This window comes from Mustelus asterias, chromosome 2, assembly GCF_964213995.1.
Source record: "Mustelus asterias chromosome 2, sMusAst1.hap1.1, whole genome shotgun sequence".
NCBI classification, from domain to species: domain Eukaryota; kingdom Metazoa; phylum Chordata; class Chondrichthyes; order Carcharhiniformes; family Triakidae; genus Mustelus; species Mustelus asterias.
Genome location: NC_135802.1, coordinates 74,524,232 through 74,650,655, shown reverse-complemented (window position 1 = coordinate 74,650,655; position 126,424 = coordinate 74,524,232). Strand labels below are relative to the sequence as shown.

Genomic DNA, 126,424 nt, shown 5'->3' with positions numbered 1-126,424 from the left:
ACTTGATCACGCTGATCGATAAGAGTCCATCAGGTGCTGCCACCCCGATCTCTGGGTGTGTCTCCAACGGCCATGTCTGTAGGTGCTGGAGGCACATAGGTCACATATCTCCCTCCTAAATAAGGGGTCATGGTGCCCTTATGTCTGGCAAACAACCCAGTGTGACCAGAAAGTCTCTCATCCTGGAGATGAAACAACCCAGTGTGACCATAAAGTCCCTTTCATCCTGGAGATGACCCATATCCTGTTTATTCACTCGTCAGGGTTGCAGCCTGTTTGTCTCTGTCTTTTAGGTTGCAGCCTGTCGTTTTAGTTCTTGCCCAATTGTCCCAGAGTGCTTTACAAATCGCCATTTTAGATGGCCCGTTTGGCCACAGTCCCCCCTTTGATCCTGAACGCGAAGCATGATGGATCACAAACTCAGGACGAATATCTGTCAGGAATTCCCCAATCACTCAACAGTCAAGTAAGGCCCAGGCATTGGCATGCACAGTGATAATACATTCCTACAACATATTGACATTCCAGAAGCTACAGACAGCAACACTCTACAAATACAAACAACCACGTATTCTAAGCCCCATTATTACAATAAGCTAGTTACCCACAAATACAGACAATCAGATATTCTAAACACTATTTTAGGTTCAGAGTTATGCACAGGACAATAATAAATCATTGATACAGATGCAAAAGGGAAACAACATTTAAATTTGGATTTTGGAGGGTCATGTACCAAAAGTGCTGAAGAGGTAGGTTTAGCTCTCCAAAGTATTTGTTATTTAAAAATGATCCAAATTTGCATAATAAACACTTTTTGTCACAGTTACCATTTTAGATTTAAACTTCCATGCTCACAGCTCAAAATCTATCTCCTTCTAGCATACACATGCTATGTTTTTTTGTGACCCAATTAACACAATGTAACCAAAGTACAAGTTAGAAGTAATTCAAATGATTTTCTACCAGTTTAACAAATTATGGAGGAAACTCCTCCATCATTCTGTCTACTTTACCAATTTTATTTATGAATAACATGATTTGCACAAATGGTTTATTTGTTCCTCTTTTAAGCATTTTAACTCCTGTAACCCCAAATTACTAAGTACTAGGAAAAATCCTGTCATCTGTTGTAAAGTCATTGACACTCTCCAGAGCCCTTAACTTTTCAGAAAAATTAACTCCCAACTTATTAGCATTTACATACATTGAACCGAACAAACTTTACATGTGAACATGAGGATTGCCACAGATAACATTTACTCAGTATAGGAAAGTCACAAAACAAACACTTATTACTTTGTAAAATTATCTCACATTCAAATGGTTACATCATAAACTGAGAAAATGTTTCACTGCATCCCTCTTTGAAACACAAAACCCATACAGACTCTCTTTCTATTACCCTTTATTTGTCAAAATTGAACTTCTTTACCTCTTTAGAATTTAGGCAACTTTCCATTTATAAGTTGGTTATTTTGTGCGCTCAATTTATTCTATCAATTAAATGTCAGAAACTGTAACGCTTAAGCGTAACCAATCACTTTAATTTGAAAGTTAACAGTGAGAAATTCTGAATGAGCCAAACTCTTCAAGTCTCAATTATCACTAGGTTGTGATAAACAATCTTGGAGTCTTGAAGCTGCTGGACTTGTTAGTCACGAGCCATCTATTTAAAACAAAACACAAAAAATACATTTGGCTTGGAGCCAAATGAATTAATTTGGTCTCAAAATCTGTTAAATTAAAAACAAAAATAAAAATAAAATTTACAACCTCCAATGTATATAATTTTTAAAATTGCCAAATTAGGAACAGAAGATGGTGAAATCTCTGCCAGTTAAAAAAACCCACAAGAAATAAAACACATTCCAATGTGATGATGTCACGATTTCTTCAAGACAAAGGAAAGAGCACATGGTTCCCTCCAAGGTTTAAATCCTTTCTTAACAAAATTTGAACCCAGGATTATTCAAAATTCAAATTGGTTATTTCAAACTTCAATTTATGTACTATGATTTTGAAATTTCAATTTACTTTCCAAAAATTGTGTTCAAAGTAACGTCCCACATATATATATATTATTTATGTAATTATATTCTATACCTCTTAAGCACAATCATGGCCATTGATTATACTTAAAAGGTTAAGGAATTCCAAAAATGTATTTCAATTTAATCCAATCCAATTTCCAATTTTTATTTAAACTCTGTATCAAACCCACTGTTGTAAAATCACAATTAGGGGAAGAACATTAAAACATTAAAGCAAACAAGAACAAAAACATCCACGCAACCACTTTATTAAACACACACAGACACACATGGAAGCTTCCAACATTCATTCCACAGCACTTCCTCTTTCATTCAAACTTAACATTTTAAACTGGGATGAAAATAAAACATTTAAAGAAAATACAGAAAATTGATTAAGACAGTCGCTTTCATTCTTCTTTCTTCCAAACTGTAATTAAACTCAAAAACAGAAGTAAATTCAAGAAATCTTATACTTAAATTTTAACAGTTTTAACACTTCCTCTGAAGTTAAACCAAAGTGTAAAGCATTGCATTTATTGCCCGCAATAAATACTCCACAAGAACAAACAGGCTTTATCAACTCCTGCTCTCAATCTAATGCAACAACAACCACTTACATTCGACAAACAACCAGACCACACAAACACACTGAAATACAAAAGCTACTCAAATTATTAGCTCAACCTTAGATTTTCTCTAATCAATTTTCCATCTTGCCAATTAATTTATAATATTTCCCTAGTAAGTTGAGAGAACATAGTTCCTTTCTCTCAAAATTCTGTAACACACACTGCACACTCCCTCCTTTTAAAAAAAAACAAAGGACCACTTGGGGTTCTTTGTGATGTTAGTGAGGGTGTAAGCTCCTTACCCCACATGGTCTGTTTTAATGGGGTTCATGGGCATAATATTTTCTAATAACGCAAGACTATCCATTGATGGGGACGGTTAAGTCTGCATTCAGAACTATATACAATGGTGGGATTCTTCAAAACATTCAATCCTTCCCAATGAACAACATCTCCTGGTAATTCCATGCCTTCCTTGTAACTAATAGTCACAGGATTCATCAGACCAGGGGCAAATTCTAAACTCACCGTGGGATTAAGTGCCTCCGGAAAAGGAGGTGGGGGTCCCCAGTCAATGCCACGTGCAAAATGGGCATTCTTTTCCAGATACAATCCACAACCCAATCCATAAACACTATCTCCCTCAGACTCAACTGTCCCAAATATAGACAACATCCCTATCTGCATTGGCAACTGAGATTTTAATTGATTAATCTCCTGCTAGAACTTGGAGTAATCAGAACTTCGATTCTTTTCACTAACTTGATATACTTTAAACTGACAATATATTTACCTCATTGTTTGTTCCTGCTCATCCACTTTTCCACAAAATTACTTATTTTCTTCTCTTAACTTCTCAACTAACTCTCTCATAATTTCTAACTCATCTTTTAACTTCATTTTCTCTGACTTCTCACTCTGTAACTCTTCTAAGCTAATAATCACACTAACTTTACTCAGTTTCAACAAACATTTTCCTTTATCTCTGCTTCTCTCATTAAAACATCTCTGACTCACGGATCCAAGATCCAAAAACTCACTGTAGTATTCTACCCATTTCTCTAGGCGTAGTCCTAGGAGAACAAGAAGTGACTGAAAGGGTACAGTGCCTGCTAATTTACCAATCAGTCCCTCTAAGTCAGTTGGTATCAAGGGTATGATGAACACCTACTCTCTACTCCAGAGTTAGGTTTGTGCGTTGCCTCATGGTCGACAATAGAGTTCACCCTTCCCCTTGACTAACCTTACTTCAAAATCTCACTTCTAGATTAACTAAGGAAGGAAGATAGGCGCTTAGCCCAGGAACAATGCTCATGCTAAAAACAAATTAATTCCTACTCCCCCTACGCCTGGCATATCAGGAACGTGAATCAATCCACCCCCCAAAATACTACCGAAAGATAGGTCTTTAATCCCACTCACGGCCGGCTATAGGGTTACCGCCTCCCCTGTTTAAACTAGTTCTGTCGTTGTTTCGTCGCATTAAATGAAATGCCTGGATCACGTTTAACCACTTAACAAATAAAAGGTTCAATCTTGGGGTCACAGTACTTGCCTCTTATCGAGTACTCTTATCTCTTATCGAACTTGGATGTGGTTGCAGTGACGGAGACTTGGTTAAAAGGACAGGACTGGCAGCTGAATATTCCGGGGTATAAGTGTTTTAGGCGAGACAGAGGAGGGGCTAGGAGAGGTGAGGGAGTAGCAATGCTGGTTAGGGAGCATATTACAGCGGTACAGAGGGTGGACAATTTGGAAGGGTCAGGTAACTGTGGGTGGAGCTCAGAAACAGGAAGGGCGCAGTCACTATGCTGGGGGTATACTACAGGCCTCCCAACAGCCCATGGGAAGTTGAGGAACGGATATGTAAGGAGATTCTGCACAGGTGCAGAAAAAAATAGGGTTGTTGTAGTGGGGGACTTTAATTTCCCTCACATAGACTGGAAATCGCTTAGGGCTGGGAGCCTGGACGGGGAAGAATTTATAAAATGCGTACAGGAAGGTTCTTTGGAGCAATATGTTGACAGTCCAACTAGAGAGGGGGCTATACTGGACCTAGTACTGGGGAATGAGCCCGGTCAGGTCATCAAAGTTTCAGTGGGGGAACATGTGGCAAATAGTGACCACAATTCTGTAAACTTTAGGATAGTAATGGAAAAAGATGTGTTGTCCTATGGGTAAGGTGCGGAATTGGGGGAAGGCTAACTACAGACGGATTAGGCAGGATTTGGTGGCTGTTGATTGGGAGAGGCTGTTCGAGGGTAAATCCACATCTGGCATGTGGGAGTCTTTTAAGGAGCAGTTGATAGGACTGCAGGACAGGCATGTGCCTGTAAAGAGGAAGGATAGGAAAGGTAGGATTCCAGAGCCGTGGATAACCAGTGAAATTGTGGCTCTAATCAAAAAGAAAAAAGAGGCATACATGAGGTCCAGACAGCTAAAAACAGATGGAGCACTGGAGAAATACAGAGAACGTAGAAAATAACTCAAACAGGGAGTTCGAAGGGCAAAAAGGGGTCACAAAATGTCCTTGGCAGACAGGATTAAGGAGAATCCTAAGGCATTTTATACATACGTTAGGAACAAGAGGGTTGTTAGGGAAAGAATCGGACCTCTCAGGGACAAAGGAGGGGAATTATGCTTAGAACCAAAGGAAATAGGTGAGATCCTAAACAAATACTTTGCATCAGTATTCACAAAGGAGAGGGACATGTTGACTGGTATTGTCTCAGAGAGATGTGTTGACTCGTTAGAAAATATCTCAATTACAAGGGAGGAAGTGTTAGGTTTTTTAGGAAACATTAAGACAGACAAATCCCCAGGGCTGGATGGCATCTATCCTAGACTCCTCAGGGAGGCAAGAGATGAAATTGCTGGGCCTCTAACAGAAATCTTTGTCTCTTCACTGGACACAGGTGAGGTCCCAGAGGATTGGAGGATGGCAAATGTCGTCCCATTATTTAAGAAGGGTAGCAAGGATAACCCGGGTAATTATAGGCCGGTGAGCTTGACGTCCGTGGTAGGGAAATTGTTGGAGAAGATTCTTAGAGATAGGATATATGCGTATTTAGAACTGAATAATCTCATTAGCGATAGACAGCATGGTTTTGTACGAGGGAGGTCATGTCTCACAAATTTGGTTGAGTTTTTTGAGGAGGTGACAAAAACGATTGACGAGGGAAGGGCCGTGGATGTCGTCTACATGGATTTTAGTAAAGCGTTTGACAAGGTCCCTCATGACAGGCTGGTGCAAAAGGTTAAATCTCACGGGATAAAAGGTGAGCTAGCTAGGTGGGTGGAGAACTGGCTCAGTCATAGAAGACAGAGGGTAGCAGTGGAGGGGTCTTTTTCTGGTTGGAGGTCTGTGACTAGTGGAGTTCCGCAGGGCTCTGTACTGGGACCTCTGCTGTTTGTGATATATATAAATGATTTGGAGGAAGGTGTAGCTGGTGTGATTAGTAAGTTTGCGGACGCTGGAGTTGCGGATAGTGATGAACATTGTCAGAGAATACAGCAGGGTATAGATAGGCTGGAACATTGGGTGGAGAAATGGCAGATGGAATTTAATCCAGATAAATGCGAAGTGATGCATTTTGGTAGATCTAATGTAAGGCGGAGCTATACAATAAATGGCAGAACCATCAGGAGTATAGGCACACAGAGGGACCTGGGTGTACAAGTCCACAGATCCTTAAAGGTGGCAGCACAGGTGGAGAGGGTGGTCAAGAAGGCATATGACATGCTTGCCTTTATTGGACGGGGCATAGAATATAAAAGTTGGCATATGATGTTGCGGCTGTATAGAACGATGGTTAGGCCACACTTGGAATACTGCGTCCAGTTCTGGTCGCCACACTACCAGAAGGACATGGAGGCTTTGGAGAGAGTACAGAAAAGGTTTACCAGGATGTTGCCTGGTATGGAGGGTCTTAGCTATGAGGAGAGATTGGGTAAACTGGGGATGTTCTCCCTGGAAAGACCGAGGATGAGGGGCGACCTAATAGAGGTGTATAAAATTATGAAGGGCATAGACAGGGTGAACAGTGGGAAGCTTTTTCCCAGGTCGGAGGTGACGAACACAAGGGGTCACAGGTTCAAGGTGAGGGGCAAGGTTCAACACAGATGTCAGGGGACGTATTTTACACAGAGGGTGGTGGGGGCCTGGAATGCACTGCCAAGCAAGGTGATTGAGGCGGACACGCTGGGATCGTTTAAGACTTAGCCACATGAACAGACTGGGAATAGAGGGATACAAACGAATGGTCTAGTTGGGCACATGAGCGGCGCAGGCTTGGAGGGCCGAAGGGCCTGTTCCAGTGCTGTATTGTTCTTTGTACTGTCTGGGGTGCCATTCTGTTATACGTCTTTAATTTAAACACTTTCCAAGCATTCCAGTTTAATGAGACAAACAAGAACAGTAATTCAATTATTTATTTAACACTTCTAGTGCCAAGTCAAACACAAACAGTTGCAACTCATTAACTCTTTACTGAACTTTAACTCTAACTGAACATCAACTTTCAACTGAACTTTCCTTAGATCATCCCAATACTTCTGCCCTAGGGATCCCGGTCCCGTCTCAGTATTGGCACAAGATTCTGCCCATAGGGGCCACCCTTTCTTCTTAACATATTCCCTGATTCTTTTTCCCATATGGGACACTTCTCTGTCTCTATACTGCTTCCTGCCATTCTATATTTAACGACAAGGGGTAGGGAGTCGATTGGACTGCGGGTACGGCTTTGGGCTATGTTCCGGTCCTAATCCCTCTGGGTTCTAATACAAACCTACAGAGTTTACCCTATCCTCCTTGTTAGTAACAATGCATGCACAAAACAATTTTCCGAAAGCAGTTATTTGTCCAATAAGGAGTTTACACCCGTCGGTTCTGAATTTTAAATAACCGTTCAATATAGATTTGCGGGGTTCGATATCGGAGCAACAAAGTTACTTCTTATCGAGCCCACCCAGGGACGCCAATTGTTGCCTCTTATCTGCCGCACAGTCTGTTTTAACCCTTATACGGTGGACAAATAACTACGAGTAGACGTCTTATTAGTACAACCAATATTTATTTAAACCCACACAATCAATAATCACCCACCCAACCAACGATAAGTTATCTTACAGGAAAATACTAAAGTTCAAGTCCAATACAAGACCTTGACTTAACTTTGCGTGACTGGCAAGTACCCAAGCAGATATTGGCCTTTATCTGTGCGCTGGTCTTGGTAGTCGTCTGCGTAGTCTGGTCCTTTGGTCTGGTCTGGCACTCTGGCTCTGGTCTTCCTTCCTTCCTTCTCGGGTGTGGTGGCTCTCCTCGTGCTGGTTGTCGCTGGCGATGTTCACCATTGTTGTAGCTCGTTCGTGGGGTCAGAGGGAGAGAGAGCGAGAGAGAGATTCCTGGTTGTGCAGCACCCTTTATACCCCGTTGGGTTTCACGCCCCTTTTGGCCATTGCCAATCAACCGATCAGGACTTGATCACGCTGATCAATAAGAGTCCAATCAGGTGCTGCCACCCTGATCTCTGGGTGTGTCTCCAACGGCCATGTCTGTAGGTGCTGGAGGCACATAGGTCACATACCTTCCTCCTAAATAAGGGGTCACGGTGCCCTTATGTCTGGTAAACAACTCAGTGTGACCAGAAAGTTTCTTTCATCCTGGAGATGAAACAACCTTGGGCGGCCTATGTTTTCTATAGGCCGCCCAATAGTAACAGAGATGTTGAGGAGCAGATGGGGAAACAGATCCTGGAGAGATGTAGGAATAACAGAGTTGTCGTGATGGGAGATTTTAATTTCCCAAACATAGATTGGAATATCCCTAGGGCTAGGGGTTTGGATGGAGAGGAGTTTGTTAGGTGTGTCCAGGAGAGTTTCCTGACACAGTATGTGGATAAGCCTACTAGAGGAGAGGCTGTTCTTGATCTGGTGCTGGCTAATGAACCTGGACAGGTGGAGGATCTCTCGGTGGGTGAACATCTTGGGGATAGCGATCATAATTCTATCTCCTTCACGATAGCATTGGAAAGAGATAGGGTCAGGCAGGCTAGGAAAGTGTTTCTCTGGAGTAAAGGGAAATACAGTGTCATCAGGGAGGAAATTAGACGGGTAAATTGGAAGGAGGCATTCTTGGGGAAAAGTACCGAAGGAAAGTGGAGGATTTTCAAGGAATGTTTGTCTGGAGCTCTGCATGACAACGTTCCGATGAGACAGGGGGGTGTTGGTAGGGTACGGGAACCGTGGTGCACGAAGGTTGTGATGAACCTGGTAAATAAGAAAAGAGAGGCGTACAGAAGGTTCAGAGAGCTAGGAGGTGTTAAGGATTTAGAGGAGTATACGCGATGTAGGAAGGAGCTTAAGAAGGAAATTAGGAGAGCGAGAAGGGGTCATGAGAAGACCTTGGCGGGTAAGATTAAGGAGAATCCCAAGGCTTTCTACAAATATGTCAAGAGTAAAAGGATGAGATGTGAAGGCATAGGACCCTTAAAAGGTGAAGGGGGAAAAGTTTGTGCGGAACCGTTAGAAATGGCGGAGGTGCTTAATGAATACTTTACCTCGGTATTCACGGTGGAAAGGGATCTGGGTGGTTGTACTGCTGGATTGCGGAGGACAGAAAGGATCGAGCATGTGGACATAAAGAAAGAGGATGTGTTGGAACTATTGAATGGCATCAAGGTTGGTAAGTCGCCGGGACCGGATGGGATGTACCCCAGGTTACTGTGGGAGGCGAGGGAGGAGATTGCGGAGCCTTTGGCGATGATCTTTGCATCGTCGATGGAGACGGGAGAGGTTCCGGAGGATTGGAGGATTGCGGATGTGGTCCCTATATTCAAGAAAGGGAACAGGGACAGCCCGGGAAATTACCGACCGGTGAGTCTAACCTCAGTGGTTGGTAAGTTGATGGAGAGGATCCTGAGAGACAGGATTTATGATCATCTAGAGAAGTTTAGTATGATCAAAAGTAGTCAGCACGGCTTTGTCAGGGGCAGGTCGTGCCTTACGAGCCTGGTTGAGTTCTTTGAAAATGTGACCAAGCACATTGACGAAGGAAGAGCGGTGGATGTGGTCTATATGGACTTCAGCAAAGCGTTCGATAAGGTCCCCCATGCAAGACTTCTTGAGAAAGTGAGAGGGCATGGGATCCAAGGGGCTGTTGCCTTGTGGATCCAGAACTGGCTTGCCTGCAGAAGGCAGAGAGTGGCTGTGGAGGGGTCTTTCTCTGCATGGAGGTCAGTGACCAGTGGAGTGCCCCAGGGATCTGTTCTGGGACCCTTGCTGTTTGTCATTTTCATAAATGACCTGGATGAGGAAGTGGAGGGATGGGTTGGTAAGTTTGCTGACGACACCAAGGTAGGTGGTGTTGTGGATAGTTTGGAGGGATGTCAGAAGTTGCAGCGAGACATAGATAGAATGCAAGACTGGGCGGAGAAGTGGCAGATGGACTTCAACCCGGATAAGTGTGTAGTGATCCATTTTGGCAGATCCAATGGGATGGAGCAGCAGTATAAAATGAAGGGTACCATTCTTAGCAGTGTAGAGGATCAGAAGGACCTTGGGGTCCGGGTCCATAGGACTCTTAAATCGGCCTCGCAGGTGGAGGATGCGGTCAAGAAGGCGTATGGCGTACTAGCCTTCATTAATCGAGGGATTGAGTTTAGGAGTCGGGAGATAATGCTGCAGCTTTATAGGACCCTGGTTAGACCCCACTTGGAGTACTGCGCGCAGTTCTGGTCACCTCATTACAGGAAAGATGTTGAAGCCATTGAAAGGGTGCAGAGGAGATTTACAAGGATGTTGCCTGGATTGGGGGGCATGCCTTATGAGGATAGGTTGAGGGAGCTTGGTCTCTTCTCCCTGGAGAGACGAAGGATGAGAGGTGACCTGATAGAGGTTTACAAGATGTTGAGGGGTCTGGATAGGGTGGACTCTCAGAGGCTATTTCCAAGGGCTGAAATGGTTGCTACGAGAGGACACAGGTTTAAGGTGCTGGGGGGTAGGTACAGGGGGGATGTCAGGGGTAAGTTTTTCACTCAGAGGGTGGTGGGTGAGTGGAATCGGCTGACGTCGGTGGTGGTGGAGGCAAACTCGTTGGGGTCTTTTAAGAGACTTCTGGATGAGTACATGGGATTTAATGGGATTGAGGGCTATAGATAGGCCTAGAGGTGGGGATGTGATCGGCGCAACTTGTGGGCCGAAGGGCCTGTTTGTGCTGTGACTTTCTATGTTCTATGTTCTAACCCAGTGTGACCATAAAGTCCCTTTCATCCTGGAGATGACCCATATCCTGTTTATTCACTCGTCAGGGTTGCAGCCTGTTTGTCTCTGTTTTTAAACTGCAGCCTGTCGTTTTAGTTCTTGCCCAATTGTCCCAGAGTGCTTTACAAATCGCCATTTTAGATGGCCCGTTTGGCCACATTTGTATGTACAAATTCCCATTTGTATAATGGGAATATAATTGAGAAAGGAGGTGAGTCTCATGGACAAGATAAGTTTGCAGAGGGTTTGGTGGGACATGAGAGAGTAACGAGAGAAAGATGTGAATTTGGGGCTAAGGCAGAGAGAATAATTAGAGGAAATTTGACTACTGGGCTAGGGGAAGGGGGGAAAATGTCAGAGATTGGTCTCAATCTTAGTGACCAAGAAATCCATGAGCTCCTTGCAATTCTTGTTGGTGGTGAAGATAGTGGAGAAAAAGTTGCTAGGGTTTGATTTTGCATTCCTAGTCAGCAGTTTTGCTAGATGAGAACAATATTGCTTCATGTGGTCCAGCCAGATCTTGCGGTGAATGACCATACCAGCTGTCTGTCAAACTCACTGGTCTTCATCCATTAAGAGTTTTAACAACACCAGGTTAAAGTCCAACAGGTTTATTTGGTAGCAAATGCCATTAGCTTTCGGAGCGCTGCTCCTTCGTCAGATGGAGTGGATATCTGCTCTCAAACAGGGCATACAGAGACACAAAATCAAGTTACAGAATACTGATTAGAATGTCTACCTGATACGCTGCAGGAAAGGATGTCCCGTGGCATGGTACATTGGGGAGACCATGCAGAAGCGACGACAACGGATGAATGAACACCGCTCGACAATCACCAGGCAAGACTGTTCTCTTCCTGTAGGGGAGCACTTCAGTGGTCACGGGCATTCAGCCTCTGATCTTTGGGTAAGCGTTCTGCAAGGTGGCCTTCACGACACACTACAGTGCAGAGTCGCTGAGCAGAAACTGATAGCCAAGTTCCGCACACATGAGGACAGCCTAAACCGGGATCTTGGGTTTATGTCACACTATCAGTAACCCCCACAGCTTGCCTCCTGGACTTGCAGAATCTCACTGGCTGTCCTGTCTGGAGACAATACACATCTCTTTAACCTGTGCTTAATGCTCCCTCCACTCACATTGTCTGTATCTTTAATACCTGGTTGGCTGTAGAGATTCACATTCTAATCAGTATTCTGTAACTTGATATTGTGTCTGTGTATGCCCTGTTTGAGAGCAGATATCCACTCCATCTGACGAAGGAGCAGCGCTCCGAAAGCTAATGGCATTTGCTACCAAATAAACCTGTTGGACTTTAACCTGGTGTTGTTAAAACTCTTACTGTGTTTACCCCAGTCCAACGCCGGCATCTCCACATCATGACTTCATCCATTAGACATAGGGGAACAGTGGTAAGGACTGCTTATGTATTAGTTTTCATTTAAAATAAACAATCTCTGAGTTTTTACTAAATTTCTAGTCATACAAAGTTGCTGGACTCTATTATCAACATTTTTTAGTGATGGTGCAAGAGTTCTCAGGTTGGGAAAATTACTAATTTAAATGAAAGGCTCATAGGGAGGCAATGGTATTGTCACTGGGCTAGTCATTCAGAGACCCAGGGGAATACTCTGGGGATCGGGGTTTGAATCCCACCATGGGATGGTGAAATTTGAATTCAACAAAATCTGGAATTAAGAACCTAATGATGACCATGAAACCATTGTCGATTGTTGGAAAAAACCCATCTGGTTTCACTGATGTCCTTTAGGGTAGGAAATCGGTCATCCTTACCTGGTCTGGCCTACATGTGACTCCAGGACCAGAGCAATGTACTTAGCACCGCCCACATCCCAGGAATGTAAAAAAAACTCCTGGACTGCAGTGGAGTTAGCGCGCATGCGCCTCCCGCTGGCAGGAAGTGACGTTCAGGCAGCGGAAGTAGATTGGCAGGATCGCGGGCGGGCGGACGGTTTGCGGAGTTCAGCTCGGACGCGCGAGCTGGTTGGCCGCCGGCTTTTGTTCCATTTCCCGGCCGGAGAGGTTGTAATTGAAAGGTGTTTAACATCGATGTTAACGGGCGGCAGAGGGGAGGCTGCAGAGGCCTGTGCGGGTTGCGGTGCATGATGGCCTTGTCGTGAGGGTCTGTCTGCACGGCTCCCTCTCTCACTCCTGACTATTTGTGAGGAGCAGCTTCGGAACTGAGTACCGATGACCAGGCGTCGTCTCCCCCCCCCCCCCCCCAAAAAAATAAATATACCATCTTATATTTTCCACATTTGAATTTCAGATCTATCCATGTGTGATTTAGTTAAATTTTAAATGACTGAAATAAAACGAGTGTAATTTTAATTTGTTGTAGATTTCACGTTGAAACATGAGTGACACAGATGAAGTTGCCCAAGCTATCCAAGATGGAAATGATACGGCTACAAGTGATGCAGACCAAGCACCTATTATTGATTATGGAAAAGAAATTCCTAAACAAGATTTAAGTGGAGTCCAACATGATGATATCAGTAATAAAACAGATGTAACTGAGAGCCCTGAAGGCCAGATCCGAATTCAACTCCGTAGTGGGCAAGATGAAGTAAAGGATCACACAGACCAAATTCCAGATAACAGTAGACAAGATGAAGATGAATGTTGCATTAATAAAGTGCAACCTGGAGCTAACACTATTGAAAATAACATAATTAAGGTTGCTGGGCACCAAGCCCATGTTCAGGAGAGCAGTGCTGTGCATGGTACAGGGGAAGTCCAATCTCAAATTAACTGTACTGAAAAAGATGCAGCTCAGAGTGAGACAGGAAAAATCCAAATTCATGCTATTGATGATGTACAAGAAGAAGCCCAGAGTAAGGTTGGCCAAGTTGACAAACAGACCAGCAGTGGTGAACAAGAAGGATTTCAGTGTGATGTCAGCCAAATTGACAACCAAACCACCAGTGGTGAACAAGAAGGATTTCAGTGTGATGTCAGCCAAGTTGATGAGCAAACCACGAATAATGAACAAGAAGGATTTCAGTGTGATGTCAGCCAAGTTGATGAGCAAACCACTAATAATGAACAAGAAGGATTTCAGTGTGATGTCAGCCAAGTTGATGAGCAAACCACGAATAATGAACAAAAAGGATTTCAGTGTGATGTCAGCCAAGTTGATGAGCAAACCACCAGTGGTGAACAAGAAGGATTTCAATGTGATGTCAGCCAAGTTGATGATCAGACTACTAGTACAGGACACGATGAAGCTCAGAGTGAAGTTGACAATCAGCCTACCAGCAATGAACAAGAGGCAGCTCAGGATGAATTTGGCCAAAATCAAACTAATAGCGATGAAAACGTTGAAGCTATGAATGCCGCAAGCCAAGTGAAACTTCCGACTAATGGTGGCAGAGCAGTCGCAGCTAAGACGGCTGTAGGCAAAGTCAAACCAAAGCCAACTGGTAGAAGAATTGGTAAGCTTACTGGAAAATCTGGTGTCCTTACTGGAAAGAAATTTCCAACTTCTATGGGGAAAAAGAAAAGGCTTGCCACAAAAATTACCAGAAAAATAGTTAAAGCCAGCAGTGACCTGTTGCAAGCCAAGAGTGCCTCAGGCCAAGCTCAAGCGAAGTGTGTACTTTCCCAAACCAAGAATGTTGAAAAAGAAGAATTAAATGTTGTGGCTGCAGATGAAGTTCAACCAGAACTGACTGATGAGAAAGAACCAATGAATGTTGAAAACAATGCAAGTGACACAAAAGAAACTGAAAATGAGATGGCAGCTGTGCTCAGTAAAGACCAAGTCCAAGCTGACACAGATCTAACATGGCCATCTGTGAGTACACAGTCACCTGCCAGTGGAGGGCTGCCTGAAAGTGATGGATCTCATGCTAGCAAAGAGAGCAAATCAGTGACCATGTTTTGGTGTGATGTAAGTATTTAAACTTTTGCAGAGATGCATTGACATTTTGTTTTCTATATTTTTTGATCTGCTAAATATGAGCTACCACATATTGAATACAAGTATTGCGCATCTGTTATCTCTAGACGTATTTGTCAACTGTAAGGCAAATAATTGTAACATGAAATATTTCACTTTTCAAAAAAGGTTAATCTCATATTTAGGTTATGTTATGTCTCGCTGTATAAAATTGAAATGGTTGCATTATTTCCATAAGCAGCTAAAAATATTCAGACAAATTTGTTTGTGATGGATACTGGTTTTAACTGGCTGTTAAAAAAGTTGTGTTTTTAACAGTGGGATTCTTTTAAATGTTATAACTTCCACCTGCATTAGAGGATAGAATGGATAAAGTAGTACTGTGCCTTGCAGGACATAATAGAACTTAGAAAAAATACAGCACAAACAGGCCCTTCGGCCCACAAGTTGTGCCGGTCATGTCTCGACCTACCTAGGCTTATATATAGGCTTACCTATAACCCTCAATCCTATTAAGTCCCATGTACTCATCCAGAAGTCTCTTAAAAGACCCCATCGAGTTTGCCTCCACCACCACTGACGGCAGCCGATTCCACTCACCCACCACCTTCTGAGTGAAAAACTTACCCCTGAAATCTTCTCTGTACCTACTCCCCAGCACCTTAAACCTGTGTCCTCTCGTAGCGGCCATTTCAGCCCTGGGAAAAGCCTCCGAGAATCCACCCGATCTATACCTCTCAACATCTTGTACACCTCTACCAGGTCACCTCTCATCCTTCGTCTCTCCAAGGAGAAAAGACCGAGCTCCCTCAGCCTATCCTCATGGAGTGTTAATTTTTAAAAATTCATTCATGGGACACGGGCATCGCTGGCTGGCCAGCATTTATTGCCCATTGCTAGTTGCCCTTAGAAGGCACTTTTACTCTTCCTGTTGTCACTTTTGTTTATACAAAAATCTTAAATGTGAAAATATAAAAATATTTGATTTTCACTAAGATAGTAAAAAATTAAAGAACTGTGGGATATTAGAACCTTTCTTTGCATTTCTCATCTCCGAACTGCAATCGACTACTGTAGAAAGCATTCCAGGTCAGCAACAGGGACATAAATCAGGCATACAAGAAATACACTTTCTTTCAGTAATGGCTAATGGATTTAGCATAACTTTTTTCCTTAATTAAATTGGTTCTGAAGACATTTAAACTTTTTGCAGCAGTAATTAATATTGTTACTGAATGTTTGCAGTTTCAAGAAACCCACCTTTTGTACCGCTTGCTTTGAGTTCCAGGAATTGTGAGCTGAAGAACATTACAAGTAAATTACTACATTGTACATTTCTTTAAAGTGAATGGTGCAAAGAGAAATAAAATAGGTCTTTGTACCATAAAGCATTTAAACACATGAACCTGACCAGCAAATTAACAATGAAACATAGAAACATAGAAAACTACAGCACAAAACAGGCCCTTTGGCCCCACAAGTTGTGCCGAACATATCCCTACCTTTTAGGCCTACCTATAACCCTCCATCCTATTAAGTCCCATGTACTCATCCAGGAGTCTCTTAAAAGACCCTATTGAGTTTGTCTCCACCACCACTGATGGCAGCCGATTCCACTCGCCCACCACCCTGTGTGTGAAAAACTTCCCCCGAACATTTCCCCTGTACCTACCCCCCAGCACCTTAAACCTGTGTCCTCTCGTAGCAGCCATTTCCACCCTGGGAAAAAGCCTCTGAGAGTCCACCCGATCTATGCCTCTCAACATCTTATATACCTCTATTAGGACTCCTCTCATCCTACGTCTCTCCAAAGAGAAAAGACCGAGCTCCCTCAGCCTATCCTCATAAGGCATGCCACTCAATCCAGGCAACATCCTTGTAAATCTCCTCTGCACCCTTTCAATCTTTTCCACATCCTTCCTATAATGAGGCGACCAGAACTGAGCACATGAAGTTGAGTGAATTGGGTTAATTTGATCTATCGTTGTCTTAGCAAACCTCATTTGAGACATGCTGTTTCAAAAATGATTTGTCAAAAATTCAAGTAGTAATGTAAACAAATATCGAGTCTTGTTTTTTATGCATAGTATTATGGCAAAATTACATAGTTGTATGCTTTGATTCAGTTTACGCTGCAGAGGTTCATGCTTGTTTGTAGATACTGTAGAATCTGCACAGTACAACTTGATTTTGTTTTTCAGTTTAGTTTTGAAATTTTCCTTTAAAATGAGTTTGGTATAAAGAATGAAAGAAGACCATCTTATCTTCGATGCAATGCATGATACAGTATTAGGGCAAAGGGGTTGAATGGACTTCAGAATTTTGTATCTATAATTAGGGTGCTATGTTTTGTTAATGAAATTGGAAGTTTTTAGAAGCTTTGGCACAATTCAACATTGTCCTTGATCAGACTGCTAACTACATAAATCAGACCTAAGTTCGTACAAACATACAAAAATGGAGGACAATATACTTTTTGAAATATCAAACACGTATATTTTTATTCTAGATTTGCAAGGTAGTTTGCACATCTGCTATGAATCTCCAGATGCATTTCCTGGGCTTTAAACACAAAAAGGTAAGAACAATTCCAGTCACTTTTAAACACCTCCCACCAAAATATTTTGATAACTTTATTCCAGAATTTCAACAGTAAATATGCTCTTATTAAATACATTATCTCAATAATGTTACACACTTTCAAATGCAGTGGAACCTTGATTATCCACATCGTAATTTACTTTCTTGATTATATGTAAGAATGTTATGGAAGTTGATTTTAATCATTGTTGACCTGGACAAAGATGTCATGTTGGGGAGAGTAGCCACAGCTAGTGTGGGCCAGCTGGTGTTAGCGCTGCTAGTAAATCTTTTAAAAATAGAATATCTAATTGGGGTTCAGAGATAACTATCTTGCATTAATTGGAAGAAAGTAAATCTGTAGATAGCATTCTAGGTTATCAGATTGCAATTGTTCAGTCACCTTTTTTTGAGGATCTTTTATTCTAATAAAACTGTACAGCTCTGGATTATTTTAACTGTGTGAATAGAATCAAACTCTTCCAATTATAATGACCAAAAGAGAAAATGCTGGAAAATTTCAGCAGGTCTGGCAGCATCTATAAGGAGTGAAAAGAGCTAACGTTTCGAGTCCAGATGACCTTTTGTCAAAGCTAAAAGGCATAAAAAGTGGATATTTATACAGATATTTATACTGCAGGATGAGGAAATGAAAGATGAGGGAATGAAAGGTGTTGAGCACCTTCGGTCTGTGCGCAATCAGGACCCTGACCTTCCAGTGGCTTGCCATTTTAACATGATCCTACTCCCATGCACACGTCTATCCTTGGTCTGCTGAAATGTTCTAGTGAAGCTCAATGCAAACTGGAGGAACAGCATCTCATCTTCCAGCTAGACACATTCCTTTGATGTCAAAGCTAAAAGGCATAGAAAGTGCACATTCCTCCTTCCGGCCTCAACATCCGAATTCAACAACTTCGGATAATTAGCTCTACTCCACCTCGACCCTCTACGTTTTCATTTCATTTAATTTTTTACTGTTCTCCACATCTACCACAGCTTACCCTCTGATTTCAGCTTCTCTGCCGTTTGGCCATTCGCACCCTTTATTCTCGCTATGGACTGCCATTTGCAGCCTTTTCCCCTGGTTTCTGTGGCTATGACTCATCTTTCATCCCCTCACCCTGCAATATAAATATCTCCCACTTTTTATGCCTTTTAGCTTTGACAAAGGGTCGTCTGGACTTGACGTCAGCTCTTTTCTTTCCTTACAGATGCTGCCAGACCTGCTGAGATTTTCCAGTATTTTCTCTTTTGGTTTCAGATTCCAGCATTCACAGTAATTTGCTTTTATCCAATTATTGTGACCAGTGGAGTGATTAATTAGGCTTGCCAATATTTGGTTGAATAGCCATTATTAAAAATAGGAGTGCTTGGAATTCTGATCTGGCAATCTCTGTTTTGCAGCAATAAATTCCCCTCTGATTATGGATATAATTGAGGTTTCATTGCACTTGGTGTAGCACACACTTCTATAAATTAAATGGTTCTTGCATTTTGCCACTGTTCACATTGATCATTTAAGTGAATTGACTGGATTATTTCTGAACATATTCCTCTAATTTGTTTCCCTAGATTTGTTGTATACCCATACTTTATGAATTATTAGAACCTAGGATTTTTTTTGACCTTCACAATTTTCTGAGACTAAGATGCTTAGTACTGTAAGTATAAAAGAATGTACTTTTAGAGAACTAGACCAGGTTCTAAAGGGAGAGATGTTTTTAATAAATTCTGTGATGTATAACTTCGACTAAAATTAACAACCAGAAGGAAATAAATAATTCATGCCATTTCTAAGTGGCGGCTACTGCTTGATATCACAAACACTGACTTGCATGCGATCTTATAGTCTTTAAGACATGTTCAATTGCTTAGAAACTTAAGATCAACAAAATAACGTTTTGAAAATTATTTGGGTAGTGCTGGGCTTCATTGTGTGTTCAGGTTGGGAACAGTTATTTTGAAAATACAACATTACAATATAACATGATGTGTTATCTCAATTTTGAGAATTTAGTCTCCCTGTTTTATAGAATTGTTTGATAACTTACTCCTCTGTATAATATGAGTTTAAAGAGTATACTGCACAAGTTGTAGGCATGTGTATGCCTGTGGCAGAGTTTATACACGTTTGTGACTTGTATTACAGCAAAACAGAAATCTCATAGAATTCGTAGAACCTACATTCATTCCCAAAATTAGTTGTCATGTTATTATAGTTTCAGATTATTTGCAGTTAAATTATTCTGGACCTAACATTTAGCCACAGTTTTGGTGGTTATATTTTTAAAATTGGTGCTTCTTTAATTGCCATGGCTATTTGACTCCACAAAAGATGTAAAAAGAACTGTTTTGGACAGGGATGTACATTACAGACTTATTTTTATTTTCCATTAATTGTCTAATTAATTGACTACTGTGGGTGGCACGGTAGCACAGTGGTTAGCACTGCTGCTTCACAGCTTCAGAGACCCGGGTTCGATTTCCAGCTTGGGTAACAGTCTGTGTGGAGTTTGCACGTTCTCCCCGTGTCTGCGTGGGTTTCCACCGGGTGCTCCGGTTTCCTCCCACATTCTGAAAGACATGCTGGTTAGGTGCATTGACCTGAACAGGCGCTGGATTGTGGCGACTAGGGGAATTTCACAGTAACTTCATTGCAGTGTTAATGTAAGTCTTATTTGTGACTAATAAATAAACTTTACTTAAGGTATTCACTGAATGTGCGTCACTCAGCACAGCATTAATTATTTTTTGGCTGGTTTGCACAAAGTGGTTACATTTCATTGAATGAACTGTGGGTGGCACAGTGGTTAGCACTGTTGCCTTACTGCCAGGAACCTGGGTTCAATTCCAGCCTTGGGTGACTATCTGTGTGGAGTTTATACGTTCTCCCAGAGTTTGCGTGGGTTTCCTGTGAGTGCTCTGGTTTCCTCCCACAGTCCAAAGATGTGCAGGTTAGGTGGATTGGTCATTGTAAATTGCCCCTCAGTGTCCCAAGATGTGAAGGTTAGGAGGATTAGTGGGGTAAATATGTGGGGTTATGGGGATAGGGCAGGGGGATGGGCCTGGGTAAAATGCTCTGTCTGAGAGCCGGTGTAGACTTGATGGATAGAATGGCCTTTTGTACTGTAGGGATCCTGATTACATTTCACAAAGTATTTCCAGGGAGCATGTTTCAAGACTAGATTCTAATTTTCAAGTTTAGATGATTGTAGACCATTCCTTTTATTCTCCATACTTTAGCCTGGCAATAAATGACAGCTTTGTAACATGTTCAATGTAACTATGAAATATTTCTTGGTGCCCTTGATTGACCATGCTATTTAGTCGAACTGTGGATTGCTGAGTATATCATCCATTTCACTTCTTAGATTGAGAGGTTGAAGAAATTGCACCCAGGTTTGCAAAATGCAACAGGGATACCCACATGTAAACCCCATTCCTGACAGATACTGGCACTCAGGCTCCCATGCACACATTTGCCTGTCTTCGTTGAATTCTCAGTGGAAGGAGTAAGAGCCTGCAGAAAGCTTTTTACCTGCATCCTTGATATGCCTTTAGTTGGTTGATCAAGGAGCCGTGGTGAAAGCATCTGTGAAGACCTTCAAGGGCATGCCCTCCAGCCTTTCCAACGGAGGAGCACATAATGGACGTGTAGGGAGGGAGAGAAGAAATGGAATCACCTGACTATCTTCCTTGAACAGAAGGCTGGAGTTTCCTTGATGCACACCAGCAACCTGTCTCAGCATCCTTGATTTTCAATGGTCATATGAGGTGACCTGGCCGCTGAGCTACATTGCACACTTCACTGAGCTCTGAAATTCTTTGCATCCTTAATCTCATTCTGAAAGCTGAATTAAATTATGTAGATGATTGTTAAAATATACCAAATGCTGTATATCATATTAGAGCAATAACTGAGGCTTTCCTGTGGAAAATGTATTTATTGGGGCTTATATTAGTGCGTGTGCATAAATTTGTTGCATTTGCACCACAGCTTTTATATATAAATTTGTTGATGTTACTACAGAAAATTATGATAGTAAAATTATAAATTTTAAAAGTTTGAACTGGTTTCGCACCAGCATGAAGTCCATGACACAGCCAGATATATAAATTTTATTTTTAGTACTTTAAAACAAATTTTAAAGTTCCAACTCCACTTTTATTCTGAAACAACTGCACATGGGCTTATTTTTCTCAGCAACTTGATTGTTTCTGTAGAGCTCTAAACCCCATTGGCAGAATTTCAATATCCACCTGCTCTAAGTAATTGGAAGTGTTAGTATTAACCCCTATTTGCATTTTTGCAGAACAGCCACAAGGTTTCCTTAATTTAAACAAGCAAAACGGTGGCCTTCAGAGCAAAATATGCAAAAGCGCATTTTAATGAAATGTTTCAGTTTTATGTCCCAACAGAAACAATCTCGCTAACTTTTTCTGTTCCTTTTCCTGGTTGATTCTCTCCAAACATCATTATGGCAGATTGAGGCAGCCTTAAAATGGAATGGTAAGTATTGCAGGATTCCTTTTGGAACTGTTCCCATCTCTACAGATGTTGCACATGTATATTCTTCATATTTTTTGAGGTTTAAAATCAATTGTTGGTGTTTATTAAAACTAATGAACATCTATAGCTTTTGTCTTAATAGTTCTGGGAATACATTTTGTAACGTGGTTAACATCAATGCAAAGTACAGTAGTTAGGACATCTGCAGTTGGCTGAAAACCCACCAAGTTTAATTTCCCCCCAAAAAAGCCTGGTCAACTTTGAAGACGAAACTGGATTTCTATTGAGCACTCATTAGCCATTGCCTCCAATAGTGCAACATTTGTTAAGTCTCAATTTTGAGGTGCGCTTCATCTTTGCTGAGTAAAAGCAAGGTGCTACTCATGGACATAGCCTCTTGTCCATCCTTTCAGTCAGAATACATTGTGGAATATGGGTTTTGGCCCAGGAAAAGCAGATTGGTGTTAAACTTTGTGTTTCAAATAACTTCCCAATGGTTTTTGCTTTTGTTTGTTCTCTCTTTCGGAATTTGACTATCACGAAAAGATAGTTGGTGCAACCAACCTCTATTGTTCATTAATGTGCGAGTCTAGTCACTGATTTGTTGGCCGATTATTCCACCATGGAAAAGCATTGCAGCCAAGTCCAATCTTGTCCTTATCCAATGTGCACATTTATCTCTGGAATGGGAGTTCTGGTTTCTGGTTTATTTTCTCTCCTATGTAAGGCCATTTGAAAAGCTGTAGTTGAGATGAATAAATTAAGCACAGCCAAGGTATTAAATTTGTGATCTGTGCAAAGCCTTTATTTATTAAGACATAAGGAGACCCTACCATGGATATTTTTAACGTGAAGTTGAAGAGCTTTTGGCTTACTTGCCTGCTGAAATATATATATTTAAAACATGAATTAAAGTTGCCTAATAATTAAGGTTGTATAGATTGGAGGTGGATGTACTTGTGAAGAATCAGGGACTATTTTTAATTTTTACAATAACAAACTCCATGGGTAAAATGTGTTCACTGTCACTTAGAATAAAACTTGGATCAAAATTTGATATTGCAATTTTTAGAAAAATGAACTCTAATCTTTCACTGGCGGTGAATCTTAACTTGGGTAGTTAAGCCTGGGGGATTTGCAGTATTAATGTGACTTGTAATGCACTGTGATGGATTCTAGCTATGCTTTGACATATCAGGACAAGAAAATAATTCAGTGGTGATCTCTCCTTTATTTAGATAGGTGCAAGGCAAGTATTTTAGGAAAGTGCCCATTAAAATGAACATTGACATGCATTTGTTTTTTAAAAATGGTGCAACGTTTTGAACCTTTCCCAACTGCAATTATTTTTGACGTGCAGCTTTTCAAAAGTAAATTAATAATTCTACTGTCCTCATCTTCACAAAGTGTTGGGAATTTTCATGTGAAATACTTTTCAGTGTATGAAATTGCCCATTTTTCCATTTATGGAGGTGTATACAAAATACAGATCAATCGTGTAGTGGTGTTATTGTAATTAATGCAGTGCGGAAATTTTTGCGCCTTGTAATCAACAGAATAGCATAATGAAACAAGTTTTTTTTATATATAGGGCATGGTTTAACTCTGACAAGTGCTGGTTAAGAGGATATGATTTACTTTTAAAGGAATCATAAAGATAAGTAAAGGGTGTGTCCTATTGAACATGGATATTTTCATGGTGGAGCTATTCAGATGACTAACCTCCTTGGAGGTAGGGGATGGTGTGATGGCGATAGCATGGTGGTAAACGGGGTCTGTTTGGGAACCTGATTTCTGATGACCCATCTGACATTTCTCATTTAAGTCCTGAAACAAAACCTTACTCTGTCATCTACTGTTGCACATTATTCAACCTGATGCACCAATGGTAATCGAGCAAATGCCAATATATCCATCACTGATGTTTTGAGTTGTTTGGAGTTGAGCTTTTGATGACCCAGCCCATGTCGTCTTATTCATCAGTTTCCTTAGATAAAGGAGCTACACTGGCATCCGAGCTGAAGAAGTAGGTCGTCTGTAAATGGAAAGCATAAAGGGCGCACTTTGGGCTTTGGCTTCATGTGGTTCGAAGATGAACTTATTTTGATTTCTTTGGTGAGCTGGCACAATCAGGAAGCCTAAGATATTAGTTCATATGATCTTGGTTTCACTGAAGCTGAATTCCTATTGTTTGTACCTTTGTGATGCATTATCCTGAGGTGTTTTGGATACAATGTCATGTTTGGGATAGCTTAGAACTGTCTAAGCTGTTACCACTGGTACTGCATCCACGGCATTCACTCAAATGACCAGACACAAGGGAGTAAATCGATGCTGCAAAATGAAAGATGATCACGCCTTCTGTCAACTTCTGCAGCAAAACGTTGTGCAAGCATAAACAGCATCATCTGACTGCATCAATGTCTTTACTGAGCACAGTTTCCAATACCTTAATTAATTGTTTTAATGAGGTATTGTGCCCGAAGAGGTAGACATGAACGCATACAACCTGTGGCGAATTGTGTTTCTCACCGTGCTGCTGAGGTGGAGTCCCTGACAAATGCTGTGCATGCCTCAAAGGCTCAAGCTCTTGCTTGTCAGTAGTTGAATAACCACCTAACGAGGGAAGGGGCTGGTGGAGGTAAATATGATCTCTTTCAGGATGAGTTGGCTCAGGATAACTTGCCTGGCAAAAGGGTTATTGGAACCTAGTCAATCTTTTAAGGTGGACTAAGTATCTGATCCTTGAACCAGGCAGGTCCACAACACAACTGGGGATTTACCAGCTAGCCTGGCTCATTGGAAGATATTTGGAGGAGTATGGTTGGGGCCTCTACCCATTTGTTTCCGGATAATCCTGCAAGTCAATACCCTAACGTGTGTGGAGCACTATCTGATGACGAAATCAGCGGAAAACCTACCAGTGCTTTGTGGTGGTAAACTGCAGTCTCAGCCACTTGCTTATCAGCAATACTGTACATAGACTTGGGGAGGCCCTAAGCATGGTTCTACCAACTCGTGCGTAATTCCTGTTCCTCAATTAGGTGGTGTGTATCCATTTACTTCATCGCTTCTTGGCCTTTTGGCTAAGATCAAGCGTCAGATCAAGCCCAAGTTTGGGTGCAATGCCTTTTCTTGTTGGCTTGGATCTTGTATGTCTCCCTTGTGAGGACCGTGAATTGGATTCAATTTGAACTGATTTTTGGAGCAGGCAAGGAGATGGATTAAGGGCTCACCCAGTCCACTCTGTGCATTGGCTTTGTACCTTTAAGAATATCAGATAAACTGAATTTCTACTCAGAATTTTGGAAATACCTAAGCATGGTGACCAATTTGTACACAATCCAATGCTTGGCTGAGCAGAAGTGAACAAATTATTTCTTGAACTAATTTAAGATGTTGACTTGTGTCATAATCTTTCCAAAGGTCATGTTGGTCTATGCACCATAAAGTATTACCGACAGTGTTCTATTAATATTTGTAATGATTTTCTTTTTACTCCTTCCTACCAACTCTCACCACCTATTCCTGTGATTTTTGTGTGTTGGAGGGGTGAATGGGGGAGCATCCTTTTCTCAAACTTATTTATTTCGAAGTATTGTAAATATTTAATTTTAGCTGCTAAAAATCTTTGCAATCTGAAAAGCGTTGTTCTGAAAAATAACAGGCATTTTACCCAGTTTTCCCACTGTTTTAAATTAAAATTGCTCAGCATAATTAGAATATTTTTAAAGAAGAAAAGCATCAGAGATTGGAAATTTTGGAAGACAAATGAAGGTCATAAATTGTAGCAGCTGTTAAATCTCTGGTAAGAAATTCAGTTAGTCTCTATGTTGAATTTTTTTACCATAAACTTGAGATGAAGGATTTGAATTATGTAACACTTGAACTTGAAGCACTCTTTGGAAATTATCTCCTCAATCTGCTGGAGGCAAATTTAAACTAATGTAGCAATACAAATTGAAATAAACTAAAAATGCAACATTTTTGTAGGGCTAAATACATAAAATGGTGCCTAATATTTTCTAAATATTGCATAATCTGGTTTTCCTGCTATCTAATCCACAGGTCTATAGTTCACATTTCCAGGGAGAAACCTTTCTTCTTTGAAATCTATTAAAATGAATTATGTTATCTGTGGGAAGATTCAGGTTATCCAGATTTTCAGAATTTTGTAATGGTTTTCATAGATGTCAATTTTTGAGTAGGTTATAATATTTGAAATAAAATGCATGGATATAATTCCCCTAGTCTAATTACTTGTATGTGACGTTAGAACCTTTAGAAAGCATAATTTTCATAGCATTCCTTGTTAAAGGGATATATTTTCTGAAATTACTGCAGAATAATGTTTCGTGAAAAAGCTCTGGACCAATATGGTTTGGACAGTGAAAATTTACCAAATATTAACTTGATCATGCACCAAGGGAAAATATGTGTGCCTATATTTCCTTTTGCCACTTAGTCCATTATGGTGTAAAATAACATTTGCAGTTGTAGAGAATATGTGCAAATATACCATAATAACTTTGTGATACCTACTTTGAGTTGTGTGATGTTTTGTCACCAATTAATGATGTACCATGAAGTTGAAAGAAGTATGTCTTCTAAAAGCATTGTCTTTATATATCCAGACATACCTCTGACTCAGTTTTGAGTGCCTTGGGCATTTCTGCAATCTATCCGTAACTCCTCCAATAATAACTGAGTATGTTTATCCAGTGAGTAACCAAGCGATACAGACGAGATATGTTAGGGGTAGTCAGAGATTTGTTTTAGGGAGAGTTCAAAAAGAGGAAAGCGTGATGGTGATGGATGGATTAAGGAGCAAGAAGTAATCGTGAGGCTGTGGCACTGTTGCCGCTCTGCCAATGGTGAGTACTCAAACTGAATTTGAATGAAAAATTTAGAAAGGTGAGGGGGCAGATGTTGTTTAACTTTGGGGAAGGTTACAGAAAAGGGCAAAAAAAGATTGTGGAAAAATATAAACACAGGTTTGAAGATTTTAAATTTCAGATATTGGGGAGGACATGGAGCAGGTACATTATTGAGGGCAAGAGAGATGGGCATTTGGAACTTGTTGCTGAATTGTAGCAGGATTTTGCTTGAGTTGGTGTTGGGGATTTTCAAAGTAACTTCATTGCAGTGTTAATGTAAGCCTACTTGTGACACTAATAAATAAGCTTTAAACAAAACTATGCATTTATTGATGTTGGGATGGAGTTTACAGACCTGTTTGAGAGTTTCACTGCCAGAGGAGCATATGCAGGATAATGGTGCAGATGTTGCAATAGGTACTGTCTTGGGTGGAGAAGAAATGGGATTGGATTGGACTCTTGAGTCTGGATTGTTTGAGATATTGATGTTGTAAATGGTCCAAATCAACCTGAGACAGTAGCCTGGGTGGACTCTTGGTGAGAGTGAAATGTCTCAAGGTGCTTCACAAGAATATTGTCAAAATTTGACACCAAGGCACAATAGGGATTTGATGCAGGAAGCAGAGATTTGGAATTGCTTAAGTTTTTGGCAGGTGAGAGGCTATCCAGAAAAACCTTGGGAGAGGGTCATAACAGCATATTCGGAGAACTGTGCAGAGGTAGAGCTAGGTTCATACGAATGCTGATCTTTTTGGATGATGTTGTCTTTGGTAATGAAACGAGAGAAAAACCAATGATAGACATATCCTGTATGTAATTGAGTGCAGTGGAACCAGTGTGTCTCAGCTGCACTGAGGTAGATAGTGGAGTGGAGAAAGTATTCAAAGGCTGCAGTGAGTTAAAGAGGCATAATGCATGATGATCACAGTCATAGAGAATGTTAGTTTTGACTTTAAGGTACTCTGGTGCTGCTGGAGGGACACAAACCTGATTTGTAGAATTCAAAGTGTGCAAAGCATGGGCCCGGACCTGAAATGCAACAATGTATTGATGGATTTTGAAGGGGCAAGGGAGATTATTTATAGTGTGTGAATATGCAATACAGTGGGTGAAGAGTGGGTTTTGTGAAAAAGAAATTATTTGGGCAGTATTATGGGAATACGGTTGAAGGAGCAGGAACTGGGGCTCATATACAAGATGATCTCTGAGCGCATGGTAGATATAGTGGAGAAAAATAGCCTACAGTTATATTTACAGAGAAAACAGGTGCAGGAGTAGGACATTCGGCTCTTCGAGCCTGCACCACAACCATTCAATATGATCATGGTTGATCATGCACTTTCAGTATCCCATTCCCGCTTTCTCTCCATACCCCTTGATCCTTTTCGCCACAAGGGCCACGTTAGAACATATCTAACGAACTGGCTCCAACAGCTTTCTGTGGTAAAGAATTCCACAGGTTCACAACTCTGAATGAAGAGGTTCTTCCTCATCTCAGTCCTGAATGGCTTACGCCTTATTCTTAGACTGTGACCCCTAGTTCTGCACTTCCCCAGCATCGGTAACATTCTTCCAGCAACTGGCCTGTCCAGTTCCATCAGGATTTTATGTTTCTATAAAACCCCCTCTCATTCTTCTAAATTCCAGTGAGTACACGCTACATGGTCCCATAAAAAAGCGCAAGATCAGTGAGTAGATCGTCTCTTTTAGTTATGCTGATCGAAGGATAATATTGGCTATGACACTTGTAGAATTATCCTGCTCTCCTTTGAATAGTGCTATGAAAACACTTTACATTCACCTGAGAGAGTAGATGGGGTCTTGGTGTAATATCTTAATTAAACAATCTTTCAAAGTACTCTTAGTGATGCACTTGGGTGTCAGCCTGGATTATGTGCACAAGTCTCTAGAGTTGGCCTAGCACCTGAAACCTGAGTCACGTAAGTCTGTTGACAGAGCCAAGGCTGATGGGGTAAATTGGAGGATGGTGAATTCAGACATAAGGAAGTTGCTCAGTTCACTGGTTGAGACAGGAGAGTAGGAAAGCTCGAAGGGATGTGGTATTAAACAGGGTGAGGTTCTCAGAGGAAAAAAGGGCCAGCAGAGTTATGTGGGGCAAGAAATGCATGCTGTGATTTGGTGATGAAAGCCATGCTCCCACTATAACAAAAGAGAAAATGCTGGAAAATCTCAGCAGGTCTGTAAGGAGAGAAAAAAGCTGACGTTTTGAGTCCAGATGACAGTTGACAGCTTTGACAAAGGGTCATCTGGACTCAATATCATCATTTTTTTTCTCTCCTTACAGATGCTGCCAGACCTGCTGAGATTTTCCAGCATTTTCTCTTATGGTTCTGCAGTAATTTGCTTTTCTCCCACTATAGCAGTTTAGGCAGAACAAATGGTACGTCTAGGTGAGGAGGCTTCAATTAGGAGCAAGGTGTCACTATAGCCAAGTTTCAGTTAGAACCAGAACGTCCAGTGAATAAATCTTCCTGATTCATGGCCACTTGGACAAGGTTTGGAAGGCAGCTACCAACCATGGAAACATGCCCCAGTAAGCAGTTAATGCATTCAAATTTTGTTTTATCATGCTCCTGTGAAATGCCTTGAAACTTAGTTTGAAATAGCAAAAGAGTAAAGTTTATGTGCACCGCACAGATGAATTTGTTGGGAAGCTTTAAATATTTGACTTTCAAATTGCTGCATATCTAGTATCATTCCATAGTTGGGATCATGGCAATATGATAAATCAAGGAACTTGGTTAAGCTCAAAATTATGCATTGTGTGACCTTAATATTTGCAAATTGAATTCAAGAATTTCCAAAATATTGCATCTTCAAAATGTATGTTGTCACATGGTCAGTCAACCCTTCTGTGAATTTAAAAAATATGCATATATATAACTATGCAGCAGAATTAATGTCCGCATTTTGGATTCTAGTTAATACTGAAGATGAAGGTACTAAAGATGAATTTCTAGCCCCTACTGAGACGAGAACCGTGGAAGATCATCTCAGTAAAATGAAGTTAAACAAGGCTGTGCTTGGTATGTTTTTCAATGCTCATATATATATTTTATATATATTTTAGATTATGAGCTGTAATGATGTTGCCTATTTGTCTTTCATGTGAAAAACTACAAAGTCAAACGTTAAATAATTTGTATAAAGCAAAATCCCATTTCTCCACTTTTCAATTTCAGTAAAATGTCATCTTGCCAATAAAACTTAATTTGTCAGAAAATTTTAATCAGATCAGAAAGCTCTGATAATGCTCACTATCCCCAGTTAGTTGCAGAATTTAGAATTGTGCAAAATGAAATCTAAAGCCATTTGTTTTTCGTTGTATGGAACTATCAATCACCAATTGTTATGGGGAGTAGCCCCCAGCCAACCTTTGAATCACCAATTTAGTTACAAAAAAATAAATATTTACTATCATTGGAAATATTTAAAGAAATGCCAGCTCTATTAATGGATCACTTCTTAATATAATTGAAAATGTACTTTATTTATACTAATGGATTAATCAAGTCTTTCTTTATAATGGATTGATTTAGATTAAAAGCTCACCAATATGCCCCAATCTTTCTTCAGTTTCTTCACTCTTGATTGTGATGTCACTTTTTAGTTTTTCCTGTGTTTGATTTGGCTCTTGACGTGATTTTTGAATCTCTGCTGCCTTCTTGCTTCTTTATATCTGGCCTTTGATTCCCACTCCTTTATATCTAGCCTCCAGTCACTTGGGGTACAATTTTTCATAGTGAACAGAAATTTAATAGAGCCCCGTGATGAGCAAAAATTGATAGCGATGTTAAATAGGCCATCGGTGATTAAATTTGATAGGTAAACAGGACCAGACAAGATTCTCAGGGTAGTGTCCTTGGCACAACCATCTTCAACTGCTTCATCAGTTGCCTTCCTTGCGTCATAAAATCAGAAGTAGGAAATTTTGCTGATGACTGCACAATGTTCAATACCATTTGCAATTCCACAGATACTGAAGCAGTCCATGCCCAAATGCAGCAAGACCTGGACAAGATCCAGGCTTGAGCTGACAAATGGCAAGTAACATTCATGCTACACAAGTGCCAGGAAATGACCATTTCCAACAAGAGAAAATCTAACCATTGCTCTTGACATTCAATGGCATTACCATCACTGAATCCCCCACTATCAACATCCTGGGGGTTAGCATTGACCAGCAACTGAATTGGACTAGCAATAAAGGCAAGTCAGAGGCTAGGAATCTTGTGGCATGTATCTCACCTGACTCATGGTACTGTTCTCCACACACCATCTACAAGACACAAGCCAGGAGTGTAATGGAATATTCTCTACTTGCTTGGATGAGTGCAGCTTCAACGACATTCAAGAAGCTTGACACCATCCAGGACACAGCACCTTCAACTCAGTCCTAAATCTGCTCCCCCTTATTTTGAGGCCATGCCCCCTAGTTCTGGTTTCACCTCCCAGTCGAAACAACTTCCCTGCTTCTATCTTATCTATTCCCTTCATAATCTTATATGTTTCTATAAGATCTCCCTTCATTCTTCTGAATTCCAATGAGTATAGCCCCAGTCTACTCAGTCTGTCCTCATAAGCCAACCTTCTCAACTCCGGAATCAACCTAGTGAATCTCCTCTGCATCCCCTCCAGCCAGTACATCCTTTCTCAGGTAAGGAGACCAAAATTGTACACAGTACTCTAGGTGTGGCCTCACCAGCACCCTATACGGCTGCAACATAACATCGCTGTTTTTGAACTCCATTCCTCTAGCAATGAAGGACAAAATTCCATTTGCCTTCTTAATAACCAACTTTTTGTGATTCCTGCACAAGGACACCCAGATCCCTCTGCACAGCAATATGCTGCAATTTGTTTACCATTTAAATAATAGTCCATTTTGCTGTTGTTCCTACCAAAATGGATGACCTCACATTTACCAACATTGTACTCCATCTGCCACACCCTTGCCCATTCACCTGGACTATCCATATCCCTTTGCAGATTTTCAGCGTCCTGTGCACACTTTGCTCTGCCACTCATCTTAGTGCCATCTGCGAATTTTGACATAGTACACTTGGTCCCCTACTCCAAATCCTCTACGTAAATCGTAAACAATTGCGGTCCCAACACTGATCCCTGAGGCACACCACTAGTCACTGATCACCAACCAGTAAAACACCCATTTACCCACCACTCTTTGCTTTCTGTTAGTTAACCAATCCTCTATCTATGCTAATACATTACCCGTAACACCGTGCACCTTTATCTTATGCAGTAGCCTTTGGTGCGGCACCTTGTCAAATGCCTTCTGGAAATCCAGATACACCACATCCACAGGTTCCCCATTGTCCACTGCGGACGTAATGTTCTCCAAGAATTCCACCAAATTAGTCAAACATGATCTGCCCTTTATGAACCCATGCTGTGTCTTCCCAATGGGACAATTTATACCCAGATGTCTCACTATTTCTTCCTTGATGATAGATTCAAGCATTTTTCCCGACTACAGAAGTTAAGCTAACCGGCCTATAGTTACCTGTCTTTTGACTATCTCCTTTTTTAAACAGTGGCGCCACATTTGCTGTTTTTCCAATCTGCGGGAACCACCCCCGAGATCAGCGAATTTTGGTGAATTACCACTAGTGCATTTGCTATTTTCCCTTGCCATCTCTCTTAGTACTCTGGGCTGCATTCCAACAGGGCCAGGAGACTTGTCTACCTTTAGCCCCATTAGCTTGCTCAACACTATCTCTTTCGTGATAATAATAGCTTCTAGGCCGTCACCTGCCATAGCCTCCTTGTCATCAATTTTTGACATGTTATTTGTGTCTTCCACTGTGAAGACCGACACAAAATACCTATTCAATTCCCCCCTCTGAGAACTAACACCGAAACCAAAGAGGAGTACCTCACCTTATAATCTGTAAGAAGTGTGTGTGAAGTGATGTGACCTGCTTTTCAGCAACTTCTAGTGGTTAAATACAAAATAAATCCCTGACACTCAATCTAAAATCAACACGTAACAATTTATTTATCTAACAGTGAACAAATTAACTAAACTGTTAACAAACTGAATAAATCCCTTCTAACTATCAACTATTCTCAAATAAAACAAGATTCTAATGGTATACTGTTCCAATAAATACAATTTCCACTCTAACAAAAATAGAATTAGTCACGCCCTAAATTATAATCCGGTTTTGTGTCTTCCGGAATATCCTGGGCCTTCTCTTTTGATTTTTCTGTCTGGAACTTCTTTCTTCTTTGATACCTTGGCTATCTAGATGGTGCTTTCTCTAAGACATAGATGGAGCTGTGAGAGCCAGCGATTTTCTCTCTTTCTGGGAGCTGTGAGCTGTTATCACTGGCAGGTGGCAGTTGCTCTCTCTCTTTGTCCCACTGCCGCCTTGACCTGTGATGACATTTCAATATTTCCCACAATAAGATTGGTCCTAGATTGTTAAAACCATCAGATTTAAATTTAATAGGTTCATGTTATCTAAGTGCCTGATTCAAATTGGCTAAATTCAAAAACCTGTTGTCTTGGCAAAAACTGCTGCTTGGTCTTTAGATACAAATGTTTCAGTTTGGGGCTCCCTATGTACTTCCATTTTTTAAACTCTAAGCACAGGAAAAGCACCACCTTTTAAAAGGACCATGCAATGCTTTCTCCCTATCATTTTACAATTTTACAAACACCAATCTACAATTACTCTACCCAACTTCGCAACAGTACCATCGACAAGGTGCACTGCAAGGTAAGCTTGCAAGGGCGGCACGGTAGCACAGTGGTTAGCACTGCTGCTTCACAGCTCCAGGGACCAGGGTTCGATTCCAGGCTTTGGTCACTGTCTGTGTGGAGTTTGCACATTCTCCTCGTGTCTGCGTGGGTTTCCTCCGGGTGCTCCGGTTTCCTCCCACAGTCCAAAGATGTGTGGGTTAGGTTGATCGGCCATGCTAAAATTGCCCCTTAGTGTCCTGAGATGCGTAGGTTAGAGGAATTAGTGGGTAAATGTGTAGGGATATGGGGATAGGCCTGGATGGGATTGTGGTCAGTGCAGACTCGATGGGCCGAATGGCCTCTTTCTGCACTGTAGAGTTTCTATGATTCTACTGCAGGAACTCCAGGTCCTTTAGGCAGCACCTTCAAAACCCATGACCTCTAACATTTAGAATAACAAGAGCAGTAGATACTTGGGAACCTGGAAGTTCCCCTCCTAGTCACCCACCATCCTGACTTGGAAATATATTGTCCTTCCTTAACTGTCATTGGGTCAACATACTGGATCTCCAGCACATACTGTGGGTGTACATACATCTCAGGGATTGCAGCTATTCAAAAAGGCAGCTTATCACCACTTTCTCTAGTGCAACTACGGATGGGCAATAAATGCTGATCTAGCCAATGGCATCCACATCCTGTAAATCTATTAAAAAAGATGTATCCAGGGATGTTGAGGGAAGTAAGGGTGGAAATTATGGAGGCATTGACCATAAGTTTCCAATCCTCCTTGGATACATGAGTAGTGCCTGGAGAATTGCAAATGTTCCACCCTGGTTCACAATAGGGTGTAAAAGATAAGCTCACAAGCCAGCCAGTTTAACCTTGGTGGGGAAAGTTTTAGCAATAATTTGAGACAAAAAGAGCAGCACATTCGATTGAGTGTGGCATCAAGGAGCCCCAGCAAAACTGGAATCAATGGGTATCAGGGGGCAAACTCTCCGCTGGTTGGAGTCATACCTGGTACATAGGAAGATGGTTGTGGAGGGTCAGTCATTTCAACTCCAGGATATCTCTGCAGGAGTCCCTCAGGGTAGTGTCCTAGGCCCAACAATCTTCAGCTGCTCCTTCCCTCCGTCATAAGGTCAGAAGTGGAGATGTTCGCCAATGATTGCACAAGGTTCAGCACCATTCGCGACTCCTCAGATACTGAAGCAGTCCATGTTCAAATGCAACAAGATCGGGACAATATCCAGGCTTGGGCTGACAAGTGGCAAGTAACATTCGCACCACACAAATGCCAGGCAATGACCATCAACAATAAGAGACACTCTAACCACCGCTCTTTGACATTCAATGGTGTAACCATCACTGAATCCCCCACTGTCAACATTCTTGGGGTTACCATTGGCCAGAAACTCAACTGGACTCACCACAAAAGCACGGTGGCTACAAGAGCAGGTCAGAGGCTAGGAATGCTGCAGCGAGTAACTTACCTCCTGACTCCCCAAAGCCTATCCACCATCTACAAGGCACAAGCCAGGAGTGTGATGGAATACTCCCCACTTGCCTGCTGGATGGGTGCAGCTCCAACAACACTCAAGATGTTTGACACAATTCAGGACAAAGCAGCCGCTTGATTGGCACCACATCTACAAACATTCAATCCCTCCACCACCGAAGCTCAGTAGCAGCAGTGTGTACTATCTACAAGATGCACTGCAGCAATTCACCAAAGATCCTTAGATACGGCCACTTTCATCTGGAAGGACAAGGCCAGCAGATAAATGGGAACACCACCACCTGCAAGTATTCCTCCAAGCCACTCATTGCCCTGACTTGGAAATATATTGCCGTTCCTTTGCAGCCACTGGGTCAAAATCATGGAATTCCCTCCCTAATGGCATTGTGGGTCAACCCACAAAACATGGACTGCAGCGATTCAAGAAGGCAGCTCACCACCACCTCCTCAAGGGCAACTAGGGATGGGCAATAAATGCTGGCCAGCCAGCGACGCCCATGTCCCGCGAATGAATTTTTAAAAAAATGTCACTTTGGGCAAGAACAGAAAGCCAGCATAGATTTTCTAAGGACTGGTCATATTTATCTAACTTGCTTGAGTTTTTTTGATGAAGTAACAGAGAAGGAATATGAGGTTAGTATTGTTGTGGTGTACATGGACTTCAAAAGACATTTGATAAAGTGCCACGTTTACAGTCTTAGAATAGAAAGAATAGAAACCCTACAGTGCAGGAAGAGGCCATTCGGCCCATCGAGTCTGCACCGACCACAATCCCACCCAGGCCTTACCCCCATATCCCTACATATTTTTACCCGCTAATCCCTCTAACCTACACATCTCAGGACACTAAGAGGCAATTTTAGCATGGCCAATCAACCTAACCCGCACATCTTTGGACTGTGGGAGGAAACCGGAGCACCCGGAGGAAATCCACGCAAACACGAGGAGAATGTGCAAACTCCACACAGACAGTGACCCGAGCCGGGAATCGAACCCAGGTCCCATGGAGCTGTGAAGCAGCAGTGCTAACCACTGTGCTACCGTGCCGCCCACGAGCTACCGTGAGCAAAATTGGAGCTCATGGAATAAAAGGGTCAGTACACGCATGAATATGAAATTTGCTGAGTAACAGAAAACAGAGCAGTGGGGAACAGGTATTTATCAGGCTGAAGGAAGGTTTAGTTTTTTTTTTTCTCCCCATATTGGCCCTGGGGTTTTCACTCTGGGTTTTCGCCTCTCCCTGGAGATCACATGGTCTGGAATGGGGGGGTGGGGGGGGAGTTAATAGGTTGTGATGAACAAAGCATCGTAGCTGTGAGGGACAGCTCGGTGGATAGGATATTAGGATGTAGATAGGCTGGAAAATTGGGCGGGGATCCTGGATTCAGGATTCAATCCTGGACCGGGGAGCGGCGCGGGCTTGGAGGGCCGAAGGGCCTGTTCCTGTGCTGTATTGTTCTTTGTTCTTTGTTTATAAATAGGGTTCCCTAGGGGTCAGTGTTAAAACCCCTATTTTTCTTGGTGACCCAGACTTGGAAATCCAGGACAAAATTTCAAACTTGTAAATGATGCAGAACTTGAAAATATTATGAACATTGAGGAGGATAATAAACTTCAAAAGACATGACCGATGGAATGGGCAAACAAGTGGCAAAACAAATTTAATCCAGAGAAATGTGAAATGTTTCATTTTGGTACTAAGAATAAGAGACAGTATAAAATAAAGGGGATGCATGTATATGTCACAAATCATTGGCAGGGTGGTTTGAAGGAATTGTTAGTAAAGCATGCAGGATCCTGGGCTTTATAAATAGGGATATTTAGTACAAAGACAAGGAAGTTATGATAAACCTGTTTTGGCCTCAGCTAGAGTATTCTGGGCAACTTTAAGGAGGACACAAGGCATTAGGGTGAAGAAGATATTCAAGAAAATGGTTCCGGGGGTGAGGAGCTTCAGTTAAGTAATATATTAGACAAGCTGTGGCTGTTGTGCATGGAGAAGAGAAGTTTGAGAAATTTGATAAAAAATTTGGACAGAGTAAATTAGGATAAACTGTTCCCATTGGTGGAAGGATCAAGAACTCAGAATCCACAGATTTAAGCTGTTGGGCGAAATAATCAACGGAGACATGACAAACGTCTTTACACAATGAGTAGTTAGGATCTGGAATTTACTGACAAGTGTGGTGGTGGGAGATTCACTTGTGGCTTTCAAAAGAAACTTGGATAATTATTTGAAGAGAAAATCTTCAGGGCTATGGGGAAAAAGCAGCGGAATGGGACTAGGTGAACAACTCGTGCAGTGAGCCGACAACATGAAGGTCCAAATGGCCTCCTGTGCTGTAACTATTCTGTGATTCTAATACTTCGTGGAGAAAATGTGTAGCAGAAGATTCTGTGGCTTGGTCAGTATGTAAACAGGACAACAACAAATGTTGAAATTTTGAAACAAAGCTTGAAAATACATAGGTCAGTCACACCTGTGAAGAGAAAGATAGGGTATGGTATATTGTACATGTATTTTTCATCAGAACCCAGACTGTTAGTGGTTGGTAACTAACTAATTATGATTGAAAAACCTCTAGTTCCCTTATAAGTTAGCTTCACACTGTTTCCAAGAGTGTAAAATTTAAGTATATTTAACATATTGAAAAATATTCTTACAATGGGTGTCATACAACTTTTTTGTTGCTAAGTCTCCCAGTTTCAAATGCTACTTAAGATTACAGTATGCAATTATTAGCATACAGGTGGTTTATGCATTTTATGAAATTCATTTGTCACTTTTAGTTGAGCTTGTTAACTTTTAATCTTAAAACAATGGACAAAACATTTTCATATAACAGCATTAAAAAATCTATTACTAATATCTCAATGTAATATCAAGACATCAATTTATTAGGTAAGCTGCTCATTTTATGAAGTAATCTCTTTGGAGGATATTTTCTGATGCTAATTCTTAAATCTGTAGGTCTTGACTATGTGGTTGAATATCGTAATGACCAAAATACAAATCCACAATTTGTCTGTAAACTGTGCTACTGTAAATCAGAACTCACCTGGTTTCTCCCCCACCTCCTTGGAGCTAAACACATGGCAAATTATCTGGTAAGTCTATATTCAGTAATGAATAAAATGCTTGATTGTGTGATCTCAATTGTTATAATTATGGAGTATTATACTAAAGGAGAATACAACTGCATGAATTAGAAATGTTTCAATACAAAGTACTTAGCTTTCTATTTAACAGAAGAGTTTCATGTTCTGAGATGATCTGAGTGACCCTCCTGGCAAAGTTTCTGCATGTAGGTTGGAGCCACGAATCTGTGATCAGCAAACTGTTTACACAAAACAATTTCATTGACCATCCATAACTTTGCTGCTTAATTCTCACTGAGTTCCATTCACTTATCACCCCTCACTGGCGGACATTAGCTCCCACATAACAACACCTGTTGTTTTATGATTCAAGTGAAATTTGACAAAGAGGGTCAAAGTAGAGAAAAGTGTAAAAAGACCAAATTAAAGGCTATCAAAAAGCACACAGCATTTTTAACATGATCAATAAATTGATAGCACAAATAAAAATAAATTGGTGTGATCTGATACGCATTACAGAAATTGAGGTTTTCGGACATTGGGAAAGTTAAACAGAAAGGAAGAGAAGGTTTTGTAGCTCTGTTAATATAGGATGAGATCACAGCAGCGAAAAATAATCTTGGCTGGCATTCTTCAGGCCCGCTGTGCTGCTCGAGTAGCGCAGTGGGCTGGGAGACAACAGCAGGGGGGGACCTTTTGTGAGGTTGTCCCCCAGGTGCTTTTTCTTTTAGCTCGTGCTGATTATGGAAATTGACATTTCCATATGACTAGCGGGCCTGGGATGGTATTCTCCGGGCATGGGGAGGGTGTGCCTTGGGCAATGCCAGCCTGGCAAACTGGCACTGCCTACTGGGCACCAAACAGTGCCAAGGGGGCAGGTCCAGAGGGTATGGGGTGTACTGGGGTGGGGGGGGAGGGGGGGTGGTAAGGCTTATTGGGAGCGTGGGGCGATCTGCACTGGGATCAGTAGGAGAGGGAGGAGGGTGATCGAGGCTGGCCATTGGTGGAGGGTTGGGGATAGCCATCGGTGTAGGTGGCGGGGTGGTTGGGAAGGCCAGCAATTAGGGAGGTTCCAGGGAAGGCCAGCAATTTTGGGGGGGGGGGGGGGGGGTGCAGTGTGCATGTGCCGACCTCTGCACTGACAGATTGGCGCCGCGCAATGGTCTGCTCAGCACTATGCTGTTGGCCTCTTGGGCGGGAATAGACCCTGTCCCATACTTTTCAGCATGAATCAGTCTGAGGCACTTTGTGATGCACATTGTGTTGGAGATTCATTCAGATAAGTACACCCAAAAAACAGGTGGGAAATTCTCCCGTTTTCCCACCTGTTGAGTACATAGTTTTGTTTTGGGAGAATCCCAGCCCTTGTCTCTGAAGACCAAATAATAGAATTGAATGGAGATTAAAAATAACAAAAGGAAAGCAATCACTGGTGGGAATAGTTTATAACTTATAACAAGCTGTACTGTAGGATTGAATATGAATTAAGAAATAACAGGAGCTTATAAGAAAGGTACTGCAATAATCATGGACAACTTCAATCATATTGATTAAATGGATCAAATTAATAAAGGTGGCCTTGACAATGAGTGCAGTATATTTCGGATAATTTCATGAAATAATACATTGGAACCAATTAGAACAGATTATTTTAATGTGTGTTGAGACTAATTGAGTGAATTAATACCATAGCAAAGGATCCTTCAGGAAAGAATGATCACAACATGATAGAATTTCATAATTAGTTTCTGGGTGAGAAATTTGTCTGAAGCCAGGGCTGACCGCAATTACAAAGGCAAGAAGATAGTAGTGCAAATTATTGCAAATGCTAGAAATTTGGAATCAAAGCAAAAAATATAGGTAAAACTCTGCAGCTCATGGCACAGTTGTAGAAAGAATTAATATTTGAAGCCGAATGATCTTTCATCATACTGCTTTGAAGATAGAATTGGCTAAAGTGGATTGGAAAATAGATTAATAGGTAAGATTGCAGATGAGATTTCTTTATTCTCAACAAAGCTATATTCCATTGCAAATAAATAACTCTATGAGAAAGATGTACTATTTATCCCAGTTAAAGATGATATCAAATTGAATAAAAAGTTGGACAATGTTGTGAACATTAGTGCTCAGGCAGATAATTGGAACATTTTTAGAAACCAGCAAACATGACTGAAAAAGTAATATGGGGAGAAAATGGATTGTGAGCATGCTAGGAAGAAATAGGAAACAGACAGTAGAGCTTCTACAAGTATATAAATTTAATAATGGGAAATGAGGAAATAGCCGAGTCTTTGAAGTATGTTCTATCTATCTTCACAGTAGTAGACAGTAGACGTAACCTAACAATATTGGGATATCAAGGGGGGGAAAGGGAAGGAGGAAATTAAGACAATCACTAGTGGAAAATAATTTGCAAATTAATGGGATTAACGAATGACAAGCTCTCAGGACATGATGGCCTGCATGTTAAGGCCTTAAATAAAGAGGCTGCAGAAATACTGGTCTTCCATAATACTATCATGCACAGTCAACATGGTGGATTTTTTGAAGATGTAGCAAGTTGGGTGATAAAGGGAGCCCTGTTGATGTAGAGTATTTGGATTTCCAAAGGCATTCAACATAAAAAAATAACTGCCAGATAAGAGCTCATGGTATGGGGTGATGCATTAGCATGGGTAGAGGATGGGCTAATTAACAAGGCAGAGAGTTGGATAAATGGTTACTTTCAAGTTGATTAACACACGGAATAGTGTTCGGGCCTTAGCTAGTTACAATCTATATTAATGACTTCTGTGAAGGACTTGAGTGTATTATAGCCAGATTTGCATGTGTTGCAAAGATAGGTGAGAAGGTGAAGAGGACAAAGGAGTATAGATGGATTAAGCAAATTGAGTTTATTAAATTGAGATCCTGAGAGAACTTGACAGGGTAGATGCTGAGATAATGCTACACTCATGGGGAAATCCAGAACCAGAATAACAGGTCTCCTTTTCAAGATGGAGATGAGGCAGAATTTCTTCTCTGAAGATCATGAATCTTTGGAATTCTCAACTCCAAGAGCTGTAGAGATTGAGTCATTGAATATATTCAATGACTCAGAGATAGATTTTTGAATTGAGTTGAGGCTAGGATCAGATCAGCTGTGATCTTACTGAATGCCGAACAGGCTTGAGTCATCATGTGGGATACTCTTGCTTGTATTTCTTATGTTCCTCTTGCCTTCCTATCTCTATAACCTACCCTAGCTGTATAACCCCCCAAGATCTTTGTGCTGCTCTCCAATTCTGAACTTGTGCGCAATTCCAATTTTCCAGAATTTCTCTAGTGTCTATGCCTTTAACTGCTTAGGCATTAAGCTCTGGAATTCACTCTGTAAACCTCTCTCTGCCTGTCCACTTCTCCTTTAGACCATACTTAAATCTATCTCTTTAACCAAGTTTTTTGTTACTCACCTGAATATCAACATATGTGACTGGGTAACAAATTTCATCTGACAATGCTACTTTGAAACATCTTAGGATATTTTAATAAATTGAAGGTCCTAATTAAATGCAAGTTGTTTTTGATATACTTTGGCTAATCAGTGTCCAAGCCTTAAGTGTGATGCTAGCAGTAAAAAAAAAGTACCGAGTACTCCGTTGCTTTAGCATGAAGCACTTTTTTCAATCAGTACAATCCTGTTATCAAAATTGATCAGTGTTGGAAGGTTGACATTCAGTAACATAGTGCTTGTTTTCAGGAAAAGCATCATCCATATATTCTTAAGTATGAGGGAGAAAAACTAAAACCCTCTGAATGGAAAGAATTTGTCTTCAGAAAAGCACTGGAAATTGAAAAAACAGATGGCAGAGGAAAGGTGAAGGTAGGTACAAATCTACTTGTAGGTTGTTTATATACAAATTATCCCGTAAACAACAAGAACTTGCAGCAAGGAACATAGAGGCAGTATTTCTTTAAGACTGTTTTTCAAGGTACCCAAGTGACTCTTGGTTGCAGCTAGTCAGTTATTTTGCCTTTCTATCTGCCATGATCATGAAGTTGCAATGGCTATAATCTTCGTGACTTCCTGTATGAATTAGGCCTGCTTTATTCTCTATTGATTTCATATCTTTGAGAGGAACTGATCGATCATAGCTTTGACTCTCAAGTTTCCAACACACTTCTCTATCCAATAAACACTATGAACACCAAACTACGCTGTCAATGATGTGGAGATGCCAGCGTTGGACTGAAGTGGGTACAGTAAGAAGTCTCATAACACCAGGTTAAAGTCCAACAGGTTTATTTGGTATCACGAGCTTTCGAAGTGCTGTGAAAGCTCGTGATACCAAATAAACCTGTTGGACTTTAACCTGGTGTTGTGAAACTTCTTACTGTACACTGCCAATGTCATTCATGTGTTTCATAGAATCAACTCATTGTGCTTGAGCACTCTTTGAAAGAATGGTTTACTTTGATGTGCATTACATGCTTTGTGACTAAGGCAAAATACAACCGATGTTGGAAATGTGAAAATAAAAACAAAAATTCTACATGTCCTCAGCAGGTCGAATGTCATCTGAGAGAAAAGACAATTAACTTTTCAGATTGAATACCTTTCATCAGTTTGGAAAACTTAAGAAATATAACAAATTCCATACAAAGGTAGGGTGGAAAGAACAGAAGGAAGCTCGAAAGGGAAGCTTTGTGATAGGATTGAAGGCATGAGTCATTAGCTGACAAAAAGGGATGATGGTGTAAACCAAAAGTAACTGGTAATGTGGCAAGTAAATAAACTAAAGTTGGGTCTGCAGTCATTGCAAATGATCACCAATCATTACCAGTAACTGATGTTTGGAAAAAAATGGGGGTGGTGGACATGATCTGAAATCTTTGAACTCCGTATTGAGTCTGGAAGGCTGTAAAGTGCTGAATTGAAAGATGAGGTGTTGTGGGTAGGGGAGGGAGTGTTGGTGATTCAGAAGTGGACCAGAATGTTTCAAATGGTTCCTTAGGAATGTTGAAAGGGACAGTAGTGGGGGGAGAATATTTGGTGGTGACGAAAATGGCAGTTAATTTGTTGAATATAGAGACTGGTGGAATTTTAGGTAAACAAGACTCGTGGTTCTGGAAGGTACAGAAGCACAAAACATGCACTATTTTGTATAGCTGTTATCTTTGTGCTTTTGTGTCTCGGTTTCTCTGGCCTTTCCCCATAAGGAAAGTCTTATTCCTTAAAACTTAATGGATATCCTTCCTAAACTGAAGTACCCTTTACTCAGCACAATATTCCAATACTGGAATAATGTATTCATTCTGTGCCATTATTTGATACAACAGAAGATTCCACATGCAAAGCTGCAAAAACTTCCTATGTCTTTGCAAAATCTACAGCCTCACCTTTCCCTGCATTGGGTTTCATCTGACGTCGATGTTACCTTTAATCTGTATCTTCTGTTTACTGACTCTTCCGTCACTGGAACTAGTTTCTCCTTTTTTAATCTTTCATAACCATTCATAATTTTGAACATCTACATTAAATTTTCAGTTAAACAACTTTGTTCTGAGGAGAATAACCCTAGCTTCTATGATATCTCTATGCCATAGAATTTGGTACCATTCTAGTACCTCTCCTCTGCACCCTCTGTGCATCCTTGACATCTTGAAGTGTGGTGTCCAGAATGGGCTGCAATATGCCAAATGGGGTCTAAAAAGATTTGTAAATTTTACCATAACTTCCTTACTTTTGTACTCTGATTCTGTGCATAAAACTAAGGATCCAATATGCTTTTTAACAGCCTTCTCAACTTGTCCTGCCACCTGTAAAGATTTATGTAGCACATTGGCAGATTTCTCTGTTTCTGCATTCCTTATAAAATTATAACAATTTATAGTGCACGTATTGTTCTTATCAGAACCCATTACTTCACATTTCTCTGCATTAAATTTCATCAGCCACATGTCTACCCATTTTACCTGTTGTGTATGTCATTCTGATTGTCTATTACTATCCTCCTTTTTTTTTAATACCAGTGTTAATCGGGGACTCGACAGTAAGGGGGTCGGACAGGCGTTTTTGCGGAGGCAGGTGGGAGCCTCGGATGGTGGTCTGCTTCCCTGGGGCCGGGATCCAGGATGTCGTTGGTCGTGTCCCAGAAATCCTGAAGTGGGAGGGAGAGGAGCCAGAGGTAGCGGTACATATTGGTACCGCTGATGTGGGAAGGAAGGGGGAAGGGGTCATGAAAAGAGAGTATAGGGAATTAGGGAGACAGCTGAGAAGGAGGAAAGCAAAGGTAGTAATCTCAGGATTGCTGCCTGTGCCACGGGAAGGTGAGGGCAGGAATGGAGTGAGGTGGAGGATGAATGTGTGGCTGAGGAACTGGTGCAGGGGGCAGGGATTCAGGTTCCTGGACCATTGGGACCTCTTTAGGGGCAGGTGTGACCTGTGCACAAAAAACGGATGGCACTTGAATCCCAGGGGGACCAATATCCTGGCGGGAAGGTTGGCTAAGGCTACTGGGGAGGGTTTAAACTAGATAGGTTGGGGGGAGAGGATCGAGACGAGGTGACTGGGAGCGAGGAAGTTAGCTCGCAAACAGAGAAGAGTTATAGACAGTGCAAGAGGGAGGATGGACGGGGGATAGAGATGGGGAGAGCTCAGACCAAAGGATTGAGATGTGTTTACTTTAATGCCAGGAGTATAGTGAATAAAGGGGATGAGCTCAGAGCGTGGATCGATGCCTGGAAGTGTGATGTGGTGGCCATTACGGAGACTTGGATGTCTCAGGGACAGGACTGGATACTCCAGGTGTCGGGATTCAGATGTTTCAGGAAGGACAGGGAGGGAGGCAAGAGAGGGGGTGGAGTGTCACTGCTGATCAGGGATAGTGTCACAGCTGTAGAGAAGGTGTATGCTGTGGAGGGATTGTCCACAGAGTCTCTGTGGGTGGAAGTTCGGAGTGGGAAGGGGTCGATCACTTTGCTGGGAGTTTTCTATAGGCCGCCCAATAGTAACAGGGAGGTGGAGGAGCAGATAGGGAAACAGATCCTGGAGAGATGCAATAATAGCAGAGTTGTTGTGATGGGAGACTTTAATTTCCCAAACATAGATCGGAATATCCCTAGGGTAAGGGGATTGGATGGGGAGGAGTTCGTTAGGTGTGTGCAGGAGGGTTTCCTAACACAGCATGTGGACAAGCCTACAAGAGGAGAGGCTGTACTTGATCTGATACTGACCAATGAACCTGGACAGGTGTCAGATCTCTCAGTGGGAGAGCATCTTGGGGATAGCGATCATAGCTCTATCTCCTTTATGCTTGCATTGGAAAAAGAGAGGATCAGGCAAGCTAGAAAAGCGTTTATATGGAGTATGGGGAAATATGAAGACATAAGGCAGCAAATTAGAGGAGTAAATTGGAAGGAGGTATTCTTGGGGAAATGTACTGAAGAGAGGTGGCAGTTTTTCAAGGAATGTCTGTCTAGAGTTCTACAGGACAATGTTCCGAGCAGACGGGAGGTGTTGGTAGGTTAAAGGAACTGTGGTGCACGAAAGCTGTGCGGGACCGAGTCAAGAAGAGAGCTTGGCGAAGATAGGGATCTAGATGAGTATACGGCTTGTAGGAAGGGACTAAAGAAGGAAATTAGGAGAGCCAGAAGGGGTCACGAGAAGGCCTTGGCAGGTAGGATTAAGGAAAACCCTAAGGCGTTCTATAAATATGTAAAGAGTAAAAGGATGAGACGTGAAGGAATAGGGCCTATAAAAGGTGAAGGTGGGAAAGTCTGTACGGAACCAGTAGAAATGGCAGAGGTGCTTAATGAGTATTTTGCCTCGGTTTTTACAGAGGAAAAGGACCTGGGTGGATGTACTGCGGGCTTGCGGTGGACTGAAAAGATTGAGCATGTGGACTTTAAGAAAGAGGTTGTGCTGGAATCTTTGAATGGCATCAAGATAGATAAATCGCCGGGTCCGGATGGGATGTACCCCAGGTTACTGTGGGAGGCGAGGGAAGAGATTGCAGAGCCTCTGGCAATGATCTTTGCGTCGTCGATGGAGACGGGAGAGGTGCCGGAGGATTGCGGATGTGGTTCCTATTTTCAAGAAGGGGAATAGGGATAGCCCAGGAAATTACTGACCGGTGAGTCTAACCTCAGTGGTTGGTAAGCTGATGGAGAAGATCCTGAGGGACAAGATTTATGAGCATTTAGAGAGGTTTAGTATGCTCAAGAATACTCAGCAAGGCTTTGTCAAAGGCAGATCGTGCCTCACGAGCCTGGTGGAGTTCTTCGAAAATGTGACTAAACACATTGACAAAGCGAAAGTGGTAGACGTGGTTTATATGGATTTTAGCAAGGCGTTCGATAAGGTCCCCCATGCAAGGCTTCTAGAAAAAGTGAAAGGGCATGGGATCCAAGGGGCTGCTGCCCTGTGGAACCAGAACTGGCTTGCCCAAAGGAGGCAGAGAGTGGGTATAGATGGGTCTTTTTCTAAATGGAGGTCGGTCACCAGTGGTGTGCCCCAGGGATCTGTTCTGGGACCCTTGCTGTTTGTCATTTTCATAAATGACCTGGATGAGGAAGTGGAGGGATGGGTTGGTAAGTTTGCTGACGACACGAAGGTTGGTGGGGTTGTGGATAGTCTGGAGGGATGTCAGAAGTTACAGAGCGACACAGATAGGATGCAAGACTGGGCGGAGAAGTGGCAGATGGACTTCAACCCAGATAAATGCGTAGTGGTCCATTTTGGCAGGTCGAATGGGATGAAGGAGTACAATATAAAGGGAAAGACTCTTAGTACTGTAGAGGATCAGAAGGACCTTGGGGTCCGGGTCCATAGGACTCTAAAATCGGCCCCGCAGGTGGAGGAGGTGGTTAAGAAGGTGTATGGTGTACTGGCCTTTATCAATCGAGGGATTGAGTTTAGGAGTCCGGGGATAATGATGCAGCTGTATAAGACCCTCGTCAGACCCCACTTGGAGTACTGTGCTCAATTCTGGTCGCCTCATTACAGGAAGGATGTGGAAAAGATTGAAAGGGTGCAGAGGAGATTTACAAGGATGTTGCCTGGATTGAGTGGCATGCCTTATGAGGATAGGCTGAGGGAGCTCGGTCTTTTCTCCTTGGAGAGACGTAGGATGAGAGGAGACCTAATAGAGGTATATAAGATGTTGAGAGGCATAGATCGGGTGGACTCTCAGAGGTGTTTTCCCAGGGTGGAAATGGCTGCTACGAGAGGACACAGGTTTAAGGTGCTGGGGTGTAGGTACAGGGGAAATGTTCGGGGGAAGTTTTTCACACAGAGGGTGGTGGGCGAGTGGAATCGGCTGCCGTCAGTGGTGGTGGAGGCAAACTCAATAGGGTCTTTTAAGAGACTCCTGGATGAGTACATGGGACTTAATAGGATGGAGGGTTATAGGTAGGCCTAAAAGGTAGGGATATGTTCGGCACAACTTGTGGGGCCGAAGGGCCTATTTGTGCTGTAGTTTTTCTATGTTCCTTTCTATGTTTCTATAACCAAGTATCATGTCGTCTGCAAACTTTGAAATTATGTCCTGGATACCCTCATCCAGGTTGTTAATATAAATCTTAAAGAATAATGGTCCTAATGCTACCTCTTGAAGGCTAACACTGCATACTTCCAGTCTGAAAAATTACTGATCACTACTCTTATACAACCTGTCTGTTAACCAATTTTGTGATCATGCCGGCACTGTCTCTTAATAGTAGCAGCACCACCATCAACCCTCCGTTGCTTCGTCAGATAGTTAAGGTAAAAAATACCTTTGATTATGTTGGCAGCACAATTAAATGATAAATGGCATTTGCTGTGCTGGAAGCTTGTGCCTTGCCTTTGTACTGATATGCAGGGCTCCCCCATCATTCAGGATAGGGTTATCTGCAGAACCTCCTACAGTTAGTTGTTTAATTGCCCACCACCATTGTGGGCAATAGATGTTGCAAAACTGCAGAGTCTATATCTAATCTGTTGGTTGTGGGATCACTTAGCTTTGTCTATTGCATACTTCAGCTGTTTGGCATGCAAGTAGTCCTATATTGTAACTTCACCAGGTGGACAGGTTGTAGTTAAACGTAAAAACTAAAGACTTTTGCAATGGATTTGTCTGATGTAGGTAAAAATGTTTTCTCAACTAAACTATTTGTTATATTTTAAATTTCAGGTTGTCCTAGAGAAAATTGATACAAAGCCCAATGAGAAAACTGCTGTAAAAAGGGTTGCAGGAAAACGTAAGTTATTGGCATAATTAAGCGATCAAAATTAGGCATTGTAAGCAATATGGATTCAGTTTTTCATTCTCCTTGCACAATAATGTTGTCCATCCAACTGCCAAAGCAGATTGCTATGTATCTCTTCTCCGAACCAAAATTTGTCCAGGCCTTTACTATCTTTGAAAGTTTGCTTTGATTTTCAGTAATTGAGTTGCCTATGTCCTAATTTCTTCTAATATTTTAACTGTTAAGCTTTTTGTTTTCTCTACATGGTGGGTATATACCAGTCTGCAATGGTCCAGTCTGGAATGATTAGGACCAAGTCATTCCTAGATTTTGGAATTTGATGGAACATAGATTGATGTTAGAATGCCTAACCACAAGTGTGAACTGGAAAGCAACAGAGATATAAATATTTACCTGATGCAGTACGAAAAAATTATAAAGCCATAATAAAATAGTTTTACATATCCAATACTGTGCTTCTGCTCCTGAAGTACTGTACAAAAACGATGTTGAGAGTTGTTCGAATCTGATGCAGGAAAAATAGGGTTGTTGTAGTGGGAGACTTCAATTTCCCTGGTATAGACTGGAAATCGCATAGGGCTGGGAGTCTGAATGGGGAGGAATTTGTAAAATGCGTACAAGAAGGTTCTTTGGAACAATATGTAGATAGCCCGACTAGAGAGGGGACTGTACTGGACCTAGTACTGGGGAATGAGCCCGGTCAGGTCTTCAAAGTTTCGGTAGAGGAACATGTGGCAAATAGTGACCACAATTCTGTTAGCTTTAGGATAGTGATGGAAAAGGATGAGTGGTGTCCCAAGGGTAAGGTGTTGGATTGGGGGGAAGGCTAACTTTAGTGGGATTGGGCAGAAATTGGCAGCTGTTGATTGGGAGAGGCTGTTTGAGGGTAAATCCACATCTGGCATATGGGAATCTTTTAAGGAACAGTTGTTAGGGCTGCAGGATAGACAAGTGCCTGTAAAAAAGAAGGGTAGGATTCAAGAACCGTGGATAACCAGGGAAATTGAGGGATTGGTCAAAAGGAAAAGAGAGGCGTACGTTAGGTCCAGGCAGCTAAAAACGGAGGGAGCTCTGGAGGAATACAAAGAAAGTAGGAAAGAACTCAAACGAGGAATTAGAAGGGCAAAAAGGGGTCACGAAATGTCCTTGGCAGACAGGATTAAGGAGAATCCCAAGGCATTTTATTCATACGTTAGGAACAAAAGGGTTGTCAGGGAAAAAATCGGACCCCTCAGGGACAAAAGTGGGAAATTATACTTAGAGCCCAAAGAAGGAGGGGAGATCCTAAATGAATACTTTGCGTCGGTATTCACAAAGGAGAGGGATGTGTTGACTGGGAGTGTCTCGGAGGGGAGTGTTGACCCGTTAGAGAAAATCTCCATTACAAGGGAGGAAGTGTTAGGTTTTTTAGGGAATATAAAGACTGACAAATCCCCAGGGCCTGATGGAATCTGTTCAAGACTGCTCAGGGAGACAAGAGATGAAATCGCTGGGCCTCTGACGCAAATCTTTGCCTCGTCACTGGACACAGGTGAGGTCCCAGAGGATTGGAGGATAGCTAATGTGGTCCCGTTATTTAAGAAGGGTAGGAAGGATAACCCGGGAAATTATAGGCCGGTGAGCTTGACGTCCGTGGTAGGGAAGTTGTTGGAGAGGATTCTTAGAGATAGGATGTATGCGCATTTAAAAAGGAATAAACTCATTAACGATAGTCAGCATGGTTTTGTGAGAGGGAGGTCATGCCTCACTAACCTGGTGAAGTTTTTTGAAGAAGTGACTAGAATGGTTGACGAGGGAAGGGCTGTGGATGTCGTCTATATGGACTTTAGTAAAGCGTTTGACAAAGTCCCTCATGGTAGGTTGGTGCAAAAGGTTGGATCTCATGGGATAAAGGGGGAGGTGGCTAGATGGGTGGAGAACTGGCTTGGTCACAGAAGACAGAGGGTGGTAGTGGAAGGGTCTTTTTCCGGCTGGATGCCTGTGACTAGTGGTGTTCCGCAGGGCTCTGTATTGGGACCTCTGCTGTTTGTGATTTATATAAACGATCTGGAAGAAGGTGTAACTGGGGTGATCAGTAAGTTTGCGGACAACACGAAAATGGCTGGACTTGCATATAGTGAGGAACATTGTCAGAGGCTACAGAAGGATATAGATAGGCTGGAAATTTGGGCAAAGAAATGGCAGATGGAGTTCAATCCAGATAAATGCGAAGTGATGCATTTTGGTAGAACTAACATAGGGGGGAGCTATGCGATAAATGGCAGAACCATGAAGGGTGTAGATACGCAGAGGGACCTGGGTGTGCAAGTCCACAGATCCTTGAAGGTGACGTCACAGATGGAGAAGGTAGTGAATAAGGCATATGGCATGCTTGCCTTTATAGGACGGGGCATAGAGTATAAAAGTTGTGGTCTGATGTTGCAGTTGTATAGAACGTTGGTTCGGCCGCATTTGGAATACTGGTCGCCACACTACCAGAGGGACGTGGAGGCTTTGGAGAGAGTGCAGAGGAGGTTTACCAGGATGTTGTCTAGTATGGAGGGGCTTAGTTATGAGGAGAGATTGGGTAAACTGGGGTTGTTCTCACTGGAAAGACGGAGGATGAGGGGTGACCTAATAGAGGTGTATAAAATTATGAAAGGCATAGATAGGGTGAACGGTGGGAAGCTTTTTCCCAGGTTGGTGGTTACGTTCACGAGGAGTCATAGGTTCAAGGTGAGGGGGGGGGAGGTTTAACACGGATATCAGAAAGACGTATTTTACGCAGAGGGTGGTGGGGGCCTGGAATGTGCTGCCGGGCAAGGTGGTGGAGGCGGACACACTGGGAACGTTTAAGACTTATCTAGATAGCCACATGAACGGAGTGGGAATGGAGGGATACAAAAGAATGGTCTAGTTTGGACCAGGGAGCGGCGTGGACTTGGAGGGCCGAAGGGCCTGTTCCTGTGCTGTATTGTTCTTTGTTCTTTGATTTAAAAAATTCTGGATAACTCAGTTCTGGGCAGTACAGTGGTTAGCACTGCTGCCTCACAGCGCCAGGGACCCGCGTTTGATTCCCGGCTTGGGTCACTATCTGTATGAAGTTTGCACGTTCCACGTATGTCTGCGTGGGTTTCCTCCGGGTGCTCCGGTTTCCTCCCACATTCTGAAAGACGTGCTGGTTAGGTGCATTGACCCGAACAGGCGCCGGGGTGTGGCGACTACGGGAATTTCACAGTAACTTCTTTGCAGTGTTAATGTAAGCCTTACCTGTGACTAATTAAAAAAACTTTTACTTTAGTTTAGATTTCCAGGCTGAAGACCTTGGTGTGCACAGATTATGAAATATTTTATGGGTGGATATTCAAAATTAGCTTTGAAAAATTGTTTTATGTTCATCATGCTTATGAAAGTGGACTGCTTGTTCTGTCCATGACTTCAGTGTTGTTCAGATGAATTTCAGCATCAGGTTGAAATTTAGAATTCTCATCATACGCATTCAACTGTTGGAAAAGTACACAATTGTGTTCCATTCACTTAGCTTTTCATCTTCACTCCGATCTTCTTTCATTTGCCTCTATCCCCTCCCAAGATGGTCCTGAATTTCAGGAAGCCATCACTGTTGAGTAAGTTATTAGAAGGTATTTTGAGAGACAGGATCTACAAACATTTAGAGAGGCAAGGACTGATTAGGGCTTTGTGAGTGGAACATCATGTCTCACAAATTTGATTGAGTTTTTTGAAGGGGTAATCAAGAAGATAGATGAGGGCAGTGCAGTTGATGTTGTCTACATGCACTTTAGCAAGGCCTTTGACAAGGTACCGCATGGTAGGTTGTTGCATAAGGTTAAATCTCATGGGGTCCAGGGTGAGGTAGCTAAATGGATACAAAGTTGGCTTGATGACAGAAGCCAGAGGGTGGTTGCAGAGGGTTGTTTTTCAAACTGGAGACCTGTGACCAGCGGTATGCCTCAGGGATCAGTACTGGGTCCACTGTTATTTGTCATTTATATTAATGATTTGGATGAGAATATAGGAGGCATGGTTAGTAAGTTTGCAGACTACACTAAGATTGGGGCATAGTGGGCAGTGAAGAAGGTTATCAAGGATTGCAATGGGATCTTGATTAATTGGACCATAGAACCATAGAAAATTACAGCTCAGAAACAGGCCTTTTGGCCCTTCTTGTCTGTGCCGAACCATTTTTTGCCTAGTCCCACTGACCTGCACTTGGACCATATCCCTCCACACCCCTCTCATCCATGAACCCGTCGCAAAGTTTTTCTTAAATGTTAAAAGTGACGCCGCATTTACCACTTTATCCGGCAGCTCATTCCACACTCCCACCACTCTCTGCGTGAAGAAGCCCCCCCTAATATCCCCTTTAAACTTTTCTCCTTTCACCCTTAGCCCATGCCCTCTGGTTTTTTTCTCCCCTAGCCTCAGCGGAAAAAGCCTGCTTGCATTCACTCTATCTATACCCATCAAAATTTTATATACCTCTATCAAATCTCCCCTCAATCTTCTACGCTCCAGGGAATAAAGTCTCAACCTATTCAATCTCTCTCTGTAACTCAGCTTCTCAAGTCCCGGCAACATCCTTGTGAACCTTCTCTGCACTCTTTCAACCTTATTTACATCCTTCCTGTAACTAGGTGACCAAAACTGCACACAATACTCCAAATTCGGCCTCACCAATGCCTTATATAACCTTACCATAACACTCCAACTTTTATACTCGATACTCCGATTTATAAAGGCCAATGTACCAAAGGCACTCTTTACGACCCTATCCACCTGTGACGTCACTTTTAGGGAATTCTGTACCTGTATTCCCAGATCCCTCTGTTCAACTGCACTCTTCAGAGTCCTACCATTTACCCTGTACGTTCTACTTTGGTTTGTCCTTCCAAAGTGCAATATCTCACACTTGTCTGCGTTAAATTCCATTTGCCATTTTTCAGCCCATTTTTCTAGTTGGTCCAAATCCCTCTGCAAGCTTTGAAAACCTTCCTCACTGTCCACTACACCTCCAATCTTTGTATCATCAGCAAACTTGCTGATCCAATTTACCACATTATCATCCAGATCATTGATATAGATGACAAACAACAATGGACCCAACACCGATCCCTGCGGCACACCACTAGTCACAGGCCTCCACTCAGAGAAGCAATCCTCCACAACCACTCTCTGGCTTCTTCCATTGAGCCAGTGTCTAATCCAATTTACTACCTCCCCATGTATACCTAGCGACTGAACCTTCCTAACTAACCTCCCATGAGGGACCTTGTCAAAGGCCTTGCTGAAATCCAGGTAGACAACATCCACCGCCTTCCCTTCATCCACTTTCCTGGTAACCTCCTCGAAAAACTCTAATAGATTGGTCAAACATGACCTACCACGCACAAAGCCATGTTGACTCTCCCTAATAAGTCCCTGTCTATCCAAATATTTGTAGATCCTATCCCTTATCACACCTTCCAATAACTTGCCCACCACCGACGTCAAACTTACTGGCCTATAATTTCCCGGATTTCTTTTGGAACCTTTTTTAAACAACGGAACAACATGAGCCACCCTCCAATCATCCGGCACCTCCCCCGTGAATACTGACATTTTAAATATGTCTGCCAGGGCCCCTGCAAGTTCAACACTAGCTTCCCTCAAGGTCCGTGGGAATACCCTGTCCGGTCCTGGGGATTTATCCACTCTGATTTGCCTCAAGACAGCGAGCACTTCCTCCCCTTTAATCTGTAACGGTTCCATGACCTCCCTACCAGTTTGCCCTATTTCCGTAGACTCCATGCCCGTTTCCTCAGTAAATACGGATGCAAAAACACCATTTGGTATCTCCCCCATCTCTTTTGGTTCCGTACACAGTCTACCACTCTGGTCTTCAAGAGGACCAATTTTATCCCTCACTATCCTTTTGCTCCTAACATACCTATAGAAGCTCTTTGGATTTTCCTTCACTGTCTGCCAAAGCAACCTCATGTCTCCTTTTAGCCCTCCTGATTTCCCTCTTAAGTAGCTTCTTGCGCTTTTTATACTCCTCGAGCATCTGATCTGTTCCTTGCTGCCTGTACATTTCATACAACTCTCTCTTCCTCTTAATCAGTGTTACAATCTCCCTCGAGAACCAAGGTTCCTTATTCCGATTTACTTTGCCTTTAATCCTGACAGGAACATACAAACTCTGCACTCTCAAAATTTCTCCTTTGAAGGCCTCCCACTTTCCATTTACATCCTTACCAGAGAACCAGCCTGTGCCAATCCACACTTCCCAGATCCCTTCTCATCTCATCAAATTTGGCCTTTTTCCAGTTCAGAACTTCAACCCGAGGACCAGATCTATCCTTATCCACGATCAGGTTGAAACTAATGGCATTATGATCACTGGATCCAAAGTGTTCCCTCACACTCACATCCATCACCTGCCCTAACTCATTTCCCAATAGGAGATCCAATATCGCATCCTCTCTAGTTGGCACCTCTATATACTGATGTAGAAAATTCTCCTGAACACATTTTACAAACTCTACCCCATCTAAACCTTTAACAGTATGCGAGTCCCAATCTATATGTGGAAAATTAAAATCCCCTACTATCACAACTTTGTGTTTCTTGCAGTTGTCAGCTATCTCTCCGCTGATTTGCTCCTCCAATTCTCGCTGACTATTGGGTGGTCTATAATACAACCCCATTAATGTGGTCATACCTTTCTTGTTTCTCAGCTCCACCCATAGGGCCTCTGTAGACAAGCTCCCTAATCTATCCTGCCTGAGTACCGCTGTAACATTTTCCCTGACCAACAATGCCACCCCCCCACCTTTTATCCCTCTGCCTCTATCCTGCCTGAAACATTGGAACCCTGGAACATTGAGCTGCCAGTCCTGCCCCTCCTGTAGCCAAGTTTCACTAATGGCTATAATGTCATATTTCCACGTGTCTATCCAGTGGGCTGACGAATGGCAGATGGAGTTTAATTTAGATAAATGCGAGGTGATGCATTTTGGTAGATTGAACCAGGGCAGGACTTACTCAGTTAATGGTAGGGCGCTGGGGAGAGTTATAGAACAGAGAGATCTAGGGGTACAGGTTCATAGCTCCTTGAAAGTGGAGTCACAGGTGAACAGAGTGGTGAAGAAGGCATTCGGCATACTTGGTTTCATTGATCAGAACATTGAATACAGGAGTTGGGGTGTCTTGTTGATATTGTACAAGACATTGGTAAGACCAGACTTGGAATACTGTGTACAGTCCTATTATAGAATATATTATTAAATTAGAAAGAATGCAGAAAAGATTTACTTGGATGCTACCAGGACTTGATGGTTTGAGTTATAAGGAGAGGCTGGATAGACTGGAACATTTTTCTCTGGCGCGTAGGAGGCTGAGGGGTGATCTTATAGAGGTCTGTAAAATAATAAGGGGCATAGATCAGCTAGATGGTCAATATCTTTTCCCAAAGGTATGTGATTCTAAATCTAGAGGACATAGGTTTAAGGTGAGAGGGGAGAGATACAAAAGAGTCCAGAGGGGCAATTTTTTCCACACAGGGTGGTGAGTGTCTGGAGCAAGCTGCCAGAGGTAAGAGTAGAGGCATTACAATTTTGTCTTTTAAAAAGCATTTAGGCAGTCACATGGGTACATTGGGTATAGAGGGATATGGGCCAAACGCAGGCAATTGGGACTAGCTTAGGGATTTTTTTTTTAAAAAGGGGTGTCATGGACAAGTTGGGCCAAAGGGCCTGTTTCCATGCTGTAAATCTCTATGACTCTGACTCTATAACGTTGAGAGTAGGAGATCTTTTATTCTCCCCAAATGCATGACTGTGCACTTTTCTGTACTGAATTCCATTTGTAATTTTTCTACCTATCTGGCCAGTTGATCAGTATGTTCCCGCAGACTGCAACTTTCTTCCTTGCTGTCAACTGCACACCAATTTCCAGATCCGATGCAAGCCTCTTAACCATGGCCATTGCATTTATGTCTAAATCATCAATAACACAAATAGCAAAGGGCTGAACCCTGCAGAAATATATGGGAAACAGCCTTCCAATCACAAAGCACAATCCCTTTATCATAACCTTTCATTTCCTGCCAGTGAACCAGTTTTAGATCCAACTTTCCCCATGGATCCCGTGAGCTATAATTTTCTGACAGTTGGTCATGTGGGACCTTGTCGGAAGCTTTGCTAAAATCTACGTAGACCTCATCAGATGCACCATACTAGTTGATCCTCCTGTTTCCTCAATATTTTTAAAATACAGTGAGTGTGTCTGCCCTGGCCACCTTTTCAGCCAGTGAGTTTCAGACCTCCTAGGTCCAGGTGAAAACAATTCCCCGCTTTACTCTAATCTTTCTCCAATTTATATTTATCTGAAGCTAGACTTAGAGAAGAGAACTTTTAATGATGCTGTGCAATTTGAAGCGAGAAGGTTACACTTTTCATGGATATTTCAGACTAAGGATGAGAATATGGAAGAAAAGTGACTCTAGAAAACCCTACTTGATCTAAAACAGTGAAGAGTCAAGTTTGGTTTTGTACTTCCCTCGTCAAAGCCCCTTCACTGAAGTTCTCTGGTTCCATTTTTCAGCTGCTGCAGAGCCAGAACGTAAAGTGCAGAAGACTGAAGCTGCTCCAAGTCCAGGTATTGGCCCTATCACAGGCAAACATCTGTTACATTTATTTGTCATGTTTTTTTCTCAACCATTGATGGAGATGATGATTTCAAACCCATTAACTCATATGTTGGAAGTTTATCCGTTTGTGTAACTAAAATGGCTATTGTATTTGCTTGTTCCTCAGTGTAGGAGCCTCAGATGCTGAGAGGCTGAATCCCCTTATGAGAGAGTCTAGGACCAGATCTCAGAGTAAAGGGTTGACTATTTAAAACAGATGAGGAGGAATTTCCTCTCGAGGGTAATGAATCTGTGGAATTCTTTACTGCAGTGGGCTGTAGAGGCTGGGTTAAATATGTTTAAAACTGAGATGGACAGATTTTTAATCAGTAAGGGAATCAAAGGTTTTGGCGATAAGGCGGGAAAGTGGAGTTGAGGATTATTGCATCAGATCAGTTATGATCTCACGAATGGCCAAGTAGACTCAATGGGTCGAATGGCCTACTTCTGTCCAAGTCTTATGGTATTTGTCCTTGTGAATTAAAGTAAATACTATATATGATTACTCTTGGATTTGTCTATCCTGTGCAAGTTTTTACATACTTCTAACATTCCCACTCTGTTGAGAGACCTTGAACTTCCTGGCAGGTTTAGTTTCCTCTGCTTATTCAGTGTGAGGAAACAACATACAACTGTCTTCTCTGGTTGCCGCCATGGTGCATTTTACCTCCTTGTGCTCCCTGACCTTTCTACAGAGTTTAACATGAGGTCATATTTCTGTTGTCTCTTTAGTCCCAGACTAGGAATGAGAATATGGAAGGAAAGTGACTCTGAAAAACCCTATTTGTTTTAAAACAGTGGTTTTGTACTTCCCTCATCAAAACCTTTTCCACTGAAGTTTTCTGGTTCTATTTTTCAGCTGCTGCAGAGCCAGAACATACAGTGCAGAATACTGAAGCTGCTCCAAGTACAGGTATTGGCCCTACCACAGGCAAACATCTGTTATATTTATTTATCATTTTTTCTTCCCACCCATTGATGAGATGATGATTTCAAACCCATTAACTCATATGTTGGAAGTTTATCCATTTGTGTCACAAAAAAATGGTTATGGTATTTGAAATACAACTTGTTCCTCAGTGTAGGAGTCTCAGATGCTGAGAGGTTGAATCCCTTGTTAGAGAGTCTAGGTCCAGATCTTAGAGGAAAGGGAAAATTTTGTTCTGTGAGGACAATGAATCTGTGGAATTTTTTACTGCAGAGAGCTGTAGAGGCTGGGCTATATATGTTTAAAGCTAAGGTAGACATTTTTAATCAGTAAGGGAATCGAGGGTTATGGCGATGAGGTGGGAAAGTGGAGTTGAGGATTATTGCATCAGATCATCTTTCTCTAGACCCTAGCTATGACTGTAACACCACATTTTGCACTCTCTCCTTTCCCTCTCTATGAACAGTATGCTTTGTCTATCGCACGCAAGACTTTCAATACTTTCAACTGCATACTACATGTGACAATAAATCAAATGGAAAATTTTCGGATTGGAGGCAGGTTGCTAGCGGTGTGCCGCAGGGATCAGTGCTTGGTCCTCTGCTCTTTGTGATTTTTATTAATGACTTAGAGGAGGGGGCTGAAGGGTGGATCAGTAAATTTGCTGATGACACCAAGATTGGTGGAGTAGTGGATGAGGTGGAGGGCTGTTGTAGGCTGCAAAGAGACATAGATAGGATGCAAAGCTGGGCTGAAAAATGGCAAATGGAGTTTAACCCTGATAAATGTGAGGTGATTCATTTTGGTAGGACAAATTTAAATGTGGATTACAGGGTCAAAGGTAGGGTTCTGAAGACTGTGGAGGAACAGAGAGATCTTGGGGTCCATATCCACAGATCTCTAAAGGTTGCCACTCAAGTGGATAGAGCTGTGAAGAAGGCCTATAGTGTGTTAGCTTTTATTAACAGGGGGTTGGAGTTTAAGAGCCGTGGGGTTATGCTGCAACTGTACAGGACCTTGGTGAGACCACATTTGGAACATTGTGTGCAGTTCTGGTCACCTCACTATAAGAAGGATGTGGAAGCGCTGGAAAGAGTGCAGAGGAGATTTACCAGGATGCTGCCTGGTTTGGAGAGTAGGTCTTATGAGGAAAGGTTGAGGGAGCTAGGGCTGTTCTCTCTGGAGCGGAGGAGGCTGAGGGGAGACTTAATAGAGGTTTATAAAATGATGAAGGGGATAGATAGAGTGAACGTTCAAAGACTATTTCCTCGGGTGGATGGAGCTATTACAAGGGGGCATAACTATAGGGTTCATGGTGGGAGATATAGGAAGGATATCAGAGGTAGGTTCTTTACGCAGAGAGTGTTGGGGTGTGGAATGGACTGCCTGCAGTGATAGTGGAGTCAAGACACTTTAGAAACATTTAAGCGGTTATTGGATAGGCACATGGAGCACACCAGGATGATAGGGAGTGGGATAGCTTGATCTTGGTTTCAGATAAAGCTCGGCACAACATCGTGGGCCGAAGGGCCTGTTCTGTGCTGTACTGTTCTATGTTCTATGTTCTATGTTCTAAATCATGATCTCATGAATGACAAAGCAGACTCAATGGGCTGAATGGCCTACTTCTGCTCCAAGTCTTATGGTATTTGTTCTTGTGAAATAAACTAAATACTATATATGATTACTCTTAAATTTGTCTATCCGTTACAAGTTTTTACATACTTCTAACATTCCCACTCTGTTGAGAGACCTTGAACTTCCTGGCAGGTTTGGTTTCCTCTGCTTATTCAGTGTGAGGAAACAACATACAACTGTCTTCTCTAGTTGCAGCCATGGTGCATTTGACCTCCTTGTGCTCCCTGACCTTTCTACAGAGTTTAACATGAGGTCATATTTCTGTTGTCTCTTTAGTCCCAGACTAGGAATGAGAATATGGAAGGAAAGTGACTCTGAAAAACCCTATTTGTTTTAAAACAGTGGTTTTGTACTTCCCTCATCAAAACCTTTTCCCACTGAAGTTTTCTGGTTCTATTTTTCAGCTGCTGCAGAACCAGAACATATGGTGCAGAATACTGAAGCTGCTCCAAGTACAGGTATTGGCCCTATCGCAAACAAATATCTGTTACATTTATTTATCATTTTTTCTTTCCACCCATTGATGGAGATGATTTTTTTCAAACCCTTTAACTCATATGTTGGAAGTTTATCCATTTGTGTCACAAAAGTGGCTATTGTATTTGAAATACAGCTTGTTCCTCAATGTGGGAGCCTCGGATGCTGAGAGATTAAATCCCCTTGTGAGCGAGTCTAGGACCAGATCTCAGAGTAAGGGGCCGCCTATTTAGGACAAATGAGGAATTTCTTCTGTGAGGGCAATGAATCTGTGAAATTCCTTATTGCAGAGGCTGGGTTGTTATGTATGTTTAAAGCTGAGGTAGACATTTTTAATCAGCAAGGGAATGAAGGATTATGGCGATGAGGTGGGAAAGTAGAGTTTAGGATTATTGCATCAGATCAGTCTTGATCTCTTGAATGGCAGAGCAGACTCAATAGGCTGAATGGCTTACTTCTGCTCCTACATTTTATGGTCCTTGTCCTTGTGAATTAAAGGAAGTACCATATATGATTACTCTTGAATTTGTCTATCCTTTGCAAGTTTTTGCATCTAACATTCCCATCCTGTTGAGAGACTTTGAACTTCCTGACAGGTTTGATTTCCTTTGCCTATTCAGTGTGAGGAAACAACATACAGCTGCCTTCTCTGGTTGGACAGTAAGATTACTGTGTTTACCCCAGTCCAACGCCGGCATCTCCACATCTCTGGTTGCAGCCATGGTGCATTTTACCTCCTTATGCTCCCTGACATTTTCACAGAGTTTAACATGACATCATATTTCTACTGTCTCTTTAGTCCCACATTGTCAACTCTGCAGTTCCCAGGAATACATTTTTGCCCCTTTATCTAGTTACACCATCAATGGAAATTATGGATATTGATTATGCCCAACTATACATCTTCATTTTTCAGATTTTCAGAGTCACCTTTGTGTTGCTCTTACTTAACTTACCAAACAGAATTTTTTGCATTTGGAAATTTTCTTCCCTAATTAAAAAGGCTGCGCACATCTATCACTGCCTTTGTCCAGTTCTAGTCACCACACTTTAGGAATTATGTGAGGGTCCCTGAAAGGGGGCAGAAGAGATTTATCAAAATGATTACAGGGATGGATGATTTTAGCTCCAAGGTAAGGGTAAAGAACCTGGGGTTTCCTTGAAGCCAAGGAGGTTGAGGGAAAGTTTGCCAAATTATGATGGATTTTGACAAGGTAGCTGTTCTTATTAGCTGAAGGCACAATGACTAAGAGAGACACATTTAAGATTTTGGATATGATATGTAGGGGAATGTGAGAAGAGTTTTTTACACAAAGTGGTATTGAGCCAGAACTCGCTGCCTATGAGAGTGGTAGAAGTGGGGATAATGAATGATTTCAAAAGGAAATTGGATGAGCACTTGAAGGGAAATCAACTTGCAGGGCTTTGGGGTTTGAAATGGGGAGTGGGACTTATTAGATTGGTCTACAGAGAGCTGGCATGGAGTCAGTGGGCTGAATGACCTCCCTTTGTATCATTATATCTTAAAGACTCTATCTTTTCCCTTCATTCCCTTTGTTTAGTAAGTAGTGTTTCTTATATTTCTTATCACGGTGGCAGTAATACTAGTTGGAACCATAGCTTTTTAAATATCCCCAAAAACAGTTCTTAGAAGTTCCCGGATTTGAATAACAAAATCAATTAGCTGTTCACACAACTGATCAAATTGATCTGGTCGAAAGCAGACTGCTTTCTCCATCAAACTTTGTAGACAAATGCCAATGCTTGCAGTATTTGTATCAAATTAAGTTCTGGACAAGATTATTATGTGTTAAAACTTCTTGTCGCATATTTTCATTTGGAGTCTGCTGTCACCATGAGCTTGTGGTCGGGATAAACAGTTTTTTTTTCGATGCTCTAGTAAGATGTGATTTATAATAGTATTTTATGGTTCCACATGGATGACTGGCTATTATGTTTATGTTCTGACTACAGTTTTGAATAATTGCCATGCTGTTTTCAATATTCTTTTAATTTGTTTTCAGTATTTAAGCTGTTTCCTCAATGCGTTCTATGATGTGGTGTAGTTTGAATGGCATTAGTAATTCATTCAAGTAGTCATTTTTTGTCAGCTTCAATAGTGAATGAATGCTGGCCTGCTCATCCATTGCAGGTTCAGCAGAACCACATCTACCAGATATACAGTCATTTTTCTGTTTTTTTTAAAAGATTCCTTCATGGGATATGAGTGTCGCTGGCTGGGTCAGCATTTATTGCCCATTCCTAATTGCCCTTGCTTGCTAGGCCATTTCCGAGGGAATTTTGAGGTCAACCATGTTGCTGTGGATTTTGCGTCACGTCGGCCAGACCAATTAAGGACGGCAGTGTTCCTTCCCTAAAGGGCATTTAGTGAACCGGGTGTTTTTTTTAAACAGCAATTAGCAATGATGGGTGTTTGGGGGGGGGGGTTGGGGTGGGTGGTGGGGGGGGGGGGTTGGGGTGGGTGGTGGGGTGGGGGGCGGCTGTGTGTGTGCGTGTGTGAAACTTTCAAAATTGACATTGAAGCATTCTCACAATTTCCCTGCTGTTTCATATTTCAGCTGGTGACACAGCTAAGTCTAACGAGCAGTCCGAGCCTAGCACAGGTACTGTGATATGATGAAGGATTATGCATCATTCCAAATGACTTTTCTCTCATTCTTTTTTTGAGCTCAATTTAAGTAGCATTTTATATGGTGATTTTTAAGACAGTTGAAAAAAACCTGAATATACTGGAAATCTGAAACCTGCATGACCTGCAGTATTTGGGCTGAATTGCAAACTGAAAATTCCTGCGTGCAATACACACAAGTGACAATGCTAACAATTAGCTTTGAGAATACTCGGAGTGTCAGAGTAAGACGTCAGCTTAAAAAATAGGTGGTAGGGGAGAGGGGGGTAATGTTTGGCATTGGGGGCAGGGTTAAGGAATACATAGCAAAGGGATTAATGAAATGGCTCACAAAGGAAGAGGCAGAATAGGGGAAGGACATGAAGCAGGATAAAGGGAAACAAATTTTTAGCAAAGGAACGGAGGTAAAATGGATAAGAATAGGAAATTGTTGACAGAAAGCGAGTGATAATGATTGGCAAGACGAGAGAGAAAGTAGTCAGAGGAGAAGTACATTTGGTAGCAGTGGGGGGATTGTAGGTGTTAGTGGAAGGGATAAATGAATAGCAGTGGAGGAGTGAGATGTGAAATTGGGAAAGAACAGGGAAGTAATCTGATAGCAATAAAGGAATGATGATCGAGAATGGCAGGGAAGGGACAGTGTGCTTGCAGATAGGGCCGCCAGGGTTTACAAACTGAATTAAGGGCTCTGTATCTAAATACCAGCAACATTGCAACAGGCCAGATAAACTGACACATTTGTATGTCTGACCTGATGACCATTACAGAGACGTGGCTGCAAGGAAATCAAAGCTGGAACCTGAATATCCATGAGACATTAAGGAAGGACAGAAAGCTGTGAAAAGGTGGTGAGGTAGTTTGGTTAATTTAGGAGGGATTGGTACTGTAGTGAAAAATGACCTTGTATCTAAAGATCAAGATGAAGTTGAAGAATCATTTAGGGTGGAACTAAGAAACAGCAAGCACTGAAAATATTGATGGATGTTGTATACAGACCACTAAATAACAGTAGCAATGTAAATCACAGTCATTTAGACGTGCTCGTAACAAGGATAATACAAAAAATATGGGGATTTCAACCTACATATAGACTGGGTAAATTATGTCATGGAGGAAGAATTGGAATATATGCAAGATGGTTTTCTAGATCAGGACTTTGAGGAAGCAACTAGGGAACAGACTATTTTAGATCTAGTAACGTGCAATGAAAAAGGGCTTATTAATCTTTCCAGCAAGAGTGACCATAATGTGATACAATTTTACATTGTTTGAAAGTGATGTAGTTCAATCAGAAACTAGTCTTAAATCTTAACAAGGGAAACTATGAAGCTATGAGGGGCAAATTGGTTATGGTGCATTGGAAAACTACATTAAAAGATGTGATGGTAGTCAGGCAAAGGCTAACATTTAAGTAACTAATATATAGTTTACAACAAAATACATTTTTTTTAATGCACAAAAACCCAGGAGCAGAAGAGTTCAAACTGTGGCTAACTTAAGAAATCAAGGGTTGTATTGGATCAAAAAAAGAAGCATATAAAGTTGTGAAAAGAATTAGTAAGCCTGAGGATTGGCAGTGTTTTAGAACTCTGCAAATGAGGACCAAGAAATTGTTTAAGAAAGGTAAAACAGAAAATGAGAGTAAATGAGTGAGAAACATAAAAATGGATTGTAAAAGCTTCTATAGGTACGTAAAAAGGAAAAGATTAGCAAAAACAAATGTGGGTCCATGACAAGTGGAGTCAGGAGAATTTATAATGAGTAAGAAAATAGTAGAGAAACTAGCAAATGCTTTGTCTGTTTTCACTGAGGGAAATACTAAAATCCTCCCAGAAATAATGGAGAATCTAGGAACTAGTGCAAACCAGGAACTGCAAGATGCAAATAAAAAGTATTAGAAAAATTGATGGGACTTGAAGTAGATAAATCCCCTAATGATCTACATTTCAAGATGTTGAAAGAGATGGAGATGATAGTAATCTTTCAAAAGTCAGTAGACTCTGGAATGGTCCCTGCAGATTGGAAGTTGGAAAATATGACCCCTATTTAAGGAATGATGGAGAGAGAAAACTGAAATACAGACCTGTTAATCTGACATCAGTAATGGGGAAAATGCTAGAATCTATAATAAAGATATGATAACAGAACACTTGGAAAATGCTGGTCAAATTGGGCAGAGTCAACATGAATTTATGAAAGGAAAACAATGTTTAACCAGCTTGTTGGACTATTTTGAGGGTGAAATGAACAAGCACTTCAGAAAGCCTTTGATAAGGCCCCATGCAAGAGATTAGTAAACAAAATTAAAGCACGTGGCATTGAGGAATATACTTGTATGTATTGAGAACTGGTTAACAGACAGAAACTAGAGAGTAGGAATAGAATCATAGAATCCTTAAAGTGCAGAAATAGGCCATTCACCCCATCGAGCCTGCATCAACAACAATCCCACCCGGGTCCTATTCCCGTAACCGCACGTATTTACCCTTCTATTCTCCCTAAAACTAAGGGGCAATTTACCATGGCCAGTCAACCTGACCTGTACATCTTTGGAATATGGGAGGAAACCGGAGCACCCAGAGAAAACCCACACAGGCGCAGGGAGAACATGAAAACTTCACATAGTGACCCGAGACTGCAATTGATCCTGGGTCCTTGACGCTGTGAGGCAGCAGTGCTAACCACTGTGCCGCCCACAATAAATGGATCATTTTCAGGTTGGATGACCAGTGGGGTATCACAAGTGTTTGAACTCCAGCTATTCATTCACAATCTATATCAATGGTTTGGAATTGGGAATTTAATGTAATATTTACAATTTTGCAGATGATGCAAAACCAGGTGGAAGTGTGAGTTGAGGAGGCTGCAAAGATGCTTCAAGAGGATTTGGTGAGACTAAGTGATTGGGCAAAAGGTTGGCAGATGGAATACAATATGGAAAAAGCAGAAATACAGAGTATTTCTTAAATGGAGAGAGGCTGAAAAATGTTGAACTTCAGACGGACTTGGGTGTCCTTGTTCATGAGCCACTGAAAGATAACATGCAAGTACAACAAGCAATTAAGGATCAACATAGCATTTGCCGCCTTATTGCGCATGGATTTGAATTGGAGTAAATATGTCTTATGCAAATATATTAAGCCTTGGCGACACCACACCTGGAGTAGTCTCCTTAACTAAGGAAATATATACTTTCCATTAAGGGAGTGCAACAAAGGTTCACCAAACTAATTCCTGAGATAGAGGGATTGTCCTATGAGGAAAGATTAAATAGACTGGACTTTTATTCTCTGAAGTTTAGAAGAATAAGAGGTATCTCATTCAAACATACAAAATTCTTGCAAGGCTCGACAATGTAGATGAAGGAAGGCTGTTTCCCTGGCGTGGAGTGGTTGGAGAAGAAGAATGCTCATGTAAGCAGTAGGGGTGGGGGTTGAGCAGCAATTAGTGTGAATATAAATACCTGGAAATAGGATAAAATGAGACAAGTACCAGTTTAACAAAGTGGCAATGGGAGAACATTAGTTTAACTGTGTTGAAGGCAGGAAGGAGAGTAGCTTTAATATGGGATGGAAAAGGCCTAAGACCCAGTATGAACTGGAACTTGTGAAAGGATGGAGAACCTGGATGAACCTGTATCTGGGGTCACCACTGCAGAGGTCAGAGCAGCCTTCTAGAAGGTCAACCCATGGAAAGCGACTGGCCCGGATGGGGGTACCCGGACGAGCACTCAGATCTTTGTTTGGATCAGCTGGTGGGGGTATTCACAGATATCTTCAACCTCTCTTTACAACAATCCGAGGTCTCTATCTGCTTCAAGAAGACGACCATCATCCCGGTACCTAAGAAGAACCAAGCAGCGTTTCTTAATGACTATCGGCCGGTGGCTCTGACATCCATCATTATGAAGTGCTTCGAAAGGCTAGTCATGGCACGAATCAATTCCAGCCGCCCGGATTACCTGGATCCATTACAGTTTGCCTACCGCTGCAACAGGTCCACAGCAGATGCCATCTCCCTGGCCCTGCACTCAACCCTGGAACACCTAGATAAGAAGGACACCTATGTCAGACTCCTATTTATTGACTGTAGCTCAGCCTCCAACACCATTATTCCCACGCAACTCATCCCCAAACTTCGTGGCCTGGGCCTCGGTACCTTCCTCTGCAACTGGATCCTGAACTTCCTAACTCACAGACCATAATCAGTAAGGATAGGCAACAACACCTCCTCCATGATCATCCTCAGCACTGGTGTCCCACAAGGATGTGTTCTCAGGCCCCACTATACTCCCCTCCAATTCGATTTTCAAGTTTGCTGACGACACCACTGTAGTGGGTCGGATCTCAAACACTGATAAGACAGAGTACAGGAATGAGATAGAGAATCTGGTGAACTGGTGCAGCAACAATAACCTCTCCCTCAATGTCAAAAAAACGAAGGAGATTGTCATTGACTTCAGGAAGCGTGAAGGAGAACATGCCCCTGTCTACATCAATGGGGACGAAATAGAAAGGGTCGAGAGCTTCAAGTTTTTAGGTGTCCAGATCACCAACAACCTGTTCTGGTACCCCCATGCCGACACTATAGTTAAGAAAGCCCACCAACGCCTCTACTTTCTCAGAAGACTGAGGAAATTTGGCAGGTTAGCTACGACTCTCACCAACTTTTACAGATGCGCCTTAGAAAGCATTCTTTCTGGTTGTATCTCAGCTTGGTATGGCTCCTGCTCTGCCCAAGACCGCAAGGAACTACAAAAGGTTGTGAATGAAGCCCAATCCATCACGCAAATCAGCCTCCCATCCATTGACTCTGTCTGCACTTCCCGCTGCCTCGGCAAAGCAGCCAGTATAATTAAGGATCCCACGCACCCTGGACATTCTCTCTTTCATCATCTTCCTTCGGGAAAAAGATACAAAAGTCTGAGGTCACGTAGCAACTGACTCAAGAACAGCCTCTTCCCTGCTGCTCTCAGACTTTTGAATGGACTTACCTTGCATTAAGCTGATCTTTCCCTACACCCTAGCTATGACTGTAACACTACATTCTGCACTCTCTCCTTTTCTATGAACGGTATGTTTTGTCTTTATTGCGCGCAAGAAACAATACTTTTCACTGTATGTTAATACATGTGACAATAATAAATCAAATCAAGAGTTGAATAGGGTGGAGTGTCTCTGAAATAAATGTAGATGACTTTGTGCACCTTTGTGAACTGGGGTGATTGAGGTTGGCTGAGTGGCTGTCAACAGCTTGCATTTAGACTAGTGCATTTAATATAACAGTTTCCAAGATACTTAGTTTGATATCAGTAAAACCATTTTGAACATGTTTGACAGCTACAAAATGCAAATCAAGACATGACCATATCTGCTTTTGCTCATCTCCTACACCATACTGCTGATCTTCCATTGTTTTTCTATTTGTCCTCCACTGTCTGGTTTTGTTTTTTGCACTTTACGTTTTGCACACATTCTCTTTGTAATTCTTATTTGTGTCTAAACTTCATATTTTTGGTCTTTCAAACGTTTTTCTATGCTTCTCCTTTGCCACGTGTCATTCTCTTAATCAGTGCCTCTCACGTGTACTCCTATAATGTTATACTCAGTTTGTATATTTTGCTTTAAAGCCCAGGACACGAAGGAAAACGAAAACTGGACTGGGATGTACCTCTATCCAGACGGCCTTCCTATCACTCTCCCAAAAGAAGCAAAGCCACAACCCCAACCGGTATTGGCACATCAAGAAGCCGCTGCAGTAGGTGAGGAAAGAGAACATCAAAACCATATGAGAGATTGGAGCAAAAGCTTGATGGCTTGTAGGGTCTAGTAGAAACCGGAGGCATGAGATGGACAATACTCTGTTATTTGCTACTACTAAGCTGGCAACACATGATCTGAAATCTCTGCTATCTGCTTTGCTCTGCTGAGTTTCTTGTTTTATCCCGGCGTAAGTTAGTTTTCCATATAGTGGAAAAAGATATCAGGAAGAATGTACGTTTTTATGCTGATGGTTTATTTTCAATATTTGTATGAAATTATGACAATGTTTTGTGATAGTTTTTTGACATAGCTGACCATAGCATCCTCAACCAGCTCTCCAATGCTATCCCGTTGGGTGGGATGATTCCATTCTTTTTAGATATAGCCACAATATCACTTCCAATAGCTTTGCTTCTCTTTCCTATACTGGATCCTCTGGTGTCCCCCAAGATCTATCTTTGGCTCCCTTCTATTTCTCACCTACACGCTGCCCCTTGGCAATATTGTCTGAAAAACACAATTTTCCATTTGCACACTGATGATACCCAGTGCGACGTCAACACCACTCTCTTCCGCACCCTTCACTATCTCTGAATTGTCAGACTGCTTGATTGACATCCCGTTCTAGATCAGCAGAAATTTAATCCAATCAAGTATTGAGAAGACTGAAATTATATAAATCTCAATTCCCTAGTTACTGACTCCATCCCTCGGTGACTCCCTTAAGCAGTTCGCAACCTTGATGTTATAAATGAACTTCCAAACACAACCTTGCTAAAGTTAAGCCTGCCTATTTCTACCTCTGTAACATTGCCTTATTTTACAACTTCCTAATCCCACCTGCTGAATCTCTCATCCATGCCTTTGCCACGTTCAAAGTCATCTGGGACTATGACGACTTTATTCCATCAGACTCCTGGTTGACCTTCCACATTCTGCCTTTGGCAGGCTTGAGGTAATCAAAGACTCTGCTGTCCATGTCCAAAACTTTCACCAAGTCTTCATCTATCGCCTGTGTTTGTTGATTATATTGACAACGATTTTAAAATTCTCATCTTGTTTCCAAATCCCTTCATGGCCTTGCCTCTCCTGTATGTAATCTCCTTCCCCACAGCTGTCTTGAGAAGTTTGTGTTGCTCTAATTCTAGCCCCTTGAACTTCCCCAATATTAATCCTCCCAACATTGCTGGCAATGCCTTCAACTGCTTTGTCCTTTAGCTTGGGAGTTCCATCCCATATTTCTCCCTCTTTCTACTTATCTTTCCTCCTCAAAGATACTCCTTAAAAATTTACCTTTTTGACCAATTATGTGATCATTTGCCCGATATCTGTTTTGTGTCACATATTGCTTTGTCATATTCTTGTAATTTATCTCCAGTATTTTGATGTTAAGAGGTGCTTATTGTGTTTCATCATTGAATCTTGAGTCTGAAAAGCAGCTACATGTATCTGTAAAATATATATTTTGTATTCCATTTCCTATAAAATGCCAAGAATTACGAGCATTTCATAACTGTAACATTCATGCTGCAATACATTAAAAAATCTTCATACAATTGGTTCAAACACAAATATGATCCACATGAGGAATATCCCAAGCTTGATAACTGGTCTTTGCATTGTTAGCTGATTGCTGTTAAGGCAGCAGAAGGTCAGTCCTATTGATCTGAGTGTCTTCTTGTTTGGGGAAAATGGGCAATGCTCTCTCCACTCACATTGTCTGTACCTTTAAGACTTGATTACCTGTAAAGACTCGCATCCCAACCATTATTTTGTAAATTGAGTTTGTGTCTTTATATGCCCTGTTTGTGAACAGAACTCCCACTTACCTGACGAAGGAGCAGAGCTCCGAAAGCAAGTGGCTTTTGCTACCAAATAAACCTGTTGGACTTTAACCTGGTGTTGTGAGACTTCTTAATGAATTAGCACCTTAGAGGAATGGAGAGAATTGGTGTGGACTGGGCTGGGGTGGGCTTGAGAAAGATGTTAACAATAATTTCAATTAATAGCACTTGTTCTATTGTATCTAATTTTGGTTTCCTTTTTAGCAACTTCTGCTATTGATGACCTGTTAAGTCCTATAGGATCAAAATTTCTAGAAAATTACATCATACAGACTGATTTTGAGGAGACTATAATAGGTATGTATTTCTCAATATTTTTAGTGGGAAATATTTTGCTCTACATTTTTCCTATAGCTGGCTAATTTAAAAAAAAAGTAAATTTGCTTCAAAAAAATTACAAAAAAATACGTATCCCTGTTGTACTGAGATGTTGCAGGATGTATTTTCCTCTGGTACAAGTCCGTCGGCGTTAATCTTGTCAGGGTGGTAATTTGTGAATAGTATGTAGTGTTTTCTGTTCTGTGCTAAGGAAAACAGGAAAAAGTTAACATTTGATAGAGGTGTTTGATAAGTCCACAAAGCTCAATGCTTGAGTCTTAAGCTGTTTACAATCTGTGTTAATTACTTTGATGATATGTCAGTGGTGGCTCAATTGGTAGCTAGCATTTTGACCTTTGGGTCAGAAGATTGCGGATTCGAGCTGTGAGGCATCTGGTAGTTGTTTAAGGCATTATGTAAATTTAAGCCTTTCTTTCTATAAACTAACTGAGTATAATGCTTTGACAGAAAATTTGCAGTATAGTATGCTGTGAAGGGATATAGTTAAAGTAAGATGACCACTGTCCAATGTATTTGCAGATATATGGATCCGTTTATTGTGCACAAGCCACCGCATTGCACTCTCAGCTCATAAATCCAAGTTAGAGCATTTCTTTTTCTTTTGTGGAGTATGGGTGTTGCTGGGAGGGCCAGCATCTGTTGCTTATCTTTAATTGTCCTTGAACTGCGGGATTGCTATGGCATTTCAGAGCACAGTTAAGAGTCAATCACATTGTGATGGGTCTGGAGTCGCATGTAGGCCAGACCAGGTAAAGGATGGCAGAATTCCTTTGCTGACTTAAATTCCAGATTTATTAATTGAATTTAAGTTCTAACAGCTGCCTTGGTGCAGCATGGTGGCACAGTAGTTAGCACTGTTGTCTCACAATGCCAGGGACCTCGGTTCGATTCTAGCCTTGGGTGACTGTCTGTATGGAGTTTGCACGTTCTCCCTGTGCCTGCGTGGGTTTCCTCCAGGTGCTCCAGTTCCCTCCCACGGTCCAAAGATGTGCAGGTTGGGTGGATTGATCATGATAAATTGCACCTTAACATTCAAAGATGATCAATGTGCGTGGCAATGGGAATAGGGTGAGGGTAGTGCTATTTTGGAGGGTTGGTGACCGAATGGCCTCCTTCTGTACTGTAGGGATTCTATGATGGGATTTGTACCAACACTGCAGCACATTAGTCTGGGCCTCTGGATTATTAATCCAGCTACGATACCACTATGAAATCACCTCCCCACTAGCTCTGAATCTTCTGGAACTATTGACTCAGGCCCTGTGAAGATGGATCCCAGGGATTGCCAGATAAATATGACTATGTCTGCAGATTTGTTTTGTGGCATCCCACTGGGTACAGCCCATCAAGCTTTGCAGGCTAATGGTTATCCTGGTACTGTGTAAAATATGTTGTGCAATGCCTCATAAAACATAATTTGCTGTAATATGAGTGCTTCTGAAAAATCTTCCACCAAAGCAGTTATACAGTAATGCCATTAAACCTGCTGTCAAAAATTCATCTTGAGACTGGAGCTTCTTCATCCATCCACCAGAATGAAATATTACTGAAAATAGAGAGATGTTGCCGAAGGTTTTTGTCTTACACTCAACAAGAAAATTGCACGAATGCCTAATTTCAAATAATTACCATTTATACCAGGAAAAAGCATGTCAGTTGGCTGAAGTGTTAACATAGTGGTAGGAACAGGGAACTATATGCTCCCAGGCTCCTGGTTAATGCAAAAAAATGCACAAGGCTTGAACATATTCCATATTGACCAAAGAAATCAATCCCAAAAACTAAGGTGACAGATTTTACAACGTGAGTGAACTTATTAATCTTGTGTTGATTCAGTTAGTTTGGTTATTACTTTGCATTTTGAACTAACAAAGTAAGCAACCAAGTGTAAAAAAAAATCAACTTCTATGAAATGCAGCATGCAATAGCTTCTTTTATTGATTCAACTTTCTCCATTTCTTTGTTTTAATGCCCACAAGCAAAATCCCAAACTATGGACATGTCTTGTGCTGATTTACCAAATTTCTTAGCAATTGTGTCCTATCAGTGATAGTAAAAATGTACACGTATTTCTATTCACAGGGTTGGATTTTTTGACTGAATACCGTTACGTTGGAAAACCTGAACCATTATATTACTGTGAACTCTGCACTTGTGAATTGCCTATAGGGTGTGTTTTGGCACATATCTTTGGACTTAAGCACAAGATGCGTTATGTAGTAAGTATGCAGTCTATAAATTTACTACATACTATGAATACATGTTATAAATGTATTTACTTGAAAATTTGTTATTTGTACTGCAGAGTTTGCTTAGGAATAAATACCATTTTAGCCTGAATTGAACAGACAAATCGCAAATACCATACTTCAATTTGACAGGAGGTGCAGTGGCATAGTGGTATTGTAACTGGACTAGCAATCCAACGACTCTGGGTAACACTCTGGAGACCCAGGGTTCGAATCCCACGGCAGCTAATGGAATTTGAATTCAATCGATGAAAATCTGGAATTAAAAATCTAATGATGAGCATGAAGGAATCGATCATTGTTGATTGTCGTAAATGCCCTCTGAAATGGCCTAACAAGCTATTCAGTTGTATCAAATCACTAGAAAGTCAATAAAGAATGAAACTGATGGATTACCCTGCATCAATTTAGGCGCTAGAAGCGACAGCTCAGCTCTGTCAACCAAGGGGGCTTGTGCCAAAATCAGGAGAGCTGTCACAAAGGCTAGTCGAGCAACAGCCGGACATTGTCCTCACAGAGTCATAGCTTGCAGATTTATGTCCCAGAAACCACCAGCTGAACACCTCAGAATGGGTGGCAAGGGTGCAGAATGTACTCTGGGTGAGACGACTAAATGTCCATCACCAAGAGTGGCTTGGTAGCACCACGACTGACTGAGCTGACCAAGCCCAAAAAACGTAGCTACTAGCCCACGTCACATAAGTGACAGGCAATGACCATCTCTAACCAGAGCGAATCTAACCATTGGCTCTTGATATTCAATGGCATTACCCATCACTGAATCCCTCACTTATAAGCATCCATTGACAGGAAACTGAGCTGGGCCAGCCATCTCAATACTGTGGCATTGAGAGAAACTTAGAGGCTGGGCGGTGAGTAACTCGCTCCCTGATTCCCCAAAGCTTGTCCATCATTTACAAGGCACAAGTCAGGAGTGGTGATGGAATACTCTCCACTTGCCTGGGTGAATGCAGCTCCAACAACCCTCAAGCTTAACAACATCCAGGTCAAAGCGGTTTGCTTGATTGGCACTCCATCCACAAACATTCACTCCCTCCACCACCAGCACACAGTGGCAGCAGTGTGTACCGCAGGAAGATGCATTGCAGGAACTTACCAGTGCCTTCCAATTCCATAACTGTCAACATCTCGAAGGACAACGGCAGCAGACGCATGCGAAGTACCCCTCCTAGCCACTCACCATTCTGATTTGGAAATATGCCACCGTTCCTTCACTGTCACTGGATCAAAATCCTGGAACTCCCTGCCTAACATTGCTGTAGTGTTCCTACACCATGTGGACTGCCGCGGTTCAAGAAGGCAGCTCACCACTCCCTTTTCGAAGGCAATTAGGGATGGACAATAAATGCTGGCCTAGACAGTGATGCCCACATCACGTGAATGAATAAAATAAATGGTGATGTATACCATCGCTGACCTGCACTGCAACAAAGTGATACCCTAAGAGTGAGAGATGGCCCTGTCCGGGAGAGGGATGTGTGTTCGGACAAAAAATGTTTTGGATTAAAAAACAAGGTCAAGATGGAGGAGAGATTTTACAGCCTGAAGTTGTTGAACTCTTACGTCCAGAAGGCTGTAAAGTGCCTAATTGGAAGATGAGATTTACATTGGGCTTTACAGGAGCATTGCACTAGCCAAGGATGGGCATGAAGGCAAGATGGTGAATTGAAAAGGCAAACGACGGGAAGGTTGGGGTCATGCTTGTGGACTGAGTGAAATTGTTCTGCAAAGTGGCACCCAGTCTGCATTTATCCTCCCCAATGTAGAGGAGACTGCATTGAGAGCGGTAAATACAGCAGACAAAATTGAAGTATGTGTATGAAATGCTGCTTCATCTGTAGAGTATTTGGGTCATGGGCGGTGAGCAGGTTGGAGGTAAAGGAACAGGTGATGCACCTTCTGAGGTTGCATGGATTCTTTCCTGCAGTCGAAATGAAGGTGTTCATCTTCAGCAGATCTCAATATAAAGCAGGCCACATTGTGAGCAGCGAATAAAGCATACCAAATTGAAAGTACAGATTCCTTACCTGGCATCCCAAAATCCGAAAGGGCCCAAAAAGCTGGATCAGGCACTTGCTGTCTGTCTTATCTATTTTTAAAATTATATTTTTATTGAAGATTTTTCCATTTTATGCAAAAATTGCAACAAACAGATTGGTACAGTACAGCATGATCATTTTCAAACAAATACAAGTAGGAAGAGAGAGAGAGTAAATTACCAACACAGTTTGCTTCGGGTTATTCATTGTATCCAGCGCCTCCCACCATATGAGTAACAAAAGAATATAGTAAAGGATTGGGGAGGGTCGGGGGGGGGGGGGGGGGGGTGAAATATCAGGATACAGCCACAATTGGCTCAGCAGTGTGCAGCCAAGAAACTGGCGGTTAAACTGCCACGGATTTTCACGTTACACCTGGGTGCGCACCAAAAAAGACTTGCCCTATCCCCAGTCGTAGTGGAGGTGCTGAAGGTACAATACAATGTTTCTTCCCAGAATATATAGTCTGTCTACCATAACAGGGAGTTAAGCAAGAATTCTATAATTCTAAAACAACTGAAATATTGAAGTACACGAGAAGGTGGAAGAGAGTATGTCCGAGGTGCGTGGGGTTCTTGATTATGGTGGCTGCTTTTTCGAGGCAGGGGGAAGAGTATACGGAGTCAGTGAATGGGAGGGGTGGTTTGCATGATGGACAGGGCGACATTCACTATCTTTTGTATTTTCTTGCGGTCTTGGTCAGCTGGAGCCATATCAAGCTGTGATACATCTGGAAACGATGCTTCCTATGGTGCATCTGTAAAAATTGATGAGAGTCTTCGTGGACATGCCAAGTTTCCTTAGCCTGCTGAGAAAGTTAGAGGCATTGGTGGGTTTTTTTAACTATAGCTTGGCATGGAGAAACAAGGACAGGTTGTTGGTGCTCCATAGGAGACAGAGGGTAGTGGTCGAAGGGTCTTTTTCCGGCTGGAGGTCTGTGACCAGTGGTGTTCTGCAGGGCTCTGTACTGGGACCTCTGCTATTTGTGATATATATAAATGATTTGGAAGAAGGTGTAACTGGTGTAATCAGCAAGTTTGCGGATGACACGAAGATGGCTGGACTTGCGGATAGCGAAGAGCATTGTCGGGCAATACAGCAGGATATAGATAGGCTGGAAAATTGGGCGGAGAGGTGGCAGATGGAGTTTAATCCGGATAAATGCGAAGTGATGCATTTTGGAAGAAATAATGTAGGGAGGAGTTATACAATAAATGGCAGAGTCATCAGGAGTATAGAAACACAGAGGGACCTAGGTGTGCAAGTCCACAAATCCTTGCAGGTGGCAACACAGGTGGAGAAGGTGGTGAAGAAGGCATATAGTATGCTTGCCTTTATAGGACGGGGTATAGAGTATAAAAGCTGGAGTCTGATGATGCAGCTGTATAGAACGCTGGTTAGGCCACATTTGGAGTACTGCGTCCAGTTCTGGTCGCCACACTATCAGAAGGACGTGGAGGCGTTAGAGAGAGTGCAGAGAAGGTTTACCAGGATGTTGCCTGGTATGGAAGGTCTTAGCTATGAGGAGAGATTGGGTAGACTGGGGTTGTTCTCCTTGGAAAGACGGAGAATGAGGGGAGACCTAATAGAGGTGTACAAGATTATGAAGGGTATAGATAGGGTGAACAGTGGGAAGCTTTTTCCCAGGTCGGAGGTGACGATCACGAGAGGTCACGGGCTCAAGGTGAGAGGGGCGAAGTATAACTCAGATATCAGAGGGATGTTTTTTACACAGAGGGTGGTGGGGGCCTGGAATGCGCTGCCAAGTAGGGTGGTGGAGGCAGGCACGCTGACATCGTTTAAGACTTATCTGGATAGTCACATGAGCAGCCTGGGAATGGAGGGATACAAACGATTGGTCTAGTTGGACCAAGGAGCGGCACAGGCTTGGAGGGCCGAAGGGCCTGTTTCCTGTGCTGTACTGTTCTTTGTTCTTTGTTGTTCTTTGAACACTTAAAAATTTGAAGCGCTCGACCAATTCCACTTCACTACGTTTCCTGAAGTCAGTGACTATCTCCTTTGTTTTAGTGACATTGAGGGAGAGATTATTGTCGCCACACTGTTTCACCAGATTCTCTATCTCTTTCCTGTCAAACATTTGGTTAAATGTGGACCCTGCTAGAATGCACTACTTGTACGACTCTTGGTGATTTTCCATGCACAAGACATGTTTATTCTGTTTATTTTTCAGAAAAAGAGACATCCAGAGTTATTGAGATTAAATGCAGCGAAATATAAAACAATTGTCAAGAAGAAAGCAGCAGAAATTGAAGAGACGGATGGAAGAGGAAGGGTTAGGGTAAGTATACATCATGAAGTGCTCAATGTTCAAGAGCAAATTAAATCCATGACAAGTGGTGTCAAAACTGATTCCATACCCTGTCTGAGGCTGAACTATACTGTTCGAACCATGGCGCCCTCTTTGATCCTATGTTTGCTGACCTGTGCTTTTCCCGATGCAGTGACACTTCAAATTTCTCATTGTATTCCAATGTTTCCTTGCTGCATTCTATTTCTGTAACTATCTTCAACCCCCCAAGACTGTGTTCTTTAATTCTAACCTCTTGCACGTCCCTGATTTTCCTTGCCCCATCAAGTAGGTTGTGTTTAGAGCTGTCTAGACCCAAATTCTGGAATTCCCTCTCTGAACCTCTGCCGTACTACTTCTCTCTCGCCCTTGCAGCTGCTTGCTAAAAACACACTCTTTAACCAAGATTTTGCTTGCCTGTTCTCATCTGCTTGTGTGACCAGCTGTTAGACAGGTGTCTAAATAAATCTCATTTTTGAGACTCTTGAAATTTTCTCAAAAGTTTCTTTTTGATTTTATGGGGCGGCACGGTAGCACAGTGGTTAGCACTGCTGCTTCACAGCTCCAGGGTCCTAGGTTCGATTCCCGGCTCGGGTCACTGTCTGTGTGGAGTTTGCACATTCTCCTCGTGTCTGCGTGGGTTTCCTCCGGGTGCTCCGGTTTCCTCCCACAGTCCAAAGATGTGCGGGTTAGGTTGATTGGCCAGGTTAAAAATTGTCCCTGAGATGTGTAGTTAGAGGGATTAGCGGGTAAATATGTGGGGGTAGGGCCTGGGTGGGATTGTGGTCGGTGCAGACTCGATGGGCCGAATGGCCTCCTTCTGCACTGTAGGGTTTCTATGATTCTATGATTCTATGATTAAGTGAGGCAGTCACGCATAAGTAATACTTTAATTGATTCTTTTTTAATGTTTTCTTTTTAGGTGCGATAGCACAAATATCAAAGACTAATATATGTGTATGTTGTATAAATCTTTCAATTATGAATCTATAAGCTAGATGTTTTTATTGATTTATTATTTAAAAAATCTCCCATACTTGCTTTCCAAAATAAAAATTCCAACTACTTGGCACAAGGTAACTTATTTGGAATGAGCCTCACATCTGAACCCCTTTCCAAAATGAGTTGCAAGCAATTAGCACTCTCCAGAAGTCCGAGGTTTTGTTCTCCCAATTTCAAGCTTCTTTTCGTCCCTCAATATTTTGTTCAAAATGAGTACTGACAAACAACATTGGGATGCTGAATTTCAAATGTCCAACTGTGTAATAAGAGGGCTGCACATAAATAAGTGACATAGTTAAGAATCATGAACTGTTAAACAGGGATGCCAATATAAAAGAGCCAAAAATGTCTCCAAGATCATAGAATCCCTACAGTGCAGAAAGAGGCCATTCGGCCCATTGAGCCTGCACCGACAACAATCAGCATTTACCCTGCATGAGGATGTTGAGAGGATGTTTTTGTGTAATGAGCTTTTGAAAGAAGTGTCATTTTCTAAAAATAATAAACTTTACAAAAAAAGGAGGAAAACCTACTTGAACATAATTTTTAAATGCACTAAAATTAGTATTTTAACAGGGCAGAATTGTCTAACAATGTTTTCTCTTCAAAGTGAAATTTCTTTAATTTCCAGGTCATCCGAAATTTTGAGGGGCCTGCGCTTAGTGAGAGGATAGCTGCTGCAAAGATTGCAGCTGAAGAAGGTAAAGCACCAGCATTTGCTACTTCTATTTTAGATAGTAGGAGATCTAGAAAAATATATGGAAGTCTCTGTTTGTTCCTTTATCGAAGTTACTTTAATTCCCATGACTCGGGTTAGTTGTATATGTGCTAAATGATTTAGTATTTGCTTTTATTACTAACTTGAGTGAATTAATTGAGCTTAATACAGCTCCTGTGCCTGTATGAGCACAGGAACAGTACCAGGGCTATTCAGCCCTTTGAGCATATTCTGTCATTCAATGGCATCATGGCTGATTTGCAACCTAATTCCATCTACCAACCTTTGCCTAATATCCTTGGTTTAAAAGAATACTAACATAACAAGAAATAGGAAAAGGAATTGGCAATATGGCCCATTGAGTCTCTTCTGCCAATCAATATGATCGTGCCTGATCTACGTCAATAACTCCACTTTCCCACCCACCCTTTATCTATTAGTCTCAGATTTAAAATGAACAATTTGTACCATCAGTTGCCATTTGCGGAAGAGTTCCTAACTTGTACCACCTTTTGTATAAGTTTTATAAAAGTTTTCCTCATCTTGGTGATGCTTTACCTTCTGTGTGCATAATGGCTAATGATCATTTAGAAGGGAATGGCAGTGGTACACACAGCAAATATAATAGTTGTCTGGTTTGCACATTAATTATTTTTACATCTACATTGTGAAATTAGCCAGCACTGGTTCCATCAGAAATGAAACAGAAAATTATAAAGATATTCAGGTCAGACAGCATCTATGGAGAGAAAAACAACGAAACCAAGGGAGTTACATAGAGAAGTTATTTAACAAGCAGTTTGTCATGTGCTGATAAACTTGTAAATTCTCAAACAGAATCATACTAGACCAGAGCTGTTCTCTGCAATTGATCTGCTAAGTGATGCTATTTAAAGTTGTCAGTTTTGTTTGCAATGTTTTTCGATGCACTATTTTAATTATTGAACAAGTGGATTTTTTTGCTTAATTTTAGAAAATAAGCTGCAAGAAATGCAAGAATACAGCAGTTATGACCAAGACCAGAGCACTAACATGGAAACCTATCACTCTCCAGACACGAGAACAAAAAGGTCTTCGGCTAGTACAAGTTCAAAACCATCCAGCAGAACAAGTTCCTCAAGGGGTATGTTTGTTTACAGCATTGTAATATCTCTTGTCTCAAAATTAAAAGTCTTGTTTACTGTGGAGCATACCCCTGCAGCTTGACCTGCTGTGAATTTGAGCTGGAGTGGTAATCTGGGGAATTCAACTAGAAAGATTGTTTTCACATCTTGCAGCTTCATTCATTCCACACAATGCAGGCACCTTACATTCCCATCTGAGCAGCCCACACTCTCACTCTCAGCTAATTAACTTCCCACCCGCGTACCTCAGTCACCACCCATAAATGTTATTCCCTCCTCTCCTTATAAGCCATTACAAGCACTGTTTTCTCTACTAGCAGGTGACAAGAACACACAAGTTGAGGAGAGGTTTGGGGAAGGGGCAAAGCTTTAGCCCAAAAGTGACAGGCACCTTATCAGGCCACTGGAGAAGGAGGTCTGTCCTGCAAGGTTGGCCTGCTGGCCACCTGTTAGTACTTGGTGAATGGTATTGTTTCTCTTCCTGACCCTCTGCAGTGTTGGAAGGCAGAGCTAGCTGTGTGAGCTGCTCCCATGCTGTGGTCAGGGCTGATAGCAGTGAAGTGATAGCAGGGAATAGCACAGTGGTTAGCACTGTGGAGATAATTCAGAAATCAGAACAGCAAAGGGACTTGGGAGTCCTAGTTCAGGATTCTCTTAAGGTTAACTTGCAGGTTGAGTTGGTAGTTAGAAAGGCAAATGCAATGTTGGCATTCGAGAGTTAGACAAAGGAGAGCTAGTGGATGTGATTTATTTGGATTTCCAGAAAGCATTTGACAAGGGTGCCTTACTGGAGGCTGCTAAATAAGCTAAGAGCCAATGGTGTTAGAGGCAAGGTACTGGCCAGGATAGAAGATTGGCTGACAGACAGAATGCAGAGAGTGGGGATAAGGGGGTCCTTTTCAGAATGGCAACTGGTGACTAGTGGTGTTCCACAGGGTCAGTGTTGGGACCACAATTTTTCTCTATATACATTAATGATCTGGAAGGTGGAACTGAAGGCACTCTTGCTAAATTTGCAGATGCTACAAAGATATGTAGAGGGACAGGCAGTGTTGAGGAAGTGGGAAGGCTGCAGAATGACTTGGACAGGCTAGAAGAGTGGGCAAAGAAGTGGCAGATGGAATACAATGTGGGAAAGTGAGGTTATGCACTGGTAGGAAGAATAGAGTAAGAAGTTTAACAACACCAGGTTAAAGTCCAACAGGTTTATTTGGTAGCAGATGCCACTAGCTTTCGGAGCGCTGCCCCTTCGTCAGGTGGAGTGGAGAAATGCTCACAAACAGGACATAGAGACACAAACTCAATTTACAGAATAATGATTGGAATGCAGTCTTTACAGATAATCAAGTCTTAAAGGTACAAACAATGTGAATGGAGGGAGCATTAAGTGCTTAATGCTCCCTCCATTCACATTGTTTGTACCTTTAAGACTTGATTATCTGTAAAGACTGCATTCCAATCATTATTCTGTAAGTTGAGTTTGTGTCTCTGTATGCCCTGTCTGTGAGCATTTCTCCTCTCCACCTGACGAAGGGGCAGCGCTCCGAAAGCTAGTGGCATTTGCTACCAAATAAACCTGTTGGACTTTAACCTGGTGTTGTTAAACTTCTAACTGTGTTTACCCCAGTCCAACGCCAGCATCTCCACAGGAAGAATAGAGGCATAGACTATTTTCTAAATGGGGAAAGGCTTCGGAAATCTGAAGCACAAAGGGACTTGAGAGTTCTAGTTCAGGATTCTCTTAAGGTTAACACGTAGGTTCAGTTGGCAGTTAGGAAGGCAAATTCAGTGTTAGCATTTATTTCTAGAGGGTTAGAATATAAGAGCAGGGATGTGTAAGGCTCTGATCAGACGCCATTTGGAGTATTGTGAGCAGTTTTGGGCCCCATACCTAAGGAAGGATGTGCTGGCCTTGGAAAGGGTCCAGAGGACATTCACAAGAATGATCCCAGGAATGAAGGGTTTGTCATATTAGGAGCGGTTGAGGAGTCTGGATCTATACTCATTGGAGTTTAGAAGGATGAGGGGGGATTTAATTGAAACGTACAGAATACTGCGAGGCCTAGATAGAGTCGACGTGGAGAGGATGTTTCCACAAGTGGGAGAAACCAGAACTCAAGGGTATAACCTCAGAGTGAAGGGACGCTCCTTTAAAACTGAGATGAGGAGGAATTTCTTCAGCCAGAACGTGGTGAATCTGTGGAAATCATTGCCGTGGAGGCCAGGTCATTGAGTATCTTTGAGGAAGAGATAGATAGGTTCTTGATTAATAAAGGGATCAGGGGTTATGAGGAAAGGCAGGAGAATGGGGATTAGAATCATATCAGCCATGATTGAATGGTGGAGCAGACTCAATGGGCCAAATGTAATAATTCTGCTCCTATATCTTAGGATCTTATGACCTCACTGCACCAAGGTCCCAGGTTCAATTCTGGCCTTTGGTGACTGCCTGTGTGGAGTTTGCATGTTCTCCCGTATTTGCGTGGGTTTCCTCCAGGTGCTCTCGTTTCCTCCCACAGTTGAAAGCTTATTGTCCCAAGGTCTGTAGTTTAGGGGGATTAGTGGGATAAATACATGAGGTTAGGCCCTGGATAAGGTACTGTGTCGGAGATTCGGTACAGACTTGATGGGCGGAATGGCTTCCTCCTGCATTGTAGGCATTCTATGATGAAATGCAGCTAAAGATGAATGAAATGCCTTCCTAGAAGTTGGCAATCACCTATCAAATAGTGATAGTAGTCTGAGGGAAAGAAGTGCATGGAATAGTAGCCTCTCACCTGGCCATGGCAGGAGTTTCACTAATCAAAGCCTTCCTTGCCTGTTAATTTTGATGAAGAAGCTCTTCCTGCTATGCACAGGCTTCAGTGTCTCTGAGCAAGTTGCTGACAGGTTGGAAAATTAGGTGCTCAACTGTGAGGTCCAGAATTGTTATGGGCAGCATGGTGGTTATCACTGCTGCCTCACAGCTCCATTCCCCGCTTGGATCGCTGTCTGTGTGGAGTTTGCACGTTCTCGCTGTGTTTGCATGGGTTTCCTCCGGGTGCTCCGGTTTCCTCCCACAGTCTGAAACACGTGCTGGTTAGGTGCATTGACCATGCTAAATTCTCCCTCAGTGTACCCGAACAGGTGCTGGAATGTAGTGACCATGGGATTTTCACAACTTCATTGCAGTATTAATGTAAGCCTACTTGTGACACGAATAAATAAACTTAAACTTGAAGTTTAACATTTATCTTAATTAGCTTTTTAATTATTGTGATTGATTTCTGAACAGATCTAAAGAAGTTCCCCCTCCCCTTCAATTTCATCCCAGTGAAACTCGCAAGAGGGTGGAACATCAGGATCCTGACCCTCACTTTTAGGAGTTTAAACTCCCTGCGTGCTTAGGTGCTTGATGGCTAGCACAGACATGATGGGCTGAAGGACCTCTTTTTGTGCTGTAACACTCTGACTCTTTATTAGGAACTAGTGCAAATCAATACAGTCTTAGGCTTGGTGGTAGGCCATTTATCTGAAGGCTCTATTGCCTTATCGAAATAAATATACTAACAAAGTCAGGAATGCAAATTGTGTTGATTCATACTCTATTCATGAGGCATAATCTTCTATTCAATACCATACAACTGAGCACATGGATAAAAAAATTAGATGAGATGCTCATCAGTGTGTACTTTTCTAACTGACTATTTGATACAAGTCCTTGAAAGAGGTAATATCGCTAAAGATGAGTACTAATGATAATTACATTTTCTCTGGGAACTTGGACTTGCTTTATATTTAAAAAAAAACAGCTAGCTATTTACATAGGAGTAACCTAAGGTGTGAACCAACTACCAGGTGTAACTGGTGTTATCAGCAAGTTTGCGAATGACACGAAGATGGCTGGACTTGCGGATAGCGATGAGCATTGTCGGGCAATACAGCAGGATATAGATAGGCTGGAAAATTGGGCGGAGAGGTGGCAGATGGAATTTAATCCGGATAAATGCGAAGTGATGCATTTAAGAAGAAATAATGTAGGGAGGAGTTATACAATAAATGGCAGAGCCATCAAGAGTATAGAACACAGAGGGACCTAGGTGTGCAAGTCCACAAATCCTTGAAGGTGGCAACACAGGTGGAGAAGGTGGTGAAGAAGGCATATGGTATGCTTGTCTTTATAGGATGGGGTATAGAGTATAAAAGCTGGAGTCTGATGATGCAGCTGTATAGAACGCTGGTTAGGCCACATTTGGAGTACTGCGTCCAGTTCTGGTCGCCGCACTACCAGAAGGACGTGGAGGCGTTAGAGTGCAGAGAAGGTTTACCAGGATGTTGCCTGGTATGGAGGGTCTTAGCTATGAGGAGAGATTGGGTAAACTGGGGTTGTTCTCCCTAAAAAGACGGAGAATGAGGGGAGGTCTAATAGAGGTGTACAAGATTATGAAGGGGATAGATAGGGTGAACGGTGGGAAGCTTTTTCCCAGATCAGAAGTGACGATCACGAGGGGTCATGGGCTCAAGGTGAGAGGGGCGAAGTATAACTCAGATATTAGAGGGATGTTTTTTACACAGAGGGTGGTGGGGGCCTGGAACGCGCTGCCAAGTAGGGTGGTGGAGGCAGACATGCTGACATCGTTTAAGACTTATCTGGATAGTCACACGAGCAGCCTGGGAATGGAGGGATACAAACGATTGGTCTAGTTGGACCAAGGAGCGGCACAGGCTTGGAGGGCTGAAGGGCCTGTTTCCTTTGCTGTACTGTTCTTTGTTCTTTGTACCACAATGCAACATGGCAGCTTTTTGTTGCAAATTTACAAAATAAAAATTGCTCATCATTCCAAAGTTTCTATACTTCTAGTTTCACATGTAGTTGAAGATTGTTGATGCACAAAATATATTTTTCTGTCCTTGAGTTTTTAATAGCAATCGATGGTACTTTCAGATTTGGTATTCTAGCTTTATTAGTGGAGTTATTTATTAAATTCCACCAGCCACCATAATGGGATTTGAACTTGTGTCTCCATAGCATTAGCTTGGGTCTCTGGACTGCTAGTTCTGTGACATTACCATTGCACCACCATTTTATCCCTACAGTCATACATTTGGCCTGGTCATTTTCCTTCATTCACACAGCTTGCCCTTTTGACTTGTACAGGTCCTGTTTGCATTGTCATTGCATTAGGAAATATCTACAAGGCAGCATACACATCACAAAACAAATACAAATAGCATAAATTTGCAGCAATACAGGGAGCAAGAAGGCATGGAATATTCAAGGGCCAGCGAGGAAGAGGGAATTTAAAGGAGAAACAAGTCGGATTTTTCTGTAGGCAACTTTGAATACAAAGGAGAAAATTGCCCAACCTAATGCTGTCATCAGGAAGCATGACTATCAGCCATACTCAACATTCTATACCTCTACAGTTCCCTATCTAATATCAGTACTGCTGAAACTTTCATCTTTGTTTATTCCACCTCAAGTCTTTTTTTCCAGTGATTAGCTTCCCTAGTTATACATTACACAAAGCCCACTGAATTATATGGCAATCTTCCAATCTGTACAATGTTTGCGCACGTGTTACTGAGCCCTTCGCAAGCCAGTGTTGGCCCCTATCCATTGATGCTTTAATATTGAAATACTTGATGTCACTTTTGCACTCCAACCTAACTTATTCTTCTCCAGCCCTATCTCATAGTATAAATTCTCTTGCTCAGCTCTTTGCCTTATCTCTGAAATTCGATTTTCTACTGCCTCTGCTCCACCATTCATAGGAGAACCATCAGCCATTGTGTCCTACGTGTTGGAATGCTCTGCTTAAGCTTCCTTTTCTTGTATGCTGCTGAGGACGTGTGGCAAAATGGGCAGCCATGGATTGTGAAATTTGATATCCACTGCCAAAACATTTTAGCTGATAGCTTCTAAAGATTCTGATGTTCCTCTGAATATTATCATACCAATATCCCATCTTTATATCCCTTGACTGTCATAATAATCACCAGAATTGCAACAATAAAGGTGGAATGATACAGTGCCTTTAACATGGAATAAACCTTGGGAGACTAGAGAAACATAAGGGAAACCCAAGCTGAAAAAAGGGGGTGACCAAATGTTTAGTTGAAAACTTGGGTGATAAAGGAAAATAAATGGAGGAACAAAGTTATAACAGGTATAAAAGTAAGGATGAGAATTTTAAAATTGTGGATTTGAAAGGTCTGGAGCCAGGAAAGGTGAGTCAGGATATTGATGATGGGTAGGTAGCATTTGACATGGAATAGGATATGAGGAGCAGAGTTTATGATGAACTGAAATTTATGGCACAAAAACAGAAAATGCTGGAAAATCTCAACAAGTCTGACAGCATCTGTGGGGAGAGAATAGGCTCTATTCTCTCTCCACAGATGCTGTCAGACCTGCTGAGATTTTCCAGCATTTTCTGATTCCAGCATCCGCAGTATTTTACTTTTATGAAATTTATGGCAAGCGGAGGATAGATTTGTGATAGAGGCCAAAGATAACAACTTTGTTCTTCCTCTTGTTTTAATTGGAGAAACTAGTCCCTTGATCAAAACTGTTACCAGTACATGAGCAATCTATTTTAACATTTAAGATGCCAGGAACTTTTTGTAACAATGTATTTTGTTTCAGGTGGTTCTCGGTCAGATTCCAGATATTCTAGACGCGACTACTCAACAAGTAAACGCGACCAGCCTAGGAAAAGAGAAAGCTCTAAAGGTAGAACATATTTTTATGTCCTTTGACTATTATTATTGGATGGCTTCAGTTAAAAGACTGTATGGTTGTACTGTCTCAGATTTAATTAAAGTCCAAAAAAAAGCTGGCCTTGTGCTATCAGTGGGGCACATCTTTGTTCTATCATGTGTACTACATGGAGGGAAAACAGAAAGGATGCTGTTTTGTGCATCTCCTAGTAGTTGAATTAAATTTTGTCCTAGTCTTGGCCTATATATGTTTTTTTCTTATGGATTTTGTACTATTTCCAATAAAAGTGAAAAGCAACATGATTACATACAATATATGGCACAGAAACAGATCCATGATTCCTGTGTTTGTAATCCACTCGACCTCCTCCTGTCTTTCTTCATTTAAATGCATTGTAATCCTTTGTTGCCATCTCTTTCAAATGCATGTCTAGCCTCCACTTAAATGTATCTATGCTATTGCTTGAATCACTTCTGTGGTAGCAAGCTCCATCCACTCTACTCAAGTTTCTTCTGGATTCCCTTCAGATTTCTTGATAGTTTTATATTGATGCCTCTTGAGTAGGCTCTTCCCCACAAGCAAAGGCATTTTATCCGTATCATAGTAACCTTTCATAATTTTAAAGACCTCTATAAGGTCATCGCTCATCATTCTTATTTTTATTTAAAGGTTTATTTCTTCTTTTAAATGAAAAGAAACAAGCCTGCTTTATGTACATATATATTTTCTGATATCATCGTTGGAAATCTCTGTATCCTCTCTAATGCCTCTGTCCGTGACACAGTTTCGTGACCAGAGTTGCATGTGGTACTGCAGATATAGTCTAGCCAAGATTCGATAGACTTGCCTTCTTTTCAATTCTGTGCTTCAGAAATATAGCTTGCTTTGATTTTTTTTATGGCCTTGCCTTAAATTTTTTTAATCGTAAAATTGATATCACCAGTATACTGTCATGTGCTTTATCATGTGTTAATTGAGGTGGATATTCTGTTTCAAATGCTTTTGAAGATATTAAACGTTCTGGAAAAGAATGGAGAGATGAATGGGAGCGATCTATTAAGCGGGCAAAATCCCTAAAACAAGATAAAAAAGAAAAAGAAAGAGTGAAAGAAAGAAGTACACGTTCTGACAGAGATAAGGATAGACGGAAAAGTAGATCCGATTCTAAAGATGATTACAAGAGAAAAGAAAAGCCTAGGTAATTATTATGTGGATTTGTTTTCTCTCTTGCCTGTTGTGTGATGCTAAAGAACTATCTTGTACTTTCTTGTAATTGTTAATTTGGAGAGACAGTGCAGAGATGATGGGCCAAATGACCTCCTGTAATGTAACAATTCTGTGATAGCATCTTAATAATAGTCTCTAAGCTCATTGAGGAAAGGGGAGAAAATGTCAGTATTGGGTATAAGGCTAGCGAAAGTTTGAATCGGAGAAGAATGAACTTGTCGACTAACCAAAATTACTAGTACTCTGTAGTTATTGCAGTTATGAACTCTTTTTGTTTCTTTTGCCCCAGTCTGAAATTTGGTTCCATGGGATAAATATGCTAGTCATATAAATTTATCCTATCTAACCAAAACCAGATTGGAATTGGGAGTACACCCAGCAAGAGGCAAAAAACCTACAATGGAACACAATGATATCTGGTGCATATTGTGGCTTGAAAAGGTACTGCATGCTAATCTTGGGCACCAACTGCGAAATATTGTAGGGATCCTATAAGAATACTGCTGTCACTAATCTTTAAACTAGAATTTTGCAGTTTTCCCATTGTACCAGAGTGGCTATTTTAAAAGCAAACTTTAAAACACCACCAGATCTGTGCACCTGCTTCTTATAGAAATTTGAAATGTGGCTGAACAGTCTTCTAATAGAATCTTCCAAAGCCAACCACTTGGAATCAGATAGGTGCTTCTCCTAACGTGAGTGATTGCTGATATGTTAAATGGCAAAGCTCCATATAAGGCAGATTGTTTACTGTTTGATGGAAGCCTTTTCTCTCCCCATTGCGGAATAATTAACATGTATTTTGTTGTGGGAGAAAAGGTGAAGTTCTAATGAAAATAACTATTTGGTTGATTTCTTAGAAGTAGTGTCTGTGTTCTTAATGCCCTGACTCAACCGAATATTCCAATGCCATATTGAAGGTGTGAAAATGGTTTTTCTTCCATAGGAGCAGTAAAGAAGATCGCAGCAAAGGATCTGACACTAGTGTTCAGGCACCAGCAAAGGTAAATCAAATATGCTTTAAAAATTGTACCTTGCAAATGAATAGTTCCTATAAAAGCAACACAAGAAAGAACATAGCATAAGGACTCGGAGCAGAAGTAGGCCATCTGGCCCCTTGAGCCTGCTCCGTCATTCAATTAGATCATATCTGATGTTTTTGTGGACTCAGCTTCACTTACCCGCCCGCTCACCTAAACCCTTAATTCCTTTACTGTTCAAAAATTTATCTATCCTTGCCTTAAAGACATTCAATGACATAGCCTCAACTGGTTCACTGGGCTGGGAATTCCACGGATTCACAACCCTTTGGGTGAAGAAGTTCCTCCTCGACTCAGTCCTAAATCTGCTCCCCCTTATTTTGAGGCCGTGCCCCCTATTTCTAGTTTCACCTGCCAATGGAAACAACCTTCCTGCTTTTGTCTTATCTATTTCCTTCATAATCTTATATGTTTCTATAAGATCTCCCCTCATTCTTCTAAATTCCAATGAGTATAGTCCCAGTTTACTCAGTCTCCTCATAAGCCAACCCTCTCAACTCCGGAATCAACCTAGTGAATCTCCTCTGCACCCCCTCCTCCAGTGCCAGTATATCCTTTCTCAAGTAAGGAGACCAAAACTACACAGTACTCCCAAGTGTGGCCTCACCAGCACCTTGTACAGCTGCAACATAACCTCCCTGTTTTTAAATTCCATTCCTCTAGCAATGAAGGACAAAATTCCATTTGCCTTCTTAATTACCTGCTGCACCTGCAAACCAACATTTTGTGATTCATGCACAAGGACACTCAGGTCCCTCTGCGCAGTAGCATGCTGCAATTTTTTACTATTTAAATATTAGTCTATTTTGCTGTTATTCCTACCAAAATGGATGACCTCATATTTACCAGCATTGTACTCCATCTGCCAGACCCTTGCCCACTCACTTAGACTATCTATATCCCTTTGCAGACTTTGCTCTGCCACTCATCTTCGTGTCATCTGTGAATTTTGACACTTTGTCCCCAACTCCAAATCATCTGTAAATTGTAAACAATTGCATAGCATCAATCTTGTCTTTTAATGAAAAGAAACTCATAAAGCATTACTTATTTTCTAAGACTGAACGGACCTGTATTCATCTCAGCAGCTCTCTTCTAGCATTTTAGGGTTAAATTTAAAGCAACCCATCAGTTCGCCTTTGTGTTTTATTTCTGCAAGCAGCTTGATGTAATAAGGGTTGCAAGGTGGCACAGTGGTTAGCACTGCTGCCTCACAGCACCAGGGACCCGAGTTTGATTTCCAGCTTGGTTCACTGTGCGGAGTTTGTACATTCTCCCCGTGTCTGCATGGGTTTCCTCTGGGTGTTCTGGTTTCCTCCCACAGTCCGAAAGATGTGCTGGTTAGGTGAATTGGCCATGCTAAATTCCCCCTCAGTGTACCCGAACAGGTGCTGGAGTGTAGCGGCTAGGGGATTTTCACAGTAACTTCATTGCAGTGTTAATGTAAGTCTACTTGTGACACGAATAAATAAACTTTAAAAAAAAATGTTTTGGTTAGGAAAAATGCCTTCAGTAATACGTTGAGGTTTGCTAAACTGCTGTGGACAGGAAACTTGTTCTCATGAGATATCAGGTATGTCCAAGTAGTGTCCTGCTTACCTCTCATCTGACCATGTCATCTTTTATTCCATTTCCAGTAATATCTTCGTTGTGATCCCTGCTGTAATCCATTTCTATTCCTGAATCTACGTTATCTTCTTCAACCATCTTAGACTTGAATTTCCCCAGCTGCTCCCTCTACTTCTAGAATTCTCTGTAACTGCTTCTTTGAGTATCTTTTACTCATAACTTCTGTGCCCGGTATGTTAATTGGGAACCAACTTCATCCAATTTACTGTCTCACTTTCCCCACACCCTAATTCAGTAATTCTTCATCTTCTAACTCCACTTCACTGGAAGACTGTATTTAGCTCCGACTTCTCTGGTGCACCATCAGCATTTTGCAATCTTTGTAAACGCCTGTGCTCTGTCAATTTACTTTCTATATTTAAGTTTTTTTAATCACTTAATTGTTCTAATCCTTTTATTTTTTTTGAGCAATTTGTAGAACCATTCTTTTTCCTTCTCTGTGTTTTGTTGGCTGCAAAACCGGCTCCAAAGACTGATTTTTTTCAACCAACAAATAATTTAAGAATCTGTAATTGACATGGTCATGTCACAGATGTGACTGACAGTCTTTGGTATGTGAAATAGAAATAAATGCTAGGTGGCAATCCATATAACCTGATTGTACTCAGACAACGAAGCTTTTAATGGTATATTGAGAAAACAGCCGCGATAACCAAACTGTGATAAGCTTCATTTAAATTTCTGTATGTTTGTGCAATGAGCAAAACCTCCACACTGGATGAATTGAAGCAGTTTGTTTAAGGTGTCACAACACGAGCATTGATGTGTTCCACAATTCTGTAGATCGATATTACAGTGTGAGTTCTAATTTAGGAATAGCTTTACAAGCAATATTGGTGTTAACAACTACAGTAATATTTAAGAGAAAATCTTTCTTTCTATATTGTAGCCCAGTCCTGCCAAACGTGAAGCTATCATAAAGAAGGAGATTTTGAAATATTTGGTGAGTCAAAAACAATAATTTTGAGAACATGAAAGGAATCAAGAATTATAATTGCAATCCAAACATTTTGACCACATTGTAAAGACAACTTGCACTTTTACTTTACAATTTAAATCAAAAATGCTGCACCGAGCAAATTATAATTGATCAGGTTTAATAAATGTTTCAGAAAGTGATTTTAAATAGGTTAGTTTTTTTTACATCTTGATGTATCTATTTTGACAAAATTGGTGAACGACAAATGTAAGAGTAAATAAGAGCTGAAAAAACTCGAAGTTTGCAGCTATAACTCTAGAGATAGCAGATCTCCAAGGCAATGCTGGCCTAAGCCAGTAGTTGTAGAGTGGGCAATGCAACTGTCAGGACTGAAATTGTAGCTTACAATTCACCTGCCTGAAGCGGCATGTATGTTCCACATTTTAATATTTGTCAGAGATGTCTATTTTCTTATCTTGCTAAATCTTCTAATTCAGTGATTTCTGGTTTCTTCACTACTGTCTTGAGAATACCATGAAAGTCTTTCTTCGAATTGCATGATATGAATTGTAGAAGAAAATAGGAACAAAGAGTGAACGATCCATCTTTTCACACTAACTGATTTGAATTTCTCAGTTTGGTTGCTCAGTTACTTTTTAGAGTCAATTATATGGTATAGCACTGATACTGTGCACTGATAATACCTCAGTGATGCAATGAAATATGAGTTTGGGGTAACAAACCTCAATGCCAGTCTGTTAAGACCGAATGTTGCAGATTTAGCATGTGTGCAGGTGAAACCATAGTGGAATTTGTCAGTCCAACATTTGCCATGAAGACAATAATATTCAGCGGAAATAAAAATCAAAAACTGCAAATTATGTAAATACACAGGAGGTCAAGCAAAGAGAAAAATTAATGTTTTGGTTGTCTCTTTCTATCAGAACTGTAAAAATGAATGTGGGAACAACCAAAGTCAGAATATAATCATTTTAATAGATAAGCGATTAGAGATGATTGTTTTGACTTAGAAGATCAATAGGATAGCCACAGAAAACTTCAGGTGAATGGAGGACCAAAGGCTAGACAGTTGAAAGTGTAGTTGGAAGTAAATTGATAAAGAGTTTTTCTTAAGATGGGGTGTGATACAAGGAAATGAACAGGAATGGCCTCATCTGTGACTGACGAGACTAGACAGTCCATGTTTGATGGTAAGGTTGAGTCAGTGGCCATCAATATGGGTAGGTGAGATTTGCAGAAGGAGAGATTAAGGGAGGATAAAAAGTCATTGAGCTTGGGGAGAGCATGATGACTTTAGATGAGGTTGAAATCGCGGGTTGGGAAGTCACTCGATGGCAATGCAACTGTCAGGACTGAAATTGTAGCTTATAATTCACCTCCTGAAGCGGCATGTATGTTCCACATTTTAATATTTGTCAGAGATGTCTATTTTCTTATCTTGCTAAATCTTCTAATTCAGTGATTTCTGGTTTCTTCACTACTATCTTGAGAATACCATGAAAGTCTTTCTTCGAATTGCATGATATGATTTGTAGAAGAAAATAGGAACAAAGAGTGAACGATCCATCTTTTCACACTAACTGATTTGAATTTGACAGTTTGGTTGCTCAGTTACTTTTTAGAGTCAATTATATGGTATAGCACTGATACTGTGCACTGATAATACCTCAGTGATGCAATGAAATATGAGTTTGGGGTAACAAACCTCAATGCCAGTCTGTTGAGACCGAATGTTGCAGACAATGAAGATGTTCTTGAGAAGCTTGGCATAGTACTTGAGTGGGCAGTAGAGAACAAAGATTTCAAATGAGAGGTGAGAGAAGTGGAACAAGATGAGAAACTCGAAGGAGAAAAAATGTCAGAATAGAAGGCAGACCAGTTTGTGAAAAGTGCCACACTTCATGCCAGCTTGGATTGGACAAGTGGTGGAGGGTATAGCCAGGTGGAGAGCCTTCATTTAGTGAGAGTGAGTAATAACCCCAGTCAATTTTCTGTCAAGGCCATACTGTCATTGCAATCTTCCAAATAAGCTCATGAATGCCAAAGGCCTTGTTCACTTATGAACAGATATTCTGCAGTTAGATGCAATGAGAGCTGATCCACTTAAAGTTCCCCAGGTCGGTATTGGAAAGGCTGCATGGGGTAGGAAGGAGGTTTGTGAGATTAGCCGCAGTGGGCGCACTGTGCTGAAAGGTCAGAGAGAGAGTAGACTGGGAACATCGAGGTGGTTGTTCTTAAGGTGGCAACGAGTAGTTTGATAGTGCCTTCGGAGAATTCAAAGAGAGACAGAAAAAAAAACGTGGGATTATCTAAGAAGGATAAAGCCTGGTTTACTTGCTCATATACATATTTAAACAATCCAGAGTCGATGAAGATAGCATGTTTGTATGTAATGGCTTGGTGTAATAATACTTAATGTTCTTGGAGATTCTTTAATGGCTTCGCTCTTTCCACCTCATGGCTAGGATTAGTAAACTAGTTTCAGCAGCTGATAGTGACCCCTGTGACTGCATATTTGCATAGAAAGGTGTGGTTCTTATAGATTCAAGCTCTAATTCTCATTGGGCTGTTCAGGATCCCACACTGTATGAACGTGTCTTGCTCAGTGACTCAGAAATCCCTTAATTAATGATGTCTTTAATAGCCAGATACTGCCAGAGCTGTTGAGTATCTCCAGCATTTTCTATTTTAATCCAGTCAAGCACAATATATTAATACTAACTGCATTTGCTTAGTTCTGTTAACTTCGATCTAAAGTCAGCTGAATTCTCTTGACCCTTTTATCTACCTCTTCATATTTTAATCCATTAAAAGAAACTTGATTTATATGGATACTTCCTATATAAATGGATATAGAATATTGAACCTAAACTAACTTTGTTTCACATAGAAACAAACTATTAGGAAAACCAATTACTAAACAGAGGTTTCAAAAACTGGTTTGTAGTCCTTAAGTTGTCACTGGGTCAGTGCCATTAGGTAAATCTTTTTGCACAGTGGTTACTGTGTGGGCCAATTTATGGAAGCTTCCCGTATAAATTGACTATCTGAAACCTAATTGCCTTTATGTGCTCAGAATTGGTGAGTATTTTAAGCACTGCTGTTCATTTTGACCTGGAAAGTGCAAGCGCTGAGGTTTATCACAATGCTCTTGTTTAGTGTTGCTATGATATACTTCCTGATTGAATACAGTGACTGAAAAATAATTTAGGTGCAGCACTAACTTAATTTTACATAGAAACTAGAAGCTGGAGTAGGCCATTCAGCCTTTCAAACCTGCTTCGCCATTCTGCTTCACCTGAGCTGTCTTGCCAACTATGATCCACAATGGTACAATTTTTAGTTGGATTTTTACAGTATTTACTAGAACTTGACGTTGGATATGTGCCTGCCTTGAAACAAGGTTAAGATGTCGCAGAACAGAGAAAGGAGAAATAAAACCATTCTGAAGCTAGAATTAAGATTTTTTTCGAAAGGAGCTACAGTTAGATTTATTTTACCCAATGAAGTCAATGTGAAAAGTTGTTAACTTGCATTATGTGCTATTTTAATGTTTTTTTAGTTTCTAGAGCCACATTCTTTAAATGAAGCATGTTCAATATACCAAGACGGCTCCCCTCTCTCCGAGAGTTAAATACACTGGGGTATCTCATTTTGTGCTGTTTTTTTCTTCTGAAAAAGGAGCTAACACATGGGACTCTAGGTTCCCTTGATGCAGTGCTGGGGAAGACTCATTAGTCAAATTCTGCCGAGTAGATTGTTTATTGCAAGACATTGTTAAGAGGCGGCTCTGAAGTACAGAGTAGATTTTTAAAGCTCTTTAAAGTGTTAAAACACCTCTGTTAGAAAAGTTAAATGAGCTTCTCGGTAATTAATTTATGCTATATGTGTTTTCAGACCAGTTTTAAAGTTATTAATGACACCGATGCTGGATATGTCAAGGAGGTTATGTACGAGCTTAGCAATCGACTACTGCAGTTTGGACAAAAGGCCATGAAGATCACGGTAAATTTTGAAGAAAACTTAATTCCATGTAATAGTTAATCTTTCACAGTCTCACCTCATATTTCCCTTTCCTGAAGACACTAATTTATGTTGAGATACAGTTGCATTGGTAATAGTGTCTGGTTAAGGAACAGTTCTTTGTGTGTGATCTGGCCAGTACATGTAAATGGGCTAACTGATTGCGATGTGCAAAGCCTGGCCACATAGTGCTGAGTTTTTTAGTGCCATGTGGTCATTGCATAGAGAGCAGGGATAGAGGAACTACAGTTCTATTTCAAAATGTTCTTTAAAAATATTTTGTTTCTCCCTTTTATAGCCAGAGGCACAAAATGAATTGCCTACTCCACTTCGGCTTGGATTGGCTAATGAACACTATGATCTTTGTTGATCCGTGTAACTCACTTTTGGTTGGAGTCATAACTAACCGAAAGGAATTTGGTTGTGGTTGTTGAAAGTCAGTCATCTCAGTTTCAAGGCATCTCTGCAGGAGTTCCTCAGGGTAGTGCCCTAGGCCCAACCATCTTTAGCTGCTTCATCAACAACTGTCCTTCTGTCACAAGGTCAGAAATGGAGATGTTTGCTGAGGACTGCACAATGTTCAGCACCATTTGCCGCTGTTCAGATATTGGAGCAGCTCATGTCCAAATGCAGCAAGATCTGCACAATACTCAGGACTGGGCTGACAATTGGCAAGTGACATTTGTACCACACAAGTGCCAGGCAGTGATCATCTCCAATAAGAGGGAATCTAACCATTGCCCCATGTCATTCAATGGCACCATTGATGAATCCCCACTATCACATCCTGGGGGGTTAGCATTGACCAAAAATTGAACTGGACCAACTTAGTAAATACTGTGGTTACAGGAGTTGGCAAAGGCTAGAAATTCTGCAGTAATCAACTCACCTACTGACTCCCCAAAGCCTGATCACCATCTACAAGGCACAAGTCAGGAATGTGATGAAATATTCTCCACTTGCCTCGATGAGTGCAGCTTCAACAAGGCTAAGGAAGCTTGACACTACAATCCTGAACAAAACTGCCCAATTGATTGGCACCCCACCCACAACATTCACTCCCTCCAACACCAACACACGGTAATAGCAGTGTGTACTATCTACAAAATGCACTGTAGGAACTCAACAAGGTTGAGGTACCTTAGACAGCTCCTTCCAAACCATGACTGCTACCATAAAGAAGGATAAGGACAACAGACTATTGGAATACCACCACGTCTCTTCCAAGCTCCACACCATCCTGCCGTTTATTTGATATCACTGGGTCAGAATCCTGGAACTCCCTTCCTAACAGCACTGTGGGTGTACCTACACCACATGGGTTGCAGTAGTTCAATAAGGTAGCCCACCACCACCTTCTTGAGAGCAATTAAGGATGGGAAATATATGTTGGTCTAGCCAGCGGCGCCCACATAGAATCCTTACAATGCAGAAAGACCATTTGGCCCATCGAGTCTGCACTGACTCTGAATCCAAGCCCTATTCCCGTGACCCCACTAATCCCCCAACTGACACATCTTGGGACAGTAAGGGGCAATTTAGCATGGCCAATCTGCCTAACCCGCACATCTTTGTACTGTGGAAGGAAACCCATACAGACACGGGGAGAATGTGCAAACTGCACATGGACAGTCACCCGAGGCTGGAATTGAACCCAAGTCCCTGACGCTGTGAGGCAGCAGCACTAACCACTGTGTCATCCAAATGCCATAAATGAATTTTTAAAATTATTAAGCCGTATGGTGTGTTTGGTCACTGAGCTAATGTTTTGTGCGTTTTCATTATGGCATATCACTTTTCCTTCCAACAAATGCATGTGAATAAAATTTTAGTTTTTAAAATCTTTGTTTTCTTAGATCTCTGGTCCTATACTATTCTCAGACATGCTACTGTTAAACCCATTGCTGACACAGATGCTGTAGTGAGCCGGGTTTTTAAAAAAATGCATATTATCATAGAATCCCTACAGAGCAGAAGGAGGCCATTCGGCCTATTGAGCCTACACTGACCACAATCCCACCCAGACCCTATCCCCGTAACCCCACATATTTACCCTGCTAATCTCCCTGACACTAAGAGGCAATTTAGCATGGCCAATCCACCTAACCTGCACATCTTCGGACTGAGAGAGGAAACTGGAGCACCCAGAGGGAACCCACGCAAACACGTGTGCAAACTCCACACAGGCAGTGACCCAAGACTGGAATTGAACCCGGGTCCCAGGGACTGTGAAGCAGCAGTGCTAACCACTGTGCTGCCCCATTGTTATAACATATGTTATAATAATTCCCACATCTTTTTAAACAAAAATCATGTTCTTACCAGGCCAGTATTTCTACAGCCAGGAAACAGTAACCATGTTACTGTTAACACAGGCTGCCAGAAAATTTTAATGGTCTCTAGATTAACATTTATATCTCTCTCTCTCTCACAAATAGTAGGATGTGTAGAATTCCTTACATCTACAAGTATATTATACATTAGAATTTTTATTTATTTAGGGTTCTGCTGAGAAATTAATTGAAGAAACAAAATCCTGTATACCAGATGGAAATCCTAGGCGTGAGTTGCATGTGGCACCAAACTTGGCGAGTTACCCAGGTAATTTGTGTTTCAAACAGATGGTAGACTTTGTTTAATCTGTATGGTACAAACTGATTTACCAAGTCGCTCCTGGCAGCGGTTTATCACTGCTTGTAAGATCCTGAGGACATCAAAGTCATGTCAGTACTAGACCATTTGGAGGGCTGGGTTAGAAGTGGTTTCTAGTACTCTGGTGTCTTTTGTCACAAACTCCGTTGCATAGTTTGTTTTGCTGAAACAGAGTGGATGTTTATTTTCCTGTTGAACATCCTAAGCCTATACTTTTAGTTGAACCCCTTGAAATAGTTGCACTTTCATCAAGTCTCGTTAAATTGCTTTGGCTCACTTAGCAAATATTTTGGAGTTACAAAGCTGACTTGAATAAGTACGTTTTCAGACTCTAGTTTCTCTGCTGGTTTGATATGTTTATAAAGGTTGATTAAATGAGACAGCACATGAGATTAGCTGCTGTTGATATACTTGCATTGAACAGATATTTTGTCTGTCTTCACTGTAGAAGGAACAAGTAACTTTCCAGAAATAATTCCCAATCAAAAGGTGAAAAGGAGGGAGGAACTTGAAACAATTACAAGCACCGGTGAAAATGTACCAAGAAAATTATCAGGACCGAAAACTGACATGTTCCCAGTTCCTGATGGACTTCATCTTAGGATCTGAAAGGAAGTGGCTGCTGAGATAACAGATGCATTGGTTATAATTTTCAAAAATAGCTTAGATTCTAGAAAAGTCCCATCAGATTGGAAAGTAGCAAATGTAATGCTTCTATTCAAGAAAGGAGGTTTCGCTCAGTTGGCTGGACAGCTGGTTTGTGATGCAGAAAGATGCTAACGGCTCGGGTTCAATTTCTGTACCGACTGAGGTTATTTATGAAGGCCCTGCCTTTTCAACCTTGCCTGAGGTGTGGTGATCCTCAGGTTAAATCACCACCACCAGCCTATGATCATCTGGGGCTTTTTACACTATCAGGCAGAGAGTTCCAAATCCCCACAACCCTTTGAGTGAAAATATGTTTCCTCAACTCCCCCTTAATCTTTCTATTAATCACTTAAATCTATGCCCCATAGTCACTGATCTCTCTGTTAAAGTTAATAGGCCCTCTCCATCCACTCTATTCAGGCTCCTCTCAATTGTGCGCATTTTAAATCTCTCCTCCGTCTCCTCTGTTCTAAGAAGAACAACCTCGCCCTATCCAATCTTTCCTTGTGCCTGCAATTTTCCAGTCTGGGCAACATCCATGTAAATTTCCTCTGTCCTCCCTCTCGAATGCAATGGCATCCTCTCTGTAATGAGGTGACCAGAACTGCACAAGGTACTTAAGTTGTAGCCTAACTAATGTTTTATATAGTACCAACATAACCACATGCACTTGTATTCTATTCCTTGGCTAATAAATGTAAGGGTTCCATATGCACCATGTCAACCTGTGTTACTTTCAGGGATCGGTGGACATTTGCTCCAAGGTTACTTCACCCCTCAGTATCCTCCCATTTACGTGCAACTCTTTGCCTTGTTTGTCCTCCTCAAGTGCATAATCTCTCTTTTATTTGGTTTGAATTCCATTTGCCCACCTGACCAGTCCATTAACATCTTCCTGCAGTCTACAACTATCCGACCAATTTTTGTGTTGTCTGCAAACTTCTTGATCATTCCCCCTACATTTACGTCTAAATCATTTATGCGACAGAGGGCAGGGACCTGATACTGTGTCCTGTGGAACGCCACTGGAAACAGCTTTCCAGTCAAAAAACATCCATCAACAACGACCATGTTTCCTGTCACTGAGCCAGTTGTGTATCCAGCTTGCGATATTCTCGTGGAATCCGTGAGCTTTTATTTTTTAACCAGTCTGCCATGTGGGGTCTAGTCAAAAAACCTGGCTAAAATCCTTGTTGACATGTCAATGCTCATTGTTATCTCCTCCAACAAATCCATGCTGACTGTCCTTGATTAATCTATACCTCTCTGAAAGACACATTCTCCCATTACTGAGGTTAGACTCACTGGCCTGTAATTATTCAGTTTATCCCTCACTCCTCTTTTAAACAAAGGTACAGCATTAGCAAACCTCTAATCATCCGGCACCACACCTGTAACCGGTGAGGATTGGATAATGATGGCCAGACCCAAAGCTACTTCTCCACAGCTTCTGGCGTACATTTAATCTTGCCCCAATTTATCCACTTTCAATGATGTTTTTCCCTTAATACTGCCTCTGTCCCTATGTTTATCACATCTAATATTTCACACTCTTCCTTGACTATGTCTGCATTGTCCCCCTCCTATATGAAGACAGAAAAAAAGTATTTATTGAAAATCATAACAGGCTACAAGATGAAGGCAGGTAAAACCGCCGGCTCCAATGCATCCCTCCCCGATGAGCTCAATGCATTCTATGCCCGTTTTGAGCAAGAGGTCAGTGAGAGCATGCCCTCCACCCCAGAAGCCTTGGACGAACCTGTATCTGAGGTCACTATTGCTGACGTCAGAGCAGCCTTCTCAAACGTCAACCCACGGAAAGCAACTGGCCCACATGGGGTACCCGGATGAGCACTCATGTCCTGCACAGACCAGCTTGCAGAGGAATTTGCAGACATTTTCAACCTCTCTTTACACCAATCTGAGGTCCCTACCTGCTTCAAGAAGACGACCATCATCCCGGTACCAAAGAAAAGCCAGGCAGCGTGCCTTAATGACTATTGTCCAGTGGCTCTGACGTTATGAAGTGCTTCAAAAAGTTAGTCATGGCACAAATCAATTCCTGCCTCCCAGATTGCCTGGATCCACTACAGTTCGCCTGTCGCTGCAACAGCTCCACAGCAGACGCCAACTCCCTGGCTCTACATGCAATCCTGGAACACCTAGATAACAAAGACACCTATGTCAGATTCCTATTCATTAACTACAGCTCAGCCTTTAACACCATTGTTCCTACGAGACTCATCTCCAAACTCCGTGGCCTGAGGCTTGGCTCCTCCCTCTGCAGCTGGATTCTAGACTTCTTAACCCCCACAGACCACAGTCATAAGGATAGGCAACAACATCTCCACAATCATCCTCAAAATCGGTGCTCCACAAGGCTGTGTCGTCAGTCCCTTACTGTACTCCTTATACATCTTTGACTGTATTGCCTAATTCCCCTCCAATTCGATTTTCAAGTTTGCTGATGACACCACCATTGTGGGTCGGATCTCAAACAATGACGAGACAGAGTGCAGGAAAGAGATAGAGAATCTGGTGAACTGGTGCGACGATAATAATCTCTCCCTCAATGTCAGCAAAACGAAGGAGATAGTTATCGACTTCAGGAAGTGTAGTGGGGGACATGTCCCTGTCCACATCAGGGGAAAAGTAGAAATGGTCAAGAGCTTTTAGGTGTCCAGATCAGCAACAACCTCTCCCGGTCCCACCATGCAGACGCGATAGTTAAGAAAGCCCACCAACGCCTCTACTTTCCCAGGAGACTAAGGAAATTGGGCATTTCCTCTACAACTCTCTCCAACTTCTACAGATGCACCAAAGAAGGCATTCTTGCCAATTGCCTCATAGCTTGGTATGGCTCTTGCTCTGTCCAAGACCGCAAGAAACTACAAAGGGTCTTGAATGAAGCCCAGTCCATCACTAAAACCAGCCTTCCATCCTTTGAAACTGCCTACACTTCCTGCTGCCTCGGAAAAGCATAATCAAGGACCCCGCGCACCCCAGACCTACTCGCTTCCACCTTCCATCGGGAAAAAGATACAAAATTCTGAGATCGTGTACCAACCGACTGAAAAACAGCTTCTTCCCTGCTGCCATCAGACTGAATGGACCTACCTCATATTAAGTAGATCTTCCTCTATACACTAGCTGTGACTCTAACACTACATTCTGTACTCTCTCCTTTCCTTCTCTATGAATGGTATGCTTTGTATAGTCCGCAAGAAACAATACTTTTCACTGTATGCTAAAACGTGACAATAAATCAAATTGTATCCACATCGCCAACCTCCACCCACGAGTTACCTTTTTGCTCTTTTATGGGCCTTAGTTATCATTTTATTCTTAACGTATTGATAAAACTTATTTGGGTTCTCCTTGTTTTTGCTTATTAATATTCTTTGATGCCTTCTTTGCTTTCTTAATTTCGTTTTTGATTTAATCCCTCTTTCTATACTCCTCTTTCTGTAGTATTGAGTTCTTGGTGTCTTACATAAACTTGCCTTTTTTGCGTTATCTTACCCTGTAAGCACTTTGAGATCTAAACTTGGCCATCCCACTCTTAATCTTTGAGGGAGCATGTTTACTCTGAGCCTTAAGTCTCCCCTTTGTATGCTTCCCACAGCTCTACCTTCAAGAAGCTGTTTCCCGTTTACTTTTGCTAAATCACTCCTCAGCTTAGTAAAATTGGCCTTGCCCCAATTTAGAATTGTATCTTTGTCCTTTTCCATAATTAACTGAATTATGATCCATACCACCAAAATGCTCTCCCATTGTCACTCCTTCCACCTGCCCAGCTTCACTCCTAAAGCTAAGTCCAGAAGATGGACATGTACTGACCAAAAAAGGTTGTCCTGAATGCACCTTAAGAATTCTGTTCCCTCCATTTTTTCTACACTAAATTATTCCAGTTAAAATTGAGCTCGTTCAAATTCCCTACAATGTTTTTGCACTTTTAGCATCATTTGGATTACTATTCACTGGAAGCTTAATTGAATCAGCTATTTCATCACCATGACTGCAAGAATAGGGCATAGACTGGTTTCTCTGGCAAGTAGTTCATTTGATTCCTTCAAAGTCTATCCTCCATTAAGGCTCAAATTAAGAGTTTGATGAATAGCTCACCATTCACCTGGATGTGCACAACCAAAACACTCAAAGTTCAGCACCATCAAAGAAGCAGCAGTTTGCTTGATTGATGCTTCTGCTACTGGACTCCATCTCGATCTGCTCTATTATAATCCCGTTGATGCACTATGTACAAATCTGTAGGATACGCTGCTGCATAATTCATCAGCATTACTTCATTAGTTGTTCTTTGCCCTATAACTTCTATCCCAGAAGAGCCATGGCAGAAATGTTATGGAAACATAATCACCTGCACATTCCCCTCCAGAATACATACTAGTTCCTTTGGAGTTTCTCAGTCAATGTCTTGGATTACCTGATCTTCTATCATTGTGAGAGCATCATCATCACAAGGACTTCTAGTTGTTCAGATTGCCCATTACCACCAGGCAAGTAGAAATGGGTATAAATGTAACCTTGCTAGCCTTGCCCACATCCAGAAAACAGGCAGTATCATCGATTTGTTTCTTTGCCAAAGATCCCTCCAACTACATTTTGAGTGGAAGGACTCAGTTGCTCAAATCTTGGAATTATATATTGATGTTGGAACTCCCCTGTTATTGATAGCATTGATGTGGAGATGCCGGCGTTGGACTGGGGTAAACACAGTAAGAGTTTTAACAACACCAGGTTAAAGTCCAACAGGTTTATTTGGTAGCAAATGCCATTAGCTTTCAGAGCGCTGCTCCTTCGTCAGATGGAGTGGATATCTGCTCTCAAACAGGGCATACAGAGACACAATATCAAGTTACAGAATACTGATTAGAATACGAATCTCTACAGCCAACCAGGTCTTAAAGATACAGACAATGTGAGTGGAGGGAGCATTAAGCACAGGTTAAAGAGATGTGTATTGTCTCCAGACAGGACAGCCAGTGAGATTCTGCAAGTCCAGGAGGCAAGCTGTGGGGGTGGCCATCCCACACCCCCACTTCTTGCCTTCAAACAACAGCACAACCTCAAACAGACCATTGTCCGCAGCAAACTACCCAGCCTTCAGGAGAACAGTGACCACAACACCACACAGCCCTGCCACAGCAACCTCTGCAAGACGTGCCGGATCATCGACACGGATGCCATCATCTCATGTGAGAACACCATCTACCAGGTACACGGTACCTACTCTTGCAACTCGGCCAACGTTGTCTACCTGATACGCTGCAGGAAAGGATGTCCCGAGGCATGGTACATTGGGAAACCATGCAGACGCCACGACAACGGATGAATGAACACCGCTCGACAATCACCAGGCAAGACTGTTCTCTTCCTGTGGGGGAGCACTTCAGCGGTCACGGGCATTCAGCCTCTGATCTTCGGGTAAGCGTTCTCCAAGGCGGCCTTCATGACACATGACAGCGCAGAGTCGCTGAGCAGAAACTGATAGCCAAGTTCCGCACGCATGAGGACGGCCTGAACCAGGATCTTGGGTTTATGTCACACTATCAGTAACCCCCACAGCTTGCCTCCAGGACTTGCAGAATCTTACTGGCTGTCCTGTCTGGAGACAATACACATCTCTTTAACCTGTGCTTAATGCTCCCTCCACTCACATTGTCTGTATCTTTAAGACCTGGTTGGCTGTAGAGATTCGCATTCTAATCAGTATTCTGTAACTTGATTTTGTGTCTCTGTATGCCCTGTTTGAGAGCAGATATCCACTCCATCTGACGAAGGAGCAGCGCTCTGAAAGCTAATGGCATTCGCTACCAAATAAACCTGTTGGACTTTAACCCGGTGTTGTTAAAACTCTTATTGAAAGCGTTGTCATAGTGGAGGTTTTCATTACGACTTTCATGTTTAAATAGGTTACAAGACTACAGTTTTATTTCTGGGTTACAACCCGTTTTCCCCAAAGGGTGGTTGAAAGTGTTTTATATTTAATATAAGCAATTTGTTCTTGTCCAAAACTTGCAAGTTCTTTTATTTGTTTGTCATCGCTTCTCATTTGTTGGCATCACTCTTGAGTAAAGACATCTTTAATATGTTGCATTTTACAGAGAAATGAGAAATTGAATGCCTGTATTTTGATCATTGTTGGATTATTTACACACTCTTGTGTATGTTAATTATATTAGGTAACTCTGGCAGGGATGCGTGTATGCGGCAATCTGTTGAATATCCATCCTCTGGTACTCCATTCAGAAGCTCCTCAAATAATCCAACATCTCATCCTGTGATGCGTAATACAGATGTGACAATGTCATCCATTCATAGCAACATCCTGACCCCATCACTACTGAATTCTATTCGCGGAATGGATGAAAATACAATTACTCGCACTCTGTCTAGACTAGCTGCCAATAATCCTGCATTTGAAGGTAAACTACTTTTTAAATTGCATTAAGGAGAATGGATAAAATTGCATTATTATTTGTCCCAAAGTGTTCACGGCCAAATTATGAGCTTACTATTTTTTACGTAGGAAAATGCAGCAGAAAACAAAATTCCATAAACATCAATGATGAATGACCAATTATCTGTTGTTTGATGGTGCTAGCTGAGGGACTGCTCAGGACTCCAGGAGAACTGTTTGGATTGGTTACAAATCCTATCACCTTAGATCTACAACATTATTGATATAGAAGCTTAATGTTAAATTATTCAGTCTTCACATGCCCGTTATCTATTTGTGCTGTTCATCAAAAAGGATCACAAAGAGCATCTTTCCTAAAAATGATTAAAACGCATCAGTTTAAAATATTTCATAATTCTTTAGCTATTCATTGTTAGTTGAGCCACGTTATTTAATACCTTGTTGCTTTCTTTCTAGGTATAAGGATTTCAACCTTGGTTACAGTGTTGAGGGAGGCTGGTGTGCTTAGTAAAAAACCAAATTAAGACGTACTACAATTCAACACCCTATCCATCTACAAGAAAATATCTGGACATCTTGGGCAACAGCTATGAATTAATAAAAAAAATTCCCTTTTAAACCTTGTTAATAAGCTTACATTAGGGAAAAGGCTTGTTTTGTGCATTCCAAGTTTTGAAATGTCAGTTTAGTATGTCAGTAGAACAAAATTATCTTTGTGAGTAATGTTGATTTACAGCTTTGATGTAGATCTTTTAATTCGGATTGCAACAATGCTTCAACCTTCTGGATTTCAAAGTTAGTGTTCTGTATTCTGTTTGCTGCAATCGTTAGAAATACAAAAATTGAACATTTTGATCGTTGAAATAGTACTGGCATAGATTTGAAAGTGGTAATCCCAACAACAATGTGTTAATGAGAGATCCCATCAGTTATTTAAAACAAACTCAAACCATTTTGATTTGCAGCAGGGCATTGGTGATCCAGATAGGTAACTTAAATCTTTTGAATACTGACTGACCTTTAGCTTCCAGAAGGTAAGTATCATAATTTTCACATTTCACATGTTGCTTAGCAGAGGTGCAAGACATCAGTTGCAAGTGAATGCTTCAATGTTGACAGTTTCAATTCATTAATTTGAGGACGACTTGTGAATATTACAAAGCAAACTAAGACTTTTTTTACAGAAACACAGATTTGCCAGTATCCCCAAATGTATGACTATTAGAAATCCTGCTTGCTTAATTTGTCTTGGTCCTTAATGAGCTACAGTGAAAATAGATAAAAGAACCATTCATCTAATGCCTAAAAAACATGTAATTGGAAAAAAAAAGTGTAAATCGCTATTTAGCCAGAATTTTGTTGATGTTTTAAAGGCTCCAGAAGTTTGTTGGTGCAGAGTTGTTTGCACTGACTGGTTAGCATTTCTGCATATAAGTATTTTCCATCAGCTTATATTGGCATAATTTACTGAGCCCACTGATGAATGCAGTCATTTCCAACATTCTGATTGTAAAACACAATTCATTTTTGTTTTGAAAACTTTAGAAATTAAATTGAGCTTTTAATAATACCTTCAAGAAATGGCATTATGGCTGTTTTGAAACTCATCACTTGCCAAGAATTACTTTCATTTGAATGCCACCTGCCCACATGTAATCATTACAGACAAAGACTTTCAATACAAGTATATATTTTATTTGTTCTGATGAGAAATGTAATCTTTTTCTTTTTGTGTTTTGGGTAAAATAAATATTGTATGACTGTTTCCTTGTGAGGTCTGGTTTCCTATTGAAACAATTGTAATGTGTTTGGTTTCATTAATTACTCAATGTTGCAAGTTACATTTGGAGAGATTAGTGTGTGGAGAGCTGTTTCCTTGGCATCCCATGCCAACATTTAAGTATGGAATTGCAGTTAAGGGGAAGGTGATAAAGTTGGGAATAGCAGAAGACAATACTGGACAGCATTGGCAATTTCCATCCACTTTTTGTTCATTTTCTGTTGCTTTTTATGGCAGTGAAAAATGTAGCCTTTTAAATATCTGACAGGGGAAATTGAATGTCAGATGTGTGTGACGGTTCATTTTCTCCTGCCACCCACAGTTGGACTTGTTTGAATTTAATTTGTTTCATCCATTCTTAATTTCACTCTTTCCTATTTTCAAAAATGCTATTTAGGTTTACTATATGACTAAGATGAGTCCCATTACAATGGTCAGTAATGCTGGAGTGGCCCAGTTTGGCTTGACTCTTAAACTGTAACTTGGGGGTGCCGAATATATTGGCCATCTCCTTAATTGCCCTTTTCCCAGATCAGTTCTTCAGCTAGCATAGAACCTGAGTGAACAAAGAACAAAGAACAGTACAGCACAGGAAACAGGCCCTTCGGCCCTCCAAGCCTGTGCCGCTCCTTGGTCCAACTAGACCAATCGTTTGTATCCCTCCATTCCCAGGCTGCTCATGTGACTATCCAGGTAAGTCTTAAACGATGTCAGCGTGCCTGCCTCCACCACCCTACTTGGCAACGCATTCCAGGCCCCCACCACCCTCTGTGTAAAAAACGTCCCTCTGATCTCTGAGTTATACTTCGCCCCTCTCAGCTTGAGCCCGTGACCCACCGTGATCGTCACCTCCGACCTGGGAAAAAGCTTCCCACTGTTCACCCTATCTATACCCTTCATAATCTTGTGATGAGAGTTGGTGTGTTAATGATGTTGCTGCTCGTTGATGTGTTGTTATTGTTGCTCAGCAGGTGGCTTTTGGGCAGGAACGCTTCTGCACAAGCATGGGTTGAGCTCGCAAAAGCAGGTGCTCTCCTTGCATGGAGCCTTTTGGTAACAGAGAGATAGCAGGATATTAAGAATAGCTGAATCTCTGCTGATGCACTGTGAACACCTAAGATTGGACAGCTTCCTAAAATTCTGTTTGCCTCATCACCATTCCCCATTGATGCCTGGTACACAACGGTCTGGAAGACACAATCATACCCAATTTTGACATAGTTATCCGATGTACCTGTGCTGGGGAGGGGGCACCAAGACCCTGGATCCTTTTATTCTATCTTTATCTTTTTTTATTCCCTTTGGCTGTGATGTTGGAGCAGTACTGTGGTGACATGGGTTGTTATATTGCCATGTAATTCTTTCTTTCATGTTGGTTTTGCATAAGCAATTGTACCCACAACAAATTTCCATTAGGACAAAGTGTATTGTATATATCTAAATTTAAAACGTGAACTGAGGGTGGCATAGTGGTTAGCACTGCTGCCTCACAGCGCCAGGGACCCAGGTTCAATTCTGACCTCGGTTCACTGTCTGTGTGGAGTTTGCACGTTCTCCCTGTGTCTGCGTGGGTTTCCTCCGGGTGCTCCAGTTACCTCCCACCCTCCAAAGCTTGTGCAGGTTAGGTTGATTTGCCATGCTAAATTGCCCTTTATTGTCAGGGGGATTAGCAGGGTAAATACATGGGGTTACGAGGATAGGGCCTGGATGGGATTGTTGTCGGTGCAGACTCAATGGGCCAACTGGCCTCCTCCTGCATTGTATGGATTCTATGAAGATATGAAGAATGGCAGAGAATAACTCAAAGGTTGTTCAGGAGAAATAAAATATGAGGGGAAGAAATGTAAAAGCTGATGAGTTTCTACAAGCATTTAAAAAGGAAGAAAGTGAGTGAATGTTGGTGCTCTAGAGAGTGACAAAGGGGGGTTAATAGCAGATAATAAGGAAATGACAGATGAAATGAAATATTTTGCTTCTGTCTTCACTGTAGAAGATATTTAAAAAATTCCAGCAATAGCTGTAAATTAGGAGGTGGAAGAGAGGTGAAATTATAATTAGGGAAGCTGTATTGAGCAAACTAATGGAGTTGCAGGCTGATAAGTCTCTGGGTCTTCATAGACTTCATCCTAGAGCCTTAAAAGAGGTGGTTAATTAGGTAGTAGATGCGTTGGTGTTACTTTTCCACAATTTGCTAGGTTCTAGAAAGGTTCCATCAGACTAGAAAGCAGCAAATGTGACCCCTCTATTCAAGAAGGTAGCAAAGAGGACATAATGAAGTTGCAGATGGATATACATAGGTTGAGTGAGTGGGCAAAAAGCTGGCAGATGTGAGTATAATGTGGGAAAATGTGAAGTTGTTCACTTTGGCAGGAAGAATAAAAAGGTAGAGTATTATTTAAATGGAGAACGACTGCAGAATTCTAAGAAGCAGAGGGATCTAGGTGTTTTTGTGCTGAAACCACAAAAAGTTAGTGTGCAGGTATAGAACATAGAACAGTACAGCACAGAACAGGCCCTTCGGCCCACGATGTTGTGCCGAGCTTGATCTGAAACCAAGATCAAGCTATCCCACTCCCTATCATCCTGGTGTGCTCCATGTGCCTATCCAATAACCGCTTAAATGTTCCTAAAGTGTCTTGACTCCACTATCACTGCAGGCAGTCCATTCCACACCCCAACACTCTCTGCGTAAAGAACCTACCTCTGATATCCTTCCTATATCTCCCACCATGAACCCTATAGTTATGCCCCCTTGTAATAGCTCCATCCACCCGAGGAAATAGTCTTTGAACGTTCACTCTATCCCCTTCATCATTTTATAAACCTCTATTAAGTCTCCCCTCAGCCTCCTCCGCTCCAGAGAGAACAGCCCTAGCTCCCTCAACCTTTCCTCATAAGACCTACTCTCCAAACCAGGCAGCATCCTGGTAAATCTCCTCTGCACTCTTTCCAGCGCTTCCACATCCTTCTTATAGTGAGGTGACCAGAACTGCACACAATATTCCAAATGTGGCCTCACCAAGGTCTTGTACAGTTGCAGCATAACCTCACGGCTCTTAAACTTCAACCCCCTGTTAATAAAAGCTAACACACTATAGGCCTTCTTCACAGCTCTATCCATTTGAGTGGCAACCTTTAGAGATCTGTGGATATGGACCCCAAGATCTCTCTGTTCCTCCACAGTCTTCAGAACCCTACCTTTGACCCTGTAATCCACATTTAAATTAGTCCTACCAAAATGAATCACCTCACATTTATCAGGGTTAAACTCCATTTGCCATTTTTCAGCCCAGCTTTGCATCCTATCTATGTCTCTTTGCAGCCTACAACAGCCCTCCACCTCATCCACTACTCCACCAATCTTGGTGTCATCAGCAAATTTACTGATCCACCCTTCAGCCCCCTCCTCCAAGTCATTGATAAAAATCACAAAGAGCAGAGGACCAAGCACTGATCCCTGTGGCACTCCGCTAGCAACCTGCCACGAGTCCGAAAATTTTCCATCCACCACCACCCTCTGTCTTCGATCAGATACAGTAAGAAGTTTAACAACACCAGGTTAAAGTCCAACAGGTTTATTTGGTAGCAAAAGCCACACAAGCTTTCGGAGCTGCAAGCCCCTTCTTCAGGTGAGTGGGAATTCTGTTCACAGAGCATATAAAGACACAAACTCAATTTACATGAATAATGGTTGGAATGCGAATACTTACAACTAATCAAGTCTTTAAGAAACAAAACAACGTGAGTGGAGAGAGCATCAAGACAGGCTAAAAAGATGTGTATTGTCTCCAGACAAGACAGCCAGTGAAACTCTGTGGGGGTTACAAATAGTGTGACATGAACCCAAGAAGTGGGGGTGTGGGGATGGCCTTGGCGAGATGTTCGTCTTCATCAATGACATGTTGAAGGCTCCGGAGGAGATGCCGTAGCTTCTCCGCTCCGGGGAAGTACTGGACAACGAAGGGTACTCTGTCCACTGTGTCCCGTATTTGTCTTCTGAGGAGGTCGGTGCGGTTTTTCGCTGTGGCGCGTTGGAACTGTTGATCAATGAGTCGAGCGCCATATCCTGTTCTTATGAGGGCATCTTTCAGCGTCTGGAGGTGTCTGTTGCGATCCTCATCCGAGCAGATCCTGTGTATACGGAGGGCTTGTCCGTAGGGGATGGCTTCTTTAACGTGTTTAGGGTGGAAGCTGGAGAAGTGGAGCATCGTGAGGTTATCCGTGGGCTTGCGGTACAGTGAGGTGCTGAGGTGACCGTCCTTAATGGAGATGCGTGTGTCCAAGAATGCAACCGATTCCGGAGAGTAGTCTATGGTGAGTCTGATGGTGGGATGGAACTTGTTGATGTCATCATAGAGTTGTTTCAGTGATTGTTCACCATGAGTCCAAAGGAAGAAAATGTCATCGATGTATCTAGTGTATAGCATCGGTTGAAGGTCCCGTGCGGTGAAGAAGTCTTGTTCAAACCTGTGCATGAAGATGTTGGCATATTGAGGTGCGAATTTGGTCCCCATGGCTGTTCCATGTGTCTGGATGAAGAACTGGTTGTTGAAGGTGAAGATATTGTGGTCCAGGATGAAGCGGATGAGATGTAAAATTGCATCTGGAAACTGGCAGTTGTTGGCGCTGAGCACTGAGGCCGTTGCAGCAATGCCATCGTCATGGGGGATGCTGGTGTAGAGTGCCGAGACATCCATTGTGACGAGGAGTTTTCCTGGTTCAACTGCTCCATGTGTGCCGAGTTTCTGTAGGAAGTCCGTCGTGTCACGACAAAAGCTGGGGGTTCTTTGTACAATGGGTTTCAGGATGCCCTCGACATAGCCAGAGAGGTTCTCGCACAGGGTCCCATTGCCCGATACGATGGGACGGCCGGGTGTGTTTGCCTTGTGTATCTTCGGGAGGCAGTAGAGATCTCCAACGTGGGGAGTACGTGGGATGAGAGCACGTAGGGTGTTCTGAAGGTCCGGATCAAAGGTCTTGATCAGAGTGTTGAGTTGACGGGTGTGTTCTTTGGTCGGATCTGCAGGTAACTGTCTGTAGTGTGCCTCGTTGTTTAGTTGTCGGTACACTTCTTTGCAGTAATCCGTTCTGTTCAGTATGACGATGGCCCCTCCTTTGTCTGCTGGTTTGATGACAATGTTGCGGTTGGTCTTGAGAGCGTGGATGGCGTTGCATTGTGCTTGGGTGATGTTCGGTGCTGTCTTGTGAGTGCGGCTGATGAATTTGGTGTTGACGCACCTCCTGATGGCTTGGGCATACATGTCAAGTCGAGGGCAGCGGCCTTCCGGAGGAGTCCAATTCGACTCTTTCCTCTTCGGATGCACTGCGGATCTCTCTGTCGGCTGTTCCGGTTCATTGGCTGTCCCATTGTGTTCGTTGTTCATCACATCACATCACATTCATCACATCTCCACATCATTCGATCAGATAGCCAGTTACCTATCCAATCAGCCAACTTTCCCTCTATCCCACACCTCCTTACTTTCATCATAAGCCGACCATGGGGGACCTTATCAAACGCCTTACTAAAATCCATGTATATGACATCAACTGCCCTATCTTCATCAACACACTTAGTTACCACCTCAAAAAATTCAATTAAATTTGTGAGGCACGACTTGCCCTTCACAAATCCGTGCTGACTATCCCGGATTAATCCGCATCTTTCTAAATGGTCGTAAATCCCATCCCTAAGGACCTTTTCCATCAATTTACCAACCACCGAAGTAAGACTAACCGGTCTATAATTACCAGGGTCATTTCTATTCCCTTTCTTAAACAGAGGAACAACATTCGCCACTCTCCAGTCCTCTGGCACCATCCCCGTGGACAGTGAGGACCCAAAGATCAAAGCCAAAGGCTCTGTAATCTCATCCCTTGCCTCCCAAAGAATCCTAGGATATATTTCATCAGGCCCAGGGGACTTATCGACCTTCAGTTTATTCAAAACTGCCAGAACATCCTCCCTCCGAACATCTATTTCTTCCAGCCTATTAGCCTGTAACACCTTCTCTTCCTCAAAAACATGGCCCCTCTCCTTGGTGAACACTGAAGAAAAGTATTCATTCATCACCTCGCCTATCTCTACTGACTCCATACACAAGTTCCCACTACTGTCCTAACCTCACCCTGGTCATTGTTTTATTCCTCACATAAGAGTAAAAAGCCTTGGGGTTTTCCTTGATCCGACCCGCCAAGGACTTCTCATGTCCCCTCCTAGCTCTCCTCAGCCCCTTTTTCAGCTCATTCCTTGCTAACTTGTAACCCTCAATCGAGCCATCTGAACCTTGTTTCCTCATCCCTACATAAGCTTCCCTCTTCCTTTTCACAAGATATTCCACCTCTTTTGTGAACCATGGTTCCCTCACTCGGCCATTTCCTCCCTGCCTGACAGGGACATACCTATCAAGGACACCCGGTATTTGTTCCTTGAAAAAGTTCCACTTTTCATTAGTGCCTTTCCCTGACAGTTTCTGTTCCCATCTTATGCCCCCTAATTCTTGCCTAATCGCATCATAATTACCTCTCCCCCAATTGTAAACCTTGCCCTGCCGTACGGCCCTATCTCTCTCCATTGCAATAACAAAAGACACTGAATTGTGGTCACTATCTCCAAAGAGCTCTCCCACAACCAAATCTAACACTTGGCCCGGTTCATTTCCCAGTACCAAATCCAATGTGGCCTCACCTCTTGTCGGCCTATCCACATATTGTGTCAGGAAACCCTCCTGCACACACTGCACAAAAACTGCCCCATCCGAACTATTTGACCTACAAAGGTTCCAATCAATATTTGGAAAGTTAAAGTCCCCCATGACAACTACCCTGTGACCCCCACATATCCATAATCTGCTTAGCAATTTCTTCCTCCGCATCTCTATTACTATTTGGGGGCCTATAGTAAACTCCTAACAACGTGGCCGCTCCTTTCCTATTTCTAACCTCAGCCCATATTACCTCAGTGTGCAGATCCCCCTCGAAGTGCCTTTCCGCAGCCGTTAAACTATCCTTGATTAACAATGCTACTCCTCCACCTCTGTTACCAGCTTCCCTACACTTAGTGAAACATCTATACCCCGGAACGTCCAACAACCATTCCTGTCCTTGTTCTACCCACGTCTCCGTAATGGCCACAACATCGTAGTCCCAAGTACCAATCCACGCCCCAAGTTCATCTACCTTGTTCCGGATGCTCCTTGCATTGAAGTAGACACACTTCAACCCACCTTCCTGTCTACCGGTACCCACCCTTGACCTTGATACCTTCCCCAATACCTCACCACCCTCAACACTGACTTCTGGACTACAACTCCTTTTCCCACTCCCCTGACAAATTAGTTTAAACCCCCCTGAAGAGCCGTATCAAATTTCCCTCCCAGGATATTGGTGCCCCTCTGGTTCAGGTGCACCCCGTCCTGTTTGTACAGGTATGTATATATAACGGTCTCCCTTCATGCATGTTGCCTGTTACTTCCTCAAAGAATGCTAATAAATTAGTCAAATAAGATTTCTATGAAAGTTTGAAAGAGAAGAGATTTGTTGAAGTCCTGTTCACCCATCATCTGTGCTTGCTGATGTATTGGCACCAGGTCTGCTTGACTGGCTTCAATCTTAAAATTCTCATCCTGGTTTTCAAATCCTTCTATGGCTTTTTCCCTTCCTATCTCTGTAACATTCTTCAGCTTTACAATCCTGATGTATCTTTATGCATTTTGGCCTGTTGTGCAGCCCTTTTAATCATTCCACCAATGGTGGCTATGCCTTCAAATGTTTATGGCCCTAAACTTTTGAAAGCCTGCCCTGAACCTGCATTGTATCCTTTAAAATGCTTCTCAAAAACCCCTTTGACCAAGCTTTTGGTTATCCGCTCTAATATTGCCTTATGTGACAGGGTGTCTAATTTTATTTGATAACTCCTGTGAAGTGGCTTTGCACGTTTTACTGATATAAAAGTGCTATATAAATCCAAGTTGATTTTGATCTACCTGCAGACCTAATGATCTGAAAGAAACCTGTAGCATAAACATTCAAGTTTGTTGAAAATGTAAATTCTTGAGACAGTTGCATTGTTGGCAAAGCTAGCATTTATTGTCCAACCTTACTTTCCATTACAAAAAAGTGACCAATCATCTTGAACTAGTGTAACCTGTATTATGGTGTTCCCACAATGCTGAGAGAAAGTTCTAGGGTTTTGACTCATCCAGGACCAGGTGGTGTGCAACCTGAAGCAGACCTTAGAGGTGATGGGACTCCCATGCACCTACTACCCATGTTCTTTAATTGCTGGAAATAATAAATTTGGACGGTGAAGCCAAAATAGCTTTGGCGAGTTGCTGCAGTACGTCCTATAAGTATACACTGCAGCTATTTATAGTACACTGATGGTGAAGGGGCTGGGAGTTTGTTAGTGGATGAAGTGTCAAACAAGCAGACTACTTTGACCTGCATGGTGGCCAGCTTTGAAAGTTGTTGAAACTACGTTCAGCATGGCAAGTGGAGAGTATTTTAATCTCTATTCTGATTTGTGCTTTATTAGTGATGCAGAGGCTTTACTGAACTGATAAGTAAGCCAGTCTTTAAAAGCCTTACTAGCCACATTGGACTTCAGGATGTTGACTGTGGGGAACTTGCTGACCGCAATGTCATTGAACGATGAGGGAAAACAGTTAAGACTTGATCTTGTTGGAGATGGTCATTGCCTGGCACAAATGTTTCATACAAGGGATAGTGCCCAAATCTTTTTGCATGGCTGCTTAATTAAGAAGAATGTAGAATGGAGCTGAACAATGTACAATCATCAGAAAACCTCTGACTTTAGGCTGGATGGAAGATCATTGTTAAATGATGTAATGATATTTGAGCCGAGGACACTAACCTGAGGAACTTCTACAACAATGATTAATTCAAAATAATCGCAACATTCATTTCTTACTGGTTTTCCCCACTAGCACCAGTTTCATATATGGGCCAACATCAAGAGTATTACTATAATTAAGTCTGGACAAGCAAAGACATACAAGGATTTCAGCAATGGAACATCCCAAGGTGGGTAATACTGAAGAAATTGGAGTAGTCTTTGTACCATAGAGGATAGTGATTTCCAAACTATTTTTCAATGTAACCCTATTTTAACATTTGAAAGTTAACAAGGCCGCAAACATCTACAAAAACAAAACAGCAAATAAAGCATAGTAAAATTGTAAAAATCAATATTGTAAAAGTTAACTCCATAATAGGTTGTCTAAAGATTGTTAATTTAACTTGTGTAGAAGTCAATCCCAGTTTTCAAGGATCAAAGCCCAAAATTTCAGGACCAAAGCATAATCCTGGAGATGCTAATAATTCAATTTCATTGTAATGAATATGAATACTATTAAGCAAATGTTTAAAACATTTCTACATTTTGTTTTTAATTCAAATTATTAAAATCAGATTATGAAAATTAGTGTTCTTTAGTGGGGTTTATTTTAACCTTATTCCATTGCAACATTTTTGGGGACGAATCAAATATATAAAGCTCTCAACATTTTGTGCCAAGTTAATCCCAGCTTTTTGCCTAAAGTATTGGTTTCAAAAATCATATTTTACATGACTATAAGCCGTAATTAAAGTATGTATTACCAAATCAACATTTTTCATATGAAAATCTTATTTGTAAAAACAATTTTATGTACTCAATTAGAATTATGGAGAGCTTCACTGAAACCCTATAAAGCTTTCTATATTTGAGTGAGATTCAGTTAAATTTTTCTCTTCCCTAACACACACATACTTTGACCAATCTCTCTCAAAGCCCTCCCAGACTTTATCAACCCTTCTCCCATACAGACACCAACACCTCTCTGCCGCACACTAATCAGCCCCCAAGCCTTCCACATAACAGAAAACAAGTCTCCTGCAGCAGTGGAGAAACATTGTCAAACGCCAACAAACTCAGGCTGTCAGAGTTAGTATGTTTCTCCAATCCCATGCTCCTGCTCTGCCAATTGGCTATTACATATTAAAAATGTAATATTTTCCTTAAAACTTGCTATTCTTGTAAAATTCAGACCCCCATATTCTAATGGAATAAACTGGTGCTAGGAGGCAAACTTAGTGTCTGAAGTTGAGTTTTAGGTGCAGCAGAACAGAGGCTGGGATTTAATGAGGGTGATGGGGATCTTGACAAAGCCCCACATCACTTTTCTCCAGTGGCCCAAAGCTATTACATTCCAACCACTGCTTCCTGAGGCAACATGGGCCTTTTGTTTGATTTAACCCCAATAGGGTAGAAATCTTACTCTTGAGAGCTGCCAACCAGAGGTCAGGAGTTGTCCAATACCAGCAATGCTCCAGGAATGGTGACCACTGCTGGTCCCTCATTGCTGGGGCTGACAATGAGGGTCACTGATGGATCCTCAAGTGGAGGGTGGGTATGAGTTGGTGAGGAATGGGGGAAAAGGAGACCACCTGTGGCACCCCTCCCAGATGATGAATCTTATTTGCCCATGAACAAGGGACCCCAATCTGCTCCCTCCTTCAGTAAGCTACCGACAGCCTTAGAGGGTTTCCAGCCTCCCTGAAAGCAGAGGCTCCTGCACACTATTTGGTTGAATACCACCAGTAGCAGAAGGGCTTCATTTGGCCATTGGGCAGAAAGGCTACCTGATGACCAATGGAAGGTGGGATCTCCACTCTGCTCCCTCCTGCCTCTAAACTTGCCCCCCACAGCAGCTGGGAACATTAAAATTCTGAGGTTTGTCAACAAAGACAATGGCTAGGGAATGTGAGCAGAGTTAGAACCAAGAACAAGTTGCCCATGTAAGAAAAGTTGCCCTTGCTCTCAAGGATAATCTAGTAATATGTTGTTTTGACTAGGGTAGTCATGATGTGGAGATGCCGACATTGGACTGGGGTGAACACAGTAAGAGTTTTAACAACACCAGGTTAAAGTCCAACAGGTTTATTTGGTAGCAAATACCATTAGCTTTCGGAGCGCTGCTCCTTCGCAGATGGAGTGGAAATGTGCTCTCAAACAGGGCACAGAGACACAAAATCAAGTTACAGAATACTGATTAGAATGCGAATCCCTACAGCCAACCAGATCTTAAAGATACAGACAATGTGGGTGGAGGGAGCATTAAGCACAGGTTAAAGAGATGTGTATTGTCTCCAGACAGGATAGCCCGCAAGTCCAGGAGGCAAGCTGTGGGGGTTACTGATAATGTGACATAAATCCAACATCCCGGTTTATATCCTGTCCGGAGACAATACACATCTCTTTAACCTGTGCTTAATGCTCCCTCCACCCACATTGTCTGTATCTTTAAGATCTGGTTGGCTGTGGGGATTCACATTCTAATCAGTATTCTGTAACTTGATTGTGTCTCTGTGCCCCGTTTGAGAGCACATTTCCACTCCATCTGACGAAGGAGCAGCGCTCCGAAAGCTAATGGTATTTGCTACCAAATAAACCTGTTGGACTTTAACCTGGTGTTGTTAAAACTCTTACTGTGTTTTGACTAGGAGCAGAGGGTAAAGCATGTTTTAGGATTGTTCAATTCGAATCAAACCAAAGATATGACAGATTAACTTAGAGCCTTGATTCTTGCACGGAATGTCGAGGTGGTTGCGATAACGGAGACTTGGTTAAAAGAGGAACAGGACTGGCAGTTAGATATGCCGGGATATAAATGTTTTAGGCAAGACAGAGGGTAAGGTAAAAGAGGTGGGAGAGTTGCAATACTGGTTAGGGAACATATTACAGCTGTACAGAGGGAGGACACCTTGGAAGAATCATGTAATGAGACACTGGGTAGAACTCAGAAACAGGAAGGGGGGTAATCACTATGATGGGGGTGTACTACAGGCTTCCTAACAGCCCACGGGAAGTTGAGGAACGGATATGTAAGCAGATTCTGGACAGATGTGGAAATAATAGGGTTGTTGTAGATGGAGACTTTAACTTTCTTCATGTTGACTGGAAATCCCTTCGGGCTAAGGGTCTGGATTGTGAGGAATTTAAGTGTGTCCTGGAAGGCTTTTTGGAACAATATGTGCATAATCCAACTTGAGAGGGGGCTATACTGGACCTAGTACTAGGGAATGAGCCCGGCTAGGTCATCAAAGTTGCAGTGGGGGAAACCTGTGGCGAACAGTGACCACAATCCCGTAGGCTTTTGGATACTGACGGAAAAGGATGAGTCTTGTCCTAGGGTTCAGGTGCTAAACTGAGGGAAGGCTAACTACAACCAGATTAGGCAGGATTTGGAGGCTGTTATTTGGGAGAGGCTGTTTGAGGGTAAATCCACATTTGGCATGTGGGAGTCTTTTAAGGAGCAGCTGATCAGAGTGCAGGACAGGCATGTGCCTATGAAAAGGAAGGACAGGAAAGGCAGGATTCAAGAACCGTGGATGACCAGGGAAATTGGGTCTAGTCAAAAACAAAAAGGATGCATACATGAGATGAATATACAACAGATGAAGCATTTGAAGAATACAGGGAAAGTAGAAAAGAGCTCAAACAGGAGTTAGGAGAGCAAGAAAAGGGGTCATGAAATGTCCTTGGCAGACAGGATTAAGGAAAATTCCAAGGTATTTTATGCATATATTAGGAACAAGGTGGTAGCTAGAGAGTCAGTCCATTTAAGGACAAAGGAGGGAAATTGTGTGTGGAACCAAAGGAAGTGGGTGAGATCCTTACAGTACTTTGCATCGCTATTCACAGAGGGACACGTTGATTGATGGTGTCTCAGAGGGTTATGTAAACCCTTTAGAATAAGTCATCATTACGAAGAAGTGTTAGGTGAATTAAAAAGCATTTAGACAAACCCCCAGGGCCAGATGGCATCTATATAAATTACTGAGGGAGACGAGAGATGAAATTGCTGGGTCTCTAACAGAAATCTTTGTTTCTTCGTTGGCCACTGGTGAGGTCCCAGAAGATTGGAGAATAGCCAATGTTGTCTCATTATTTAAGAAGGGTAGCAAGGATAACCCAGGTAATTATAGGCCAATGAGCTTGACGTCAGTGACAGTGAAACTGTTGGAAAATATTCCTAGGAATAGGATCTATACACATTTGGAATTGAATGGTCTTATTAGCGACAGACAGCATAGTTTTGTACGAGAGTTCATCTCTCACTAATTTGAGATGATGACAAAAATAATTGACGAGGGAAGGGCTGTGGATGTTATCTACATGGACTTTAGTAAAGCATTTGACAAGGTCCCTCATGGCAGGCTGGTGGAAAAAGATTAAATCTCACAGGATCAGGAGTGAACTAGCTAGATAGATTCAGAACTGGCTTGGCCTTAGAAGACAGAAGGTAGCAGTTGAAGGGTGTTTTTCTGAATGGAGGTCTGTAACTAGTGGTGTTCTGCAGGGATCAGTGCTGGGACCTCCACTGTTTGCAATATATATATATATATATATATATATATATATAAATGACTTGGAAGAAAACGTAGGGTCTGATTAACAAGTTTGTGAATGATACTAAGATTGGCAGAGTTACGAGTAGTGATGAAGATTGTCAGAGAATACAGCAGAATATAGATAGGCTGGAAAATTAGGCGGAGAAATGGCAGATGGAATTTAATCCAGACAAATGCGAGGTGATGCATTTCGGTAGATCCAATTCAAGTGGGAGCTATAAAACAAATGGCAGAACCACCAGGAGCATTGACATACGGAGTACAGGTCCACAGATCCTTAAGAGTGGCAGCACAGATGGAAAAGGTGGTAAAGAAAGCATATGGCATGCCTGCCTTCATCAGACAGGGCATCAAGTATAAGAGTTGGCAAATTATGTTACAGCTGGTTAGACCACATTTGGAATACTGTGTCACCACACTACTAGAAAGATGTGGAGACTATGGAGAAAGTACAGAAAAGGTTTACCAAGATGTTGTGAGATGGAGGGTATTAGCTAAGAGGAGAGATTGAATAAACTGGGATTGTTCTCCCTGGAAAGACAGAGGCTGAGGGGCGACCTGATAGAAGTTTATAAAATTATGAGGGGCATAAATAAGGTGAACAGTTGGAAGCTTTTTCCTCAGGGCAGAAATGACAATTACAAGGGGGCACAAGTTCAAGATGAGGTGGAGGGGAAGGTTCAGTGGAGAAGTCTTTTTTACACAGAGGGTGGTGGGGGGCCTGGAATGCACAGTCAGTTACATTAGCCACATTTAAGACTGATCTTGATAGGCATATGAATAGATGGGGAATAGAAGGTTATAAGTAGTTGGTCTAGATAGGACAATGTGATCGGCGCAAGCTTGGAGGGCCAAAGGGCCTGTTCCTGTGCTGTTTTGTTCTTGTTCTAAATAACATCTAATTGTGTGGCAAGTTCCCTCAAGTTTGAGCTTGAGTGGGTCAAGGATAGGAGTGACAGATTTACAGGAAACAAATGTGGGGATGGGTGATGAAGTAGATTCACAGCAAGAGGTATTGTGATAAATGGGGCATTAAAGGCAAGCAGGTTAGAACTTGAGCAAGCTTGGAAGAGTGAGGGAAGAATTGCTGAAGGGTGCAAACCCTTTCTCTCTGTGTATTCAATCAAGAATACTTTGCAAATAAACATTCATTGCTTTTGTCCAATTAAAGCCAAAATTCACAAAAGCAGTTGTATAAAGCTTTATTTTTGGTACAATGCAGAGATGGTGGTTAAGAACATTGACCCCGGTCATGTCATGCAATCACAAAAAGAATGAGATGACAAAAACAGTTGCTTTACTAAGTTGCATAACAAGGAAAAAATATAACCTCAGTTTAGATAAGGCCATTGAAAAAGTTAAAGAAGCAAAGCAACTTTAAAATACATTTATATTGTATTTTACCAAGTTTACTGTAGCTACATCACATCAATTCTTCAATCCAAGTATTCTGATAATCTTTGAAATTGCTTACAAATAAATGACTTGTAAATTTCAGATGTATCTACATTAGCCATTAAAATGAAAGAGAAAGTAAACTGCAGACTTACAGAACAGGATGTTACAAGGATGATGAAACTCTACATACATTTAGTTAACTCTTCTGAAAAATGTAGAAATACAGCATTACATTTCAAATTATAATTTAAGTCATAGAACACAGCAACACTGCTCTTGACATCTCCAACTTAGAACTTGAAACTTTGAGTTTATAGAAAGACAATGGAGTATTTTTAAAATTTATATACTAGAATGTTACTGTCAACATGGGCTACTCAAATGGATGTCACTATATGCCACAAAATGTACAAAAGTAGCAAGTTACAAATGTACTAAAGTTTTGAAGTTCCATTGTACAAGTGTGTACACCACATGTAGAACAAGTCAAACAAAGCATTATTAGCAGAACATCTCAACATTAAGAAAATGAACAATGAAACATCTGACATCAACCATTTTTTTACCACCCCTACCCAAAAATATGCAAAAAAGTTAAGCTTGTCTAAGGTTTTAGTGAATTTATTGAAGAATTTCAAAATTTTACCAGTGGTCAGCATCTAAGACAGCAGTTTGAATAAAGCTCAAAAGTTCACAATCAGATCTTTATAATAACCCTGCTGTTGTTCTTTTGTGAACACCAACTCCATTTATTCAACTGGTGCTGGCCATAAATCTAAACTCTCTTCAACACACCAGCTTCCACCAGCACATTAACCAAGACAGACACCTTTACACCTAGAAAAAAAAGGAAATACAAAGTGCAGAGCAATTTAAAAGAGATTCACCAAGCATGAGAACCAAGATAAAGTCCTTATATTAATTAGAATGAGCAAATTAAGTAACACAAAATTGGAGGATTGCAATTTTACATCCGTGTTCAAAAAAATCAGTGATAAACGTAAGTGGATACATGGGGAGGCGATGGTCTAGTGGTATTAATGCTAGACTATTAATCCAGAAACTCAGCAAATGCTCTGGGGACCTGGGATGAAATCCCACCACGGCAGATGGTAGAATTTGAATTCAATAACATCTAGAATTAAGAATCTATAGATGACCATGAAACCCTTGCCGAAAAAACCCATCTAGTTTACTAATGTCCTTAAGGGAAGGCAATCTGCCGTCCTTACCTGGTCTACATATGACGCCAGAGCCACAGCAATGTGGGTGACTCTCAACTGCCCTCTGAAATGGCCCAGCAAGCCACTCAGTTGTACCAGCATTTTAAGGCAGCAGCCCACCACCACAGGCAATGGGATGAAGAGACCTTTGATTTTACATATGCAAGTCTTTGAAGATGGTAGCAGAAGTGGAATTAAAAAAGCATGCAGGATCTTTAGTTTCACAATGATCAGATCAAATCTTCCAATGCCAGGAACCTTCACCATTGTCATGAATTGGGACAGGAGGGTTGGTGATCAGAGGGTACAAATTTAGCAAAAGAACCAGAGGCAACTTAGCGATTTTTCTTTTGATGCAGCAAGTTATAATTTGGAATACACTGTCTGAAATGGAACTGCAAGATGATTTAATAGTAACTTTCAAAATGGAATTGGGTATAAACTTGAAGGGGCCATGGCCTAAGAGCAGGACAATATAATTAATGGAAGAAACATTGTCTCAGAATCTACCTGTCAAACCCCTCTCAGCTAATAAGATCAACTCTCTCATCCTTTTAAACTCCAAAGAGTAGAGGCCTAAACTGTTCAACCTTTTCTCATAAGACAATCCCATAACCCACAAATAAGCCGAGTGAACCTTCTCAGAATTGCCTCTAATTCAAGTATACCCTTTGTTAAATAGACCAAAACTGAATAGGGTACTCTGGGAACTGAATGATACGAAATGCTGGATTCCACTCTCCCTGAAAAGGTCAGGGGAGTCCACTGGGGGATATCAACCAGGCTAGGCATTTTGCATGGGCCATTTCTGTCACTGGTTAAATTCTGGTGGTGGCAGGAATTAACCCACTTAAGAGTCTCAACTGCCACCATATCCCCATCTTCAAACCCACTAGCATTGGGAGCCTTATATCCAGCCCCAGGTGTGATCTCACCAACACCCAATGATGTAGGAAGACTTCCCAACTTTTACATTTCACCCCTTCTTCCTAAACAGTTGCTGTTCCTGTACGTTAACTTTGAGGTTCATGTATGAGGATACCTCTGTGAAGTTTATTGATCACAAGTAGGCTTACATTTACACTGCAATGACGTCACTGTGAAAATCCCCTATCACAGTATTTTGTAGTCTCACTGTACTTGGATAATATTTTGCCTTTCTATTCTGGATAACCTTGCATTTTTCAACATGATACTCAACTTACCAAAATTTTGATCCACTCACTTAACCAATTTATGTCCCTTTGCAGCCTCTTTGAATTCTGCTCAAAACTCGCTTTCCCACTAATCTGTATATTAGCAGCAAATTTAGCTACTACATACATGGTTTCTTCATCCTAGCCATTAATACAGATGATATGGGATCAAGGGGTAGGAAGAGAAAGCGGGGGTGGGATACTGAAAGTGCGTGATCAGCCATGATTATATTGAATGGTGGTGCAGGCTCAAAGGGCCGAATGGCTACTCCTGCACCTATTTTCTATGTTTCTATAAATAGCTTAGACTGTCACTGATCCTCTGCTTGTTCACTTTCCATTCATTTATGGAAGGTCAACACCATTGACAAGGCCAGAATAAATCAATCATCCCTAATTGCCTTTAAAGTGGTGATGGTAAGTCACTACCTTGATACACTGTAGTCAATGTGTGTAGATACAGACACTGCTGTTAGGCGGCGAGTTACTCACTACAGAATTCCTAGCCTCTGGCAGGCTCCTGTACCACTGACCAGAAACTGAACTGGAACAGCCATATAAATACAATGTAAATCCCCAGGGTGTTGATAGTGGGAGATTCAATGGTGCGAGTGCCATTGAAAGGGGAAAGGTGGTTAGATACTCCCTCACTGCAGATGGCTATTTCCTGCCACTTACTGTGGTGGGTGACTGCCTGTGTGGAGTTTGCACATTCTCCCCGTGTCTGTGTGGGTTTTCTTCAAGTGCTCCGGTTTCCTCCAACAGTCTAAAGATGTGCAGGTCAGGTTGATTGGCCATGCTAAATTGTTCATTAGTGTTGGGGGATTAGCAGGATAAATATGTGGGGTTACGGGGATAGGGCCTGGGTGGGATTATTGTTGGTGCAGGCTCGATGGGCCGATTGCCCTCCTTCTGCACTATAGGATTCTATGCTACGTGCTACTTATTTCCTGCCACTGTTACTTGCTACTTATCAGCCCAAGCTTGAATGTTGACCATGTCTTGCTGCATGTGACCATGGACTGCTTCAGTATTTGAGGTGTGCATGATACTGAACACCATGCAAATATTGGCTAACATCCAGAATTAAAGGCTCTTCATCTAAATGCACACATAATTCATAACAAGATGGACAAATTAATAACACAAACAAACACAAATAATTGAGCATGCTCTGATAGCCATTACAGAGACATGGTTGCAAGGTGACCAAGTTTGGGAACTGAATATTCAAAAGCATTTGACATTTCATGAGGAAAAAGTGGTGTGGTGGCTCTGTTGATAAAGGATGAGAATAGTACAGTAGTGAGAAATATCTTAGTTTCGAAGAGCCAAATGTAGAATTAGTTTGGGTAGAGATTAGAACATAGAACAGTAGAGCACAGTACAGGCCCTTCGGCCCTCAATGTTGTGCCGAGCTTTGTCCGAAACCAAGATCAAGCTATCCCACTCCCTATCATTCTGGTGTGCTCCATGTGCCTATCCAATAACCGCTTAAATGTTCCTAAAGTGTCCGACTCCACTATCACAGCAGGCAGTCCATTCCACACCCCAACCATTCTGTGTAAAGAACCTACCTCGGACATCCTTCCTATATCTCCCACCATGAGCCTTTTAGTTATGCCCCCTAGTAACAGCTACATCCACCCGAGGAAATAGTCTCTGAACGTCCACTCTATCTATCCCCTTCATCATCTTATAAACCTTTATTAAGTCGCCTCTCATCCTCCTCCGCTCTAAAGAGAAAAGCTCTAGCTCCCTCAACCTTTTCTCATGAGACCTACCCTCCAAACCAGGCAGCATCCTGGTAAATCTCCTTTGCACTCTTTCCAATGCTTCCACATCCTTCTTATAGTGAGGTGACCAGAACTGCACACAATATTCCAAATGTGGTTTCACCAAGGTCCTGTACAGTTGCAGCATAACCCCACGGCTCTTAAACGCAAACCCCCTGTTAATAAACGCTAACACACGATAGGCCTTCTTCACGGCTCTA

At 41.8% G+C, this 126,424-nt stretch overlaps 2 protein-coding genes across 5 annotated transcripts in view; one reads left to right on the top strand and one right to left on the bottom strand.

Moving 5' to 3' along the window:
• Positions 1–12,778: 12,778 nt before the first annotated feature.
• Positions 12,779–107,180, top strand: LOC144508955 (uncharacterized). 4 transcript variants are annotated; one of them, XM_078237176.1, is made up of 26 exons: positions 12,779–12,922; positions 13,228–14,781; positions 17,300–17,368; positions 21,859–21,883; positions 29,703–29,807; positions 37,984–38,120; positions 41,854–41,976; positions 48,269–48,335; positions 56,928–56,981; positions 57,872–57,925; positions 59,983–60,036; positions 62,635–62,679; positions 68,335–68,466; positions 70,516–70,608; positions 72,733–72,869; positions 77,151–77,258; positions 78,901–78,970; positions 79,961–80,110; positions 86,740–86,826; positions 87,823–88,012; positions 88,988–89,045; positions 91,600–91,653; positions 95,548–95,655; positions 98,175–98,274; positions 105,177–105,419; positions 105,872–107,180. In XM_078237176.1, the coding sequence occupies exons 2-26, from the start codon at positions 13,243–13,245 to the stop codon at positions 105,937–105,939; spliced, it is 3,870 nt and encodes a 1,289-aa protein (XP_078093302.1). In that variant the 5' UTR covers positions 12,779–12,922; positions 13,228–13,242; the 3' UTR covers positions 105,940–107,180. The 4 variants fall into 4 exon arrangements, with proteins under 4 accessions (XP_078093302.1, XP_078093316.1, XP_078093321.1 ...); XM_078237183.1 differs by having other exon boundaries at positions 12,796–12,908; XM_078237190.1 differs by lacking the exon at positions 59,983–60,036.
• A 14,617-nt stretch (positions 107,181–121,797) lies between these two features.
• LOC144508946 (uncharacterized) overlaps positions 121,798–126,424 on the bottom strand; it is a 70,400-nt gene continuing 65,773 nt past the window's right edge. Inside the window, exon 19 of the mRNA XM_078237163.1 lies at positions 121,798–122,846. Coding sequence (XP_078093289.1) covers positions 122,785–122,846 — 62 coding nt within the window. The 3' untranslated portion in view covers positions 121,798–122,784. The remainder of the gene's footprint in view (positions 122,847–126,424) is intronic.

Bases quoted from the DNA above. Each gene is read 5' to 3' on its own strand.
- LOC144508955 (XM_078237176.1), top strand. From the start codon at position 13,243: ATGAGTGACACAGATGAAGTTGCCCAAGCTATCCAAGATGGAAATGAT. The intron at 56,982-57,871 runs GTATTGGCCCTA...TCTATTTTTCAG, and splicing joins TGAAGCTGCTCCAAGTCCAG to CTGCTGCAGAGCCAGAACAT. The intron at 88,013-88,987 runs GTAATTATTATG...TTTCTTCCATAG, and splicing joins AAGAGAAAAGAAAAGCCTAG to GAGCAGTAAAGAAGATCGCA.